The sequence below is a fragment of the Stenella coeruleoalba genome (genome assembly GCF_951394435.1).
Source record: "Stenella coeruleoalba genome assembly, chromosome: 16".
NCBI classification, from domain to species: Eukaryota; Metazoa; Chordata; class Mammalia; order Artiodactyla; family Delphinidae; genus Stenella; species Stenella coeruleoalba.
The window spans coordinates 37,075,616-37,188,051 of record NC_137162.1 but is presented as its reverse complement, the minus strand read 5'-3'; the positions used below and the strand labels follow the sequence as shown (position 1 = coordinate 37,188,051).

Below are 112,436 nucleotides of genomic sequence, written 5' to 3'. Positions count from 1 at the left end.
CCACCAGACCCTCTGGGCCTTGCCCCCAGTGAAAAATGCATTTCTCAAGGAGGCAAAATCTGTAGAAACAGGTGCAAAATTTATTATTAGAGACATAGCGCAACAACAAGTGGGAGAGCACACAGAGAAACAGCTTGTTCAGTTAAGACAGAAGCAAGGCAGAGATGCACACCCAGAGAGAAAGGGTGTGGGCGTCCGTCCTAATAAGGAGTAACGCAGTGAAGAGGCGGTTAAGTCACTTATATAGGTCAGTTCTTCTGGGTCTTTGTTTACCTTTGGCCAATTATCTGGTTTCTTTTTCCACCTGACCCGCCCTAGCCTCCCCAACATGCGTGCACAACTTTTTTCCAAGATGGATTCCAGCCCAGAGGCCTAAGGGATGGTCTTAGCATCACATATTATGGGGTGGTGCCCCCTCCTTTTTGACCCCCGAAGAGCCTTTATGCACAGATGCAGTGTCTCCCTGGCCCCAAGGATGGGAAATATGTGACCTGTTGGTCCTTTACTCAAACAAGGGTTAGCCCCTCTCTGTTCCTGCCATGACTATTTTCTTAAGAGGTACACAGGACACAAAGCCTGGCTATTTAACCTGCTTCTGTTGTTACTTCCATTTCGGTGAGCAAACAGGAGGCTGATTTTAAATGTCTAACCTGGATCCCACCTATCTCCTGTCTCAGGAAATGCAAACAGGAGACTAGTTGTAGCTGTCCAACCTGAAGCCCACTTTTTCCTGCCCCATGAAATGTAAACGGGAGGCCAGTTGTAAATGCCTAGCTTGGGGCCCGTCTATCTCCTGCCTCAATCGTATTTAGATATTTCAGATTACACACAGATCCGGAAACCTATGCCATTAATATAAAAATATGCTTAATGGTTACATGAGAATTCCTGCAGATCTGGCAGTGTTTTTTGTTTTACAGCTCTAAAATTTAACTGTTTTATGAAATAAATTCCTTAAGTGGCCAGAAGGGAACATGCAGCTAATAATCTTAAGAGAAAAACACTTACTGTTATTTAAAATAGTATTTTCATATTCACAATCTATTTTCAAAAGAAATGTGTAGGAACTATGCTATTACCCAAATTTGACACTAGAGGGAAGATTTGGAAATTTGCTTCTGTTTTTCCTCTTAATCCAGGGCATATACATTTTATCAATAGTGGTTATTTTATGTAGTATGTTAAGACCCTGTGTAAAAATTGTGGAAAATTTATCTTAAAAAATAGGAATTGAGTTTTAGAGAAGTTCACAAACTTAAGGTAGGGAAAATAGCACTTTGCTAAATATTAATACTTGATAATGGCATCACAATTCCTGCAAAAATACTACAAAAGTGACAATATTATACCAATCTTAAGAAGTAAGAATGCTGAAGATAAATTTTGTGTGCAAAATCTCGCAGCAAATAGTGGAAAGGTAATTTTAATTCAGTTCTGCCTGACTCGAAAACCCAAGTTTGTTCAATATTCCACACAACCAAATTCTACACCCCAAATCAAGTCCTAATACAAATAAATCTTTCACATGATACCATGCTACAAGGTACATTTTTACCTCTGTTATGGTTCTTACCATTTTGTTTTGCACAGTAGGTATGTTTGATGTGTTTTTAATCACTTCTTCTATGTTTATAAAGTCTATAAATTCAGGGAACCCAGTTTGCTTCTTTTTATATCTTCTCTTCTGCATGGCACAGGCAGAAACATAGGAGTTTTGGTTTTAATTATTGAAGCTTATCATTATGTGCATCTGTAATTAATGCCTTTACTAATTTTGTGTAACAAAGAATTGAACACATTTTTCTCCATGTGCCTAATCTGTCCATTTCTTTAATGTGCCAGATTCTCTTAAAATCACATATAAATAGTAAACATATAAATAACATATATTTACATGTATAATAGCAAATCACATATAATAGCAAACAATCATTATAGCACTTATTCCTAAACTTAATATAAAACTTACAATTCTCTGAGTTTGATTTACTTCATCTCTTATTCGTTATTTTTTTTTAATTTTAGTTTTGAAGTTTTCAAATGTAACAATTGAGAAAATACTTTAACCCCCAAATATCTATAGTCCAGCATAAATCATTATTAGTATATAGCCAATTTTGTTTCATTTATATCCCACCACACCCAGCAACAGATTGTTTCGTTTTGTTTTGTTTGCGGTATGCGGGCCTCTCACTGTTGTGGCCTCTCCTGTTGCGGAGCACAGCCTCCGGACGCACAGGCTCAGCAGCCATGGCTCCCGGGCCCAGCCGCTCTGCGGCATGTGGGATCCTCCCGGACCGGGGCACGAACCCGTGTCCCCTGCATCGGCAGGCAGACTCTCAACCACTGCGCCACCAGGGAAGCCCAACAGATTGTTTAAAAGCAAACTTCCAGACATCATATCATTTCATCTAGAAATATCTTCTTATATAACTTTAAGACATAAGACAATTTAAAAACATAACCACAATATCACATCTAAGCACCAAGCAAATCAAAAATTCCTTAATATTATCATATATTCAGGCAATGTTCACCTCTCCATGATTGTCTCATAAATGTGTTTTTTACAATTAGTTTGTCCAAATCAGGACATAAACACTCCTGTACACTGTATTTGGTTTATAAGTATCTCAAGACTCTGTTTATCCCAGTTCTTCCTTCCTGTTTTCTTATTTCTTTCTTGCCATATATTTACTGATGGTATTCTCCAATCCCAATAATATAATCCATCCTTGAGAACACTTTATATTAATTCTTTTCTTTTACCAAGTGCAATCCTTTTCCTCTAAGACAGCAAGGTAGAACCAATTTATAATCCCATTTTACTTTTTAATGTTCCCTTTTATTTTTTTCCAAAAATGGCCACATTAAGTTCAATCTATGCAAGTGCTATATTCCTAATAAAATTCCACTCCCCAGCCCCTCTTAAACACATTTTCCTACCATATAACATCAATACTATTAGGCTCATCCTCAACCTCATGCTAGAGCTGGACTATTGAACCCTTAGTTTTTGGACTCCATCTCTCCTGATTGAATCCAACATAAGAAGCCTCTCACAATTTCCAGCTTTTGATTTAACCAACAGAGGCTTAATTCCTAAATCAGAATCAAGTTGATTTCTGAGTTTCTTTTAAAAAAGTCTTTTCCCTCATGATATGACAGACCTGTAATATTAATAATATCCTTATACAAGCATACCTCAGAGATATTGTGGATTTGGTTCCAGACCACTGCAATAAAGTGAATACCACAATAGAGTGAATCACACATTTTGTTTGTTTGCTTGTTTCCCAGGGCATAAAAAAGTTATGTTTACACTATACTGTAGTCCATTATGTGTGCAGTAACATTATATCCAAAAAGACAATGTACATTCCTTAATTTTAAAATACATTATTGCAAAAAAAATGTTAACCATCATCTGACAATGCAGGATTGCCACAAACCTGCAATTTGTAAAAAACACCATATCTGAAAAGCACAATAAAGCCAAGTGCAATAAAACAAGGGTATGCCTGTACATTTTTTAAAAAGAAGCAACAGGCTCAAAATGGAGTCAGTTGTGTTAAGCCCCATGTCTGCAACGAAGACCTAATTGCAGTTGCAGCCTCACCCAGGAATAAGACGTTTAACCAGTCAGTCTGGAATTACCTGGCCAGCACTAATGCGGTAATCCATCCAATAAACCCCTGCCGTCTCCCAAAGGAAGATCATCTTGCCTGAAATAATCCTTTCTTTTGTTTATGACTTCCTTGCCCCAATCCCTTTCTGACTATAAAAACCTTTCCTTTTCTGCCGCTCTTTGGAGCTCCTTTCTATTTCCTAGATGGGATGCTGTTCAATTCATGAATTGTTGAATAAAGCCAATTAAATCTTCAAATTTACTTAGTTGAATATTGTTTTTTTAACAGATTTTGTTAAACACAGATATGGCACCCATGAACCCTTTTGAGTTCTTTGTCTTCTCCCCATTTCCAAGGGCCGTATGTAAGTTCCTTTCGTTTCTGAGGTCCACTCTCTTTGCATGGAGCTTCTGATCTAATTGACTTTCCAACACAGGGCAGGTCAGCTTGAGCTGACAGATGGTTCTGATTGGAGCCCAAGCCCTTAACCTTTATTCCAGATCACAATTGTAATTTAATTAATGAAAACTCTTAGCCCTTAATTCTGTCCCAAGATCCACTTGGAAACTGTTAGTGGCAGTTCACACTTCCCCATTAATGTAGAGACCCCAGTTCGCAGTCCCCAATCCATCCTTTCCCCAGTCCAAGTTTCCATGGTGGGAGTTGGTGGTGGTAAACCCAGAGCCTTCTCTTGGCCAGGATGTAGCAACATCTCTTGGTTACCTGATATATTAAGATGCACATGTTCATTTGCTTTCTTTTGTATAGTTAAAGGCTACTGCCAATGGGAATCTTAAAAGCCAAAAAGCCACAAAAATTGGTGAGCATGGATTGAGTATTTAGAAGCTGTTAGAGCACTTACCACCTAATCTAAAGACTCCTGTGTTAGGATATATTGATCACAGAGTGGGCTAGATTGACACTAGGTAACCCACCAACCTCAAGAAAAATTTTGTGCAACAGGTTACACTGTAAAACATCACACAATTCCCAACCCAGTAGCGCATACCTTTTAAGTATCAGTTTGGCTCTGAGAGCCCCCAAAACTTCACTAAAATAGATAAATAAATAAATAATAAAAGATGGGACCCTTAAATTCTCAAGAGTTAAGCCTGCCACCTTCCAGCACACCTGCTTATTTTATGTCTAAGAACTATGGTCCTAGAAGGTATAAATGTCTATGAAAGTGACAAAATCTTACTCAGAGCATCTAGATTTTAGACAAGATCTTTGTTTTGTTTCCTCAGAACTTAGTTTGGTAACCATCAGGTTGGGGGCCCCAAGATGTGGCTGGACAGACATATGGGTTCTCCTTATTTGCAGCTAAGGGTCCTACCAAACTACCGGCAGCCCTCAGGGAAATTACCATGGCCGTTATGAGGAACATTCCAATTAAATAAGATCATTTTAAAAGCACACTTGAAAATAAGATTCCCAAAGTAACAAACTGAATGGGATTCTTCATAATTGAAATTGCTTCATTAAAAAAATTGTTGCAAAGGCTAATGAAAATTAAAGACACAAGAAGTACCCAAAACAAAAAACAAGAGACTGACGTCACTCCTACTGCTCTCCTCTCTCCTCTTTCATTTGAGTACACATTCCAGTAATTCTCTGTCTAAATTGTCTTTCCATTATAAAGAGACCACAATATTGTAAATAAAAGGTCGCCTAATTAGTGACAGTCATATCTACCCTTAAAGGCACCCTCATATCTAACCTTAAAGGACAGCCACTGTATGGTCCCTCCAAGGGTCAACAGGACTCTGAAGGATTTTTTAGTAAACTGCTAGTTATTTCCTGAAATAGTCAAAAGAAAACTAAAATTAAAATTAATTTAAAAAACCTTTCCAGGGCTTCCCTCGTGGCGCAGTGGTTCAGAGTTCGCCTGCCAATGCAGGGGACACGGGTTCGTGCCCCGGTCCGGGAAGATCTCACATGCCGCGGAGCGGCTGGACCCGTGAGCCATGGCCGCTGAGTCTGCGCATCCGGAGCCTGTGCTCCGCAACGGGAGAGGCCACAACAGTGAGAGGCCTGCGTACCACAAAAAAAAAAAAAAAAACCTTTCCAAATTTTGGTGGGTACCTAAGCTGCAGATGGTATCCTGGGAAAACTAGCAGAAGCTCGCAAAGGGTGAGAATTCTTACCAGAGTCAGCTGTCCCAGATCTCTGTCTGTAGTACCAGGTAGAAAGAGGAAAATAAAATATCTTTTGCACCCTTACTGGGGATATCACTTGAGTTCAAGATGTTCAATACTACTGGTTTGCAGGGCAGAAATAGAGACACAGATGTAGAGAAACAAACGTATGGACACCAAGACGGGGAAAGTGGCAGGGGCTGGGGGAGGCGGGGTTGATGAGTTGGGAGATTGGGATTGACATATATACACTAATATGTATAAAATAGATAACTAATAAGAACCTGCTGTATAAAAAACAAATAAAATAAAATTCAAAAAAAAAAGTTGCTCAATACTGCAGAAATATTTATTATTTGTCCCAGCTGAAAACTGACAAGATATTTAAAAGAATTTCATTTAAATTTTTGGCCTTTTCCCATAACCTAAAATGAAACTATGCTACTATTGCAAAAATATTACAACTCACTGAAGGCTGAGGTGATGGTTAGCACTTTTTAGAAATAAAAGATTTTTAAATTTAGGTATGTCCATTTTTTTTAGACATAATGCTATTGCACACTTAACAGGCTACAGTATAGAGTAAACATAATTTTATATGCACTGGGAAAGCAAATAAAATCATGTGACTTGGTGTATTGTGATATTCACTTTATTGCAAGTGATCTGAAACTGAACCCACAATATCTCTGAGGTATGCCTGCAAATATGCTATAATCAGGAAGCCTTCCTTAACTCTTGAAAGTATTGGTGATAGTTAAAACAATAGCTGCTCATCGAAAATCCTTAGACTCACTGGCCAAAGTTGTTCTTGTAATACACTAGCCCTGAATTATCTTTTAGCTGAGCAAAGAGTCGTCTGTGCTGTGATCAATATCACCTGCTGTACCTGGATTGACACTTCTGGGGATGTTGAAATTCAGTTACATAAGATCACTGAGCAAACCAGTTAGCTTAAAAAGACTACTCCCTCAGTGGGTTCTTTCTTTGACTTATCTGATTTTGACTGGTTTGGGTCTTGGCAACCGTAGCCTCCAAGTGTACTCCAGACATCAGGAATTATTCTGTTTATAATAATCATGGTAGTTCTACTGGTGCAATGTACTCTTTCAAAGGCTTTAAATACATGTTACAGCCACTAAGCTGAAGCATATGGTCTCCTTAAGACAGGAACATCAAAAATGGAATGAAGAGAATGATCAACTAAAACAAGAGTCAACCTGAAACTGTGACCTGGGACTACATCAGAGATTCAACAAAAAAAGTCATGACCTGTGAATACCACACTGAGGATCATCAAAAACTGGGAGAACTCCAGAGCAGTAGCTGCAAGTGGCACTGGTATCTTAAATTTTGATCACATCTCTCAATTCGTTTGAGAATCTGATCAAAAGTCGGGAAGTGTTTTTAAAAAAGGCTCAAAATGAAGTCACTTGTGCCAAGTCTCATGTCAGTCAGCAAACCAAGACTTAATTGCAGTTTCAACCTTTCCCAGGAATGTGAAATTTAACCAGACCATCTGGAATTACATGGCCAGCATTAATGAGGTAATCCACCTGATAGACCCCTGCCTTCCCCCAAAGGAAAGTGGCCTTGCCTGGGGAAATAATTCTTTCATTTTTAAGACTTTCTTGTTCCATCCCCTTTCTGCCCTTAAAAGCATTTCCCATTCTGTAGCTCTTTGGAGATCCTTTCTATTTTCTAGGGAAGATGATGCTGATTCATAAATCACTGAATAAACCCAATTAGATCTTCAAATTTACTCAGTTAAATTTTGTTTTTAACAATATTTAAGAAGTTGTTGTCGTTCCCTGAATTTCCACCCTCTCATCAAAATAACGAGATATGCTTTCAGGAATAATTAGGATGTAATGAAGAGGTTTTCGTCCTGGACTTGTTTGGTTACTCCTTTACCCATGTCAGAATTTGATTTCATTTACATCACCTATGAGCCAACTATTCTTATTAACAATTAAAAACTCTTTCTGGAAAAAAAAAAAAAAGCTCTTTCTGGAATCTTTATTATTGAATAAACAGCATGGTGGAATCAGAAAGACAAATCTTTCCAGAGGAGCCCTGATCATCAGGGATATAGGAAGGTGGTTAAAAATACCTGCCACTTGTTCTGCAATTGCTGCAAGATTCCAGTACAAAGTCATTCTTATGTGTTCTCAAGTTATTAAGGCAAATGTCCTCATTCAAAAGTATTTCCTGAGCCCAAGTTGCAAATGATCCAAGGTATAGTTCTTCCTGTATTTTAAAGTTGAACTCAGTGCATTCCACAATTAGGGAAATGCATTTAGGCTGATTACTGAGCACTTTTGGGGATAACTGTGCTGTCAGTCTGAAGTGATTGAGCCAAATAGCACAGCCAAACATTTGAGCTCTTAATAAAAGTATTTTGACCATTAAAAGATTTTAAAATGCTTACTGATCTTAAAGTCTTGGTTAGTTTATACAGAAGACATAAACATAGGCTCATGAGAAGATTTTTTCCCCGCTGTTTAATCCATATATTTTTTTCTTTATTCTTCAAGGCAGAATATTAGAACATATGCTTTAGAGCTGGGCCCAAATCCAGATTCTGATTTGTGACTAACGGTGTCAAAGGGGAGCAAAATTTGTCACCCTAAGATATGACGCTTTGGCATAATGATTATTTTAGGCTGATTATTTTTAAGAAACAGTACACATAGGAAAGGCTCTAAACACTGAGTAGAAATTACCATTTTGTACGAGACGTTTACATTTATAAGGGAAATCTCCATTGGTAAGGCAGTCTCCCTCTCTGTAGTACTAGAAGGAGAAGAATGCCTCTAAATCTCTAGGCACTCTTAGGTATGGAGAAGACAACAACTTAACTGTGCATAACTACCTTCCCCTTGTTACTGTGTTTTGCTGTTCACCTCTCATAATTCCTCCCCCCTTCCAAGATCTTGTTTTGTCCTTAACTTGAGGTGGTATTTAAGGTCGTGGCTTGGGCCATTTTTGGGAGTTACTCAGTTTTCCAGGGTCTCTCCTATGTTGTATACAGGAGGTATACATGTTATGAAACTTGTTTGTTTTTTCTCTTGTTAATCTGTCTTTTATTACAGGGGTCTCTCAGCCAGGAACCTACAAGGGAAAAGTATTTTTTCTCCCCCTCAGTGTCAATTTTGGATAGGTTTTCTATCATCTCAAAATTTGAGAATGTTTTATAATGATTCTTTCTAAGTGTGATGATTTTCCTCTAAGATCCCAAGACCTATCCAATTTGTTTGGCCATTTTAGCCTTTAACATACATGTACCTTTTATTCTCCACTGAATGTATATTATTTTTATTACATATCTTACAATGTATTATACATTATGTTTTTCTATTTAATAATTGCTTTTAGTCTGTCTGTTCTGCTTTGTAAATCTGTGGTCAATTCTTATACTATGCTACACTTTTTAAAAAATTAATAACCTTAAAACACATTTTAAAAGATGTAAGTGCCTGTCTCTCAGTTCAGGACCAAGGAAAGAACTTCAACAGGGCAACTTGGAGAAGGTAATGTATATACCCTGCACTTTGGGAAACAGCAGCCTGATGTCTGACTCCACCTGGAAGGCTAAAGATCTAGAGATTTCCTGACTGGCTGCACTTTAAGCTAGGAAAGAAGAAGTGGGATAGATGTGGGCAAAGGAGAGACAGTCATCATAGGCTTGAATGCGAGAAAATATTTTCAAATGATATGACTGGTTCATATCCAGAATATGTAAACAACTTATACAACTCAACATCCAAAAAAAAAAAAAAAAAAAAAACTGATGTAAAAAAAAATGGGCAGAAGACCTAAATAGACATTCTTCCAAACAAGACATACAGATGGCCAACAGGCATACTCAACATAGTTCATCATCAGAGAAGTGAAAATCAAAACTACAATGAGCTATCACTGCACACCTGTCAGAATGGTTATCATCAAAAAGGAAAGTTGTTTATAAAAATGCCCCTATAAAATTTAAAGAAGAGATATTTGGGGCTTGCAAAATCCTAGGTGATTTCACTTCATGATATGCCAAAGCATGCAGGTGTTTCAACTGGGCACTGTAGCCCGTCTCATTCACAAGCATAGTACAGAGTAAGAAAAGCAGGGGACAGAATGAGATTTATTACAAAATACCATATGAAAAGCTCATATACAATGCTATGTTACAATGACTCTTTTGCATAAAATGGAGGTTGAAAATGTGGGAGTGGAGATCGGAGACAAAGATTAAAGGCAAATTATACGAGATAAGAGTGAACAAAACAGTCGCGTGCCCTTACATGGATAAATAACTCATTCACTATAAAAATTTCCTAATGACAATGATCTGGATTTCCTTTGCCAAAGGATGCACTGCAGAAAATTTTTGGTAAGATGTTCAACATCAACTATGCAATACTTGGAAACCTTAACTTCCCATTTCTTTTGCTCAAGAATAATCTGATTTTCTAGCATAGACTGGATTCCAGTTGCTTATGAATTGCCAACATATGTACTGTCTTTCCATTTGGTTTTGTTTTTCTTTTAGAGACTCAAAATGACATGTTAGCAGAAGGTATTGCTTGAAAGTGTAATTGACTGTTAAAACCATAGGGGTACAAAACTTTTCTAATAAAGCAAATAAATCTCTAAACAATTTTAATTAAAGTGCTGAAACTATTAGAGTAACAGAAGCAATTCCAACTACAATTTTGAATCAAATCGACTCCAATCTAATTACAAATTGATACAATCTAGAAAAACTTGAAGACGTTTTAAATCAGCCTCTTCCCACTAAGTTCTGGCTGCCTGACCAAAATGCAACTTCTGAGACTATTTGCAGCCATCTCCTATGAGTTGAGTTGACATAGATATTCCTGAATCAATGATGAAAATTCAGGAAATAATTCCGGAATTCTCTTCCTCCTCTTCAGATGATTTTACACATGTCAAACGTTAATTTTGGATCATTTTAGCAGTTTGGTTGGTTTATTTTAAGCAAATTAGATCTGCACTCTTGTAAGTATGAAAGTGGAAAATAGAAATCTATGCAATTCTAAAATTTTTTACAGGTTATCTAACACCAAACCTCCTCTGCCCAGTGCAGACACAGGGGCTGCTTACATGGTAGGAAAGAGACTGGTTAGAGAGTAAGAGAAAAACTCTTCTTGTTTGTTTGTTTTGTTTTGTTTTGTTTTGTGTTTGGTTGTTTTTTGCCTTTAGCTAGGTGGAGATCTTAAATGAGACATTGTTTTTCTAGGCTCTAGTTGAAAGGATTGGAAACAACATGTTCTGTGTTTCCTGCCAGTTCTAATATGCAATTTATAGAGCAAGGTAGAGAAAATTTAGGAAAGCTAAAACAGTAATTGAGAATGAATAGCATTACAGGTGTTGTAGTTGGGTGATGCAGGGGGTTTAGGCGCTTTATAGAGATGCTTATATGACTGGGTCATTGCAACCATTGTTGGGTGAAAATCATTTTCTGAATGGAGAGTCTACATTCTGCTGAGAAGCTTTCAATCCATTTAGCCCTTGAAGCACACAACTCAGGGACTGGCTTGGCAGGAGCAGGGACTTTGGTCCGTTACAACTCTTTTTTCATCACTGGCTAAGAACTCACCTAACAATGTTGTCTGGGTAGCATGTGTTGCATTTCAAGTCATGATTAATGTGCCACCAGTTGAGAAATTTCTGGTTTTCAAGTCATGATTAATCTGCCTCCAGTTGAGAAATTCCTGGTTGCAACACGTTCTGGGCTGTATCAAACAGACCATGCTCTATTGACAGCTGTCTCTGAAAGGAGCTGAAATCTATCTGAAGCTCCCAGGACTTGAAGACAGATGCCCGGAGACTTCAGAGGTGGGTAATGACTATTGATCTATTTGCAGAGTCTGTGAGACATGGAAAATATTTGGAGGTACAGAACTTTGTTTGTGAGGAACATCGTGTTTTGATAGCAAAACATAGCAAGAGTAGAATGTGACCACTCCAGATGGAGAAGATATACTGGAGAGTTTTCCAGTCATGTTAAGAAGAGTTTTCCCTTTCAGAAAGCTGTAGCAGTTAACAAAGCAGACGTTGCTATTTTTGAATCTCAGTGAGAGGTGATATCACATATCGATACCTGGAAATACTAGTGAAAGATACTTTTAAGAATTTAAGAGATCTTTCTTTGGGATTGCATCTAGGACTTTGGGAAATAATATTTAAATAATGTTTTTAAAAATGTTTAGCGTTTTCAAAAAGCCCTTTATTGTCTCATTCCAATGGCCTTGAGCCTGAATATTCTTTCTTAGGAGCAAGGTCATCTGCAGGGAAATGTGGCAGGAATTGGCAGGAATCACTGTACTAAGTGATATGCCTGCTGATGGACCCTTATAATTTGTGAAGTACCTGCCGTTTCCTTCCTGCTGCTTCATAATGAATAGCCTTGCTGAGTGTTGTGTGAAAAAGTGGTTCATATTAATGTTGATGTTATTTAAGAGTACATGCTCTTCCAGTCCTCATAATTGCAGACCAGCATTCAAGTCTAGGGAGATGAGGATGAGCCAACCTGATGGACTAATATCCCCCGGCCAAGACGTTGAGAGATCAAATGATTGTCCTTTAATTCTATATATCAAAGTCAAAAGGTTGGTATTTTTTGTTTGGTTGCTTTTACAATACACTTATTCTTTTTTTTATTATTATTATTTAAAAAAATTTTTTTTTTTTTTGCGGTACGCGGGCCTCTCACTGTTGTGGCCTCTCCCGCTGCGGAGCACAGGCTCCGGACACGTAGGCTCAGCGGCCATGGCTCACGGGCCTAGCTGCTCTGCGGCATATGGGATTCTCCCGGACCGGGGCACGAACCCATGTCCGCTGCATCGGCAGGCGGACTCTCAACCACTGCGCCACCAGAGAAGCCCTTTTTTTTTTAATACTTATTCTTTATTTTCTGTTTCCAGAATTAAGAAAGAAGTTGTCGCCAGATTTTCCTCATGTCTGAAAAAGATATATAATCACATATATCAAATATATAGTCACTTTAGCACACAACACTTCAGGCAGGAAATATGATAGTGTGGAATTAAATTTGGGGATAGGAATATGATATTAAAGGAGTCATTTTACTATAAAGCAGCTTGCTTTAATATTTCTTCATTGGTCTATCTTACATCTAAAAAAAATTGAAGGACATTTTATTTCCTCCACAGCTCTTCTTTTGCTATTTATTTTATATTAAAATTTTTAACGCAGCAATCTTTCAGAGGCTATTTTGCCAAGCAGAACAAGTGCTTCTTCCTTAATATTGTAGAAGAGCCATGAAAATTAGTGCCTTCTAGATATTTGCTATTTATTTTTCTTTTCTCTTTTGTGTCTGTTCTTCCCCATTCACCCTGGTACTCCTTTGTCTTCTGATGCCTCTGGGTTTGGAGCACAGAGCAATAGCTTTGGGCTCTAAAAAGTCTCTCAGTGCTATTTGAAGATCCTATCACAGCTGCCTACTCCTTCCTTTGATACAAAAATACTTAATCCTCAAATCTGAAATTTTCAGGCCTGGACATCTGATTGTGCAATCATTTCCTTTCTTTCACTTGTTCACAGCCTCATTAATCTTCCTGATTCATTAACTCTTTCACTCTGTGGTTGGGGGAATTCAGAAAACAGAGAAGTAATTTAAATCTAGATTCTGATTAACTTTGCTACCAATAGTTGTGTAAACTTGTGAGTCACTATACTTTGGTAACAGATGAGAATATCAGAGTTTTGTGAAGGATGCTGAGGTAAGGGCAAGACAGAATCTAAATGTTTGTAAACACCCTAATCAGTTTTAGATTAAAAGTGTCAGCTAGAAAGAGAAATTGTGTCAGAGGCCAAGATATTTTAAATGACAGACAGCAGGCTTCTGGCAAACCCAGTTATTTGTGTCACTGACAAAAATCTCATTATTAAGAAAAACTATGAGGAACTGCCAAAATGGTTATAACAAGGTGGAAATACTAAAACTTGTGGACTTTGCCCCATAAGCTTCTAGAACCTTTATTCAGAGTTCACTGCATTTAAATTTACAGCTAATTATTTCTAAGTATTCTTATTTAGTGTAAGTATATTATTATATTTTATATCATAAATATTCACTATAATAAATATTTCAGTATATTTTTATTGTGAGAATAATTCAAACTAATAAAGTCATTGAGGGAAATATGTAACCAAGAAGTAAATTAGTAGAAGAAGGAAAATTGTTATTCCTACTATTTGGATATAACCATTATCATTTTGCAGTAATTCTTCCAGAGTTTCTGAAGATCATACTTTTTTGATTTGCTTATTTGTTTGAGATATTCAAAAAACAAAATTGTAGTTGCTTAAAATTTGGTTTTACTACTATAGGCCCAAACAAATTTTGCAAAACTCTATAAATGTTTACATATTTTTAGGCTGACGTATGAAAAATTTTTATCATAATTCTAAATAGTTTCAAAGGATGTACTTTAAGGTATCTCACAAATATTGCCAGTTTAAATTGAAATTGTTATACAATTTAAAAAATATATTCAATAGAGTAGTTTTTTAATATCTAAGTTATCCATTGAAAACAATATTTTAATTAATGGATTAAAATTTTATATCCTTTGCTTTCTTATTGAATTCATATTTCCATTCCACTTTTTTCTTACAGGTGTTTTATATATTTCCATAAATATATATTCTAGTGTCATTTATTTATATGCTTAAAAAGTCTTTTATTGATCAATTGATCTTTCTTCTCTGGAACTAAAAAGTGGATATACATTAAAATTTAAATTGTTTTCACTTCTTATAAGGTTGCATTTTTCTTTTAATTTTTTAATGATTTGTCTTTGTAATTTTTATTAGAATACAGTTGGTCAAAGGATCATAAATATATTAAAAGTTCAATGAATAATTATTAAGCATTAAAATCAAATTTTAGTAGCAATGAATCTCTTAATGACATGAATGAAACATTTCCTTTTAATTCATACACCCAATGACAATTATTATTTATTCACAGATGACACAAAATTTAGAATCAATTCTTTTCCATTTATTTGACAGATGTAAATTGCTGAAAAACCATGTTTACCTAATGCCATTCAGCTCTGAACTTTTCGAAGCTCTGTATCACAAATCACAGTGATGCATCTGCAAAAACAATTTTTAATGATTTACCTCCTAACAACTCAAGTAGATCTTTTTTCAGTGTTTTGAAAGCAAAGAATTAGAAACTACAAGATTTGCAGAGATAGTTGCTTTTGAAAAAGGATTGATACTTGATTAAACTCTCCTTTTCCCAATACCCATGTCAATATTGTGAAGTGTTCCTTTGTGAGGGGCCTCGGAATTTTTTACAACCTGGGACAATTCACCATAGTTAAGATTCAAAAGAGGAGAGAGCTTCACCTTACCTTTGTAAAGTAGTTAGAAAACAAGAACCTCCTTGAAGTTAGAAATCTCGGGCCATATGAATTTTAGGAGAGAATATATATGAGAGTAAAAGATCTAGAATTTGATTTTTTAAAAACTAGTTATGTGTGTATGTATTTGTGGAAAGTCTTTGCATACCCTAGCATGAAGACTAACCCTTCCTCCAAACAATAATTTTTTTCCCCATTTAACATACTATTACAAGTTTGTTTTCATGTTATTATATAGTCTTCATATACATTTTAATGGCTTTATCTACAAAAGTTAATTAACATAGTTTATTTAAGCAACACTTTATAACTAAAAATCTGTTTTTAATTTTTTATGATAAATAACAAGCATTAAAGTAATTTTATACAAAGGGCTCTCCTCCACATTCAAACTGAGAATTTATCCTCTTAGTATAAACTTATTGAGCAGAACCTCTGGGACATAAGATAAGGATGTTCTTAAAAACTCTGTAAATATAACAACACTGTTCTTAGTATTTTGGTGTTTTTTTTTTCTTAATTGTAACAATTTCTTCCTTAAATATTTTTAAAATAAATTTATTTATTTATTTTTGGCTGTGTTGGGTCTTTGTTGCTGCCTGCAGGCTTTCTCTAGTTGCGGCGAGCAGGGGCTACTCTTCCTTGTGGTGTGTGGGCTTCTCATTGCAGTGGCTTCTCTTGTTGCAGAGCACAGGCTCTAGGTGCATGGGCTTCAGTAGTTGTGGCACGTGGGCTCAGTAGTTGTGGCTTGTGGGCTCTAGAGTGCAGGCTTAGTAGTTGTGGCACACGGGCTTAGTTGCTCCGTGACATGTGGGATCTTCCGGATCAGGGCTCGAACCCGTGTCCACTGCATTGGCAGGAGGTTTCTTAAGCACCACGCCACCAGGGAAGTCCTTTTAATTCACTTTCATCACAGTGTATAATGAATAGAAAAAGAAATAAATATCAAACTAGAATTTCCCAAGTGTATTCTTTGGAAAATATGGGTCAAGTTATGTTTAATTGGTGTTATTCAAATGATAAAATTCTAAGAGCAAATAAAACTATGGAAAAGTAAATTAAATAAGTTAAACAGAGTCTTGATTGCAGGACCATATTGAGTCTTAATTATGATATTGTAATTTAAGACTCTCCAAGCAAGTCATGTATATAGGTTGTATATATACATATATATAGTCTAAAAAACATATATTTATGTCTAAATATTGTAATGTATGTTTTCCATGAGTTCTTTTTACAAATAGCATCTTATGAGAGTCATGTTTTATAGGAAAGCAATGTGAAATGCTTTAGAGTAATAAAGCAATATAGTCTGTGTAGATTATATATATATATATATATATATAAACCTATAATAAATAAATCTATATTGATTTAGTCTGGGTTCTTGAAGATAAGGGTCTCCTCTTTAAGGACTAAAAGTCCCCTGGAATTTACGACGTCTTCTCTCTTCTTAGTCAAACATCCATATATACATTAGTGTGAATCAGCAGGAGGTCAATGTAGGATGCATTCATCAGGAAGCTATCCTAGAAACAGGTCAAAGAGATTAGAGGATTGTTGGAGTATCATTAAGTAGAAGTGCCGGAATCAGGTGGATTTACCCAACAATGATAATAAATAATGTGAGGCTCGGATCAGGCAGAGCAGGTAAACATGTTACAGAGTCCAAGCTCACTGCTCGCCACACGACAGGCCAATAAATCGGGAGCCAAGGTATTGAGGCAAGGAACAGCGACTTTATTCAGAAAGCCAGGCATCTGAGAAGATGGTAGACTAGAGTCCTAGAGAACCATCTTACCAGGGTCTGGATGCTAGCTTCTTTTATAGAACAGAGATGGGGGAGGTGAGCAGGTAAAGTAAAAAGGCCACAAGTCTTGCATAATATCTCCTGGTTTCACCAGACTCAGGGAGGGGATGTGTTAATTTCTTCTTTCCTGCAGCCATTCACAGGTGGGCAGGGTCAGGATGTTTCCCTGTGAGGTGAACAAAGGTAGTTTAGTTTAACATTCAGGCAGAGGGGGCAGGGTTCCCTGAGACAGGTCATTATGCATGCTTATAGCTATAGACAACATCCTTTCAGTGATTACAGTAACTTGCAACAAAAGCAACAGAAAGCAAAGGTTAAAGTAAAAGAAACAGATCCAACATGGAGTCAGATTTGTTCTTCCCTATTACAAACACACGCCTAGAAAGCACAGGTAAGCACAGCCTTGGTGAGAAGTGCTTGAACAAAGCCTGTTTGGTTAGAACATGCTACTCTTTAGAAAATATAACACAGAGACACCTCTTGCCTGGGTGTGTCACCTTTCCACACCCAGATCCATTACACAGAAGAACAAAACAAAGGTAGCTGAATGGGCTTTATGTCATGGCTGCAAAATACAAAGTGTCATGACTAGTACACATTCTTGTTCCATCGCTGGGGACTAGACTTCAGCTCTTCCTATAAGCAGCACACAGCCCTCCTCCCTGCATCATTACAAACCACACAAGCTCTCCAGCCTGCCCTTCGAGGGTCAGATCTGCTCTACCTCAGGGGTCCCAGGGTCACTTGCCAATGATTGTAACCCAGAGGCCTCAAGTATCAATCACTCAACAGATGTTGGAGCATCTAAATTGTAAATGTCTTGAGAGAAAAGACTAATTTTTTTAAATTGCCCTACTACCTTCCTGTAATATACAGACCTGAACTAAGGTATTAATCAGCTCTCGCTGTCAAAAAGAGAGTAGCAATGCAGTGGGGTAAAATGAAAGCAGGCAAGAAAGATATGATACAAAATAGTGAGTCAATTTGGGATAGTCTTTAAGATTAAATGATGTACTCATTCTCTCTTTCATCCATCTGTCTATTTGGCAAACATTTATAGGAAGTGTCGACTAAAAGATATATACACAACCTAAAAGTTGAGAGTTATGTTTTATTGAGTGGGCATACTGAGGACTTCAAGCCCAAGAGGCAGCATATCAAGTAACCCTGAGAAAACTGCTCCTAGGAGGCAAGGGGGGAGGTAGGATATATAGGAGTTTTGCAACAAAGAGCAGGTAGTAGGAACAAAAGAAACTGTTAATGAAAGAAAACTAGACCTCTCAAGTTAAGGAATTTAGAACGTTTCTATTTATGGGAAGATGCAAGAGTCTGGACTCACTGAAATCATTCCTTTGATATGCACCTCAGCTATCTGGGGCCAGGATCCTGTGTTTTCACATGCTGAGTTTCCTCAGGGCTCACTTTTGGAGTGGCTGCAGTCTGATGCCTGCTAGATGGCAGGTATTCTTTGTTTCCTTCCTGAGTTCCCTCAGGACTCACCTGCTTGCCATTGAAGGGCTGCAGTCGCTGATGACTGTGACATCCTTTGTTTACTGATATGGCAGGCAATAATACTTCATTTCTCAAAACCTTCATGCTGGGTCTCAGAGAGACAAAAGTGAGAATGAAACATTTTCTCCTCTCAAGGAATCCAGTCAGTCTGTCTTTCACAGGTTGGGAATGCACATGAATCCCTTGAAATGAGGGTTTAAAATGCAGATCCCTGGCCACACCCCCATAGATGCTCATCCGGTTTGGCTGGGGTGGGTTCTAAAAGTCTATATTGATTTTAATGGTGATTATGATCGCTGTGGTGTATAGGCCACAGGTAACACTAACCAGGTGCTTAGCAGAGAACCCTAGTATGTCTATTCTGAATGGACTGAGTGGTTAAGAGCATGACGATTCAGAGCATTTCCTTTAGAGTCAGACAACCTGAGTTCAGATCCTGCCTCCATCACTACCTCTTTGACCTCAGGCAAATGACTTGAACTCAAGACCAGGTTTCATTGGAAATAAAATTGGAATGATATTTCTTATCCCTTGGGATTATTTTGAGAATAAAATGAGATAATCACAATCATGTCTGATACTTTACTTGGCACATAATAGGTGCTCAAAACAAGTTGTAATAGTAACAATAATTATTGTGGTGGTATTATTATCACTACCATATTATAATAGAGTTTCACCAGAATTTGGCTATATTAATCAATATTAGTTATATATAAATATATTACATTAATATAAAATTACATATGTACTACCTAATTCATATATAGTTAATCATATTAATTATGGTATAAATTAATTATGTTAATACATATAGTCAACAGAGATTATGATAAATCCAAGAGAGGAGCTCATGGAATTTTCTGTAACAGAATAGTGAAGGCATAGTCTGAAAAATCCTTCCATTTCCTACAGGGTGAGATTTGCCATCTCTCTTATATGTTAATTTGATATAAAAATCTATTCAAAATGTAGAATTGGAGCAATTTGACAAAGAAAGAGAAAAGAAAAAAAGGAAGTAGGGGAAGTGGTGTTGAAAGCACAGAGAAGAGAGAGAAGTGACTATTCTGCTTTACAGAACCCCACAGTAGACATTAAGTGCTTCGTATCTGTGAGCTCCACATAGAAAATATTCAGAAAAATAATTTCAGAAAGTTCCAAAAAGCAAAACTTGAATTTTCCATGTGTTACAACTATTTACATAGCATTTACACTATATTTACAACCATTTATATAGCATTTACATTGCATTATAATACTTACATATTATAAGTAATAAAGAGATAATTTAAAATATCAGGAGGATGTGGATAGGTTATATGCAAATACTATGACAATTACATAAGGGACTTGAGCATCTGTGGATTTTGGTTTCCATGGGGGAGGAAAGTGGGGGAGTTCTGGAACTGATCTCACCCGGATACCAAGAGAAGACTACGTATATACACAATTCTTATTTGCCTGGCCTAAGCAAACGCATAATCCTGTCATAAGGGCATTTGCTTTGGAGCTAAACTTACTTTGGCTTAAATTTTGTCTTTATCTCTTTCTAGAGGAAAATAAAACAGATTAGCAGATAGCGTGTTTTCTAACGTAATTTGAAGATCTTCATTTTATATAGTAGTTAATGGGAAGTCTCCTGCAAAATGTCCCCCTCTGTTACTTTTGCAGTTGTTTGTTTTTTTTTTTTGTTTGTTTGTTTGTTTTTAACATCTTTATTGGGGTATAATTGCTCTACAATGGTGTGCTAGCTTCTGCCTTACAACAAAGTAGTTGTTTGTTTTTAAACTGAAGTAGTTTCAAAGCCAAATGAGGAAAAAAAAAAAGCCAAATGAGGAATACATGTCATCTTTTTCCCCCCATAATTTTCACAATTTTCTATTTGAAAAATAACTTCCTTCTTATGATAAATAAATACTGGATATAGAAAATTTAGAAAGTATGGAGAATTCTTTAAAAATGAGAAAATAATCACCCAAATAGTTACCACCTAGATATAACCATAATTAAAATTTGATGCTTAGTCCTTTTTTTTCTCGTTATATTTTGTTATCAAAATGTATGTACAAGTGACATTGTTTTGCCCTTAATATTATATGATAGGAATTCACATATCACACAAAAACATAATACTTGGTGACTGAATAATTCCTTTCTTCTTTCCCCATAATTTATTTTATCAATGTCTTATTTTGGCAAATTTCCCTATGTTAAGATAGACAATAAGGGATAATTTTATAAATGATGCTTGTATATATATATTTTTCTTTTGGATAGACTTTTGGAAATAGAATTATACTGAGTGAGGGGTATAAATATTTTAAAATTCACAATGCATGTTAATAAATCTCTTTCCATTAAGGTTGTGCCAATGCTCACTCCCACCATCAGAAGAGTACTAATTTATCTGATAACTAGAGATACTAAAGGTGCTTTGATTAATACATTTGCCATTACATTTTTCTGTGAATTATAAATCTCCTTTTGTTTGATTATCTATTGGAGATTTAATTGATGTTGGTTTCTTCATTTCTTCTTTCCTCGTTTTCTTCTTTCATTTTTTTCTTACCAAAAATTCACCATTTCAGATTTTTCATGGGATGAGTCTTGAATAATTAAGTATATTACTTGTTAAGACACAACCTAGAAACATCTTTCTACTCCCTCTCTCAGTAGTGTTATAGAAAGATTACACTGAGTTTCACTTGTAGAATTCTCTTTGATGACAAATATATTAATATTTCCTTTCCCAGGCAGATTCCAAATGTGGCAGCTTTTAACAGCAACATGCTGGATGCTTCTTCTTGGACCTATATATGGTAGTCAAAATGAAGGAAGCTCAACAAATCCGGAAGCTAATATGAATATTGTAAGTCACTCATTAAGGAAAAAAACTAAGAGAAGGAATTATTAAGCTATTGTCATTTTAGATGCAATTGGTATGCCTGTCTAGTTTTTAAAAATTCTGAACTGATTAAATTTGTGTTTCCTCCCTTGTCCCTTGGCATAGCTAACTAACCAAAGAATTGAAAGACCTGACCCAAATTGGGGCAGTAATACTTCCTTTGCTGGTAGTTTGAACTACCATCTCATGGTGGTTTCCTGAAGAGAAGGTTCATGAGTTCCTACCGATGATCTCTATGGAGTATACTTGAGCTCTTCCGGAGGCTCTTTCTAGAGCAGTTCCTTTAATTTGTGAACTATATCCATGTACATTTTCAGTTTAGTAAGCCAGATTTGGTTTGGGTTGCTTATAAACAAAAGTGTCTTAACATGCAGGAATTCATACCAGAAGTGGACTGGAATAAAGTGAAACGGAACAGATCTAGGCAAAAAACAAAAACAAGACAAATGACAAATGTTTGCTAAATGCTTCATTCCAATGGAAATGTACAATTTCTTGTGTACGTTGTGCACCCTGAAGTCCTCACCCATACCCAAGTTTGTATTAGAACTTTAAGAATGGAACTGTCGATGTTTTTTAATTAGTGTCTCTTCTTGTTTCTCTCCCCAAAGTATCCAGCAGGTACTCCTAAGCTTCTACCACACTACTGAGCTCACATTCCATGAAAATATTTTCCTCCTCCTTCCACATTCACAGACACTTTCTTCCTCCCTGGTCTGGCTGCTTTTTGGCTATTCTCTAATGATAAGAAGAATAATAAACATTTATAGAGCACTTACTGTGTGTATAATCATCACAACATATCTGTGAAGAGATACTATTATTATCTTTATTTTGCAGTTCAAGTAAATGAAGCACAAAGGAGTTAAGTAACTTGCCCAAAGCTGCACAGCTAATAAGAGGAAGAGCTGGAATTCAATGCCATACAGCTTGTCTCTAGAGTCTGGGCTCTCATAACCAGTGCTTTATATAGCTGCACAATATGTGCACACCTCTTGTGAGTGCCCGGCCTGGGAAAATGCATAATCCTATCATAAAAGCATATGCTTTGGTGCCAAACTAACTTTGACTTAAATTTTGTCTTTGTTTCTTCCTAATGTTCAGTCTTGGACAGATTATTATTCTCCCTGAAATTCAGTTTTCTCAACTATAAAATGGATATAATTCTATCTCAAAGACCTGTTATATGGATTAATAAAACAAGGGGTATTAACCATCTTCTATGTGGAAGATGACCAATAAACGGTAGTTCTCCTCTTCCTTGTATATCTGTGGATGAGGTATCTTCTATTTTTACCCCTTTAGATCCACTCTCTAGTCTTTACACCTTTCTTTCTGCCCTGTAAGAACTAGGTCAGTTAAATTCCTTTGACCTTTGGTTTTCAGTTCAGTTCAGCCAATGGACATATTGAGCAGGAGATCAGAAGGTGGGAGAGGAGCGAGACCAGATGGTTTACTGCCCTGGTTCCGTCCATAAGGTCATCTTGGGCAAGTTGCCTCCCTCTGCTAAAGGTCACAGCCCCTCTCAATATGGCCCTCTTTACTTGACTTTCTCATTCAGGGTCTTGTAACCACTCTCTCCCATCTCCCTTCAGGTCTAAGGTTGGTAACAACTCACTTGTTACTAGCCATAGGGTTCTGCACAATGCCGTATGGTTTCCTTCGTAAGATGAACATGCCATTTTCCATCAAACATTTGGAGAGTGAACTAGAGTGCATTAATAATACCAGGCCAAGAAAACCAGCATGTATGGAAACCCACCACCTTGCCTTACCCATGCCTTTGCATGCATCCTCCTTTTAAAACCCTCCTCAAGTTATCCTGATTTTCCTGCTACATTCTGTTCCGATACAGAGATGAACAGTAGGTTGTGACTTAAAGTACTATATTGAAATGTGGGTATAAAAATCAAGAGATTACATCATGAGGTATACCTTTCCGTTTCCTCTTTTTAGAGCCAGATTATTTCCTACTGGGGTTATCCTTATGAAAAATACGACATTGTGACAAAAGATGGTTATATCCTCGGAATTTACAGGATTCCTCATGGAAGAGCATGTCCAAGAACAGGTGGGATTTATTTCATTATGAAAGCAATAGTGCCTAAGGAGAGATTCCTGGATGCGACGATAGCAGCAGGGCAGCTTTTATTCTGAAATAGAGCCTATTCTCTTCCATAAGTGGAGGCAAATCATCACCACCACCTCTACTATTTCATTTGCGTAACACTTTGGAGTTTTTAAAGCATTTTCACATACACTATTTACTCTTTCCTTTCCTCCATCACTTTGTCCTCTTTCCAAACAAACACAGAAACAAAAGAAAACTTGGTCTTACTCTAGAGATACCACTTTCCAGGCTTAAAAACCAAAACTTTAGGGTCATTTTGGTACTTTTCTCTCCCACACTTCCTATACACAGCCAATAACCAAGACCTATCAATTTTGCCTTCCAAACTTCTCTCTAATCTGAAAACTCTCAGCTTCAATATTGTTCAAGTCCAGGCTTCAACTTCACCATTATCTTGTGCTCCAGCTACTACAACAACTTTCTAACTGGGATTATTTCATTTGTAATTAGTTCTCTATGCAAGTCACTGGGATTTTATTTTTTAAAGTAAATCTAACCCTATTAGTCCTATACTTCAATGCAGTTAGAGCCATTTCTAGCTCCCTACAATATAGGTTGATACCTATAGAGAAGAGAGGAATCCACTTGGCAAGAACTGTTTGCTTTCTTCTCTCATTTCTTAGCTCCTTTTTTTCTTTGGAGCATTGTATCACGAAAATTTCCAGTATCAGAAGGGTTAGTTATTTAAAGAGACAATCTAGATTTTAAAAAAGAGAGAGAGGTGGAACGGTGCTGTTCACTTTACAGAACTGACCATCCCCTAAAATGACTCCATTACCTTTGGAAATACTCACAAGAACTTTGTTTCCACAAACTTTTATCTTATCAGTTCTGCCAGGTAGCTGCCAAAAGGCATGCGATGAAAGCTGTCTCTGCAATGAGAAGCTGCCTAAGGGCTCAGATTAGAAAGGGGCTATGGATCGTGACAGCTCTTTGGCTGTAATTTAGCAGAATTAGTAACACCTCTTCTTTCTCTTTTTCCTCAAAAGATGGATTAATGGATATAAACTTTATCCTCACTTCCAGAGGGCGGAGGCTTTCTGAGAGGCCAATCTAGCCTACTCAATCTCAGGAAACTGGTCTAGCTCCAAAGGTGACCTAAGGGAAAGTCCTGGGGTACCAACACAGCATCACAGACCATTTATAAAAGACAGAAATATCCTAGTCACTTCTCTTTCTCTTCTCTGTGTTTTCAGCACCACTTCCCCGTTTCTTTCTTTTTTTCTCTTTCTTTAGTCAAATTGTTCCAATTCTACTTGTGAGTAGGATTTTTATGTCAAATTAACAATTTTACCTTGTGTAAATTTCACTTAAAACCTTGCATTTTGCTTTCTGACAATGCAAATTAACTAGCATAATGCCAGGCATTCAGGAAACATTCAATAAATGGCACTTTTATTGTCTTTGTTATTATCTTGGAAAAACCTTAGTTTTGTCACCAGATGCCTTTTGAGAAATAAAATGTCGTTAATGTGAGTAATTGTAGAGCAGATATTTATTGTGCTGGACAGAATTTTGTGTATTTTAATTCTAATTTAATTCTTATAACTACACTATAAGATAGCAATTTTTATTATTCCCCATTACAAAATAAGTTAACTAAGGCACAAAGAGGTTAACATGTAGCAGAAGAGATTTTAAATCAGGGCAAGCTGACTCCAATAGCTGTATAACAATACAATACACTGCACATAATTCCGATTTTGCAAAGAGAAAAACAAGACACAGAGAAGATAAATAACTTGCCCAGCTTCAGAAGTAGTTCAAAACCTTAGAACCTCGGCTTGCCTGGTGCCAAATTTCATCTCTTAACTTTCCTTCTGTATTGCAGGGAGTCAGGAAAAAGAATTTTCTTGTAAGCACCAAGGAAGTTCATATAAAAAACTCCTGTTACTTGTATTTTGCAGCTGCAAAGCCTGCTGTGTATCTGCAGCATGGCTTAATTGCCTCTGCCAGTAACTGGATTTGTAACCTGCCCAACAACAGCTTGGCTTTCCTTCTGGCAGATGTTTGTTATGATGTATGGATGGGGAACAGCCGGGGAAACATCTGGTCCAGAAGACACGTGAAATTGTCAACCACATCACCAGAATACTGGGCCTTCAGGTAAGGGGACTACTACCAATGAATAAAGTGTGTACGTTGCTCATTTATATGGATGACTGCTCTTTGAATTTTCCCTTTCCGTCCAAATGCACACTATGGAATCTACAAGAAGGAAATGGACATTTCTTTTTCTACGCAGGTTTTCTTCACAAGCTCTGAAGAAATGCGCTTATTATTGCTTCGAGAGTTGTTTTAAATACTCCACTTGGCGTGTGTGTATGTAAAGTATATACGCAAGAAAAAAAAAATCAAGATGCAAAGGTCAACTTTAGAAAGGTTAATTCCAGGACCGTCATATTGTCAGTGTGCACCCCAGAAATTTACTTGGTACCCTTACTAAAGAGGAAAAATGAAACTGATCAAGAAATGGGACCAGAAACAAGGTTCTGGTTGAAAATCCTGGGAAACAGACATTCATGATAAGCCAAGATGAGCCAAGCCCTTTAGCATAGAGGACACTCCAATTCACTGAGCAGTAAAGGAACTCGACCCTCCATAGGCTGGTGGTGCTGAAATCTGTCCCTGGAGCTGAGTTGCCAGCAGCCCCTGTGGACGCTGTCTTCCTTAGAAGTTAGGCCAGCTGAGTCACAGAGGCAAACACGGCACCTGTAGTGGAGCTAAGAACCATTCCTTGAAGGTCACTAAAGCTGTTTGTTCCTTGGCCTCATTCCTGGAAGCCAATTTGCATTCCCTAATTCCACACTCCAGGGCAGTTGTGTCATGGCACAATTGCAAATAACATCATGATTCCCTAGATGAGTGTTTTCCCAACTACATACAGGAAAGAAGCACCTGAAGTGCTTGATAAATATGCAGATGACCAGGTCTCTTCCCTGGACATTTTGATTCAGTCTGTCTGGGCTGAAGTCTGCAAGTCTCTTTGTTTTATTCTGTTTTTAAAATAAGCATTCCAGGTAACTTTTCTTTTCAAGGGAGTTTGGTAAATCTGCTATAGAATTAAGTGAAAAGCCTCTGGAGGCTTTTGCAAGTCAGATTTTTCTGATTTCAGTTTCTTAACAAAGTTATTCTTGCAATCAAGGTGATATCCTCAAAAGTTGCACAGACGCATGATATCACGTATTGATTCCAGTATTACATTTAACAAAAGCTAAACATCTAGGTCTGCAATGAATATGTTTAAGTATTGCAAGCCTAAAAATGAGATGGGTTTTTTTTCCCAATGTTGTTGTTCTTTTTCTTTGGCAGTTTGGATGAGATGGCTAAATATGACCTTCCAGCCACAATCAATTTTATCATAGAGAAAACTGGACAGGAGCGACTCTACTATGTGGGCCACTCCCAAGGCACCACCACTGGTGTGTTTGGGGCAGGTGTGATCTGAGAGTGTCAGGGGATCTTCTTCATATTCACGAAAGGGGTCAGGATTTCTTCCCTCTGTGCAGTCTCTAGCTTGGGGACTCTGAGCTGGGAAACAATCTTGTCTGGCTGGCTTCTGAAGAGCAAATAAATAAAGTGTGGATGACTTAGGGATTTTCCCCCCAGGACTAGATCTGGAGATTGATGGATAAGCCTGAAAGAGAAACAATTATTTATCTATTCATTTGTGTACCCAACAACACTTGACAGACACGAGGTTAGATACTGGGGAACCAAAGATAAATAAGTATGGTATGTATCTTTCCCTTAAAGAGCTCACAGTCTAGTGAGGGACACTAAAAAAAAAGCAGAGAATTACAAATCTCAGTGATTATATGTCACAACCAGTGCAACTTTTAGTCAGTTCCCAGTGGGTGCTGGGATAGGCTAGATGTGTGTGGGTGAGCTACGTTGGCAGTGCCATAAGGCACTCCATTCTATTCACTGTTCTCTGTTCAGCTAGAGACCTTGACAATACCAACAGCATTTACACCAGTTATTTGAGAGCATTGTCATCCATATTTTACAAATGGCTGAACTTAGGAATCCTTTCTAATGGTGATAAAGCCAATTAGAAAGTGTGTGTGTGTGTGTATATATATATATATATAATCTAACCTTCAAAAGAATTATTCTATAAGGATTCTATTTTCCATATTTATAGATAGAGAAAACTGAGACTTATACAGGGGAGGTTAAGTTGCCCAAGTTTTCACATAGCTAGCAAATGGGAAGCCAAAATTATAGCCCAGTTTTGTCTGATACCAAAGACTATCGTCAAGCTAGAATGGCCCTTGGAGTTTACCTAGACATGCCCCACACTGTATGTTTTTTTTTTTTTTTTTTTTTTTTTTTTTGCGATACGCGGGCCTCTCACTGTTGTGGCCTCTCCCGTTGCGGAGCAACAGGCTCTGGACGCGCAAGGTCAGCGGCCATGGTTCACGGGCCCAGCCGCTCCGCGGCATGTGGGATCTTCCCAGACCAGGGCACGAACCCGTGTCCCCTGCATCGGCAGGCGGACTCTCAACCACTGCGCCACCAGGGAAGCCCCCCACACTGTATGTTTGAACCCTTTCTGCAACATTCTCTATAAGTAGATTTGCATCCTTCAGGGACAGGAAACTCACTTTATTCCGAATTAGCCAGTTCCACCTTCAGAAATTGAAAAATCCTTCCCTAAAAATGGTACTTACTCTGAGTTTCTTTGTTTTAGTTTTTAAATATAACTACTTTTACTATAATTTAAAGTGAATTAAGAATTGTTCTAAATCTATGAATTAGCATCTTCTTCCCTTTCAGCTTTCATAGCATTCTCTACTAATCCAGAGCTGGCTAAAAGGATTAAGATATTTTTTGCATTGGCTCCAGTCACCACTGTGAAATACACCCAAACTCCTATTAAAAAATTAACAACTCTTTCCAGAAAAGTAATCAAGGTATGTGACAACTTTCCCCCAAGTTTAAATCTGTAGTAACTAAAACTAGCCCTATTTCCATTGATTTCAAGAGAAGACAGCTTGAGACAAATAACATTTTACAAACATCTAGGAATGCTCGAGGTACACATGTAGGTTTACTGATGATGTACAATTTTGCCAACAGGGTTCAGGGTGCTCACTCTGCTGCCTTCATTTTTAACTTAGGGGCTTGTCTCTCATGTCATTCCTCAGTCACAGATACAGCAAGAGCTGATTTGATTGATTGATTGGTTTAATCTAGTAGGTTAAATTTCTCTCTGGTGCCCCCTAGTTTATCAAGGACAGTATAGTGTAGTGGTTGAGATCACAGCATGTGATTTTAGGGTGCCTGTGGGTAGAAATGAACTCAGGGTCTCCCTACTCCACTATTTTGCCTACTCCCCTCTGCACTAGTGCGTTTTAAATGTGACCTATTATCTACACAGCAGTTCTACTTAGTGCATATTAATTTTCTATTTTATAGTTGAAGAAATTCAAGATAATAGAAATTAAATTTATTTAATAGATTTTAATTAATTTCTATTCAATTAATTTCTATTAAATAATAGAAATTAAATACTTTCCTAAGGTATAAGAGACAGAGTCTAGAATCAAACCAAGGCAACCCTGACTCCAAAGGCTTACCAATTTCCTACGGGGACTAGTTTTTTAGGGGAAGTCCCAAAAAACACTCCAAGTAAAAGATCTTGGGGAAAAGCTTGATGGTGTCTTAAATCGATCTTGCAGATGTTGTTTGGTGACAAGATGTTCTATCCTCACATATTTTTTGACCGATTCATCGCCACCAAGGTGTGCAACCAGAAGATATTTCATCATATTTGCAGCAACTTTCTATTTACTTGGAGTGGATTTGACCCAAAAAACTTAAATATGGTACGTGTAAGTAGTCAGATCCAGGAAAGCAATTGTTTTGTTGCACAGAGGTAAGGAGAGTTCATTCTACATTGCATGGAAACCACATTTCAAAGTCTCCTTTTTGTCTCCTGGAAGGTAGCTAGCATGTTTACGGCTTCCAACCAAAGCTGAGAGTCCACCTGCTTTAACAGGAGGATTTGAGAAGTCTCTGCCGCTGAAAATTCTCACCAATTCTTGTTGTTGGACGAAGTGTCACCATTAAAGAGTCCTTCACTTAGGCTATGGTTTTGAAATTTATCTTGCTATGCCTGAGCCCTATCTCAGACCTACTGATGCAGAATTTCAGGGAGTGAGCCCAGCCATCTAATTTTTAACCAATTTTCTACTTTCATAGGTGATTTGGACATAGTCATTTTGTGAACGACTTATGTCTTTTATCCAAAGGGGTAAAGGAATGGCTCTTCAATAACAGCTACAGACTCACTGTTCAAGTGATATTGAGAGGGATAATTGTTGAGGTTCTTATCAAGTCCTTTCCAACTTAACTGAGAGCCTTTCCTTTCTTAGCTACCTCTAACTGACCTGAAGGGGTGGGAGGGAGAAAAAGACGAAGCTACTGTCCCCAGCTAGAGTGCAGACAGGTTTGAAAGCAGGGGTGGGACAAAGTTGAAGTTGGTCTCCGTCTGTCTCACAGACTTCTGCCTAGACCCTTGCCTCCCTCAGTAGCTAGTGGTGATTAATATTTTCCTTGATTTCAAGCAAGATTTATAAAAGGCTGTTTATGCAAAGCACGCCTTAGCCACTGCCTTTCACATGACTTTCTTACTTTCTCGATTTACTAGGGAAACCATGCTTGCCTTTCACTTAGATAGAAGTGTACCGTGTAGAGCTAAGTAAAAAGACCTTTAAGCAAAATCAATAGAGACAATTTCAAAAAACACCCTCTCAACATGGCCTAAGAGTTTGCTAAAGAAAGACTTCACAAAATGACATCCTAGAACATTCGTCGGATGCCCTCATTGTACATTTATATAGTCAGATTGCCCATTTTCTCTCGCTGTTGTGGACTGGATTATAGAATATTACTGTGCCTGCAAGGATGTTTACTTTAGTGGAGCATAACCAGGGATACATAAGTAGAGTTTGTAGAGCTTTCAAAAATTACACATGTCCAGAACTCAACCCTAGAGATTTTGGTATTGTTTCATAAGTTTGGGTAGCTCATAAGTAGCTATATTTTTTAAAGCTCCAAGATCTTTCAGATACTCACTCTGGTGGAAAATAACTCTCTTGTATACTAAAGCAAACAAAATGCTGTTGGAAATATTTAAAAATTAAGATTTTTTTGATTCAAAAAGAAATCTAATCATTAATAGAGGTTTAAATACTGGATGGATTATGTCCCACAAACTGTCAAAGAGTCCTGCAGAACATTTACCAAATTTTTAAGAAGGCATGATAAAACATTCAGATCTGTTCTCAATCTTTCATGATGAACAACTTTCTGGGAATGTCCCTTAGGACTTATCACAGGGTGAAGGAGAAGATCACTGGGGATTTTATCTCTTGACTGCCTATATTCTTAGACCTGTCTGAGGTGAGGCTGGAAAGAAAAGGTACATTACCTTTTGTCTTTGACCAGCAGGATGCCCTCTGTGGGCTTTACAAAGATACTGCCCAGGACAGAAGTATGGAAATGAGGGAGAAAAAAGTTCTTAAAGATGGGCTTCTTCTTTGGTTAATATGTCTTTAGAGGGTATGGTACATGTTTATTCCTTGAGAGAGAGAGGGGAGAAAGAGAGAGAAAAAAATACTCAGATTTACTTGTGGTGTGATTATATGATTAGCCTTCAGGTAAGAATCTTTTTACTTTGCAGAGTCGCTTAGATGTTTATTTGTCACAAAGCCCTGCGGGAACATCTGTTCAGAATATGCTGCACTGGGCCCAGGTACGTGCTCCCTGTTCCTGATATGACACGCACATATCTCTGCAAGATCCCTGAGGAGCACTCCCAAGAGAGCTCGCTGCAGGGTTTTGCAGGTTCTGCTATTGTCAGGTGGATGTTTCAGGTGGATGTTTCTGGAATCAGCATCAACTCATGTTGATTTCCTTTACTCCCGTCTATTCTCCATGTCCTCTGTATCTGGTGTTTGGGTTCCCAGGTATTCTGACTAAATTCTGACCTTTAGATTACTCTGAATTGCCTTTTTTAGGAAAAGCTTGTGTTTCCTCTTTTGCAAAATCATTAGCTCTAAAAGAGCTTTATATAACATAATACAGGCTATTCCAAAAAGATCTGTTTATCCTCTAATTGGGATATGGGCAATTTCAGAGTGTGGAAATATTGCTTAATTCAGAGGAAATTAAATGTTAGAGAGGGATTAAAATAGATTGTTTCTGTTTTTACTCTCAGTTTAAGGGTTATGTTTTTTTTTTGTTACTATATTACTCAATATTTGGCAAGTCAAATTCTGTTGGTATAGCTTTCTGAGCCAAGTATGTATGAGTGTGTGTATGGGGGGAAAGGTCTTCCCGAAGTTTTAATATTTAATTACACATTTTGAGTTTTAAATACTTTAAAACATTTAATAGGGATCTGAGATCCCTAGGAATTTGAATTTTAACCTACACCCTGATAAATTTGTTCCATGCTTTAAAGTTGAGAATCACTGCTATAGATAGTCTGAAATACTAGTTGAGGATTTCTGAAATTCTTTGAAGAGTTCCACCCCCAGAAGATAAGCCTTCAAGTTCCTACAGGAAGAAAGATATTCTGGACACAGAGCCTCCTACTGGTGAGGAGACAGGTAGACTGTGATAGGCATGCCTTTCCAGGAAATACAACTTCAATTTCACATTTATTGAGCACTTACTATGTGTCCTTGTTGTCCAAATATACGATTTAATTCTGTCTCATTCTTTCTTATGAATTCTCATAACAATCTTTCAATGAAGGCATTGATTTTCCCATTCTACAGATGTCATAACCAACCCCTTACACACCTCACAGCTGACTCTTCTTAAAGATATCTCTTCTCCTTTGACAGAAAGTTCTCTTCAGAATAGAAATAACTGGGCGTGGGGAGATAAAACACTTGGTCATAAGTTATGTAGAGAGCTAAGGCACAGATGATGATGATAGTGATGATGGTAGTAATATTAATAAAAAGAGTGATTTCTTGACCATTCCCAGGTGCTACATGCTTTTTATGCATTACCATATTTAATCTTCACAACCCTATAAGAAGAATGTTATTGTCATTTCCATTGCACAGATGAGACAATAGGTTTATAGAAGTTACATATCTTGCCTGGATCACAGACTTAATAATCCATTAAGCTTGGATTCAAACAAGGTCTGTTTGATGCTAGAACCCAAGTTCCTAACTGTACACTCTATTGCCTCTCGTTGCTGAAAACCTACAGAATTTCAACAGCTGCAGACTACTGCCTCTGTCAATATAAATCACGATGGGAACCATTTCAAACACAAAATCAGAACGAAATCAATGTGAAAAAAAAATCTGAGATTCAAGTTAAGGGGAAAAAAAAATCCTTGGAGTAGTCTGAGAATAATTTAGTGAAGTGCTTGAGGTAAAGGTAAAAATTATCTGTCTCCTCAATCCAACATGGGTAGCAAATAACAGAAAAAGGATCCCCTAGAAGTATTAATGCTTCTACTCTAATATCTGAAGTCTAAAATTTAAAATGAAAACAGGTTACATACGCTGTCTCAGACACTCAGTCCATGGCCAAATTACTGACAACATGGCAGGCTGCTTGGCTCTACAGACAGGAGACAGACAGACAGAGGCTATACCTCAGAAAGCCCTGAGGGTGTTCTTTGAGTGAACATTCCTTTCAAAAGTAACAAAAATGTTTAAGAATAAGGAATATAATCATAATATCCTAGACCATCTGACAAGGATGATACGGCATAAAGTTTTTAAATAATAATAGCAGTCATTTTTTAATGTAGGAAATGTATAGTTGGTGCCTTTTTAAAATATATATAAATTCCTGAAGCCAGGATATTCAAGAATCATTCAATTTAGCATCTTTCAAACATTTTCTATGTATACAACATTGTAATATTTAAAGCCATCACTGCTTGAGGATTTTTGTTGGAAAAGTATAGAGGGGAAGAAAGGATTGTAAGTCAGTTCCGTGAATTAGTATCAATTTTTATCATTTTTATTATTTGACTTATTAAACTTTATTGACTTTTAGCTCATGTGCTAAAGAGTGGGACATTATGTCAAACCATTTTATAAATTTTTTGTTAACTGTCTTTAAATGTATGTTGTTTTCTTGCATCATTTTAACATGTTTATTATTTTTATCTTATTATAGGCTATTAATTCTGGTCAGTTCCAAGCTTTTGATTGGGGAAACCCTGATCAGAACATGAGGCACTTCCACCAGGTATAATATCAACAATAATCAAACAATTGCATACTGCAAATGAATTTAAAAAATAGTATCTACTCATCAAGCACCTACTAGGCCCCATTCACTATGCCAGATATTTTGTATAGATCAGATGTTGCTTATTGGGTTCTTACCATGTGCCATAACATTATTTTTGATCCTCAGAATGACCTTCCAAGGTAAATATTATTGTCTCTATTTTTCTAGAAGCTCAGAGAGTTTTAGGTAAATTGTCAAAATTATTTAGCTTATAAAGAACCAGAATATGACACAGGAGTTCGTGGATCAAAAGTCTGTTCTTCTTCCACTACACTTATTCCTTTTCAAAAAATAGAAATTCTCAGCACTTAATTAAGACCATGTTTTAAAGAAAGAATTAAAGATACATAATTTTGTTTCTGAAGCATATTCTCTGGCTTCTTAACTGTCTCTCATAAAATGAACTAACATTTTCCTAATAATTCTTTGGGATGTCATTTACTAGTCATTTTTTAAAAGTACATGAATTATTAGAGATATTCCAGACAGGAATATCACCTTTAAGGAGAAGCAGTCCTATCTGCCAGATAATGATATGTCAAAATATTTCTTGACATTATACATGAAGACTTTTGGAGCAAAAACTCTATATTAAAGCAAATAGGTGTTGTTGTTATTATTATTATTATTTTTTTTTCAGTATGTAAGGAAATCCAATGATGGCTTTGGCCTCTTGCTGATAGACTGAGCTTAAATTAAACAAATAGTCATCAAAGATACATGGGTTTTTCAAATCAAGGATATGGACGGAAATTTGGAAACTTTTAAAAAATCAATTTCAGTGCCACCATAATAACTACAATAGTGAAAATGCATAATTTCAACTAGTGTGAAAAATCTGATTTTTCTCCTAAACTGCTATAGTTATATGTGTGTGGGGTGGTGTGTGCCCACACACACAAACTCACACACTGTGTCAAAGTACTATTTACTCTTGTAATTAACCAATTCCTTGTCCTAGCAAGAGTACATAGTTGCTTTAAGAAAAGCTTTTTAGATGATGGCCTTACCCTATAAGACTCAAATACCTATTTGAATGAGAGTTGAATCACAAGTATTAACTTCATCACTGTGCTTGCAGATTCTATCAAAATACATGGCCATTCAGGTTCAAATATGAATCTTTTGCTTGGAACTTTGGGGGAAAAAAAGAAAACCTAAAACAGACTGAGGGTGAACAATATACAAGTTTTAAACATCAGTAACCTTTGTCACAACTGTAAGTAAGAGCCCCATAAATTAGGCAGGTGTGATTACCAATACAATCACCAATCCTGTAAAACTAAGAAAGTAAAAAAATTATTTCTTGGCCAAAGGCCACCATATATCATTTGGATCTTGATCTTGATGTTCATTTTTGCTTTGCCATCTTCTGGGCTCCCCCATTCATTCTTAGCAGGGTATTAAATTATTGCAGTAAATGTATTCTCATTTCAGAGGCCCCTGAGACCCACTTGTGCCTTAAAACTTGCAAATATTTTTGCCACTCTGTGCTGTGTTGTTTTTCTATTCTTTATGTCTCTCCATCCTTGCATTTGAATATTTATGCTTTGTATTATTCTGCTGAGAAAACTGTCAAGTCAGGAAGAGCATGCCTCTTCTTTCATCAGTTGCACTTTTGCATTGAGGCCTTGCACCAGGCTTTTCTGAGTTCACCCTTCCCTCGAGTGCACTACTGGTCAGTGCTAATCTGCACTCATTTCCTTCTTTGCCATTCACATTGCCTTCTCATAGCTACACATTCCCATTTACCACTTGCTCCTAAGCCCAGGTCCAAGGCCTCCCAGTATTACAGGGTAGGGGAATTATATTTGATATATTTGGTAATGCAAAGACCCATCCAGTGACAGTGAAATGTGGAATGACTATACCAATGCGCTCTGCCTCATATCTCTCTACTAGGAGAACTCAAGGTGCAGAATCACCGAGTCAGGGGTCTCCCCCAGGCACATTTCTAGTCCTCTTAGAAACCTTTCCCTGGCCAATGTTACTGTTTCCTAAGGATTTATAACCTGGTCCATGTTACCTTTTCTTCCTAGTCTTGCTGCCAAAATTAACTATGGTGTATTAATCTCCTTGGGCTACCATAAAAAATCCCATAGACTGAGTGGCTTAAACCACAGAAATGTATTTCTAAGAGTTCTGGAAGCTGGAAGTCTGAGATCAATGTGCCAGCACAGTCAGGTCCTAGTGAGGGCTCTCTTCCTGGACTGCAGAAAGCCACCTTCCTCATGTGTATCCACATAGCCTTTCCTCTATGTGGTTGACGAGAGAGAGAGACATTAATCTCCCTCTCTTCCTCTTCTTATAAGGCCACAAATCCTATTGGATTGGGACCCAAACCTTATGGCCTCATTTAACCTTAATTACTTCCTAAAAGCCTTGCCTCCAAATACAATCACCTTGGGGTTAGGGTTTCAACATGTGAATTTGAGGGGAACACAATTTAGTCCATAGAATATGCAACTCTTTCCATTGTAAGTAGCAGAAATCAACTTTATTTTATATTTTTAAAAAATGTTTTAGTTTTACTGAAATAAAAGGTATAGTGGTAAACACACAATAGCCAGGAACTTATATACCATTCTCAGGCTCTCTCTTTCTCTCTCCCTCTCAGTCTCTTTCAGTTCTGCTTGCATATGCTGTTTCCATTCTTAGGCTATTTCCAAGATAGTAGTACAATGGTAATGGTGTGTACCTAGCTCATGAAGCTTTTTTTAACTGCAAACTCAAAGAAAATGGCAATATTTTCTCAATAGCTCTGGTAAAGAGTTCCCGAGGGAACTCTGACCCAATTTTAGTAATGTGCCCATTGCTCGTACAATTATACTGCGGCCAGAAGAATGAAGGACTAATTGACCAGGACTGATAACCCTGGACCACTCTGGAACTGGGGTTTTGGGATTTGTTGAATCAGCACAAGAAAGGTTGTGTTACCAGAAAGAAGGGAAAATTGCCAGGGGATTAGCATCATAGCCACTCTATTTCTCTGTAATGGGCTGGCTCCTCTTAAACATTATTTTCAAACGTCTTTTTTGTACATTAGTCTCAATGCCCCCTAAAGAGTCTTCTCAAGTGTTACTAAGTCCACTGAGCCCCGATTTCTGCATATAAGAAGGGGTATTTATATTTATTCTATCCAATATTTGTTTGAAATGGATACACTCTCAACCCAAGTGCTACTAGAAAGATGGTTCCCCCATAGAAATGAGAGCCTCTCTTACTCTGGGATCCTTTTCTTTTTTCCCAAAAGTGAAAATCGGGAATATAATGGTTGTCTTTTTTTAATCCACAACTCATATTATTGCACAAAAGTACTTTCAAATATTTTTAACATGTTAATGTTTATATATCATTAAGTATGTACTAATTGCACATTTTTAGCATTTGAAGAACTTGCTTAACAACTGACAGTTAACGTTACTTCTATAGTGTGGTTTTCTGTGAAAACTATTTTTCTCTCTCTTCAATTTTATTTAGCGTACACCTCCCCTATACAACGTTTCTAAGATGGAAGTTCCAACAGCAGTGTGGAGCGGTGGACAGGACCCTGTGGCTGATCTCAAAGATGTTGAGAATTTACTTCCTAAAATTACCAGGCTTATCTATTTCAAGTTGATTCCACACTACAATCATGTGGATTTTTACCTTGGACAGGATGCACCCTATGAAGTTTACCAAGACCTAATTAGATTGATGGAGGAATGTTTGCAAAATTAAATACATTTTCCTTTCCCTAAGGAAGCGGGTTTTTGTCATAAGAATGTGGAGCACAGACCCTAAGGTGACCCCTCCAATAATTTTCACCTCCCAGTGTCCATGAATTTGTGTAATCCTCTCCCCTTGAGTGTGGGAGGGACCTGAGACTTGCTTCTAGACAAGAGAATTGGCAAAGGTGATGGGATGTCACCCACTGATTACATTTTATTATGTAAGAATCCATCTTAGCAGACTGGAGCAAGAGATTCTCCTTGTTGGCTTGAAAAGGCAAACAGATATGTTGAGGAAACCCACATGAGAAGGAACAGTGTGTGACTTCTAGGATCTGCAGGTGGCCTCCAGCTGATAACCTGCAAAACATTGGGACTCTCAGTCATACACCTATGAGAAAATTAATTCTGCCTAAAACCTGGATGAGCTTGGAAGCCCATTCTTTCCTAGTAAAGCCTCCAGTTGAGAGAGCAGCCTGTCTAACACCTGGATTGCAGCCTGGTGAGACCCTGAACAGAGGACCTAGCTATGCCATGCTTGGACTACTGACCCATGGAAAGTGAGATAATAAATATATGTTGTTTTAAACCACTAAATTTGTGGTAATTTGTTATCCACGATGGTAATAAACTACTACAATTATTATTAATAATAAATTATTATTAATATCATTATTATTATTGTACCTCTGGTTAGAAGCTTGAGAAACCCAGCTTCTTATTTACATTATTTCCCTGTGTCTTATTTCTCTTGTCATGATGAACTTCCTTGAATACTTCTTGTTTTGCAGATCGCTAATGCTCCATTCTCTCAGTGTTTTGTCTAAGAGTCAATTTTGCATTTCTTTCTTTCTTCCTTCCTTTATTTCTCTTTCTTTCTTATTTCTCTTTCTTTCTTTTTCTTTCTTTCTTTCTTTCTTTCTTTCTTTCTTTCTTATTATTGTAGTAATGACACAACGTGAGATTTACCCTCTTAATATATTTTTAAGTGGGTCCTCTACCCAGGGGTGCAGGCCTTGACTATACTGCATCTTCACCCCTCCTTTCTGTCTTGTTCCTTTTTTATATCTTTATTTGTGGAAAATATTTTCTGGTAGTTTTCAGGTCATTATCATTGACAGTTGTTCTATAAATAGTTGTATTTTGGTGTACCCGTGGGAAGAGTAGAGCTCAGGGTCTTCCTACTCTGCTATCTGGGTCACTCCCCCCTACAACATTGTATTTCTTAATCAGGTAGGGTTTTCTTGTTTTTATTCCTACATCTTAAAAATATTCTATCTTAATTTATAGTTTATTTTCAGTAGGAGTCTCAAGGTACATCACCATCATTCTCACCAATCATATCAATTTAATACTTTTACTTTGATTTTGTATTTCATGTTCAGGAATCTGAACTAGCAGCTTCTAGAGGGGAGAACACTTTAACATGGAACCATTTTTCAGTTCCACTATAAGCCCACTTTGCACAGGACTTGGGGAGTCACAGTCTCCTTGGTGATAGGGTGTCTTTGTAATCCTTACCAGTCGTTAATATAAAAAAATTTACTCTGCACCTTTTGTGTGTTAGAGGCTGGAGATATCTGATGAAACAAGGAAAACATGGTTCTTACCCTTTAAATTTATATTGAGTTGAAAATATGCTGGGGAATTTCAACCCAAAAGAAATGTAATAAAAATAACTAACATTATTTGGCACTGGTTAACTTGTTTAGCATTTATCAAAGGCAAGGCCAAAGCCATCTATTTCTGCCCACACCTCTGTGATACAGGTACCATGTTTATCTTATTTTAAGGAATACCACTGATGCTCAGAAGACTTAAATACTAGCTAAGGTCAAATATTTAAGAATTAGAATCAAATCTGGATCTTGAGCCCAGAGTTACCTGAATCCAAATTCTAACTCTTGTTGCTTCTTTGTTTTGTTCCCCCTAAAGATATAGATGAGCAAACCCAACGTAGATTTTCCTGGTTGGGCAAGGTCCTGCTTGTTAGAGAATCTCTGAGGCTCTGTACAGTGGGTAAGGCCAGAATTTAATACATTTTTATAGTAAACAGGGACACTAAAGCAAAATCACCAGAGCAACAGAAAGGAGTGGTTGAACCAGAAACAGGGACAGGGTATGAGATGGGTAATGTCAGGACAGAAGAGGAATGTGGGTGAGTATGTGAAACAGGCTACCCAAGTTGAGTCAAAACCAGGTTGGCCCAGAGCAAGGCCAGGTCTGGCAGCCTGGTTGCTATTTATTTGACAATCTGTTGATAGATGTGTTGTTATAGCTTTTCCATAGTCACAACACTTTAAGGAGCAGAGTCATGCATTTGACCCTACCCAATGTAATTCATATCAATGAAGCCCGTCCTGCAACACTGGAGAATTACCCAACCCTCAGCATAACAATCCTCCTTTCTATATTTAGTAGAATCAGAAATTTTGGAAAGTCACTATTCTTTGTAAGAAAAGGCCTTTCCTTTGTCTTCAGACCTGAGATTTCCTCCATGAGGCTGAACATTTCACACTTTTTAAGTTCCATCCTCCAGATCTAGTCCTTTCAGCGTTGGTTCCAACCAATGCGTCCTGCACACCAATATGGTGTTAGATGGATACATTTGACTTAGTGAAATGAACTAGTTCTGTTAGCCCTTCCTTTAAAGGACATCATGGATAATACCAATAGTTATAAAGATAATCATAACAAAAATCACTCTCATTTCTGAACCACTTCATGTTCTATTCAAAGTGCTTTCACAGCTATAATTACCTTCCTTTTTATTTTTGAGAGGTAACAAGGAATGGCTATGTATAAATGCTCATGTTAGCATTAGCCATTGGAAGTTCCAGATCTAGTTCCACAACTGATTAGCCATGTGACCCCGAAAAAATCATTTATCACTGATTCCAGCAATTTCCTTTTCTACAAAATGGTGACACTCTTTTCTGCCTACCCCATCTTCTGTCATGGAGACCAAAGATGTACATGAATCATATTTGCATAGCCCGGCACATGGGCCTTGAAGTCACACTGTTTAAGTTTGGCTCCTAGCTCCATTATTATCTTTATATCCATAGACAAGTTAATTAATCACTCTAATCCAAATTTTCCTATCTGTGAAATGGAGATAATGTTAGTACCTTTATTATTGAGTTGTTATGGGATAATGCATTAAAAAGATTTAACATAATGCCAGTTACATATAAAGAGGTTAATGAATATTTTTATAAAATGCTATATAAAGATAACTGCTTGAAATTTTATTCATGAACAAATTCCCATACGGAAAAATAGTAACTTAATTTACATAGGAATTAAGTATTCCAAGACATTAAATGACATATGCAAAGTCATATTTAATCATAAGTCCTATTTTCTTGCCCTCTTGAGATTTTGATATATTTATCTGAATAACATTAAAAATAGAAATCATCTCTACCTATTATTTTGAAACACTTAACATTTGCCAGGCATTATACTACGTGCTTTCTATACATTATCTTGTTGGATTCTCCTAATAGTCCTGAAGATGAACTCCATGTGGCCTCCATTTTACACGTAAGAGACTGAATCTTTGAAAAGTTAATAACTTCCTGAAGTGGTAGACCCACTTTTTTTGGGGGGGGGAATAACTCCAAAGCTGCATCACTATAGGGGCCAGTGCTGTTAATTAACCATGATGCTATACTACTTCTCACAATGCAGTATTGCCAGAATATTAGTATTTGTTAGACAATTATTCTCCATTTATTCACACAATCAGTTAAATAACCTCTAATATTTTATCCAATGATGTGATCAAAAAATAGTTGTTGAGTGGCTGGGAATGCCATCTTTGTCCTCCAGACACTTGATCGGGTCCTATGGAAACTGGAATACTTTTAAGACATGTAATTAATATGTATTTAGCTAAGACTCATTTCTCAAAATTTTCCTAGCATACATAAATAAAGGGGCTGTAGAAGTGAGGGGGAGGGTATTAAATAAGATCTGAGCCTTGACAGGGGAATGCTGGCTGGCAGGCCACCAAAGGGCTTCACAGGGAGGCACCTCTTCGGTGACTATGGCAGACCAGACTGGCCAATCCCAACACTTGACCTTGTCAGTGTCCTAGAAATAAGTTGCACTTACACATGCTGAGTCATATAACTGAAGCTTACAGGAAGCTGCAAAGCATAAACCAAAGCATGTCTTTATAATTTACATTTAAAACTATAATTGTTACGAGAACTATATCAATTTTTTTTGCCAAAATAGTTCATTCTTTCCCTTTAATAAAACACGTGGGAAGTTCTAGTATAAAAATGTTACTTGCTTGTGCAAGGGAATAAAACACAGAGGAAGTATGTGGTTTAACAAAAAGCATCACCTACACAATCATTCAAGTACACTGAGCCTTTTTCCATAAGGAAATAACAGTGTAAGCACTTTACACGAATTATCTTATTTAATCTTAACAATAGCTTTATAAAATGGTACCTTTCTTATCCCTACTGTATAGATTAAGGAATTGAAGTTTGGAGATATTGGGCCACTTGCCCCAAAATATCATTCTCTAATTCTGGAATCTTGACTTTAGATGCCAAGCTCTTAATCTTTATGCTATAATGTTGTGAGTATTTATTATGAAGTAGCTAGGCATTCAGAACATGAAGAGTAATAAGGTAGACACTGTTCCTTCCCAAGTGGAACTTACAGACTAATGAAAAAGGCAGATATTCTACAGCTGCTTATTCACATAATGAAATCTTTAATTATAATTGTAATGAATCCACCAATAAGAAGACCACTCTCATCAAGGGGGACAGGGAATTATTCTTTGAGGAAATGAAATTTTGGCTGAGATCTGTAAAATCTGCCACATGGGACTACAGGCAGGGGACTAGCTCAGGTGGCAAGGAGCTAGATTTACCAAAGGAAACTAAAGAAGCACAGGGAGCCAGGTTGGAAATGGGACGAGATGAGTTTGAAGAGGTAGAGCCTAGTTTTACACCTTCCTAGCCACTCACAGAATTTTGAATGTTAAGCCATTAAAGAATTTTAATCTCAAAAGCGCTTAAAACAGAATCAGATCTGTGATTTAAAATGATGACAGGGCTTCCCTGGTGGCGCCGTGGTTAAGAATCCGCCTGCCAATGCAGGGGACAAGGGTTCGAGCCCTGGTCCGGGAAGATCCCACATGCCGCGGAGCAACTAAGACCGTGCGCCACAACTACTGAGCCTGTGCTCTAGAGCCCGCGAGCCACAACTACTGAGCCCACGTGCTGCAACTACTGAAGCCCGTGCGCCTAGAGCCCATGCTCCGCAACAAGAGAAGCCACTGCAACAAGAAGCCCGCACACAGCAACGAAGAGTAGCCCCTGCTCGCCACAACCAGAGAAAGCCTGTGCACAGCACCAAAGACCCAATGCAACCAAAATAAATAAATTAATTAATTAAAAAAATATATATATAAAATAAAATAAAATGATGACAATAGGTACAATATGGAGAATGAATGAGGTGGTTGTGGGGAATCTAGTTGGAAGGTTGCAGTGGTCCAGCTAGTGATGAAGATAGCTTGGGCTATTATGTGGCTATTGAACTAACCATGAACAAATAGTTCAATATTGAGGAATCAGCGCTCTTTTGGGGACAATTTGTGTTGATACCTATGGTCTCAAAGCAAAATCTCTCAAGTAAGCTGCTATGTTACTTATACACATATGTATCTGTTGCTCTTTATTCAATCAACACTGTCAGAAGCATTAGATCCAGGAAGCTGTCGAACGTGTAAATGATTTTAAAAAATAACAATTATTTTGGTGACATTTTCTCTATTAGGAAACGTTAAATCATCAAAAAAAAAACTTTTAAATAATAGTTTGGTATTTGTTATTGGATAGAGTCAGTGTAACAAGCCATCCTTCCAGGTTTAGCGACTTCAAGAACAGTGGTGGATATCATGCTTTTGATAAAGGACTATAGCTAAATAGTTGTGCATATGTCTTTTTGCTGGACAATAAGAACTCAAAGCTCATTTGGAGAGCAGAGGTCAAGCACTTGAGAAGGTACGTTTGATGGTTCAAATAGTAGGAAGTTTGATAGGCAGATATTCAATTCAGGTCAATCTATGATACAAAGTTATATATTTGGGATGAGTACTATATGAAACAATAAAGAATGTGGTTGAAGAAACATTTCAACAACAAAAAGAAAAAGCAGCATAAGGCTGAGAGCACACAGCTACACTCTCCAATACACGCCATTAGTCAGATGTGGCTGTTTAGCACTTGAAATGTGGTTAATACTAATGGAGATGTGCTATCACTGTAACATAATATTCAGATTTCAAAGACTTAGTGCAAAAGAAAGAATGGAAAATCTCTCATTAATAATAATATTGATTACATGTTAAAATGATAATATTTTGGATCTATTGGTTTAAAAGAAATAAAAATAGAATTAAATTTTACTTATAAAATGAATTATAAATAAAAATTTGATTTCATCTGTCCTTTATGCTTTAAAAAATGTGGCTGTAAGAAATTTTAAATTGTATCTGTAGTTCACATTACATTTCTATTGAACAGCACTGGTAGAGAGAAAAGAGTAAAGGTAATTATCCCCAAAGAAATCTGGTTATTTGTAGAAAATTTTAAATAATTCTGCATTTATAAAATTTTTCTAAATATATAGAGAAAATGAGAGAATATAGATTGTGTGAAAGATATCAGATTGTGCCACAGCACTTACCAAGTTTAAGGATAATTTGGAGACTGAACAGCAGAAAAATTATTATTGAGTAATAATCTGTTATTGTATTAGTGTGCAATGCAATTTATGAATAATAGTGGATTTATTCCAGATTAGCACGAAGCAAGATTGTTCATTCCTATGAATTTACTGTAAAATTTATTATGTAGCTTGTATAAAATTTACTATATTTATATTAAATTACTATTAATTACTATATATTGATGTTAAGAAAAATGTCCTTTGAAACATAATTAAAAGGAAAGAGACCTAGTAGAGTTTGCAGCCAAGCTGGCAGTGTCTCAAAGTAAAACATCTGACATGAAGTAAATACTCAATAAATAATTAAGAATTGTTAGTAATAACTTTATCATATTCCTCAGTAACTAAGCAACATTCTCTGGACGCCTAGATTTATCCACTAATTCATTTATTTACTCAGCAAATTTTTGATGTTGATGGTGATTAGGAAAATGATGAAACACAGATACTATGATATTAAAAGCCATTTACCCATTTTTCAGCAGTGCTGGGGAGATTTGAGGTAATTTAACTGTAATTTAACCAAATAAAAATTCAGGAAAGAAACAGGAGCATATATCAAAATAGCCAGTGTTACCTTTTTACATACTCTAATCATCATTTATTTACCTACATAAATTGATGAAACTATTAATATATCTAAAACTAGATTCAATTGGAATTTTCGGTAAGCATTCTGTGTGTGTTTAAAAAGAAAATCTCTATTTGAATATACCTCCTACAGGAATTCAAATACAAAATGAGCTGTAGAGCATACCATACATAAACTCTGCACATTAAGTAAGCAGTTAAGCAGTTAAACCTCCTTGGAGGAATGGATGGTATAAATTTCCTTCTATTCAGTCATAGGACCCTTCCTCTCCATTCTCACAAGCTTTGACCTTGGCCACCAATTAAGTTCTGATCCTGCCACTCCAGGACCTAGATGTCCTTAAAGACAACCTCCTGAACTTTTGGCTTTTGGTATTAACTTCTCTTTAAATGTAAGTGATCTTTCCTTTGAGCATTTGGGATTGTGATGGGTGTATGCTGGATTAGCTTATTACGGCCTCTTTTCAAAAACCTTAATATTTCAGTCATTTATGACAGATAGAACTTTGTCATTTCTCTCTGTGCCTCTTTGTCATAGCCATACTGTGTTTGAAGGCGGGTGTAATAAAGTGGAGCTGAAATGGGGATTCATTGACACCAACCCTGAAGAGAACATGTTCTACTCTAGTAGGTAATCTGAAAAACAAACATCATTTCTTATAGATATCATAAACACTGCCAACCTTGCTTTATGAGTAAACAAAATTTTTAAATGTAATTTAAAGTGCCTTTTCTAAAGCCAAAGTGTGCTAATCTATCATTTTACACACACACACACACACACACACACACACACACACACACACACACACCATTTATGGCTTTCTTGAGCCCTGTCTGAATTTTAGGATGCATAGTGGATTAGATAAATTATCTAGTGGGCAAGTGACAAGTTCCATGTTCCTGTTCATGCAAGGTATTTTACTCAGGGCAAAATTTGTCTCAAAGGTGTAAGATTTTAAATTATTTCTTTTCCAAAATTCTCCTTAGTTTCTATTTTGTTGGTTATAGCCTAATCTTTTTAACTTTACATTGTTTTCAAGGGGAAATTATGCCCCTTTTAATACAAAGTCATGTGTTAAGGAAAAGCAGTCTTTGGGGAGAAAGAAGCAAACTATTAAACAAAAAAATGAGACATTGTAATAGCAGATGTATTTTGAATTAGAGCATTGGAAAGAAAATAACAATCGTTTTCATAAATAAGACACCAAGTTCAAAGATTTATGTTCAACAGTCTATTTTCAGCCATCTTGATAATGAACTGGGCAGCCACCATTAACAATTTGTGATATGATCCTTGGGTCAAGATACCAGAAATACCACAGGCCTTCTGAAAGGTTGTCCCTTAATCTACATTTTGCTCAAGATCCCTTTCCAGTTCTAAGATCATCCAGTTTTATGAAAAAGAAAAAAAAGCAGGGAAAATTTGACCCTCTAGAGAATAGGAGTTATCATTTTACATTTCGCAGCACCAAGGAAGAAGTTTCAACGTCTTTTGTTTTAATTCATTTCAACATATTGAATACTTATTCAAATAGCAAGGTTACATAAGAAGAATGACGAAAGCATTTGGAAAAGACTAGCTTCGTTTATTTGAGACAATTTTGTGTCTGTACGAGAAAACAGATTGAAAGAATTCTCCAGATTATTTAGATAAACCTCAAAGTTGAGTAAGACTATGAGAAGGCAATGGTGTAGAAATTCTTCTGAGTTTTAAGCTAGTCTACAGTCCATAAAGCCCTGAGAAGTTTAACTATAGTCATTCTATTTCCACATAAAGTCATTTCAACAAAGCAACATCAATAATCTTAACATTGTGCTTCCTAGAACTCTCCAAAGAGTCCACTGAAATTCTCTTGGAAGGGATTGTTTTTAAAGTCCTCACCCATGAGAGGATCCAGGCAAGTCCACACCCCTCTGCCATTGACACATACCTTTGCGCATTGTCATTCAGGGCAAAGCGTGGTTCGTCTTTTATCAAAAAGACGGAATGAGTTTGGACTGGTACCCAAGCTTTCCACCTATTCCAGCAAGCTGAGGGCTTCCTTTCACTCCATATTTGTTTAATTGGCTCAACTGGAACCGATCTTAGGATTTGGACGAATATGAATGTTTGTTTTTGAAAGGGGTTGAGTCCAGACTAATAGAACTGAAACTTCTTCATGCTGGGTAGCAACTGACCCTTCTTCCCACTGGGAGATGAAAGAGATGCAGTTACTCCTTGGGCTTTACCGGCATAAAAAGCGAAGTAGAGGGCTTTCCCTGGTGGCGCAGTGGTTGAGAGTCCGCCTGCCGATGAAGGGGATGCGGGGTCGTGCCCCGGTCCAGGAGGGTCCCACACGCCGCAGAGCGGCTGGGTCCGTGGGCCATGGCCGCTGAGCCTGCGCGTCTGGAGCCTGTGCTCCGCAATGGGAGAGGCCACAACAGTGAGAAGCCCGCGTACCGCAAAAAAATTGTGAAGGAGAAAATGGTGGCATTTCTGCCTCCATTATCCAGTATTTCTGGTGGAGTTTATGTTGCAGCAAAAAATAGAAATGAAGTTTTCCCTCTCCTGAGAACAAGGAAAATAAAGGGACCAGTGAACAGGCTAGAGAAGAAACATAAACTGGCCTGAGTTAATCAATCCTAGTTTTACCTGTTACTAATCTGTAGCGTCTGTAGTTAGATTTGTCCTTCACAAAGCTAACCTGTCACCTCTAATCCTGTGTAATTTAGGCAATTTACATTCTGCCCCTGGTATTTGCTCCCCCTGTAATCTCTTGTAGCAAATCACCCCTTGTAGCTGTTTGCATTTCAGAAAGGAGGTCGCAGACTGTTAACCCAGAGACTACGGGACCCAACTACTGGGTTGCCCGACTCCAGCAGTGACTGTTTTGAAATAATGCAAGAAGAAGACTGCTAGACGTTCACCATTTTGATCCTTATCACTCACTTCGGACTGAAAACTTCCCTGTAAGAATCCCTGTAATTCCTCAGGAAAGGGGGGCACAGTTCTTGAGGTGCTAGCCTACTGTGTCTTCCCTTTGCCTGGCAAGGAAAATAAAAAGCCTCTCTATTTCTTATCCTCCAAATCTCTGTCTCCATATTTCTATTTGGCATGAGTGCACAGGGAGCCAGAATTTGTTGGCAACATTTAGAGCTAAAATGTCTTCATTCTCCTCAGGTCTGTATGCCAAAGTTAACAGCAGGTCGAATCCCTTTGGCCTAAGGATTTTGTTTCCTCTGCTAGTTCCAAACCCTTTTTGGCCTCAAAAGTGAGTCAGGCTGGCCTCAACTTCTCAACGGAGTTATAATCAATCACTTTCTGCACATTACATGGTTGACATCAGTAGTTTCACAAACATTGCTTCAGTTGACTCTCATCATGAACTCTGGTGTTGAGAAGATAGATATTGTTAAGTCTGATTTTGTCTTAGGATACTGAGTACATACTTCCACTTTTGACACCTTGTTTTGAAAATGTGGCTGAACCCTCCCAACGGTGACAGACGCTCAGTGGAAACGTGGAGGATTCAGTCAAACTGGTTATTTGTCCCTGGGCGTGTGTCACTGTCCAGGGTTTCTTCACTTCCACGGGCTTCCTGTCTCTCATGTCTCTGGTTTCTAACTGCAATCGTATCTCATTCTTCATTTTGTCACATGCAAAAGTTCAGAAGTTCTTCACCACTAAGAGTCCTCAGGAATAAGGGAAGCTCACATAACTAGGTAAGATCAAAATTTATCACAATCGGGAGAGAGGTTGGGAGTGGTAGCCAGGTGTAAGGGCTCTGTGCTGAGGCTGCCTTTGTTCCTGTCCTAGTTCTGTCACCTCTCTGTTCTGTAACCTTGGGCAGATCTTTCATCTCTCTAAGCCATTGTTAATTTCATTGACAAAAATGAGAATGATAACAGTAGCTGCTTTATGGCATTTCTCTGAGGTTTAAATAACACAATGTGAAGCATTTAGAATAGTGTCTGACACAAGCTAAGCCCTCAATAGTTATTAGTTTCTAAATGTTTTTAATTATATAACATTTACAAAAGTAAAATCGTCTTCATCCAGATAGCAAATTTATCGAAAGCTATTTAACTTCAAAAGTAAATTCTGAATTTCTAGAAGTCTGTCATTAATTTGTTACAGTAAAGCCTCTCTGATGTTATTCTCTTGTTCGTTCTTAGATTTTAAAAAAATAGTGAAAGCTCACACTGGGCTTAGTGCTTTGTGTGTCACTTAATCCTCCCTACAGCCCTATAAGGTAAGTTACATTATTATCCTAATGCTACCAGTGAGAAAACCAGGAGACAAAGCTACTGAATAACTTACCCAAGGTCAGAAATCTTGTTCGTGGTGAGGCTGGACTTCGAACTCAGGCCATTGGACTGCAACTCCCCTATGATGAGTAATCTGCCTGGCGATTATGGTCAGGCTGGTTTGAGGAGACATGCTTTTAAGCCATGCCAAGGAGGAGACACTGCACATTTAAATGTGCCAAATTTGCCTTTGGGTGTCCACAAGAAAAATAATCACATCACTTAAAACTGATCATAAGCCTGTCTGAAGCTTCCTTGTTCATGGCTCTTGTTTTTTTGGTGGGTTGCTGGATGAGACTAGAGGATAACTCCACTTTTAGCTTTGCCATGGTATGGAAACTTGTCCTCTGAATCTTCATGTGTTCTGACAACTCACAGGTGAGCAAAGATTTAAATTAATTGAAAAGCTTGGATTAAAATAAAACAAAAAAGAAGGCTTCATACTAGATTGAATTCATTTCATTTCTGGAAGTGGACTATGTCAGGGCAATTTCTATGTGAAAAAAATAGATGAATAGTGCTCGGAGTTAGCTCACTGTATTTGCTCCCTTCCACGCTGTCTCAGCTTTCTCTATTTTAATTTCGTGAATCTACTTTGACATATGACATTAATCTGTGGTTATTAAATGTTTTACGCCAGGCATTCGCGTGATGTGGCTGTTTCTAACAACAACCTATTTGATTTGTGGAACTTTAAATGCTGGCGGATTCTTTAATTTGGAGAAAGAAGCAAATCCTGAAGTGTGGATGAATATTGTAAGTGATGGAAAATCCCCAAGACCATCAAATAAAGCAGATTAATTGATTGTGAGATATTAAAGCTCCTGTATGGCAGAAAAATCTCTGAAAAGAAAACATAAAACATGGGTGATTTTTAACAGTTCTCCAAGAGTTAAGCTAGGTAGATCTTCTTTTTTGGCTGAATAAGTAATACTTTCTAGCAATATAAAGCAGAATTATATTTTTTATAGATAACTTCCTCTTTTGAATTTACATTTTTAAGAATATTAAGAATTTCTATTTTAAGCCCTCTGGATGATATATAGGACTGCCCTCTACTGGACTATGGTTTTATTATCTTTAAACCAAGAGGGGTCTCAAAAGACAGTTGACACATATATATGTATAACTTAATCACTTTGTCCTATACCTGAAATGAACACAATATTGTTAATCAACTGTACTCCAATATAAAACAAAAAGTTTAAAAAAAGTGGTATACACACACACACACACACACACACACAATGGAATTCTACTCAGCCATAAAAAAGAATAAAATAATGTCATTTGCAGCTACATTGATGGACATAGAGATTATCATACTAAGTGAAGTAAGTCAGAAAGAGAAGGACAAATACCATATGATGTCACTTATATGTGGAATCTAAAATATGACACAAATGAACTTATCTACAAAACAGAAACAAACTCACAGACGTAGAGAACAGACTTGTGGTTGCTGGGGGGTGGGGCAGGGGAGGGTTTGGGACTAGCAGATGCAAACTATTACATATAGAATGGATAAACAACAAGGTTCTATTGTCTAGCGCAGGGAACTATATTCAATATCCTGTAATAAACCATAATGGAAAGAATATGAAAAAGAATATATATAATACATATATGTGTGTGTATATATATATATAAAACTGAATTACTTTGCTATACACCAGAAACTAACACAACTTTGTAAATCAACTATACTTCAATCAAATATATATATGTATACTTTAAAAAAAAAAGACAAATGACTTGAGAATATAGTTTTGTCAGAAGAGTGGGTCAATGCTAGATATTATCTCCAACCCCCCCAAAAATTTACACTAGCAGACATTTTCTAATAGTCTACTTATTTTTCTATCAAGACTTTATGCAGTAAATTAATTTTACAGTTACCTGGGGCTACAGATTTCAGATAATTTGCCCCAAAAAGCACACACTAGTTGCTTTTTTCTAGTTCCTTTCGATAACCTTTAGAGAAGATGTTTAGCTAACGCTCATATTTTTACTGGGCAGAGTGAAATCATCACCTACAATGGCTACCCCAGTGAGGAGTACGAAGTCACCACTCAAGATGGGTACATACTCAGTGTCAACAGAATCCCCCATGGACGAAGAGACAATAGGAGCACAGGTGGAAGATGTGTCTCTCCTGAGAAGGAGAATTGCATATGACTAAAGTTTATTGCTGGCTGTTCATTAAGACAATGACTGATTTATCAAAATTGGTTTGAATTTTGGATTAGTCTTTACATTGTTAACAGGGAGTCTCATTCTTTTCCAATTCTCTGAAGACAGGCAAAAACCTACAATTACAAAGAGCAAGATCTTCTTGACTGCCACCAGGCTTTCTTCTTAGGGAGTAAATGCAGAGGTGGAGCCTACATTTTGTTAGCTCATTACTGATTTCTCATGTGGAAAATTGCTGTATTCCGAATAGTGGATTTCCTCACTGTTGGAAAGAGATTGGCTGGGTTGTATGAAGCTGGCTGCAGGGTATCCCAAAAGAGTCTCTCCTGCCCCCTCTAGAATCAACAGGCCTCCCTCTGCAGGATTAAAAAAACCCAATTAAATGACAGTGGCATTTCTGAAACTTTTTCCAGGAAGGAAAACTTTAACATTCATGTATGCTTTGACCTGACGAACAGACAGTTTATGCAATGAAAGAGCATGGGGTTACTAAGGCTCCATTCTAGAATGAGGAACGAGCCATGCAAAAGCAGACAAATTACACTCTTTAAAAGGGGAAATATAGGGCTTCCCTGGTGGCGCAGTGGTTGAGAGTCTGCCTGCCGATGCAGGGGACGTGGGTTCGTGCCCCGGTCCGGGAGGATCCTGCGTGCCGCCGAGCTGCTGGGCCCGTGAGCCACGGCTGCTGAGCCTGCATGTCCGGAGCCTGTGCTCCGCGGCGGGAGAGGCCACAGCAGTGAGAGGCCTGCGTACCACAAAAAAAAAAAAAAAAAAAAAAAAAAAAATGGGGGGGGGGAATATAACTGCAAAGTCCCTGAGGAGGGAGAGAGAAGAGCAAGCAAAATATCTGCAAAGGCCCAGTGGCCTTTACCTACCAAATCATTTACCATGAGATGATTCATGGTAAATGAGACCATTTACCATGAATCATCTCATCCCCCCCCATGAATCATCTCATCTCCCATCCACATTCAGAGGCAGCTAAAGTCATGTAGTTCAAGAATTCAAGAGTTTCACAAGAAAAACTGCGAGTGGGACATGGGTAGGATTACTATCTAAAATATGAGATGCCCAGGTAAAGTTGAATTTCTGATAAACAGCAGATGAGTTTTTCATGTAAATCTCACTTTATGATGTACTTATATGACAAAGTTATTCATTGTTAATCTGAAATTCAAATTTAACAGGGCATCCTGGGTTGTTTTGTTTATCTTTGTTTTGGTTTTCGCTAAATCTTGCAATATTAGGCATGGCGAGGGGTGGGGTAGGGAGGTGCTATGAAACACAAAAGGAGAAAACTTTTACAAGAAAGGCTTTACTTAAGGAGGGAGAATTTGGGGAAGATTTGGAGTTAAAAGACATTTATTAGGTGTATCTTTCTAAATGCTTTAAATGAATTAAATGAATTAAACCTCCCGGAAACCCTATGAAGTTGGCACTATTAAGAGTTACCATTTTACAGATCATGAAACTGAGGTAAAACAGGTTATGTAATAGGCTCCAAGTCACACAAATGGCAAATGACAGAACCAGAATTCAAACCCAGAAAGCCGGACTCCAGAGCCTGTGCTCTTAACTACTAAGTCATAGAATCTTCCGTCCTGGTTCTTTTCCTCAGAAACTTGAGAGTTCACAAGAGGGCGTTGAGCTGACTTTACTGCTATAGTTTTCAAATACTCTTCAGGGGGCAGAGGCTGGGGGTTTGACTGGAAGTTTGGTGAGGAAATAGTCATTGTACATTTATGCTCACCTCCCCCTCCTCCTGGAGGAGGCATAAGACTCCATCAAACATGAGCATCTTCATGTCTCTGTAAGTCAAACCCAGGAGATACATGTAAAAGTGAATACATAGTGCAGAGCAGTTACAAGCACACGCTTTGGCACGAAACAGAACCAGGCTTGAGTCCTACCCATGTACCTTATTAGCTGAATGACCCCTTAGGAAAGTTACTTAACTACCTTAAGTCTCCACATGTATAAAATGAGGATCCTCAAAGTAGGACCTACTTTATAGAGTTATTGTAAGAATTTAATAAGCTCATGCATGTCAACCAATCAGCGTAACACCAGGTACAAAGTATGTGCTCAAAAAACTTGTTATGTGATTACAACACTCTACACTAATGACAAGGGGAAAAGTGAATGCTGTTTTTGGTTTTTGCTTTTCCCAGTGTGTGTGTGTGTGTGTGTGTGTGTGTGTGTGTGTGTGTGTTTCTATCATGTTCCCGAGATGCTCTATTTATTATAAATTTCTCTCTCTTCCTTCCTCCCTCCTTCCAGGTGCCCAGCCAGTTGTATACTTGCAGCATGCTCTGTTTGCAGACGGTGCCTCCTGGCTTGAGAATTACGCCAATGGCAGCCTTGGATTCCTTCTAGCAGATGCAGGTTACGATGTATGGATGGGAAACAGTCGGGGCAACACTTGGTCAAGGAGACACAAAACACTCTCAGTGAATGAAGAGGAATTCTGGGCCTTTAGGTAAACTATATCTATGAAAGCTCATGAAGGCAATTTGAGACAAGTCCTTTCAATATAATAGTGTGGGTGGTATTAACAATAATGCATGATACTTGGAGTCACACAGCTCCTCGTAATTTCTATTAACATCTCGAAGGAAATAAACAGCAAGAAGCTCTGATTTCCATTGATTCTCCCACAAACGAATTATATCATCTCAACAGGGTCATTTTAACATACAATTCTATCCAATACTATACATTATAAGTATGTCCCAAGGGACAGCTTAGGAAATTCCTGTGACCAGAGTATGCACTCATTCAACCAGTGTTTATTGAGTGCCTACTCTATGCACTGTTCTAGGCCCTGAGCATCCAAGAGTGGACAAAGTCTCTGCCCTCATGAAGCTTATGTTTATCCTAGTGATGCTGTTACAAGTTTTTTCTCTTGGACAGCCAATCAGTTTTGCAAAGAAGATGTGTATCAGTGCCATATTTTACCTACAGAAACTGTGGTCGAGCATGTGTAGAATACCATTTTCAGGAAAACAAAACCTTGTTAACCTTGTTAATAGGCAAGAGAAAAGAATCTTTTGATATGCTGACGGCTTCTTTTAATGAAAGTGTTTTCTGCTGTCACCAAAGGACAGGCTGATGCCAACAGTGGACATCCTTTCTCAGGCTTAAACTCCCTGTTGGTTTAAAGCCTGCTGCTAGAGCAAAACCACGTTAATGAAATATTCAGTACCCACTGACAAGGTGGAAGGAAAGAAAGAATAGATGAAATCGTTAGGGTCCGACCTTTTGCCCCAGGGCAAGCATTGGGAAATATTTTGTGTGGTTGGTCCTCAGCTGGGAGCTTGGAGTTTATTTACTATAAGGCATCACAACCGTTCTCTTATACTGGTGAGTACCAATCTATATTTCCTCTCATGTTCTTCTAATAAGCAGGCCCTTAGTTCCTGAGGTACTGAATTCTACTATATGTTACTTAGGCCTTTTTTGTTCTCTTGCATTAATGTTGGTCGAACTGGTACTATAGGATTTTGGTATATATTGAATATATCTCTATATGGACAGAAATATTAATAATAGTAACATCTGACTAAGTGTCTGACAGCAGCCAGAGCCATTCCTTTAATACTCTCCAACCCCTATAGCAGCCCTGCCGTATAGTATTATCATGTTCATTTCACAGATAAGGAAACTTAAGCTCAGAGCATTTAAGTAACTTATGAAAAGTTACTCAGCTAGTACATGGTAGAATCATGATTTACAACCAGTTCTGTTTCCAAAGCCGGGTATTAAGTGGCCCTAAGAGTCTTGAAGTTCCCTGGCGGAGACTGAAGTAGAGGCATGCAAACCAGGTAGGGAAAGGACAGTAAAAGAAATGCAAGAGAAGGGAACGAAAAGGAAGAATGACAAGATTAAACTTCAGATAATGTAGTTTACACAAGTCTCAAAATCATTCCTGTTATTAGAAAGTAACACATATAAGTGCAGCAAAGAAAAGCTACAATAGCCTATGTGTAACTGAATAAATAATGAAATACAAACCATGTAAGTGGACAGCACAGAATTCTGTGTGTAAAAAATAAACAAGCAAGTGCTCTGAGTTTTGAACTTAGTTGGGAATATTTATAAGTCCCTGTTTTATTTTTCAGCTTTGATGAAATGGCCAAATATGATCTCCCAGGAATAATAGACTTCATTGTAAACAAAACTGGTCAAGAGAAGTTGTATTTCATTGGACATTCACTTGGTACTACAATAGGTATGTTTACAAGGGTCAACACTTTACAAGGGTCAGAGCCATGCAAAAGTTCACCTTTGAATTGGAACAGAGTAACTGTTTTACGTTTACAGTGTCCTTAATTCTCTGTCCTGTGTTGGGCACATAACCCTAGTTCCCTAAGTGGCTGTGAACCTGAATTCCAGAGACTGTGAATATGTAGGATGAGCCTTTCATCTATTTCCGGTCACCGCAACACATTTGTAATGGTGACGTAATTTCCCAGGAATGATCTGTGCTCAAAATCCAAACAGGTATTTCCAAAGGGTAAGTCTCTAGATCACCTCCAAGCTGAAAAAGTAAAGCCAAATGCCATGAAATATCCTTGAAGAACGTTAACTATGCATCAATCATACCTTCCTCACAACCCACATGGAATTTTAAAAAATAAAAAAGAGAGGCTTATACTCATATTTGAACAAATTGAAAAGATATGGTAACATTTTGTTTGTGAATCAGACCACATAAGCTTACTACAGTAAATCAACTGGGCTTATCCGTTTAGTGTATGATTTAATATTTATGGAGTAGCAATTAATTGTAAGCACTATATAGATTTTTTTTTAAGTCCAGGAAATGTACTTTGAATGTGTGGTTCCTAGATTTTTTCTAAGAAATCAATAGTCTAGCTCCACATAAAAATTTAAAGGAACCCATACTATTAAAAGTATAAATTTGTTAGTAATCTTCCACTAAAGTTTCCAGTTTTAAGAGACTGGGTTATATGAAAATGCAGTATTTTAGTTTGGGTGAAACTGTGCAAGAGACAATAAATATTCCTACACTAGTCTCATTATCATCAAGAGCAAATAGGTGTTTACCAGTGCTTTGTACTGATAGGCAGCTTACAAATTTAGACTAGGCAGTGAACATGAGAGCGAATACACTAAAAGAGGATCAAAGAACTAATAAGGGGACCCAACCCCACCCCCCAAAAAGCTGTCACTAACAGGAAAATAATTACACCATAATAGCTAACACTTAGGAGCCTTTACTATGTTTAGGGTCCTCTGTTCAGGACCTTTCCTACAATCTCTGTCTAAGCTTCAGAACAATCCTACCATTATTATTTCCATCTCATAGAAAAGGAAACAGAAGTTCAAAGAAATTAAGTGGCTCCTTCAAGGTCTCTTAATACATAAACGGTGGCACATTAATTCAAACCAGGTCACTCTGCCTTCACCGACGGGGTGCTTGGGCGCCGTGGAGAAACTGCAGGGAGAAGGACGACTTGAGTGGCGTCTAGAAAAGTGGAGAGGACTCAGATATGCTCTCATATCTGATTAGCAGAGAAAACGGTAAATTTCATCATCAGGGCCCTGCGTTGCATTTAGGGCATGACATTTTTCAGTGAGCGCTATTTGCCTTTTGAGCAGAGAAATTTTTGTTATGTGGGAAGGACCCACTCTCTATAGGACATTTAACAAGCCAGGTCCTAGCCCCTTAAATAACAGTTGGGCTCCCCAGTCAGTATGACCATCAAAAACTCACCTCCAGGGCTTCCCTGGTGGTGCAGTGGTTGAGAGGCCGCCTGCCGATGCAGGGGACACGGGTTCATGCCCCGGTCCGCGAAGATCCCACATGCCGCGGAGCGGCTGGGCCCGTGAGCCATGGCCGCTGAGCCTGGGCGTCCGGAGCCTGTGCTCTGCAGCGGGAGGGGCCTCAACAGTGAGAGGCCCGCGTACCGCAAAAACAAACAAACAAACAAAAAAACTCACCTCCACACATTTCTAGACATCTTCTGGGGGAACAATTATGCCTGTTTCAGTCTTTGTATCAATTACTCAGCCAGTTCCTCTTCTGGCTAAGACAGTTTCAATATTTCAACAAGAAGTTCAGAAGAAAAAAACCCCTGCTATGGCTACGTACACACACACACACACACACACACACACACACACACACACAGTGGAGGGGGGCCCAGGAAAGTACCTCGGGGATCCCAAACACGGAGATCCTCCACATAGCCTTTCCCGTGTGAGGCTGACCCCCACCCTCATCCTCATAGTGCTAGATATGGATGCAATGCTATTCCTGAACAGTCAGAGCAAATGGAGACGTATGGTCCTTACTGGGACCATGGTGGACTGAGGGAAAGCCCGTTCCCTTTCGGATGCAGGGAAGATTCCAGAGGTTTTGGTAAGCATCCAATGAAGCACTGAGAGCAATGAAATCTCATCAACTGTGAGAAAGAAAAACTGTGGCATAACTGGACGATAGTGCAGAAAGAGCTGATTGATTCACCTCCCACAAACTAGAGGCTCTGTGACTCACTCTGACATCTCAGAGTTGGTGGTAAAGGGACAATACTGCCAGCACTTACCCCACGCTTGGGAAGTGAAGGTGTCCCCAGTTTACTCGGCAGGAGTTGCTCCAGCAACGTATCCTTCACTTTCCCCAACCCAGTTAAATTGTCCAGAATAAGAGAAAAATGGAGACTGGAGAGCAGACAGGGCTGAAGGCAGATTAACCCTGCAGGATAACTTAGAAGAGTTTCCCAATTCATCTCCAAGATGAGTGCAGTAAAAGGATGAAAATGACAAAGCAGAGTCCCACTTTTGTTAGTAGAAACATTGCCTAAATACTTCTAATTTTTACAAGATCGTCTTGTCTCCTGTTCTCTCAGGGTTTGCAGCCTTTGCCACCATGCCTGAACTGGCACAAAGAATCAAAATGAATTTTGCCTTGAGTCCTGTGATCTCATTCAAATACCCCACGGGCATTTTTACCAGTTTTTTCCTACTTCCAAGTTCCTCAGTCAAGGTAGGCTCTTCCTTGTGCCAAAAAGCATGTGAGGATCTCCTTTTGGATGATAGATCCTTATTATTTTAAAATCTATTATGAAACAAAAGTAGCACATTTAGATGAAATCTGTAGAAACCAGACTCTGGGATCATGTGCTTGGAGTGGATGTGTCCTTGTGTGTGTTTGTCTATGCCACAATGTCTACAGCTCCCATATGCAATTCACTATACTCAGTTATTAACAGACCTGAGTATAAATCAGAATTTCTAACTGAGCTGACTGCCGTGTCAGTTTAAGATCTACTCACAAGTTTCCTTGTTCCATTCTTATTCCCCTGGGCATGTCAATGAATTCACAGTGCCCAAATGGAAGACATTTTCCAAGTTACATGGGATCACTGATATCCCTGACTTTGATGTTAGAAAAGCCTGAATAATATAACCCTTCCCATATGGGAGCTTGCTCTAATTTACTAAAGCTAAGATTCCAAAGAGTAAATGTCTTACAGCTGAATTATTCATTCAAGTATTTATTGGTTATTTTCCAATGGTTGGAAAAGTAGTTTGATGGTCAATTGTGAGTTTGGGATTTTATTCTTTGAAAGTTTTTTTCTGTTTGCTTTTTGTTTCTCTAAAAAGGCCATTGCCACAATGAACACAGTATTTTATCAAGATTGCCCCTCAAATTTGGAGAGAAGGATAGAATAAATTTTGACCAAAATGAAGTCAAGGAGACCAATTAGGGTATCACAATAATTCATATATATAGTGAGGTCCTGGTCTGAGGTGAAGAGGTAGAAATGGGAAAAAAAGTGTTTGTGAGCTAACACAAGGAAGAACTTCCATGAGGCCTAATGATTGGTTTGATAGTAGTTTTTTGGTATTGTTTAGTAAGCTCAAGTGATATAACTTCCCTTTTTTGTCGTTGATAGTTCTATTTTAAAGTGTGCTGACATCAGTTAGTTTTGGATGTTTACTACATTTGGGCAGAGTTGAGCAGACAAATTAGTTGAATTAAATTCAGAGATAGACACATCTATTTCTAAATACACCAGTTTTGCATATGTGTGGCTTTGCCTACATAGGTCGGGTCTGAGGCACATATTGTCCCTGACTTATCTCAGTTTCTTATCCTCTATTGTCAAACTTCCCGCCACTTTAAGTCCCATTCTCTGGCCCACCCACCATTTCATAATATCCATTGCCCCTAGAAGCTCCAGTCCTCCCATCAGAGATGCCCACCCAAGCTTGCTTTTCCAAAAGCCCTAGAAGTTTTAACTATGCTGCCTCCCAAGACATCATTTTTTTTTCTGTCCAGTGGCACCCTCCCTTCAGTACTCCGTCCTCTACCTTTCAGCATAAAAGCTGGCTACCCTGGAACACTACCAGAAATGTGACGTGTACACGGGTAATAGGGAAAAACCCTTCTTTTCCTTCCTATTCAAGGCAATATTTGACCTTAAGGAGAAACTGCTCTACCTTTCTTGCCATTTAATGAGAAATATAGGCAATCGCTGATTGGACAGAATGTGGGAGAGCTTCACTGTGGAGAAATTAGCTAATTTGAGGTTGAGGGTCCTTACTGCAGTCTCCTTGTAAATTATGTTTGATGATACTAGCTGGGTGGAGACCGATTCATAAATAGGAACTTTTCCTGAATGACTTGGTCTCCTTGACCAAAACAGCAAATAAATATAAAAATATAAGTAGAGCCCCGAGAATTCTCATTCCTGGGATGAAGGGAATGTCAAGAAGTCTGAAAATGGTCCTCAAAAGAATAATTATTTTTTATTTTTACAGAGGATTTTTGGTACCAAAGGTTTCTTTTTAGGAGATAAAACAGGCAAGTCACCTTCTACCAAAATCTGCAACAATAAAATATTATGGGTGATATGTATTGAATTTATGTCTTTATGGGCCGGATTCAACATGAAAAATGTGAACGTGGTATGTATAATGATTCTGGGGCCATTCGACGCTTTTAGAAATTCCAGCTTTTCTTTGATTGATTTTGATGTATCTATTATACTACATAAATTAATGTGGTATTCTAAACTTAAGGGCAGAGATTTGCTATGCATAGAAGATTAGATATTCAATGGACCATGAATGTGAAGACTGAGGAAGACAATAGGCAGCTTCATCTTTTCATACCTGGTCAAATTTAAGAAAATAGTTGTTCCACAATAGGTAGTGGTTTCACATGTTCACAATCAGCTACCACTTACTACAGTCAACTTGATTTTATTTCAGTACAACACAGTATATTAAAAAATAAAATAAAATCATAGAAAAGAAGTACATACAAGCATTAAATTTATTCCATGTATGCCTTCACTTGTGTGAATTTAATCTCAAATAAAATTCATCATTTAACTTGGAACATACAAGACAGAATGGAATGGAGTGTAATCCCTCTCCTATGAAAGAGCAGAAGTCCTGTTTTCATCAACTCCTTGATTCCTGTTGCTGAGAATTCAAGGAGGGGTGAGGAGTTCAGACTACAGACCAGTGTGGTTGAGTAGTTATCTCTGTCATATTCCAAATGGCAGCCAGGGAGACTGTTACAGTGAAGCTAGTTCCAAAATAGCTTTTCTTGGCCAGCCACCCTACCCCCATTCTTTAAGAGGATAAGTTGTGTTAGACCAAAAACCTTGAGGAACGATTGTTCAAAGCCTGCTTCTCCAAAAGTAAAGATTTTTAATAGTTTCCTTGATTTGTTCCATTATATTCTAAGACATACAATTATCAGTACTATTTTATGTCTACAATTTTCATCTCTATTATATTTATTAAGACTAAAGTACAGTACACATGGAAGTGATTGATTTTTAGCTTTTTTTTGGTAGTATTTTATTTTATCCTTACAAGAGCACAGCAAACTGTAGTATGATTTTTAGCATGTCCATTTAATAGATGAAAATACAGAAACTCAGAGATGATAAATAACTTGCCCAAAGTCACAAAGCTTATCATTAACAAAGTTAGGTCCTGAACTCCAGGATTTTTGATCTATTGATCTGTGATCATCACATCTGTACACACACACACACACCCAGCTCTCCCCCACACACACTTGCACAGAGTACCTTTCTTGGTTGCTTTGCTCCGTGATGTCCATCGTTGCTTCTGCTTCAAAATAAGCAAATTATCCTACAGCTTCAGAGCTGATGCAAGTTTGCTCTCAAGCAGCCCATGCCACCAGTCAGCCCATGGTTCACCCACATTCAAGTGCCTGACATGAATTTGTAATTATCTAGATGATTCTTCCTTGCCACTTTCAAAACCGCAATATTTGTTTATTAGTTCTTAGCATAATTATGATCTGCTTCTGAAAGGCATAGTTTTTTCATTGAGTGGTTAATGCTGTAATAAGTGTCCTTTTTCCTTCAGAGCCGAATGGATGTGTATATGTCCCATGCTCCCACTGGATCGTCAATACAGAACATCCTGCATATAAAACAGGTAGGGTCTTTGTCATGGAAAAGTATTCCCTTAATTTTCTTTATATATGAAAGGACAGAGTTAGCATGTCTGTTCTAAGAAACTTAGCAGCTGGCTTCCTTTTTGCCCTTGTCACCACCTTTATGGTTTGATTTCCCTGGATTTTAAGAGAAAGAACAAGGGATGGGGCAGACCAAGTTGGTGACATAAATGAACCCCATCTTAAATCAGAGTTTGTAAAATAGGCCCTGAGCTGAAACAAAAGGTAAACTGGGAGAGCCTCAGAACTGAGCCTTCCCCAGAGAGAGAAATACCTGAGATTTGATTTCCCCTTAATGAGGCTTGGTTTTCCACTAGCTTTTCCTTCAAACCAAGGAGATCATTGCATCACTTTCTGTCGACCTTGTTTTTCATACTGGTAAAATTTATTTATATCTTTCTGCTCATCCTGAAGCCTTATTTTCTTCCCAGCGTACAGTGCTTTTCTAAGATTTGCTGTTAACAATCATGATTCTAACTGTGAATATTACTTTTCTATAAAACATTTAATTCAGCTTTACAGATCTGATGAATTCAGAGCTTATGACTGGGGAAGTGAAGCAGAGAACATGCATCATTACAATCAGGTGAGCTATTCAGTGACCCCAGGAGAGTGGCTTTGAAAACTTACAATGATAAATTATTTGAGAGTAAAAAGAATCCTAGCTGGCAATAGGTCTCATTCACATTGGTTGATAGAGACTTTTTTTTCAAGTCTAGTTTTAATATGTATTCATTTCAGAAAATCTAGAAATAAAAGAATTATATACTAAGGGAGTTAAGTCATTTATAATCCCTCCACCCAGAGATAACTATAGTAGATGTATCAATATTTTATTACATTTATTCCAATCTCAACATCACTGCTTTTCCACAACTTTCAATCTTGCTTTTTTATTTACAGTCATAGCAAAACATAACCAATGTTACTGAGGGTTTTTTTTAACATTATTTTTAATGGCTGCATAATAATGAACATTGCTTTATAAAAATCTATAAAAATTTACAGAGTAAATGAATACACGCTTCTTGATAGCAACAGAAGAAAATTAGGATTACACGTAAAAGTTAAGAGAATTTTCCACCCATGCAGTGTTGAATCTTAAGGCAACTTTTTCCCTCTAACTTTATGCACCAAAATTTATAGACTCATTTAGCCTTCCTATACTTTTAATCAATCCTGTTGCCACCTTCCTTTCTCTAAGTCAGGGGCTGGGCTTCTCAGTATGAACTAAGCACATTTTTCTGATGTTTTCCCAGACTGACATATTTAAGGCTATTAACGCAAACATAGATTGATGAAATTGTTGCTGAACATCAAATCAGTCAATCAGACCAGTCAATTTCTCAGTAATGGATTGAATTATTAGAGAAATGATTCTACTAGCCCTTAAGACAAAGAGAGCTATATATAATTTTATTATTATTTTTAATCAGCTTAAGGTGTGATTTACATACGGTAAAATTCACTGATTTTATGTGTCTAACTCAGTGAGTTTTGAAAAATATATTCATTCATGTAGCCACATCACAAGCAAGATATTGAATATTTTCATTACCCGCAAAGGTTTTTTCCTGCTCCTCAGACAATGTATATTTACAAATGCATATATTTGCAAATGCTTAGAAAAAGGCCATAAAATAAATAAACAGCAAATGTTAAAGTGATAACTTTCAAAAAGGGGAAGAAAGGAAGAGTGAAGTGGATGGACATGAAAGAGAAAAGGAGGCTCTCATTTTGGATTTTACATACATTTGTCTTTTTTCATTATTGTAATGAGCATGTTACATATTGTTTACATTTACAAAAAAATAAAACAAAACACACACACACGTAAGACCATTATTGTCAAGTTCAGCTTTATTGAGGTAAAACTGACCAAAAAATATTTAAGATTGAAGTGTACAACATGATGACAAGTATTGAGAGTGTAAATGTCCTCAGAATTTACACACAGTTAGCTAGCTGGTCCTACCCTACTCCAGGCCAATCCTGTTTTATTTGTTTGTAATTTTAGATCATTGGAAGTCAATTTTCATTACATTCAGAAGTATCAACAGTTTGTCTTCTCCTTAAGTTCCCAGCACAATCTCTGTGTCCACTCTCTGTGTCCACTCTTTTTTAAGAATAAGAGGATTAACCCATGTAAGCCTCATGACAGTAGGAATTTCCTTCTCTTTTGTTCACCAGTATTGTCTCACCTGGCAGAGTATGTGGAACTTACTGGCCCCTTAATACTTATTTGTTGCACGAATGAAATTTGTTAACTTCCCTCTAATCCATCTTAAAATCTCTGTCTTCTTGATTCTCTCCTTCCTTTCACTCTCAGAAAATGAAGGTCCTCTTATTATGCAAGTTATCCTGATCTTGTGCCCTCGACCCCATCTCTTCTCATATCTTCTTACTGGCTTCTCTTATTATCTTAAACGAATCCCTATCCCTTATGAAAAACAAATAAAAAACCTTCCCTCAAAAAAAAAAAAAACCTTCCCTCAACCCATCAATTCTATCAAGTCATCCTACCATCACTCTGTTTTTATCAACATTTTTTAATATTTAAAAGCGAAGTGGAGAAGTATTTCCACTTCTCCACTCACTCCTGAACCCTGGAAAATGTAGTTTTGGTCTTCATCTTCTTATTAGAGCTACTCTATTTAAAGTTGCTTGTGGCTTTTAATTGCCAAATATAATTGCCTATTCTCACCTGTATCTTGTGTTAGTTACCACAGTCTCCTTGCAACTCACCCCCCTGATTTGGACTTCCGTAATATAACCATCTCTGATTTTTTTCCTTCCCCTTTTGATTGCTCCCTTTGTCCTCTGACTGGCTACTCTCTGTCCCCCACTGCTCTCAAATTGTCAGAATTCCTCCAAAATTCTTCAAATCTCTCTCCCCTTTGTCTTTGGAGAACTTAGCCATCCCTATGGCTTCAGTTACCCCCTTATGTGGGTCATCCAAACTGCTTGTCTAGATTTTGTTCAGGACCCATTTCCAACCTATTTCTTCTTCAAGTCATCCCACAAACTGATGCCTATGCAATCATGCTAAGACAGAGCTCTGAGAAATGACCTTGCCTTGTCTTCAAAACTTCTGAAAGATGCCTAGCTGCTTCAGCCTTTCATTTAGACCTTGACTGTCTCCAATCGTATACCCTACAGTATTCCCTTACATATTTTCTTTTCTGGGTACACTGGACAGCTTGGCATTCCTGACCATGGCATACATGTTATTCCTGCCTGCTGGAAAGGCCTGCCACCTTCATCCTTGTCTGTAAAATCCAACCATTCCTCAAGAGTCATTTCAAATGACTGCTCTTTATATGAAGCCCCAGTTGGAAATAATTTCTTCTTTGTCTTCAAAGAAGACAAATGTTTTATAGCATTGAATATACCCTACTTTGTTTACAAAAGTTTATTTAGCCATCTTGCCTTGTTCCTTCACACTCCTTGAATATAGAGCCCATTGCATGCTTTCTTCCTGTGGTCATAGTAAATATTCAGTAGTCTCTATTTATTTGAAGTCAGTTGTTGCTCTGAGGAGCTTCCTCTCATGAATGTACTTTCTCTCTCTTCCATAGAGTCGTCCCCCACTATATGACCTGACTGCCATGAAAGTGCCTACTGCTATTTGGGTTGGTGGAAGTGATGTCCTTATAACACCCCAGGATGTAACCAGGGTACTCCCCCAAATCAGGAATCTCCATTACTTCAACCTATTGCCAGATTGGAACCACTTTGATTTCATCTGGGGCCTCGATGCTGCTCAACGGGTGTACAGTAAAATCATAGATTTGATGAAGTCATTTCCCTGACTGCAATACATCTACTCTTCAGTTAAAAGTTGTTTCCAAGCCCATAAGAGGCTTTGGGCAAAATACTAATCAGCAATGAGGTCTACTCCAGCATCCTTCACCTTGTTGCTGTCGCTGAGGTGTTCCCTTATCACGGCATCCCAGCTAGGAATTATTTGTACTGTGCTGCTCTTTCGGAAATGTCCACATCTGAAATCTTAGAATCTTCCCCTCAGTCAAGGGCTAGGTCTATTTTTAAATCTAAGCCCTAGTAAACTCTTCTCTGCTAACTGTACACTTCAGGGAGGAGTTAAAAGAGGCCTTTCTCTTTCTTATTTCAAATATATATAGTGGTTTCATGCAAATGATACTCACTCCCCATCCCCTGGCCTAGATAAACCTTGTCAAGGGAGTCATGTGGCAATATGTTTTGGGTGGCTGTGATCTTGTGGCTTTCTTGAAATCACAATTAGGGCAATAGTCATATGGTCATCTATAGACAAGCTATGAAACAATCCTGACCCACATCAAGCATGAAAAAATTAGCAGAATGGAAAACTAACCAAATTAAAGTATTCCAGGAGTTTGTTTTACTGTTACAAGCTAGGGGAAAAACTAACTCTTAGTAAGCATATGACTCAACTGGAAGGAATGGAAGGATGTGGCTGTAATAGATTAGCCTACTAGTTATGAACATTTAAGAGGCATTGGACGGTGGTTGATATGTTTACAGAGAGAAAAGAAGGCATTGGTTAATATAAGAATCTGGTTAAGTGGGGGTCAGTTAAGAGAGCTCCTATGGGATTTGTCTTATTCAGCTACTGCTACAACAGTGCTTTGTAATAAACAACTCAGTGGCTTATAACAGCAAACGTTTATTTTTTTATGCTCACAAGTCCACAGTCTGGCTGGTGTGGTTCTATTTCACACTGAAATCACCTGGGTTTGGCTCAAAGCTGTGGGTTGGGTCCAGGTCTGCTCTACATCTTCTCTTCATTCTGGAACTAGCAGCTCTCAGGGTTATGTTCTTTGCATGACAGATGCCAAGAGCACAAAAGGGCTAGCTAGATCACGCTAGCATATTTGAACCTCTGTTTGTTCACATGCCTTTGGCTAATTCAGATCACATGACCAAGCCTTACCTCAGTGGGGTAGAATAGTCTGCTTCACCTGCAGTGTGAAGCTGCAAACCACATGGCAGAGAGTGTGGATATACAATGCTATTATACAGGTGTGCAGAACTGGGGAAGATACTCCATTCTACCATATATAGGCATAAAATTCAAAAGACAAAAATAGGGAATACAATAAAAAATAATTCTTCCTCTTTCTCCCAACTCTTGTCATACACTCTCCACTTCAAAGACACATAACTCTTACCAATATTTTGTGTATCCTTCTACAGACTATGCCATGCATATTCTAATGAATCCACAGATACCCATTTAGTTTTTTCTCCTATAGGTACCGTACTATTCATACTTTTCCACGTCTTGCTTTGATCGCTTAGTATATCTTGGAGATCATTCCCCATCAGTTCATATGGAACACTATTAAAGGTTACATGGAAATTCATTATTAACAGAGATTAAGATGAATTAGGATTTTTTTGTAATTACACACAGTGTTGTAGAAAATATTGTACAAACATCAGTTTATACTTTATACAAATATCATTTATACCTAGAGGATAAATTATCTTTGAACCAGTAATTCTGGTTCAAAGAGCATGTGGAATTTTAATTTTGGATGAAAATATTTTTTAACTTCGTTGGTTGACATGAAATCGCAAATCATAGCTGTTAGGGTGGCTATTATCATTAAAACAAAAGACAACTAGTGTTGACAAAGAAGTGGAGAAATTGGAACCCTTGTACATTGTTAGTGGGAATACAAAATGGTGCAGTCTCTATAGAAAGCAGTATGGAGGTTCCTCAGGAAGTTAAAAATAGAACTACTTTATAATCCAGCAATCCCACTTCTGGGCATTTATCCAGAAGAAATGAAATCAGGATATCAAAAAGGTATCAGTACTCTCATGTTCAACGCAGCACTATTCACAATAGCCAATGTAGAGAAGCAAACTAAATGTCCATCGACAGATGAAAGGATTAAAAAATGTGATTGATAGATATAAATATAGATATAGATGTAGATATAGATATCTCACAATGGAATTTTATTCAGCTTTCAAAAAGAAGGAAATCCTGTCATATTCAATAACATCGATGAAACATGAGGACTTTATGCTAAGTGAAATAAGGCAGTCACAGAAAGACAGCTACTGCATGATTCCACATACATGAGGTAGCTAAAATAGTTAAACTCATAGATGCTGAGATCAGAATGGTGGTTGCCGGGAGCTGGGGGTAGGGGACAGTGGAGAGTTATTAATCACAGGTATAAAGCTGTGGTTTGCCATATGAATAAGTGTAGAGAGATGCTGTACATTGTGCCTATGGATAAGAATACTGTACTGTATACTTAAAAAACATGTTAGGGTAAATTTCATGTTAAATGTTCTCACCACAATAAAAAATTATTAAGCTTTATATTTATAATGTGTGCATTTTTCCTCTTATATATATTTCCATAAAATTTTTTTTTTAATTTAAGCTTTTCTACTTTAAATCAATAAGCTGAGACATATAGAAGAATGCCCCACTCTTACCAATACTACTGCTTTTTTACATATTTTATACTTTAGCTCTGCATATGATAGCAAGTATATTGATGATTATAGGTCAGACTGAGAGTTTACTCTTGGTTAAGAGTTCTACCTAAAATATCTCTTTTAAAACTTATAACCCCATGAGATAGTACTATGGTATGGTCGTCTTTACAGATGAGAAAACTGAGACACAAAGAAAACTGAGGCATAAAAGTCAATTTGCCTAAGATTGTGTAAGTGAAGAAGTCATGGTTTTAACCCAGGAAGTCTGACATCCCAAAACCCACACTGCAGCATATACTTGTACAACTGGGCTCAAATGGTATATGGAACACCATAGAGGTCATACTTGCATTACTCTAGACTAAAATTACTTGGAAAATTAAGGCAGGAGATGGGAAAATGGTTTTTTATTTTTAAATTTTTTGTTTTGCAAACTCTAACTTTCAAATTGAGATGAGTGGATAGAAGTACCATATGATCTATCAATCCCACTTCCGGGTAAACATCCAAAGAAAATGAAATCACTACCTTGAAGGAATATCTGTACACTCACGTTCATTGCAGCATTATTTGCAATAGCCAAGACCTGAAACAACCTAAGTGTCTATTGACTATGACACTTAGGTAATGAGAACGTGATGTATGTATGTATGCATATATACACACATACATACTTATATGTGCATATATGTATATACAGTGGAATAATATACAGGCTTTTTGGAAATCCTACCATTTGTGACGACATGGATGGACCTTGAGGACACTATACTAAGTGAAATAAGTCAGACTGAGAAAGACAAATACTGTATGACCTCACTTATGTGTGAAATCTAAAAACATCAAACCCGTAGAAACAGAGAGTAGAATGGTGGTTGCCAGGGGCTGAGGGGTGGCAGGAATGGGGAGATGTTGATCAAAGGGTACAAACTTTCAATTATAAGATGAACAAGTTCTGAGGATCTAATATACAGCATGGATGGTGACTATCGTTAACAACACTGTGTTGTGCACTTGAAAGTTGATATGAGAGCAGAGCTTTAATGTTCTCACTGTAGCAACAAAGTGGTAATTATGTGAGGTGAAGGATGTGTTAGCTAACCTTATTTGTGGTAAACATTTCACAATATATAGGCATATCAAATCATCACAATGTATACCTTAAACTTACACAATGTTAAATGTCAACTGTATCTCAATAAAGCTGGTAAAAAATTGAGATGAGTGTAAGATTTCCAGGCAAGTCAATTATAACACATTTTCATTGTTTTATCTGAAATATCAGTATCCTTACAAGTAGGCATAGAGTCTAGCAATCCACCACGGATGAGGAATTTGGCTACAGACTTTGTAATACAAATTTATGGAAATTTTGGCAACGTTTCTCCTTTTTGTCTTAACCTTGCATTTATGCGAAGCAAGAAACTCATGCTCACAACCCCGTAACAGGCTCATTATATTACTATAGTTTCCCAAGCTTAGACGTCTCATTGATATTTTTTAATGGAACAGGTAAGTGATAACATTAATTTCAATCAATGCAAATTCATGTCAAATGTAAATTCTTTGGTGAATGTCTTTCAGGAAGTGTAATCAGTTTCAGAGAGGTGAAACCAGACTAAAATAATGGCTTTCTGAGACTCATTAATCCAAAAGCTAGGAAGATATTTGACCATCAAGGGCCTTGCTCAGCTCCAACCACTTCCCCATTCTCCTCCCATGGGAAGCTTACCCACATCTTCCAAGGTCTGGCCAAAACACCACCATATCTGAAAAGCTTTTCCTGAACCTCATGCTCCAAAATTAATAGTGCCTCTTAATAAATCTTTTTTGTTATGTTCCAGAATTATTGCATGGAAGAGTTTTGTGTAAATCTATCTTCCTAATAAATTTTAGGAAGAGGACAGGAGTGACGTCTTTCTTATCTTTTAATTTTTTAAAAACTTTTTATTTGAAATGATATAGATTGATGGGAAATTGCAAAAATAGTATAGAGAGGTGCCACGTACTCTTCACTGTTTCCCCCAAAGGTAATATCTTACATAACTATAGCACACTCTCAAAGCCATGAAACTGACCTTGATACAATCCAGAGTCTATTCAGATTTCACCAGTTTTATATGCACTCGTGTGCACGTGTGCGTGCGAGCGTGTGTGTGGATGTGTACAGTTCAGTGTAATCTTATGTGTAGGCTGTGTAACCACTATTGCAATTAAGACATAGAGCTGTCCATTACCACAAAAATTTCCCTCATGCTATCCATTTATAGTCAACAACCACTCCCATCACCCCCCATCCCTCCTTGAACCTAACCCCTGGCAACCACTAATCTGTTCTTCATCTCTATAATGTTGTATAAATGGAATCACGCAATATGTGACCTTTTGATGTTGGCTTTTTCTCTCAGAGCCATGCCCTTGAGATCCATCCAAATTGTTAACCTGTATGTTTGTTCCTTTTTATTGCTGAGTAATATCCTACAGTACGGATCGGCTACGGTTTATTTAACCATTCACCCACTGGATTACCTCTAAGTTGTTTCCAAGTTTTAGCTTTATGTTTTAACTTTTCATTGCTTTCAGCAAGGGGACTTGAAAACAGAAAGCGCTCAGTTAGGATTCATTCATTTGAATGAACTCCTAGTCTCACCCAAAGCTGAATTCTGTGCTGATACCAGGGGGAAATATCAGTTCTCTAAAAGCTTCCATTGACTTACTACACCATTCTCCACTCATATTTTAATCTGACATTTAGAGATTACAAGATATTGATGTGGTTCTTTTACATTTTAGAGTTCTAACATGATTTAAGTGCTTTGGGGTAGAGTGAAAACAGATCGCTGGTATTCTTGATAGGTTAAGAAATACTTTCCGTAGCCAGTGTCAAGGTGTGACAGGGTTTTAGTCCCATCAGAACTTCAGTCACTTTTAAAATAAAACAAACAAAAATTTCATCAGCATCATCACATCTCCCACAGAGCCAATCCAAGTCCAAATAATAATAATAATGAAAACAATATTGTGCAATCATTAAAAACATTATATAAAGTATAAATAAAAGCACCAATTTTTTTTGTGTGCCAACTGCTCTCCTAACCAAACCAGTCAACTGAGCTGAGAAAGTTAATTTATTTGGAATGCTATGCATCCTCAGTAAGCGTCATCAGAATTAGCACTTTAAAAAAAAAATATCTTCCACACGCTGACACTTCCTCCTCCCCCAAGAAAAGATTCCTGGAAACTCTGCTATAGGTAATGAATACCTGGTCCCAGACTGTCAAAGCGTGTCATCAACAGTGTGGGATGGAGAAGCTCTGCACATTGGAAACAGAATCCAGCAAATCAGAATTGGGGTGGAGCAAAGGGGACATTATTAACTACATACTGTACAAGACTTATCATAAGGCTATGTGGTGATAAACTTTATGTTTATAGTTATAATGAAACAATACTATTCATACTATAAAAATAATATACATGTATGATGGAAAATTAGGAAATGCAAATGTTATTAAAATTGTTTAATACTAGGTAATTTCTTTAAATAGATTTGGGGGGGAGGCATGACATTGGTGTAATGCGTATCCGTATATCAAGTTACTTAAGGTTTGAAAGGCAAATACAGAAAATTACAAGTTCTTAAAAAACCATTCTTTTACTGAAAAGACTTAGTTTTTCTAAGTAAGCAAAGATCTGATAACGACAGTATGAAGTACAGGAAATATTTAATAAGACATAGAATCTTTGCTTCTTAGGCAGATTACATAAAAGGCAAAGAAAAAATTTTATAAGCTTTTAATAACAGAAGACCCATAATCTAAGATATCTTATGATTTTAACAAAGAGGAAATTAAACTCTAGTTTTGTGTCAGCACATTATGAGCAAGTCTGGCAAGGTACTCAGGAAACTTTTCTAATACTAAGGATGACATCAAGGGAAAACGTAAAGTGAGAGTTGACCTTACCTGAATATATTGGAACAATGTGAGATTATACGTCCCAAATTTATAATGAAATTATTGAGAATTGTTTCGAATTTTAAATCCAGAGAGAACTTTTAAAGAGACAATTCACAGAAACTGATGTAATTGCTTTCGATCGTAGGTGAGCCTTTGTCCTTGAATGTAGAACATGGAAATGTTACATTTTATTCAAATGCGTTAATAATATTCAATGATGAATTAAAACACCTGGATTTTAGTTATGGCCTTGCCACAATCTAGCTAGGTAATATTGGGCAAGGCTTTTTTTTTTTTTTTTTTTTGCGTTATGTGGGCCTCTCACTGTCGTGGCCTCTCTCGTTGCGGAGCACAGGCTCCAGACGTGCTGGCTCAGCGGCCATGGCTTATGGGCCTAGCCGCTCCACGGCATGTGGGATCTTCCCGGACCGGGGCACGAACCCGTGTCCCCTGCATCAGCAGGTGGACTCTCAACCACTGCGCCACCAGGGAAGCCCTGGGCAAGGCTTTTTAACATATCTTCCCAAATGAAAATGAAAGGGCAGAATGAGATTTTCTTTCCTTCTGGCTATGTAACTTTTTCTTTAATTGAAGTATAGTTCATTTACAATGTTGTGTTAGTTTTAAGTATATAGTAAAGTGATTCAGTTATATATATATATATATATATATATATATATATATATACACACACACACACACATATATGTATATTATACATGTATTCTTTTCCAGATTCTTTTCCATTATACGCTATTGCAAGATAGTCAGTACAGCTCCCTGTGCTATACAGTAGGTTCTTGTCATTTACCTATTTTATATATAGTAGTGTGTATATGTCTGGCTGATGAACATTTTAAAATCCTAAAATGTCAACACTGGGAGCCCAAGTTCTTTTCCCAAATTTTATTTTGCATCACTTCGGAGTGAGCTCAGTGGGTGCTGAGGACCTGGGGCTCTGCCAGGTGTTGGGCAAAGGCTTCCTCTGCTCTCCTAAAGTAGGTCAGATCGCTACTCCTTAGCACACATCAGATGACTAGTGGTGGGAATGTTGAGACTGCTCCAGATTAGAGCTGCAAGCTCACCTCATGACATCTATGCAGGCGGCCCAGAGTGGGTGAGGCTTGAGAGTGTGGGCGGCTGTCTACACACAGACTCACCATTCCTGTTCTGGCTTCACCTCCTTCACCAACCCACATTCCAAAAGTCTCTCAATTAGTGTGGCTGCTGGTAGCTCAGTTCTGAAGAGCTGATGTAAAAGTAAAGAAATATTTTACTTTAAATAGTATTTTTCTTAAATTCTAACACATTCTTTACTTAAAATGACAATAACTAGTCTCCTGGCCTGCTTAAATATTAGTAGGCTAAGAAATTGCTCACATGGCCACATAGTTGATTGAATTGGGGCATTTAGTTCATGAAAATAAATAGGCTGCAACTCCTTTTAGTTATTGCAGATGATTTAATGACCAGGTATCCATCAAAGTAATCTCTCAACAATTAACTAGTGATTATAAACCCAAATAAAACGTTTCATGTCTATTTAGCTGAGCTACCTAGAAATGGCCTAAACATGGAAGATTCATTTTCTTCCAATCAATGTTCTTACCCATAGCTAAAAATAGAAAATGTCCTAAAATTTTTTGACATTCTTGATAAGTAAAAATGCTTATCACTACATTGACCTTCAGCCAAAGGTCAGTGATCATTGAAGCCCCAGACTGTGACTCTAAAGGGTCATAAAGTTTTCTGCAGACTTCATACCTTTCTACCTATAAAAGATAGATAAGAACTACAAAAAGTTCATTTGTAACCTTTTTTTCAAATTCCACATATAAGCAATATCATATGATATTTGTACCTATTTACAAAACAGAAATAGAGTTACAATTTTCTACAGGTGTAAAAAATAAATTTATGGTTACCAGGGGATAAAGGGGGGAGATAAATTGGAAGATTGGGATTGACATATACACACTACTGTATATAAAATAGATAATTAATAAGGACCTACTGTACAGCACAGGGAACTCTACTCAATACTCCATAATGGCTTATATGGGAAAAGAATCTAAAAAAGGGTGGATATATGTATACGTATAACAGATTCACTTTGCTGAACACCTGAAACTGGTACCACATTGTAAATCAACTATACTCCAAGAAAACAATTTTTTTTAAAGAACTAGGAAAAAAAGAAAATGATGCTTCCTATGGTGCATATTACCTGTTGATGAACAGGGATTTTATGAGTTGTATCATATCACATAACTCCAGGTTGCATCAAAGAAAGTTCTTTCTACACACCAAGCTGTTTGAGGGAGTGGGCGGAGCCAGATAGTACTGGGACATCCTGGATGTTGTTTCAATTCTACCTTACGTTCTTTTGTTCCTGTCAACCAAGCTTGTTTACTTTGCTTCGGAATTTGGAGAAGAAATTACAGCTGGAAAATATATGAAAGAGTTTTTAAACCTACAGATTCTTCTGACTTTAGAATCAGTTGTTATATTACCAAGAACAGATAAATGCAGATGTTGGACCATGTCAAAAATCTTGTCAAGAGAGTGGATTGTTTCACACAGAAACGAGATGTGGCTTCTGATTCTGGTGGCACATTTGTTCCAGAGAAATGTGAATTCAGGACATATGCCAACTAAAGCTGTGGACCCAGAAGCATTCATGAATGTTGTAAGTTGGGATTTTCCATATTTGGGGGGAAACAAAGTACCTTACATGTTATTGTTTGTCTCCGTGTATTATCTGCATTATATATTATATTTATATGTGGTGGTGATTTCTGTTAGTAGAACATAGTTGTAAATTAACATATTGTACTGGAAAGAAAACTAAGTTGGGTGTGGGTAAACATGGGTTCATCTTCAACAATTTCAGTAAACTTAGGCAAATGACTTAATCCCTCTGAGCTTCAATTCAACTTTTTCTTGAATTCTTAGGCTCATTCCAGGAGCGGTTAAATCATTGCAGTATCTTGGGTCAAGCTCAGACCCATGATTATTTCCACGTTGTCTGTGCTTTCTGTTCTTTTTCTACTTCTTCCAATATTAGAAAGATGTTAGACCTCCTTTCATACTCTCAGGACAGTCACTTCTAGTAACACCCTGTGCCACCCTAATCTATCTAATCCTGGTTTGAGCTGGTAACTCTGTGGTCTAGAAGTAAAAGGACCCCTATGAATGCTAGAGAGGTCCTCCTATGAGTAAATTTCATGAATGAAGTGAAATTTCTAGGTATCTCAGAGAACACTTTTTGGCTTACTTTCACATTCTTAGTTGAATTGTAACAATGTCCACCATATAGTTATATTTATCCCATAGCAGACATTGTGATGAAAGCTGTAGAGATACCATTTGATTTTATCTCTCTCTTTTTTTTTTTTTTTGATCATCTCAATAGGTCAGAAAAAGCTTTTGATTTTATCTTCACTGCCCTATTCCATAGATAGGACCATACTCATTTTTCCAATCAAGGAACTGAGATTAAAGAGGTGAAACAACTCAAATCAGGCCACACCCCTGGTAGGTGGTAGAGCTAGAATTTAAATCCGGAGTCTGCCAGAGCACAAAGCTTATAATTGTGACAACTATGCAATAAACCCTCCCAGGGAAGGAGAGGCTACCTCCAGCTGAGTGAGGTGACTGTGTGTAATGTTCATGCTCCATACATTTATCATAGATTTAACATGCTTTTATACAGATTTAAGACCTTGTTTACAGAAGCCTCCTTGAATGAATTCTAAAATTCTGACAGGCTATAGAAATATTCTGAATCTACATGAATGCCAAATATCAGGTTTCTTTTGACCATTCCAACTATTGACTGTCTTTTGATGGTTTGTCCAGATAGTTAGCAAATTGGTGTATATCCTTAAGGGCCGTTTCCATACAAATTCCTCTAGGTCGTTAAGTGAAGGGGATCTCTTTAGTTGTAGGTAGAGCCAATCTCCCTGGGCCTCACCCACTGGGCGTGGCCAGCACCTACACACTGTTTGGGCTTCAGGAGCTCTAAGACTAAAATCCAATGAATTGGACTCTGCTATTTAGCAGTCATACATGGAGAGGCAAAGTAAGATAGAAAATTCTTGTAATCTCTCATATAAATTAAATGAAGTAGAATAAAAAGTGCTTAGAGTCTGAATGGGTTTGACTCTGAGTACTAATATATATGGATAGAATTTATTCTGTATTTTGGTATACAACTGTCCTCATTCAGGTATTTTTCTAGCTAGTGTTAGTTGAGCACCTATTTGGCCCTGATACTGTGTTATGCACTGAGGTTACAGAGAGATCTAAGTGCCCTGATTTCATGGAGTTTACAATCCAGCAGAGAAGACAGACACTCAATTCCTAATCACTCAAAACTAATCACAAGAGAAGTGAAATCAAAGAAGAAAACATAAAATAGGGGGACTTAGGGAATTTAGGAAAGTTTTTCTGAAGAAAGGTTTCTTAACCTGAATTCTGAAAGGTGAATAGGAGTTACTTGAAAGGGAGGGTGGGGGTGATTTTTAATTATAGTAGTAGCTAATGCTCCTTGAGTCCCTACTATGTGCCAGCCAATCTTGTTAGTGTCATATGTGCGTTATCTTTTTACATTCTTTGCAATAATCCCAAGGAGTATAAACCACTGGTACACCTACTTTACAGACGAATAAACTGAGGAATAGGGACAAGTTAACTAAATTTCCTAAGATCACACAGTTAGTTTATGCATTAGTGTGAGAGCCAGGATTTAAAAACCCAAGCAGTGAGACCCCAGGGCCTTTCTCTTAACTATTATGCCCTTTTGTCTTGTATACTACCCTGGGCATTTAGCTTTCTCCTCTTTTGTTCCTTTAAAAGCAGCAGCTAATAGAAATAATTCCCTCCTTCTCTAAGTAACTACAGTAGGCAGAAACTGAGGATACTGAGGAGATCGCAGCAGCTTTATATATATATATATTATTTATTTATTTATTTATTTTTATCGTACGTGGGCCTCTCACTGTTGCGGCCTCTCCCGTTGCGGAGCACAGGCTCCGGACGCGCAGGCTCAGCGGCCATGGCTCACAGGCCCAGCCGCTCCTCGGCATGTGGGATCTTCCCGGACCGGGACACGAACTCGTGTTCCCTGCATTGGCAGGCGGGCTCTCAACCACTGCGCCACCAGGGAAGACCAGCAGCTTTATATTTTACAAAGAGTTTCTGTATGTAACAACTGTATGGAGTAGGGGTCCTTAACCAGGAGTCCATATATAGGAAACAGGAAATCTGAAACCACTGAAAGTATATAGTGTGTCCATGTGTATATCCATTTCTATATTTTCCTCAAATTCACTGAGGGATCCTTAACCTAAAAGTGTTAAGAACTACAGTCAACCCTCCGTATCCGTGAATGCGGAATTCGCCAATACGGAGGACCGACATACTACCCCATTTTATGTAAGGGACTTGACCATCCTCAGATGTTGGTATCTATGGGGTGTCTTGGAACCAATTCCTCACAGATACTGAGGAATGACTGTACTGCTCTTGAGTCTGTGGTTTTAGAGCTGAAAAGAACCTTAAGGAATACATGGACCAGGGGTTCTCATAAGCTGTCCTGTCCCACTGGCTGCACTGGAATTCCCTGATTCTTAACCCGAAGTGGGTCCAGGAATATTTATGTTTAAGTGTCCCAGATGTTTCTGACACACACCGAGGTTTTGGAATCAGTGTTCTTTTCCAGTGGTTCTCAAATATTAGAGTGCATCAGAATTTTCTAAGGAGCTTGTTAAGACACAAATTGCTGGACCCCAGCCCCAGAGTTCCCATTTCAATAGGTTTGAGTGGAGACTGACCATTTGCTATTGTTACCAAGTGCCCAAGTGATGCTATGCTCTTGGTCCAGAGCCCACATTAAGAACTACCCTTCTAGTTCAATCTCTACATTAAAGACAAAGAAAATGAGCACTGGAGAGGGTTTGCGAATTTTTTTTACAGTAACATAATTAGCTAGTGAAAAGCAAGGAATTTCTTGTCTATCTCTTCCAGCATCAAGGAATCTACTTTTTACCTTATAATCATTGAGAACATAACCATACAGAACTGAACTCAAAAAAAAAATTGTGTTTTTTCCATAGAGTGAAATCATCCAACATAAAGGTTATCCCTGTGAGGAGTATGAAGTTGCAACAGAAGATGGGTATATCCTTTCTGTTAACAGGATTCCTCAGGGCCTAGTGCAACTTAAGAAGACAGGTATGGTTCACCCTATGTTACCCCAACATAGCAATCCTTCCTACATTAAACACCTCCTTGTGATTTGAGTGTGTAGAGGGAGCCTGGGCTCTTGGTACAGACTGGGCCCATTGTTCCAGCCAAAAGATGCCTTCAGCTACCTCACCGTCCCCATCACCACTGCCCTATCCCCAATTATTTCAAATAAACATAGTGTTTGCTTTTCAAAAAACACCTTCAAGAAAAGTTCATTTCTTGATCCCTTCTAGTATTTAGTTCATTCCCCAAACCCCTCCAATATAGATATTCTAGAATATCCACTGATGATCTCTTCAGCAGGTGACGCCAACCCTTGCTCATGAAGAATGCAGACTCTGCCATGGCATCTGACGCCCACCCTAGCACACTCTATATTCCCCATCCAGACAGCCCTTTAAATATTTAAGACATTGCCCAGCTTTTCACTAAAGTCTTTTAAAGAATTGGGCACTATGTGTACATTTAAAATTTTTGGTACGTGTTTCCATATAATCCTGTTTTTTCCCTGTATGGGATTTTTGGCTATTGTTGGCTTTTAAGAAATTCACCTTCATTACTATTAAAGTGTAATAGTACACTATTGCCCATCCTTCATCTCTATTCGGCTCTATTCCTTTTAATACTCTAGCTCTATGTTTATAGCAGCAACTACATTATCGGTCATGTGTACAGATAATGTAACTCTTTATTGCGTTCTTTCTGTATGCCAGGTACAGTGCTAAGTGCTTTATTTGTATTAGTCTCATAAGTTTCACAATAATCCTGAGAAACTGCCACTCACAGAAGTTAAGTAACTCGCCCAGAGAGTCTTTGCTAGTCCTTGCTAGTACACTGCAAAACCTGCACTCAAATTAAGATTTGTCAGCCAGTGTAGCCCATGCTCTTACCTAGGACCAGAAAATGCTGGGTGAATGCTATTGGGCTTTGGTATAAAGAAGCTGCAGGGTTCTATTTTATTCCAATTTATATTTGTGCAGCTTTTTGAAAACCAGCTATTTTTACACCAGCTGAACAGCCATGCCTTATCTATGTCCAGCATGCCCTTATCTCAGTGCCTTTGAACTTGCAGTTCTCCTTCTGCACCACTGTTTCATCAGATATCCACGCAGTTTGCCTTGGCCCCTCTTTCAGGCCTTCTCTTTCCCATTCTTCCTTTGACCACCCTATTCAAAATTGTAAGCCCTTGCCAGCTACTGAAATTTAGCCCCTAATCCTGCTTAATTTTCCTTATAGCACCACTGATATGATAGATATTTGCTTGTTTGTTTATTATCTGTCTCTCCCAACCAGAATGTAAACTCAGAAGGCACAGAAAATTTATCGATTTTGTTCAAGGCTATAAAAAGTACCTAAAAGAGTGCCAAGCACATGGCAGGTGCGAATAAATATATGTGGAATGAATGAATGAATTTTATATAAATACATGTATAGCCTGGAGACACAGAGAGAACTTTTTCACTAAGCTCCACAAATCGGAAGACTGTGGCAGTTCATAAGCTTAGGGGTCACCTGCAGTGCCTATTCATGGAAGGAGTTTTGTTTTCTCACGTCCTGTTTATTTAGACTGTTCACTCATTGCCCAGGCGATTGGAGTTCAAGGTATCAGCCTTTAAGGTCCAGTCGGTGCCGAATACTCCCCTCTAGTGTCTGATGTTGTTCTTGCAGCACCCGTTGGCCTCTAAGGAAGAAATCTCCCAGCCATGAAGGAAAAAAAGATTTCTAACCATCTCTTCAGAAAGAGGGCCAATGTTTTCTTTTTTTGTGACATCTTTGTCTGGTTTTGGTATCAGGGTGATGGTGGTCTCGTAGAATGAGTGTGGTACTGTTCCTCCCTGTGCAATATTTTGGAAGAGTTTGAGAAGGATGGGTGTTATCTCTTCTCTAAATGTTTGATAGAATTCGCCTGTGAAGCCATCTGGTCCTGGGCTTTTGTTTGTTGGAAGATTTTTAATCACAGTTTCAATTTCAATGCTGGTGATTGGTCTGTTTATATTTTCTATTTCTTCCTGGTTCAGTCTTGGAAGGTTGTGCTTTTCTAAGAATTTGTCCATTTCTTCCAGGTTGTCCATTTTAGTGGCATAGAGTTGATTGTAGTAATCTCTCATGATCCTTTGTATTTCTGCAGTGTCAGTTGTTACTTCTCCTTTTTCATTTCTAATTCTGTTGAGTTGAGTCTTTTCCCTTTTTTTCTTGATGAATCTGGCTAATGGTTTATCAATTTTGTTTATCTTCTCAAAGAACCAGATTTTAGTTTTATTGATCTTTGCTATCATTTCCTTCATTTCTTTTTCATTTATTTCTGATCTGATTTTTATTATTTCTTTTCTTCTGCTGACTTTGGGGGGGTTTTTTTGCTCTTCTTTCTCTAATTGCTTTAGGTATAAGGTTAGGTTGTTTACTTGAGATTTTTCTTGTTTCTTGTGGTAGAATTGTATTGCTATAAACTTCCCTTAGAACTGCTTTTGCTACATTCCATAGGTTTTGGGTCGTCGTGTTTCCATTGTCATCTGTTTCTAGGTATTTTTTGATTTCCTCTTTGATTTCTTCAGTGATCTCTTGGTTATTTAGTAGCATAATTTTTAGCCTCCATGTGTTTGTATTTTTTACAGTTTTTTTCCCTGTTATTGATAGCTACTGTCATGGCATTGTGGTTGGAAAAAATGCTTGATACAATTTGAATTTTCTTAAATTTACCAAGGCTTGATTTGTGACCCAAGATATGATCTATCCTGGAGAATGTTCCATGAGCACTTAAGAAGAAAGTGTATTCTGTCGTTTTTGGATGGAATGTACTATAAATATCAATTAAGTCCATCTTGTTTAATATGTCCTTTGAAGCTTGTGTTTCCTTATTTATTTTCATTTTGGATGATCTGTCCATTGGTGTAAGTGAGGTGTTAAAGTCTCCTACTATGATTGTGTTACTGTCGATTCCCCTTTTATGGCTGTTAGCATTTGCCTTATGTATTGAGGTGCTCCTATGTTGGGTGCATAAATATTTACATTTGCTATATCCTCTTCTTGGATTGATCCCTTGATCATTATGTAGTGTCCTTCTTTGTCTCTTGTAACAGTCTTTATTTTAAAGTCCATTTCATCTGATATGGGAATTGCTACTCCAGCTTTCTACATGCCAATATCACTGATGAACATAGATGCAAAAATTCTCAACAAAATACTAGCAAACAGAATCCAACAGCACATTAAAAGGATCATACATCATGATCAAGTGGGGTTTCTCCCAGGAATGCAAGGATTCTTCAATATATGCAAATCAATCAATGTGATACACCATATTAACAAAGTGAAGGATAAAAACCATATATCATCTCAATAAATGCAGAAAAAGCTTTTGACAAAATTCAGTACCCATTTATGATAAAAACTCTCCAAAAGTAGGCGTAGAGGGAACTTACCTCAGCATAATAAAGGCCATATCTGACAAACCCACAGCCAACATCGTTCTCAGTGGTGAAAAACTGAAACACTTTCCACTAAGATCAGGAACAAGACATGGCTGCCCACTCTCACCACTGTTATTCAACATAGTTTTGGAAGTTTTAGCCACAGCAATCAGAGAAGAAAAAGAAATAAAGGGAATCCAAATCAGAAAAGAAGAAGTAAAGCTGTCACTGTTTGCAGATGACATGATACTATACATAGAGAATCCTAAAGACTCTACCAGAAAACTACTAGACCTAATCAATGAATTTGGTAAAGTAGCAGGATACAAAATTAATGCAGAGAAATCTCTTGCATTCCTATACACTAACGATGAAAAAACTGAAAGAGAAATTAAGGAAACACTCCCATTTACTATTGCAACAAAAAAAATAAAATACCTACCTACTGAAGGAGACAAAAGACCTGTATGCAGAAAACTATAAGACACTGATGAAAGAAATTAAAGAAGATAGAAACAGATGGATAGATATACCATGTTCTTGGATTTGAAGAATCAACATTGTGAAAATGACTATACTACCCAAAGCAATCTACAGGTTCAACTCAATCCCTATCAAACTACCAATGGCATTTTTCACAGAACTAGAACAAAAAATTTCACAATTTATATGGAAACACAAAAGACCACGAATAGCCAAAGCAATTGAGAAAGAAAAACAGAGCTGGAGGAATCAGGCTCCCTGACTTCAGACCATACTGCGAAGCTACAGTAATCAAGACAGTATGGTACTAGTACAAAAACAGAAATACAGATCAGTGGATCAAGATAGAAAGCCCAGAGAAAAACCCACATACATATGGTCACCTTATCTTTGATAAAGGAGGCAAGAATATACAATGGAGAAAAGGCAGCTGTTTCAATAAGTGGTGCTGGAAAAACTGGACAGCTACATGTAAAAGAATGAAATTAGAATACTCCCTAACACCATACACAAAAATAAACTCAAAATGGATTAAAGACCTAAATGTAAGGCCAGACACTATAAAACTCTTAGAGGAAAACATAGGCAGAACACTCTATGACATAAATCACAGCAAGATTCTTTTTGACCCACCTCCTAGAGAAATGGAAATACAGACAAAAATAAACAAATGAGACCTAATGAAACTTAAAAGCTTTTGCACAGCAAAGGAAACCATAAAGAAGAATAAAAGACAACCCCCAGAATGGGAGAAAATATTTTCAAAAAAAGCAACTGACAAAGGATTAATCTCCAAAATATACAAGCAGCTCATGCAGCTCCATATCAAAAAACAAACAACCCAATCCAAAAATGGGAAGAAGACCTAAATAGACATTTCTCCAAAGAAGACATACGGATGGCCAAGAAATACATGAAAAGATGCTCAACATCACTAATCATTGGAGATATGCAAGTCAAAACTACAATGAGGTATCACCTCACACAGGTCAGAATGGCCATCATCAAAAAATCTACAAACAATAAATGCTGGAGAGGGTGTGGAGGAAAGGGAACCCTCTTGCACTGTTGGTGGGAATGTAAATTGGTACAGCCACTATGGAGAACAGTACGGAGGTTCCTTAAAAAACTAAAAATAGAACTACCATATGACCCAGAAATCCTACTACTGGGCATATACCCTGAGAAAACCATAATTCAAAAAGAGTCATGGGGCTTCCCTGGTGGTGCAGTGGTTGAGAGTCCGCCTGCCGATGCAGGGGACATGGGTTCATGCCCCGGTCTGGGAAGATCCCACATGCCACGGAGCAACTAGGCCCGTGAGCCATGGCTGCTGAGCCTGCACGTCTGGAGCCTGTGCTGCGCAACGGAAGAGGCCACAACAGTGAGAGGCCCACGTACCACAAAAAAAAAAAAAAAAAGAGTCATGTACCACAGTGTTCATTGCAGCACTATTTACAATAGCCAGGACATGGAAGCAACCTAAGTGTCCATCAACAGATGAATGGATAAAGAAGATGCTCACATACATACAATGGAATATTACTCAGCCATAAAAAGAAACGAACTTGAGTTTTATGTAGTGAGGTGGATGGACCTAGAGACTGTCATACAGAGTGAAGTAAGTCAGAAAGAGAAAAACAAATACCATATGCTAACACATATATATGGAATTAAAAAAAAAAAAAGGTTCTAAAGAACCTAGGGGTGGGACAGGAATAAAGACACAGATGTAGAGAATGGACTTGAGGACACGGGAAAGGGCAAGTGTAAGCTGGCACGAAGTGAGAGAGTGGCATGGACATATATATACTACCAAATGTAAACTAGATAGCTAGTGGGAAGCAGCCACATAGCACAGGGAGATCAGCTCGGTGCTTTGTGACCACTTAGAGGAGTGGGATAGGGAGGGTTGGAGGAAGATGCAAGAGGGAGGGGATATGGGGATATATGTATATGTATAGCTGATTCACTCTGTTATATAGCAGGAACTAACACAACATTGTAAAGAAATTATACTCCAATAAAGATGTTAAAAAAAAAAGAGGGCCAGTGAAATTCATCCTGAAAACAATTGAAAGATGTCTATAAGCTTGTGACAAAAGACTTTTTAGGTACTTGCCTGGTGTCGCAGTGGTTAAGAATCCTCCTGCCAATGCAGGGGACATGGGTTTGAGCTCTCGTCCTGGAAGATCCCACATGCCGCGGAGCAACTAAGCCAATGCGCCACAACTACTGAGCCTGTGCTCTAGAGCCTGTGAGCCACAGCTACTGAGCCTGCGAGCCACAACTACTGAAGCCCTTGCGCCTAGAGCCCGTGCTCTGCAACAAGAGAAGCCACCGCAGTTTGAAGCCTGCACGTCACAACAAAGAGTAGTCCCAACTCGCCGCAACTAGAGAAAGCCCACATGTGGCAATGAAGACTCAACACAGCCAAAAACAAAATAAATAATTTTTTTAAAAAATAATACTTTTTAAACTTTTATTTTATCAGGTTGGCTTGTGGGTCCTTTTCACATGAGGGCCCGTAATCATCAAACCATTACATATATATACATATATATATATATACACACACACACACACACACATATGTATGTATACACTCAAACACATATATATGTATATATATGGTAATATTAACATATATACACATATATATGTATATATGTGGTAATATATATACACACACATATATATACACATATCTGTATATATATGGCAATATTAATAATTATATATAATATATGTTTGTTTATTATTAATATAGCAAATATATAATATATTAAATATATTTGTGTATATATGTTTTTTTATATATGTATTTTTATAAGTGTGTGTATATGTGTGTATATTAACAGTATGTCAATAAGTATATATACTCTATAATACTATATAATATATATTAATTTTATATTGTATATTAATTTTATGTTAATAGAAATGTTATATAGTATATATTATTTATATTGTAACATTAATATATACACATATATTCATGTATAATTCTATAATATATAAATAATATATTAATATATAATAACATAATTTCTTTTTATTAATATATAGTAGCTATGATTATTATATATAATTATCTTAATCATTATATTATACTACCTCCTGGGGCACTTCCAATTTTCTCTGATCCCAGACATGTCTAGTAATAATAATAACTACACAAAAGCAACAATAGAGGCCAAACTTTATTGATTCTTTCTCTGTGCCAGGCATTGTGCCATCTGCTTTTTTTTTTTGAATTTTATTATTTTTTATACAGCAGGTTCTTATTACTTATCTATCTTATACATGTTAGTGTATATACATCAATCCCAATATCCCAATTCATCCCACCACCACCACCACCACTCCCACCCCCTCTTCCCCCCTTGGTGTCCATACGTTGTGCCATCTGCTTCTTGTGTATTATTTTATTTAATCATAACAAAAATACTATTTTTTTCACGAGGCAATCAAGGCACAGAAAGTTTAAGTAACTGGCCAAGATAATCAAGCTAACAAGCAGATGAATCAAGATTCGAACACAGGTTTGTCTAACTTGAAATCTTTCGCACCTTAAGGGATAACGAGAAAGGCGTAGAATATTTCACGCTGTTGAAATTCCCTTCTTTGTAGGTCCCAGGCCTGTGGTGTTACTGCAGCACGGCCTGCTTGGAGATGCCAGCAGCTGGATTTCCAACCTGCCCAACAACAGCCTGGGCTTCATTCTGGCGGATGCGGGTTTTGATGTGTGGCTAGGGAACAGCAGGGGAAACACCTGGTCTCGGAAACACAAGACCCTCTCCATAGACCAAGATGAGTTCTGGGCTTTCAGGTATATGAAAATCTTGAGAGTGGAGGTGGACGTGGATGGCTTTGGGAGAACTGGGTAAAGAATTATGGCTTCTGATAAAAAAAAATGAAATTGAGCTATTTGTAGTGAGGTGGATAGACCTAGACTCTGTCATACAGAGTGAAGTAAGTCAGAAGGAGAAAGACAAATATCGTATGCTAACACATATATATGGAATCTAAGAAAAAAAAAAGAATGTCGTGAAGAACCTAGGGGTAAGACGGGAATAAAGACACAGACCTACTAGAGCATGGACTTGAGGATATGAGGAGGGAGAAGTGTAAGCTGGGACGAAGTGAGAGAGTGGCACGGACATATATACACTACCAAACATAAAATAGATAGCTAGTGGGAAGCAGCCACATAGCACAGGGAGATCAGCTCGATGCTTTGTGACCACCTAGAGGGGTGGGATAGGGAGGTGGGAGGGAGGAAGATGCAAGAGGGAGGGGATATGGGGACATATGTATATGTATAACTGATTCACTTTGTTATAAAGCAGAAACTAACACACCATTGTAAAGCAATTAGACCCCAATAAAGATGTTAAAAAAAAAAAGAATTATGGCTTCTGGTATGTAGATAATTTACTTTGGTTGGCTCATCAGTGTCCCAACATAATATCTCCCAATTGGCTTAACTGACTAGTGATTCTTTGGATTATGTAAATTGGGTTCCCCAAGTAGAAGGCTAGTCTGGTGAATGGGATGAGAATAGTGGTTGGTGTTAGGTGATTGAGACTGGAATGGGAGAAGTGTAGGTTCCTTTCCTTTCAGATGAATATCCTGGGACTAACTCTTCCCTGAGTGATGACAAGGAAAGGACTAGTACCCCCAGAAGGAGACGAGGCCAGGCAGTATTAAAAATATACGAGGAACTAATAAGCCTTAGGGACCATCAATTTGATTAACACATCTCTCACACTCTTACAAAAGTTTTTTAGTGTTTTTATTTAAATTACCTATTGATATTCAACTTTCTCTTTATCCATTTCACCAGAGAAAGGCCCCTGCAGCATCTTTAATACTTTTCATATAAAGAATCTGAATGGCCCTGTGCTGTTCTGCTAATAGAATAAGAGGACACCTCCACCAGCGGGTGGAGCTTATGCTCACTAAATGTTCATTAAGATGGTTATTTCTCTATGATAATATCTAGAGAAAACAGCAGTTTGCTAACAGCCTGTGACCCCAGAGGCACCCATGCGTCACAGGTTTGAAACAAGTCCATTCTGAGTCTTGTAAGGGGCACAGTAACAAGCTGATGGGGTCAACAATTCAAGGCATTGTTTGTAAACCATGGGGGCTGCTTTTGTTTGTTCTGATTATAATTTTTCATATAACTTTGTCTTTTCCCCTTGTAGTTATGATGAGATGGCTAGGTTTGACCTTCCTGCAGTCATAGACTTTATTTTGCAGAAAACGGGCCAGGAAAATATCTATTATGTCGGCTATTCACAGGGTACCACCATGGGTAGGTTCCAAAAAAATCAGGTTTGTATACTCAGAAGAAACGTGAGCAAATGGCGCACAGCCAAGCCTGGGATCAGGCATCACAGACGTCTCTCTGATCTGGCCTTATCCGGAGATATACCCCTTCAGGGTCGCGGGATTCTAGTTTCTCTCTGCCCACCCTTCTCCACAACCTGCAAATATCAGCTTAAACAGAGAGTATACAGGCTCTTTTGAAATAGACACATAGTATTTCAAATATAGTGGGCATGCCCTGGCTGTATATGATAGCCTTTTCCTCCCAATGGCTCCAAAGAGATTGTCCCTTTGTAATTGGGAGAATTAGTCTCTATTTTACAGGTATAGAAGCCTATACCTTGACTTAACCAGTGTCCCATACCTAGTCTATGGCAGAAATAAGAGTTGGAATCCAGTTCATTAGACAACTTGTCCACTAGATTATGTTCCAATTTGGGTTCCGGAAAAGTTAGCGATCCAGGAAAACAAGCAAAACTCTGCTATCTCAACACCCATTATGTTACAGAACGTGCTTCTTATCAATAAACAAGACTATTTCTTTAACTCTCGATTTCTCTCACTGTAAAGATTTATTAAAAATACCCCCAAGGGGCTTCCCTGGTGGCGCAGTGGTTGAGAGTCCGCCTGCCGATGCAGGGGATACGGGTTCATGCCCCGGTCCAGAAGGATCCCACATGCCGCAGAGTGGCTGGGCCTGTGAGCCATGGCCGCTGAGCCTGCGCGTCCGGAGCCTGTGCTCTCATAACAGTGAGAGGCCTGCGTACCGAAAAAAAAAAAAAAAATACCCCCAAGAATCTGAGAATTAAACAAGAACCATGAAAATCTCCTGCAAAGTGTCTAACATATAGTTACCTCTCAAAGTCCGTGTTATTGGACTGACTAATTTAATTTAATAATTCACTGAGAACCTAATACTAGGCAACAAGTATCTAAATGTCAGCGGGAACACAGAGCATTTGTTGCTGCTGTTGCTTTTCCCTGTCGAGGAGCTTATAGTTTCAAAGGAGAGTTAAAACACAGTCACATGTAATTGCTGAAATATCTTGATAAAAGTAAAATAAGCACTTTATTAGTTCTAGGATATTCAATATCCATGCTGACATGTTTCTCTTTTGCAGGCTTTATTGCATTTTCCACCATGCCAGAGCTGGCTCAGAAAATAAGAATGTATTTTGCTTTAGCACCCATAGCTACTGTTAAACATGCAAAAAGCCCTGGGGCCAAATTTTTGTTGCTGCCAGATGTGATGATCAAGGTGTGTGACTCCTCAGAAAATTCCTTGTCTATGCACAAGAGTTTTCCAACCCATTTGCTAGGACATACACTTTTACGTTAGAGACACTTCTTTTGACTGTAATGTAATGACTATTCCATTTCATATTTTTACAGGGATTGTTTGGTAAAAAAGAATTTCTCTACCAGACCAGATTTCTCAGACTGTTTGTTATTTACCTTTGCGGCCAGGTGATTATTGATCAGATCTGTAGCAACATCATGTTACTCCTGGGAGGATTTAACACGAACAACATGAACATGGTAAGTGAGAGCCTAGTGAATTCTCACTGTCCCAAAGCAAAGTGAGGAGTTATTAGTCTCACTCCTTGAGGGTGAGCTAATGCCAGGGAAGACTTAGAGAAACGATACTCCAAGAAACTCCGTTTTCTTCAAATCGTAATAATATGTGGAAAACGCTTCAACATGGTCTGAGTCAAGGTTAACACAAGGGCATGACTACACATTAACTTCATAGATTAAAGATCGAAGAGGTCTGAAAGCAGCTTTACTACAGTGAATCAACAGATGCAAAAAAATATGATTAGAACCCAGAAGTCAAAAGAGAAAACTGCCATGCGTCACCTACTTCTTCTTTCTACTCGGGTGCTTCCAGCTTGTAGCTTAAGTCCTGTGATAGGCTGTCTGGGAGTTTCGGTTTGACTAAGGCATAGCTACAACTTGATGAGTGTGACAGTGGGTTCCCCAGGAAGCATACTGTGAGATGGAGATTCATGTGCAGAATGATTTGGGGTTAGGTCCTTGGGATAACATCTAGAGAAGGGAAGGAAACGGGATTTGGTGGATAAAAAAACGTCCAGCTGTGATGCAGTCCCAGTGGGAATCTCAGTTGATCCTCTAGGGACCTGTGAAAATGGGATGACCTTTCAGAATTGTCCCAAGTTAGCATCAGAGGGCTGGGTCTTTATACCCCCATATCAACTAGTCATTTAATGCAGACAACACCAGTAATCGGGAGATACTGGGCAGAGCAGCTCTCTGCAGAGGGAAGAATACCCCCAAGGACACCAGACAGCGAGCGAGCTATCTGCCAACAGCTGGAGGAGCATGTTTTTAATTCCTGAGGATTTTTTTCTCTTTAATTAATGATACGAATAATAGCTACCTTTTGATAAGCATTTTATTATATGCCAGGCTGTTAGTCCCCGTAACAACCCTATGACACAGGTATTATCAATATTCCCACTTTATAGATTAGACTTAGTGGATTAAGTAATGTTCCCAATTTCACCTAACAGTTATATAGCAGAGGTGAGATTTGAATACAGGCCCAGCTCCTGAGCCTTCATCTTTAATTACTCTAAGGAAGTTTTTTTAAAAGACGAAGTCAAGATATCTAATGAGAAGCTTTTCTCTGATGAAGAATATAGGATACATTTAGTGGCATTTTTTTTACTTATGTGCATGTGTATATTCCTGTTTCATAGATAACTGCTGATACTTTAATGATGTTCCCATTTCTTAGTCTGATAACCTGTAGATTTGGTCTTGACAAGGTGCACATCTTGTGAGTTTTTCCACGTCCCACAAACTACTCATGCTTTATTACAGAGCCGAGCAAATGTATATGTCGCTCACACACCTGCTGGAACATCTGTGCAAAATATCCTGCACTGGAGCCAGGTAAGGATGCTGAATTTGTGGTCTTTGTTAAGGGTCTTTGTGCAGTTTGCCTGGAATAGTTAGGGGAGGCCCTTTGGACAGCCCAGGGGTTATTTCACATTTATTCCAAGATGACTTGTGATTCTGTCAACACTTTTTCAACTGTGAGCTTGATCTAGAACACTGAAACTTTTCAGGATATGGGAGGAAAGGATTGGCCCTAGGACATCTCTAGTGGACCTTAAAAGTGTGAATTCAGATGGTTCAAGTGAGACCTTTCTCAGTCTTTAGCCATCTCAAAGATGAGGCTGGAGATCAGTTTCCACATTCTCCTTTCGGCTCTTCCAGCAAGACAGTGTGGCCAAGTGGTCATAAAAATGCAAATGTGGACCTAATTACCCAAGGAGATTTTCACAGGAGTCCTTTGTGCCGCAGATTTCACCTGAGGTCACAGGAGAGAATGTCCTGATTACCAGTCACAGGAACTGTCTCTAGGCACTGTGTGGTGGGTTCCTTCAGAATTAGTTCAAGGACAATGTGACTGCTAATTATTCTTTCACATGTGATGAAGCACTGAACCTAATATTGCTCATTATAGATGATACTATAGAGTGACCCCAATTGGCTGTGGAAATAAGAATGTACATAGGACAGAGAGCTAAGCATCACTAACCTTAGATTCTCGCCTACTAAAACTACAACTTTGTTTAAAAAAAAGTGGGAGACTTTTAACTTGAGCAAAAAGTTTTCATAGTGATGATGACACCTATGAATCATAAATATTGGTCCTATCTGTTTTTCTAACAACTTAGAACCTAGTCAAATTTTTCTTGAAATGTCATTGTTATGTTTTAGTACATGTGTGAAAGAGAGAGAAAGAGACAGAGAGAGAGGGAGAGAGAGAGAGAGAGACACACACAGAGAGAGAGAGAGAGAGAGAGAGAGAGATTTTATAATCAAAACCAAACAAGAATTCTACACTGGATTAAATGTTGGTCATCTTCTCCCAGAATCACCACGTTGTACAACTCTCGGGGTTGCTCTCCCATTGTAGCCTACAGAGTTGTGCAGGATATCCCCCTACATAGACTACAATGGGGATACACTTTTTGGAGTTGTATAATATGGTGGTCAAGTATTTCTATAGCACATTTTTCTCCCTGAAAGGACCTTATTCTTGCCTTTACACTCTCCCGAAGATTATCCTAAAGTTGAACCGTAGAGCAGCCTCAGCCTTTGTTCTCTGCTTCCCTCACAATTGCAGACTTGGTAGCACATTTTCACCCCTCCTCCCACCGTTATCCCGTGACACATTTGAATGTCATGTAAATTTTTGTTTCCTTTTAGGCAGTGAATTCTGGGGAACTTCAGGCATTTGACTGGGGCAGTGAGACCAAGAATCTGGAAAAAGGAAATCAGGTAACGAAAGCAAATACCATCTGCTGAAAATATATCCTTTTGAAATGTGTGAGAGGGAAGTTATACTGGCCGTTTATTCTAGAAATAGCAGTAAAATACAAGAATTCAAGTAGAATGGAATACTACTCAGGCATAAAAAAGAATGAAATAATGCCATTTGCAGCAACATGGATGGACAATAGAGATCATCATACTAAGTGAAGTACGTCAGAAAGAGAAAGACAAACACCATATGACATCACTTATATGTGGAATCTAAAATATGACACAAATGAACTTATCTATGAAACAGACTCACAGACATAGAGAACAGACTTGTAGTTGCCAAGTGGGGAAGGGGATGGGGGAGGGATAGATTGGGAGTTTGAGATTAGCAGATGCAAACTATTATATATAGCATGGATAAACAACAATGTGTCCTACTATACAGCACAGGGAATACAATGGAAAAGAATATGAAAAAGAAAGAATTCAAGTAAAAAGTAATTAGTTCTGGTTCGACTTCATTTGAAAATGGAAAAGTTCAAAGCTTAGCCAAGAGACTTTTTCTTTTTTTGGCTGTGTTGGGTCTTTGTTGCTCTTCGAGGGCTTTCTCTCATTGAGATGAGCAGGGGCTACTCTTTGTTGCGGTGCGTGGGCTTCTCACCGCTGTGGCTTCTCTTGTTGCGGATCACAGGCTCTAGGTGCACAGGCTCAGTAGTTGTGGTGGGCAGGCTCAGTAGTTGTAGGCTGCTTTGATTCTTCAGGGCTCAATCTCTTTCCCTTTAAAATAAAAATTACTGGACTAGATTACATGTAAGAGTTCTCCCTGGTCACACTTTTAATGAATCTGTAATTTGCAAGTGAAAAATATAAAACAATATTACCCAAGAAAATCTATGTGTGTAATCAATGTTGTGGAATAAAATTTAAAACAAAAGTTATGGAGAATTAGAAATGAGTATTAAACTTTTCTAAGCATAAAACCTTCACTGAAGATTATTGGTTAGCTTGTATGAGAATGTAAGCAAATATTGACTACACACATAAAGCTGGAGGGAGCAGAAAACACACACAGGCTAATCTTTGAGAGTCTCATATCACACTTAACATCCACTTCTGTAGATGTACTTCTGTATATCTAGATATAAAAGTCTCGGAAATTGGACAGACCACTGTCGTGCCTCTGAATAGCAAACCCTCAATCACAGGTACCAGCTACATTTTTAAGATCCTTCTTCATTGTTTCCTAAAATATATCTTTAGAGAAAGCATCCTAGTTCCAAGATAAGATTTAATTTATTAACATTTAAGGTCATGAGTTAGAGAGAAAGTGACTTGTGCAGAGCAGGTGTCAGAAAATGGTCATGGAAAGAAAGAGAAAACACACATGCAAAAATGTGTCATAGACTCACAGAGCCTTAGAGCTACACCTGACATTCAGTTCAGTCTTTTCATCTGTTAGATGAGAAAAACATATTACAGGCTCCATCGAATATTCCAACCTTTCGTATCTAAGTTACTCTATAAAAAACTTCGTATCTAAGTTACTCTACTCTGACCACCAAATTCCAGTATATGTATGTGGAGGGGAATTTCTCCACATGAACAAGCAATTCTCCAACACCAGGTGGGTGACTTAGAGTTTAACTCAATTCTGACACTGTCTACCCAGAGATAACATCAGATCCCACAGGTTGAGGGCTCGGACCCACAAGACTATCCTCCAGTTCGGATGCCAATCGCAAGCCCAGGCTGTCACCTGTGTGTCTGACCCACTGGCTATAATTCAGAGGTTCCCATGACCCTCTTCTCAGGCTGAGGTTTGATTAATTTGCTAGATTGGCCCAGAGAAACACTTTACTTACTAGATTATTGGTTTATTATAAAAGGATATAACTCAGGATCAGCCAGATAAAAGAGACGCACTGAGCAAGGGAAGGGGAGCAGAGCTTCCACGTCTTCTCCATGGGGCCACTCTCCCCACATGTGCACGTGTTCACCAACCTGGAGGCTCTGAACCCTGTCCTTCTGGGGTTTTGTGGAGGCTTCCTTAGAGAGGTCCAACTGGTTAAATCATTGGCCACTGGCGATTGAACTCAATCTCCAGCCCATCTCCCCTCTCCAGAGGTCATGAATGGGACTGAAATTTCCAACTCTCTAATCACTTGCTTGGCTCCACTTCTGGAGCTCAGCCCCCATCTTGCTCAAAAAATCACCTCATTAACGTCACAAAACACACCTTTATGGCTCCTGTCACTTAGGAAACTCCAAGGGTTATTAGGAGCTCTGTACCACAAATGTGGATGAAGACCACATACATATGTCTTATTATAACTCACAGTATCAGATGCTATAACTTCAAATTCTTAAAAGCCACAAAGAGAAACAAAGACTGCCGGGATTGGAACCCCGGCTTCCAGGTGGATTTTCTGAGTGAGAAGTGGACCTTGACATGTCTGTTGAAAGCTCTGAGTGTTGGTTAACCTCCAGGGCTCTCAGTCAGCCAGCTTGATCTAGCAGATCTGTTTGAATAAGGGAAGTTCTCAAGAATTAGGAATCCTAGATAACCTTCTTTGGGTGATGTGGGACTGGACTCCGAATCTAATTTTTATCTCCTCTTGATCCAACTCCCTGAGTTCCAGTGCCATGGACTTCCCCATGTTTCTGGAGACACAGCCAAGCTGGGTGTGCCCCAAGGGCTTTCTGTTAGGACAGAAAACCCCTGTGAACACCCAAGTCCTTTTCAGTAGGTTCCATCCTCTTGCCTTTCTCTGTAGAGTATCTCCAAATCTGGCCTCATGAAACTTTGTGAAATTATCTTTGAAAAAGATAGGAGCGTTAACTTTTAAAAGGCACTTTGTGTGTTAAATATTTATTAATAGGAAGGAAAAGAATTGAACATGTAACGCCTAAAGTGCTAGGCAATTGAGATGTTTTCTCATTTCATCTAGTAAATTATTTCAGATATCATCCCCATTTCGCAGATGAAGAAACTGAGGTTCAGTGAGACTAAGTCAATTTTTTTCCTTCAAGCAGAGGTTGGAGCAGAAACTCTTAATGCAGTTCTATATGGCTTTAGTGCCCATGCACCTTTCATTACAACACAAGGCATATTTACTGTGTTTATTAGAAAAGTAAATTATGAGTCTGGAAGTCCAAATGTTATCTACAGTTAAAAACTATTCCTTTATTCTAGACAGCTCCTGCAAGGTACAAAGTTAGAGACATGACGGTCCCTACAGCAATGTGGACTGGGGGTCAGGACTGGCTTTCAAATCCAGAAGACGTGAGAATACTGCTCTCCGAGGCGACCAACATCATCTACCATAAGAACATTCCTGAATGGGCTCACGTGGATTTCATCTGGGGTCTGGATGCTCCTCACCGTATGTACAATGAAATAATACGTCTGATGAAGCAGGAAGAGACAAGTATTTCCTAGGGAGCTGTCAGTGTCAGCTTGTGAAGCATCTGATAATGACAAGTCTTAGGAAAAACCTCATGAAAGATGGGGCCGGCGTACATGAATGGAGGACTTTAAAGATTTCCAGCATTGGAAACCTACCATATTAGTAGAAGGAAAGGCAGAAATACAGTATACATTCCTTTAGATTTTCTACATTTGGCACTAAAACTGGCATTTAATTTTTTCAGTTAATTAAATGACTCATTGGGTGAACATACTTTTCATGTGCTATTGTGTGTTCTGCCATCTTGAAGGGTAGGTTTTACCTGACAGCTAGAAATTATCTAGACATTCTTTATGTCATTCAGGTAAATGTCCTTAAAACATTTATTTTTTTGTCTACGAGCCACATTTTTGGAACAATAAAATAAAATGACAAATTGGGGTCACAGATCTTAAATCTCTGGATTGTTGTTGAATTTGACAAAATAAGCTAGATGTTTTCACCTTATTGCTACAGATACATAACACTACCTCAGGAAGCCAAGCTGCTTTAGCCAAAAGAGAAAAAGAAGGGACTTCCCTGGCAGTGCCGTGGTTAAGATTTCGCCTTCCAATGCCGCGGGTGCGGGTTCATTCCCTGGCCGGGGAGCTAAGATCCCACATGTCTCGCAGCCAAGAAACTGAAACATTAATCAGAAGCAGTATTGTAACAAATTCAATAAAGACTTTAAAAATGGTCCACATCAAAAAAAAAATCTTTAAAAGAAAAAGAAAAATCAATGTACAAATAGAGATGAAAAGGCCAAGTTTTGTAGTTGAGTGTCAGAGAAGATAATTTTGTAGGGTATTTTGAGTTTTCTAATTAATGCAATATGCATTGCGTAAAGCATGCATGTGTATTTCAGTACCTAGGTTCTAGTCCAAGCTTGTTTGAGAGTTTACAGCTTGCCGCTAGGAGACCTTCTGGTTTCAAATGTCTGGCCCAGGTTTCTGCCTTCAAAAATTAAATGCTGGGAAGAAAGTTTTAAAATGTCATGAGCATAATAAAACATTATGCTTTGATCTTGACAAAGGTATTATTAGACAATCACCCAACTCATTTATAAATCTGGATTTATTTCTTTAGAAAATTGTCCAATTTTCACAGTTTCAGAGACAACACTTATAAATTACGTGGCATGGTAATTTTGCGAAACTCTGACACCAAATTGAAGGTATACTGGCAATGTGTTGAAAGTATACTGATGTGTGACGTTTCACTTGTTTTTTCTTTCAATCCTCAGTCACCTGATAACTCAGTTCAATGTGAATGGATCTTAAATAATGTAGAAAGAGATGTTTAAGGGCTTCAGAATCTATATCTACATACAACTACTTCCCTCACAAAATATGTGCCTTAAGACACTGTGCATAGTTCAATAAATATTCCTGGATTTGATTTTTATTAGACCTTTGTTCTGTTCAAGGATGGTAAATCTTTCATTCTTAGACTATATTTGTTACCACATGGTGTGGCTTAGTCCATGTCTAAAAATATTCATGATTCAGTCTTGCTTTGCAAAATTCAGTCTGTTTTTTTTTTAAAAATAAATTTATTTATTTATTTTTGGCTGCGTTGGGTCTTTGTTGCTGTGCGCAGGCTTTCTCTAGCTGCAGCGAGCGGGGCCTACTCTTCCTTGCAGTGCGCAGACTTCTCACTGCGGTGGCTTCTCTTGTTGCGGAGCACGGGCTCTAGGCGTACGGGCTTCAGTAGTTGTGGCTCGCGGGCTCTAGAGTGCAGGCTCAGTAGTTGTGGCGCACGGACTTAGTTGCTCCACGGCATGTGGGATCTTCCAGACCAGGGCTTGAACCTGTGTCCCCTGCCTTGGCAGGTGGATTCTTAACCACTGCGCCACCAGGGAAGCCCCCTCAGTCATTTTCAAATGTGCTTATTTCTGCTCTGTGTCACTGACAAAGGACTTGAGAGAGATATATTGATATTCACAATCTCTCCTCTAGAAGTATAATCCAGACACTACCTCATCATATAGCTCTATTTTTTGTAAAGAATTACTTTATACAAACAATTTACAGTAATAGTTTTAATTTTATGAATAAAAAATAAACAGTACTAACAAGATTAGTAACTGCTTTGCATTCACAAGAGAATCATAAAGCTATTTTTCAATAAACAACTTGATAGTTACATAATATTTTTCAAAATCAAGACGGCTCTTATTTGTAAATCGATAGCAAAACATCTAGAGGTATGCTGGTACACTGGCTCCTTGGAAAGGAAAACAAGGCTCTGACTTGTAGCGTTTGCCAATATCTGTGGTGACAACTGATAGACGATTTTGTTGAAGCTGGAATATTTATATACGAATCTCTAAACCGGCACACATACGCACACCATTCTATACAAATGTGCGTGCTTTGATTCTTCCTCAAAGGAGCCTCAGAAGAACAGTTTTTCTCGTGTGGCAGGATATGGATGGGACAGCCTCTTTATAAGAGCAACACAACTGAAAACAGATAACATGGATAACGCTGATACTCTCCTTTAGGAGAGACTGAGTTTGAAACATCACCCTTTTTTGACTGCAGTGGAGAATCCGACAGCTCCAGTGTTTCCTCTAGAAGGATTTTGACCACAGTGAACTCCACTGAGCAAAAAAAAACATTAGAAATACAAAGCTCTTCCAAAACATTACCCGTGGCAACCATAGTTATCCTCATACCATGGTGACCTCCAGATTGAGTGGTCCACAGACCAACAGTCCAAGATGGAAATAGAATCCAGTCCTTTTTGTACTTCTTCATATGAGGTCATAATGATTATGACGCTTTCCTTAGCAGTAATTCAATCTGGGAAAATTTTAATCTCTGTGCAATATCCAGGGAACTCTCACCATGCTGAGGAGAAAAAGAAATCATAGCTATTTACCTCCAAGAAAGTCAAATGTCAATGCAATGACAATGTCATCCTATTAATGCTAGAACCGAATGACAGACAATGTTGACTGTCATTCGGTTCTAGCATTAATAGGATAACTTGATTCCTTAATGAGGACAATTGATTTGCTCTTAACAACTTCAGAGGCAATTAATTTATGTCAACACAAAGCCAAAGTTAGAAGGTTATGATGATAGAAGAACCTCAGACCAAGGTCCAAAGATCCTTACCTTGTTCTTTATCATGGGGTCTGCACGGGCTGCAAGGAGCAGAGGGATGAGAGTCTGGTTTTTCATTTCGCAGGCGTAATGTAGCGCAGTGCAGCCATACTGAAACACAAAGGATCGACATCAGTTGGAATCCTTACACACTGCAGCATATGGCTTCTTTAGCAAGCACTTTTCATATTTTGTAATGTACAGCTAAGCCAAACAAACAGTCTGAAAACCATCTTTGTGGAACTATTTCACGCAAGTAAACTTCTGAGAGAAGAAAATGAGTGCAAAGGTTTGGGGCCAAAGGTGAAGACAAAACCTTATAAACAGGGAGAAGTTAGCCAATGGTACTCCTGTTATCGCTGTTCTTACAGTCATTTGGATTTCTCTTTGACCTTTGTCCTTATCTTTCCTTAGTTTGCAGATGGGACCCTTCTCACCAGTGGGTTGGGATCTTGGCTGCAGCAGCAGCTGTTAGGATTCATTGAGCACTTACTATGTGCCAGGCACTCTGCCCAACGCTTCACATAATGATCCCTATAAGACTGCCAACAAACACATGAAAGAATGCTCAACATCACTAATCATTAGAGAAATGCAAATCAAAACTACAGTGAGATATCATCTCACACCGGTCAGAACGGCCATCATTAAAAAATCTACAAACAATAAATGCTGGAGAGCTTGTGGAGAAAAGGGAACCCTCTTGCACTGTTGGTGGGAATGTAAATTGATACAGCCACTATGGAGAACAGTATGGAGGTTCCTTAAAAAACTAAAAATAGAATTACCATATGACCCAGCAATCCCACTACTGGGCATATACCCTGAGAAAACCATAATTCAAAAAGAGTCATGTACCAAAATGTTCATTGCAGCTCTATTTACAATACCCAGGACATGGAAGCAACCTAAGTGTCCATCGACAGACGAATGGATAAAGAAGATGTGGCACATATATACAGCAGAATATTACTCAGCCATAAAAAGAAACGAAATTGAGTTATTTGTAGTGAGGTGGATGGACCTAGAGTCTGTCATACAGAGTGAAGTAAGTCAGAAAGAGAAAAACAAATACCGTATGATCCCTATAAGTAAGGACTAGTGATGTTCCCATTTTACAGATGAGGAAACCGAGAGTCCAGTATGTTTAAAACTTGCCAAAACTCACATAGGTAAAAAGTGGCAAGCCTAGGTTTACACATAGGCATTCTGACTCCAGCTTAACTACTGACGGTGGAATTTTGTAATCAGAGCCTGCATTTTTCTTAACTCCCCACCAGTGGTGGGACAGTTCTTTTAAAAATATTCTATATTCAATAAAAATGTTATTCCCATGAGTTCAGTGACAGAATATAAACAATATCAAGGTTGCCTGACGCAGTAAAAAGGAAAGAAGGAAGGAGGGGAAGGAAGCAGAAACTAAATGTACAAGTGTTTCAGAAAATAAAGCGAGCAACTTTATAGTTGACAAGTACACTACCCACAAATACCATTTGCAATGTTATTTCAAAGTGACTAAAAATATAAACTTACACAATCTGTAGCATTAACTTCGGCACCAGCGTTAAGTAGCATTCGTACAAGAGACTCATTCTGCTTTGTCTTTGATACCTATGACAAACAGCAAGCACAAGAACAAGAGAGGTTTATTTACAAACATTGTCTCCCTCTTACGTCTGGACTATTCCAATCAATAGGCTTCATTTTAATCCCAACACCCCTACGCGTCTATGCATCTTTCTTAAACTCTTCCCCACTTCCTCACTGCTCTTTAATATTAATTAGGTAAAGCCATGGTTGTCAGAGTGTGGCCCTGGAGTAACAGTATCAGCACTTTGGGACCTAAAAATGCAAAATCTGGGGCCCTACCCCACTCCTGCCAAATCCTACTGAGGATGGAGTCCAGTGGCTGGTCTTTCCCTTCCTTGGTCAAAACCCTTCTATCATCCCATTGCTCCGGGGGCTAAAGCAAAGTCTTCAGCCTGTGACAAGGTGCCATATATTTTTCCCTCTGCTTATGGCCCCAGGCATCTCATCCACAGCCCCAGCTCACCTTGGCCTCGGTTAGTCTTTCATTCCCACCAGGCTCCCCCGTGCCATAGAAGAGCTGCCCTGAATGTTTCTTCTGCCTAGAAGCCTCCTCTCTCCTCTTTGCCTGGTAAGTTCATCTTTAATATCTCAGCCCAGGCTCCTCTCCCTCCAGGAGGCTGTCCCTAACCTACCTGTCCAGGCGACATCCCTCTCCTCTGGGCTCTCCTAACACTGACCACCTCTCTCTACCAACTACCTCATAGGAACTTCACGTGTGTTCTGTCACTATTGGATTAATGACTTATTCTTCACAATAGAAGAATAAGTGGCACAGTGGTTAAGAATCCGCCTGCCAGTGCAGGGGACACGGGTTGGAGCCCTGATCCAGGAAGATCCCACATGCCATGGAACAACTAAGCCCGTGAGCTACTGAGCCTGCGCTCTAGAGCCCGCAAGCCACAACTACTGAAGCTCGAGCGCCTAGAGCCCATGCTCCGCAGCAAGAGAAGCCACTGCAGTGAAAAGCCCACGCACCTCAGTGAAGAGAAGACCCCACTCAGCGCAACTAGAGAAAGCCCGCGTGCAGCAGCGAAGACCAATGCAGCCATATAAATAAATAGATAGATAGATAAATAAATAGATAAATAAATAAATAAATTTTAAAGAAAGAAAAGAAATAGTAGGGAGGGGATTCTTTTTAATATCCAGGATTTTTGCTTTTCCTTCAGAAGATTCTTAAACAAATTTAATTTATTTTTCCTAATAAACATTGCACAGATGATTTTACCATTGACTGATTTACCGGGCTACCTTTCTTCTTGCTTTACTTCAGTCATAGCATTGCATGTATGTTAGAGATGCCATTTGCAGAATACAAACGAAGAGCTTACTTTGTTACTTTTTATTTACATCTCACCAACTTGGCAAAATTTAATGACTCATGCTGTCGATCTCTTACTCATTTGTACTCATTTATCTTTTGCTCTCACGAGTGTTGTACTCACCATGAGGAAATAGCCAATAAGCAGGACAGGCATTAAGAGGATAATGAGTAGATAATCAAAGAAGGTAAATCTTTTCTTCACAGCATAATGCAAGCAGGTTCTCTGTTTCTAAAAAATTAAGAAAAGGACTATTTATTAATAAAATATTGTTTTAAATTGCATATTTTTAGATTACCCTATCAAAAAATTTAGTCCACACTTTTTATTTTTGTGGTATCCATGGCATCTCTTTCTGTGGAATAAATCTAATTAATAAACCCAGAATTCCATTGACCAGAATATTGAACACAGTACAGTCTAAAGGAAAAGTTGGGCCATAGAAAGACAAGTGAAATGTACCTTTTACTAATCATCAAAAGACAGATTCTCACATTCATTTTGGTTTGGGGAAAAAAATACATGGAGATATAAACATAGGACAATTTAGTATGAAACCTATAGTTACTCCTTAATCATCTATTGTACACAATTATTCATTTTGTGGTTTGTTTATAGGAAAATTTTAACCACATGGCAATTTTTCCATGTTCTTACATGAACACAAGCAGTGCCAGACGAATGGAAATAACTCAGTTTAATTCTTCAAATACATGAATAATTATCAGGTGACAGATTTAAGCTTCTAGGAATTGCGGGGGTTATAAAACCTCAGGGCCTCATAATCAAAGCAAAGGTAGACCGAAACACGCACAAATAAGTGTAATGCAAAACAAGCTATGGTGACTGGAATTCCAACCAAATCAATGAGAAGAGAGGAAAGTCAGGAAGAAAAGAGAAGTTCATTTCTACTCTTCTTAAATAAGAATATTTTTGTTTTTCTAATGGTATCTGTGTTCTCTGTAAAAATTTTGCAAACTAGACAAGAGTATAAGGATAGAATTTAAAATCACCCATTATCCAACAGCCCAGAGTTAACTGTTGATAGTTTGCTGTATCTTCTTCCAGTCTTTAAAATGCATATATGTGGAATTTTTCAGTGTAGGATCATACTGCACATGCAAAATTATACCTGCTTTTTTTTTTCAGTTAACATGTAGAATATGTGCATTTTCCTATGCCATTTAATATTTTTAAACATGTAACTGTTATGGCTGCACTGTTTACTCTTCTATGGAGCTGTTCGAATTTATTTAGCCAAACCCTACCTGTTGAACATTTCAAGTAATTTTAACTTTTCATTTTCACAAATAACATTGCTTGAATCCTCATGTGTAAAGCTTTGTCAACATTTCTAAATGTGTCCTTAGCATAAGTTTCAAAAGATAGAATTCCTGGCATACAAGGAAGGCATTGATGCCCCTCACACTGTACTGCTAAATTGTGCTCTGGTAAAATGATAATGATTTAAACTCCCTTCCTGATCAGCATTAGATTTTCTGTCTTCATCCTGGTCAATCTGGCACACCAAAACAAACAAACAACACAACCAAAAGATATCTCTATGTTTTAGTTTAATTTGCTTTCCATACAATCCGTCACTCTGTTAGGCATGTATGTACATCTGTACCAACACCAGAGCTTTTTGTTTGCTTGCTTTTAAGGCCTCTGTTTAGTACTTCTGAAGAGAACTCAAATATAGACTTAAGAAACGGGAAAGCACCAATTCAGATTATTAATGTACAAGGATTAGTATTGGGGAAAATGGAAAAGATTAAACCTTTAAAAACCATTGAAAATGTTTTTTAAATGGACAGTTGCAAACCAAACACTTCTCATAAAATCTCTGCTAAGGTATCCACTGAAGTCCTTCCCAGCATTTCCATAAGCAGCCTGGCTCAGGTTCTCTGCAAAACAGAGATAAGCATGCCTCCTCAGCCCTGTCCCTGTGTTGACAAACATCTCCCTCCCTCAGCTTCCTAACCAGCAAGTCTCCTGAGAGGGCACAAACCCAGAGACATCTGTCTTGGCCACCCCATCTCACCACAAGGCCAGACACCTGGTTCTTCAGCTGGGTGCTGGGGCAATCATGTCACACTCCACTAAGCAGCCTATCTGTTAGATTAACACAGCCATGACTTGCTTTTAAACCCAACCCACAAAAAATAGGAAGCACAAACAAGAAAATCCAGTAGTGGACTTCCCTGGTGGCACAGTGGTTAAGAATCCGCCTGCCAGCGCAGGGGACACGGGTTTGAGCCCTGGTCCAGGAAGATCCCACATGCCACGGAGCAACTAAGCCCATGTGCCACAACTACTGAGCCCACGTACCACAACTAGTGAAGCCTGCGGGCCTAGAGCCCGCACTCTGCAACAAGAGAAGCCACCGCAATGAGAAGCCTGTGCACCACAACGAAGAATAGCCCCTTCTGGTGGCAACTAGAGAAAGCCCACGGATAGCAATGAAGACCCAATGCAGCCAATAAATAAATAAATAAAATTTTAAAAATTAAAAGAAAGTCCAGTAGTGATCCATTGTCTGATAATATATTATTACTCCCAATGAGCTAGACTTTAAATTGACTTGGAAGGGAGAAGTGGGGCCCTACAGGCTATTTTCCCTCATTGAATGTACTTGAGTGGGTACAGGGCGTTCATAATTATTACAAAGAGTGACTTTTTATATTTACTTAGTGTACTTTAAATGTTGCCTTTACTATGATGCAGACACTGGATGTTCCCAAGGGGTTCTGAAAGGATGTTCATGGCACGTCCTGCTCTTCCTTAGTTCTGAAGACCCCAAGTCAGCTAATAATACATATGTAAGTATATTCTTCATGCCTTTCTGTCTGGTTTCAAGTAGTCTCTGGTTCGTGAGCATATTTGTTCTTGGCAAATTTCTCACTGAAATTCTTTTATTCCACAAGCAAATTATAGGACCTTCTGGAGATCAGAACATTGACAGAGTAGGTAAAAATCTAACTAATGAAATAACACCACCAGGTCAATACTTGTTCTCCAGGAAATCTTTCCTTTTACTTCTGTAATAGTGAGGAAGAGGAATAGGGAGAGAGGAAGGGCAAAGAAAAGCATGGGGGGGGGGAGGAGGAAAAGAAAGGAAGACGCTCTATCCAGACAAATGAGTGAACCATTTTTTTTTTTTTTTTTTAGAAATACAAGGACATAATCAGACATGAAACCCACAAAATATGTCTGTTTTTGACCTATGTTTTATTTTGCTTTTTAGCCTGGTAATATGGCCTCAGTGTGTCAGTCTCTCTAAAGTAAGGCCCCCCAAAACTGTTGGTGTTAGGAGCTACAAACAGTAAGCAAATGACATCCACTGCTTCCATTGGTGCGAGGTGAAAGGAACTACCATGGTCATGGCCTCACCCGGTTTTTGAGGTTCACATCAGCGTTTCTTCTGAGGAGGAAGGAAACGATTCTCAGGTGCCCTCGCCTGCAAGCGCAGATCAGGGGGGTGTCTCCATTAAAGCCATCTTGAACGTTGATACTGTTGCCGTCTTCCTTCACCCACTGCCACACTTGACCCAAGTCATTCTGATAGGCCGCCTGGCAGATGGGCTGAGGAGAGGAAAACAAAAGCAGGTTTTGAAATATAGGAATAATTAAACCACACCAAGAAAAAAAAATCACCCGACACCTTAAAATCCCGTGTTTCCAAATTGTAATCTACTGCTTTGTTGATGAGATTTGGGGTCTCAGTTATGTCTAGCCATAAGTCTAGAACAAGGGTTGGGCCACCAGGGATCCCTTACTATTCCCTAAATTGCTTGGCACACAGGAATGTTCATTGAATGGACGAATTAGTGAAAAGATGGATGCAATATTGCCAACTCAGTAAGGAAAGTGTGTGTTGAGTTCATGGATAAATGATGCCTGTTAGAAAAGCAGGTTTCTACTCAAGACAAAATCTGCATATCGGAGGAGTTTAGTAATGGGACACTAAGTAATGGGACAAAGACGCATGGCCCCCTGTACTCAAGGAAATCTGCACAGTGGGAAAGAGCTATTTTAGACAAATAATATACAAATAACGAATTATGCAGTTAGCTGCAACTAGATGCTTTTTATTTTAGAAAGCATTATAAGGAATTTTGCAAAGCACGATGGGAGTTTAACAGCAAGATCTGAGCAGACATCATCTTGCCTACTTTCCCTCTCTTCTCTCCCTCTGGACTTTTCTCTCTCTCTCTTTTTTTTTTTTTTTTTTTGCGGTATGCGGGCCTCTCACTGTTGTGGCCTCTCCCGTTGCGGAGCACAGGCTCCGGACGCGCAGGCTCAGCGGCCATGGTTCACGGGCCCAGCCGCTCCGCGGCATGTGGGATCTTCCCGGACCGGGGCACGAACCCGTGTTCCCTGCATCGGCAGGCGGACTCTCAACCACTGCAACACCAGGGAAGCCCTGGATTTCTCTCTTTTTTCCAATATCTCATGTTTAGTTTCTTCTACTGGGGCCTCTGCCCTTACTCTACAAAACAAACAAAAAACCAAAAAAACAGCCACTTTTTCACTTCTCTCTTCACCTGGCTAACTGCTAGCTCATCCTTCATGTCAAAACTTATTTTCATTTTATCTGTCTTTCCTGAGTCCAGCATTCCTTCACAGCAACTGACAAAACTATACCTCTTTTCTTAATTATTTATAATTGTGTGTTGAAAGCTACTGTGAACGAGGAGGGGTTGAGGCCACAGTGAGTGAGAGAAAGCACTGAAGTTCAGGCTATAAATTCCACATGAATAGAGGCTACTTCACTCCATTCACTGCCATAGCCCCAACATATATATAACACAGTGCTGGGCACATGGTAGGCACACATTAAATAGTTTCAGATTGATTTTAATTAGTATACAAAAGCACTTAGAATACGTGGCACATGAATGATGCTCAGTTTATGGAGGTTCTTATAATTGCTTATTAAGTATTAATTAAATTAATTAGCGATATCTGCCAAGAGGTAAAGAAGTGATGGTCAGAGCTGTTGCAGGAGAAATCAGAAAAAGACATGGTCCAGATGCAAAGGAGGCAAAGTTTTTTTTTAAACTTAGAAAATTAAATTAAATTACTAGACATCACATAGTGTTTTGTTGCATGAGGTAAAAGCAGCTGAAAAGGTTCTATGCTGTTATAAACGCTGTCTCCACTAGGGGGCAGCTCAGGGTCATAAAAGCACTGACAACATAAGTCTATAATCCGAGGGGACGGGAAAAAGTCTGTTAGAATTAGCTCTATGGAAAAATCTACTTCATTTTTTTAAAAATTTCACATACACCAATGAAAATTTGCCACTGATGACTACTACTCACGGGCTAGCACTTGGGAACTGATGGTCTTCTACGCAGAACTTGAAAACAGGCAGCTATAGAGTTAATTTTTCTGCTAAAAAGTAAAATGCCTTCCTGGCTCACTTAGACATCACATACAAATTGTTAATTCTTCTTTTCCTAGCATTTTAACTTACAGTATTTCAAAAGCTGGAGTTTTTCATGTAGTGATCTGGCTTTCCAGGTTCTCTTTAAAAATTGAAAGATTTGGCAACGCTGGGCCCACATGCACACAGGACACCTCACAAAGCTTGCTCTGCTCGGGCGCCTCAAAATCTTCCCTGAGAGTTAAGCATAAGAGGAGAGGAAAAGTGGAGAGTTTTCCTGCAAGAGTCGCACGGGGTCTTGGAGTGTTTCTCAATCCCACTTGAGCAATATTACTTCCAATATTAACCTGACCTTATTTTTCCATCTTTCTTAGGCTGCCTATTTCCTAGACACACAGTTTCTGTGCTTAGCAGTACCTGCTAAAAAAAAAAGTTTAAAAGTTTCCAGAAGGAAGATAGAGTTAAGAGAATCAAGTGCAAGGTAAGATTGCTGGATTTGATCACTAATGACCATTCAGAGATGAATTTCATACAGTGTCAGACAAAAGGCAGAATACAGGGGCCTGGGTTCGCGGTCTATGAAGAATTGGAGTGTGATCAGAGAGGAATTCGTGGTAAGTTTGGTAGTGAAAGCTAAGCGGGAGCTAGTGAGTACCCAGAGGGGTGTAGCAACGTCCAGCCAAAGTTCTGCACGTTTATAGGCAAAGTGGTGGCTTCAAGTGGTTATAAATACAGGCACTGGACACAAACTTTCTGGTTCCAATCTCAACTCTGCCACGAAACAGTTATGTTATTTGGACAACTTACTTAATCATTTGGTGCTCAGTTTCTTTCTCCATTTAATAATCACATCTTCTTTATCAGGTTACAGAAAGGATTAAGCGTGACTGTATAGATGAAGCACATAACTCAGGTCTGACTCATAATAAACCCTCAATTAATGTAAGCTACTCTTACAGTTATTTTTAAAAAACATAGCAGCCAGTGAAGATGGGCAGGGGTGGTTATCAAATAAATAATTACCGAAAGAGAATGAAGAGATGATAGGATAGTGAACAAAAGTCGGAAGAATTAACCTTACTAAACAATGACAGTTTGGTTCTAAAGCCAAAGCAAGGGAGGAAAGATAAATATTCAGGATAGAGAGAACTTTACATTAGCTGAATTTTTTGCCAGAAAGTCTGAGGTTTGATCTTCATGCGTTATGCTAACATGTATTTATCATCAATAAATAGATAGACATAGATATTCAATAAACAACAATTATGTTTAAATACATGAATGGGTTAATGATGTAGGGGAGCAAAATTTGCCACCCCAAAATGTGCCTCTTTGGCATGAGGATTAATTTAGGCTGATTATTTTTAAGAAACTGAAGACTCAGAAAGTCTTTTTACCTCTCCCTCAGCTGCCTAAAGAATTTAGATAAAAGATTCTCTGACGTAAATCCTACCAATGTTTTCTTAGGTCAGTCTCCCGAGGCAATAGAAATAAAAACAAAAATAAACAAATGAGACCTAATCAAATTTACAAGCTCTTGCACAGCAGAGGAAACCATTATATAAAAAAAAGAGAGAGCCTACAGAATGGGAGAAAATATTTGCAAATGATGCAACCGACAAGGGCTTAATCTCCAAAATATACAAACAGCTCATACGACTCAACAGCAAAAATACAAACAACCCAATTGAAAAATGGGCAGAAGACCTTAATATACATTTCTCCAAAGAAGACATACAGATGGCCAGTGGACACATGAAAAGATGCTCAACATCACTAATTACTGGGGAAGGGATAAATTGGGAGATTGGGATTGACACATACACACTACTATATATAAAATAAGTAACTAATAAGAAGCTACTGTATAGCACAGGGAACTCTACTCAATACTCTGTGATGACCTATATGGGAATAGAATCTAAAAATGAGTGGATATACGTATATGTATAACTGATTCACTTTGCTGTACAGCAGAAACTAACACAACATTGTAGATCAACTATACTTCAATAAAAATTAATTTTTAAAAATCACTAATTATCAGAGAAATGCAAATCAAAACTACAATGAGGTACCACCTCACACCGGTCAGAATGGCCATCATTAAATAGTCTACAAATAGGGACTTCCCCTGTGGTCCAGTGGCTAAGACTCTGAGCTCCCAATGCAGGGGCCCTGGGTTCGATCCCTGGTCAGAGAACTACATCCTGCATGCCGAAACTAAGAGTTCGCATGCCGCAACTAAAGATCTCACATGCCGCAACTAAAAGATCCTGCATGCGGCAACGAAGATCCTGTGTGCTGCAACTAAGGCCCGGCTCAGCCAAATAAATAAATAATTGTTTTTTTGAAAAGTCTACAAATAGCAAATGCTGGAGAGGGTGTGGAGAAAAGGGAACCCTCCTACACTGTTGGTGGGAATGTAAGTTGGTGCAGCCACTATGAAGAACAGTACGGAGGTTCCTCAGAAAACTAAAAATAGAACTACCATATGACCCAGCAATCCCACTCCTGGGCATATACCTGGACAAAACTATAATTCAAAAAGATACATACACCCCTATGTTCATAGCGGCACTGTTCACAATAGCCAAAACGTGGAAACAACCTAAATGTCCATCGACAGATGAATGGATAAAGAAGACATGATACATATATACAATAGAATACTACTCAACCATTAAAAAAGAACAAAATAATGCCATTTGTAGCAACATGGATGCAACTAGAGATTATCATACTAAGTGAAGTAAGTCAGAAAGAGGAAGACAAATACCATATGATATCACTTATATGTGGAATCTAAAATATGGCACAAATGAACCTGTCTACAAAACAGAAACAGACTCACAGACTGTTGGTTGAGATCAGACTGTGGTTGCCAAGGGGCGGGGGGGGAGGAGAGGAATGGACTGGGAATTTGGGGTTTGTAGATGCAAACTATCACATTTAGAATGAATAAACAACAAGGTCCTACTGTAGAGCACAGGGAACTATATCCAATCTCCTGGAATAAACCATAATGGAAAAGAATATTAAAAATAAGAATGTATACATGTGCAAAACTGATTCACTTTGCTGTACAGCAGAGACTGGCACAACATTGTAAATCAACTCTACTTCAATTAAAAAAAAAGTGGGGGTAAGGGAGCCCTGTTCTGGAATAGAGTTTTCAGCAGAGATCTCTGCAAAGAGTATGGGGAAAACCCAGCAGGGCCTGAAGATCAGAGTCCACTCTGTGTCCCATTGTCTCTGCAGGCCCAGCAAACATTTATTTACCAAACATTTGCTTTTTCATCTTTTGTGAATTATATTCCTCCCCTTCAAAGTCCCAAATCACTACCCCCAACACCCTCTCCGTCTTTAGCTGAAGATGGTATTTAACGTGAAGGTTTCAGCCATTTTGGTGAATTATTCAGTTTTCCTGGGTCTCTCCCAAGTATACATGTTATTAAAATTTTGTTTGATTTTCTCCTATTAATCTTTCTCCTGTCCATTTAATTCATAGACCAGCCAGAAGAAGAGGAAAGGTACGTGCCTGGCTTTCAAAATAGCTGATAACTGGGTGCTAGAGGCCCACCCCAGTCCCACTTTGTATCTCCCTTTTCCAGGCCCTAAAATTTAAGTGCCTCTGGGGAGCACAAGACACGTTTAGTTTGTTGATGATTAACTAAACTATTCTGTATGGGTTATTTAACATAACCGTGTTTTACACTGCTCCAAGTAAAATAGATATCACGGCTGGAAAAATATTTCACATTATTTTAGTACCATGGAGGAATCTGAGCTGCTTGCACTGTAATAGAGGTCTTGAAAAGCAAAGTTTCCCCACCATCCCCACTTTCAGTATTGCTTCCCCTGAAGTATAGTGGATCCTCCCTAATTGTCAGTCTAAAGAAAGAGACTTTGGAACTCTGCCTTGATAAGTTGCTTATTAACCATCTCCATGCTGAAGCTCCCCCCATTTAAAATGTTCCCTGGGCTTCCCTGGTGGCGCAGTGGTTGAGAGTCCACCTGCTGGTGCAGGGGACACGGGTTCGTGCCCTGGTCCGGGAAGATCCCACATGCCGCGGAGCGGCTGGGCCCGTGAGCCATGGCCGCTGAGCCTGCGCGTCCGGAGCCTGTGCTCCGCAACGGGAGAGGCCACAACAGTGAGAGACCCACGTACCGCAAAAATAAATTAATTAATTAATTAAAAAAACAATAAAATGTCCCCTCGCAATTTCTGAGGAGAATCTGTGGCTTTTGATGCAACACGGTTCAGATAGTGTACAAGATAAACGTGTACACTAATGAAGTATCTTCCCAGAAAAGGCAAGAAGATGTTTTCTTCCTCTTCAACTTAGGAAATCTTAGGGAATGATAATGAAGGCTTTATTTTATTCGTACAATAAATCTCAAGGCTTTCCTTCTGATGACTCATTTCTTCACATACTGTGATTTAAATTTCTTAGTAAATTCTTTCTTTCAGATAAATAAAAAAGGCACAGGAATTTTTTTTTTTTTTTTTTGTCTTAGGTCCACCTTAGCCTTTATGTGACATAAAGGACAGTCCCAGAAGTTGTTGGATTATGAGGATAGTAACAGTGAAGGGGAAACCAAGGAAGGACACACATTTATCTATTTTGTATTCCTTCTCCAACAAGGTCTTTCTGAGAATATGATGTCTTCACGGCCAGGAAGTTAAAGAAGTTTCGTTACCACACTTGAGACCTGAGAAGCTCTGAGGCTGGGGCAGGGCAAGAAAGTCTTTGCCTCCAATCATGAGGAGAAAGGGCGGAGGAAGGGCGGCTTCTAGCTGCTTGATCTAGCAAATCGGAGGCCCTGATATCTCCCTACTACCTCAGACCACCAAAGACGTAAATGCAGGGCTTTGAGGAAGCAGTAGTGTCACTCTCACTGCCTCCTGGGCTCCAGGACTTTCTGCCAAACAATGGCTGCCCAAGGGTGAGGATGACCATGTTAAACTGACATTATTTAGAATTACTGGAGCACCGTGATGACAAAAAGCAAATCTACCTTTAGTCAGTAATATTAGTCTCTAAATTTGGAATAGACAATAAAACTTCTTATTGCCTGTACCTAGATGAACTGCTCTCACCCATACCTTTCATATACCGCTCAGTTATTCCAACTGGCCCAACTTCCCATGCTTCAGATTCTCCATACATACACCCCTTGTCCGAAACACGCTCCCCAAGATTCCCAAGACTAGATTCGTATTCCTCAGAGTTCAGCTCGAATGTCATTACCTCACTGGGGCCTTTCAGGTCAAATCTAATTACATATACACACCCCTCTTATATACTCTCTCTTTATCCTGTGGCTTCCTTGATTTCTCTTTCACTACTTACAATTACTTTTTTTAATTTGTATATTCATTTTACACTGGTAGCTCCAAGAGGTCAAGATCTACTCTTATTCATTTATCACTATGTACCAGGAGCTCACATGTGCCTGGAATATAGTATGTGATCAATAAATATTGTTGATTAAATAAATGGATGA

At 38.3% G+C, this 112,436-nt stretch overlaps 3 protein-coding genes across 4 annotated transcripts; 2 read left to right on the top strand and 1 right to left on the bottom strand.

The window, feature by feature from the left end:
* Nucleotides 1-11,601: 11,601 nt before the first annotated feature.
* LIPK (lipase family member K) lies at nt 11,602-37,752 on the top strand (the record flags this gene model as incomplete). Of its 2 annotated transcripts, XM_079900279.1 has the most annotated exons (10): nt 11,602-11,624; nt 21,263-21,374; nt 23,367-23,481; nt 25,449-25,647; nt 26,854-26,963; nt 28,324-28,460; nt 29,229-29,375; nt 31,235-31,306; nt 33,712-33,783; nt 37,309-37,752. In XM_079900279.1, 10 exons carry the CDS (start codon nt 11,602-11,604, stop codon nt 37,546-37,548), a joined length of 1,227 nt encoding a protein of 408 aa, XP_079756405.1. In that variant the 3' UTR covers nt 37,549-37,752. The 2 variants fall into 2 exon arrangements, with proteins under 2 accessions (XP_079756405.1, XP_079756406.1); XM_079900280.1 differs by lacking the exon at nt 11,602-11,624 and having other exon boundaries at nt 21,258-21,374; nt 25,548-25,647.
* Nucleotides 37,753-49,838: 12,086 nt separating this feature from the next.
* LOC307175462 (uncharacterized protein) lies at nt 49,839-95,501 on the top strand (the record flags this gene model as incomplete). The annotated part of the gene is made up of 19 exons (XM_079900574.1): nt 49,839-49,943; nt 51,207-51,324; nt 53,661-53,859; nt 55,502-55,611; nt 58,256-58,392; nt 60,174-60,320; nt 61,767-61,838; nt 62,372-62,443; nt 65,436-65,656; nt 73,942-73,978; nt 74,686-74,970; nt 78,401-78,518; nt 86,057-86,255; nt 87,637-87,746; nt 88,882-89,018; nt 89,153-89,299; nt 90,608-90,679; nt 92,006-92,077; nt 95,256-95,501. The coding sequence occupies 19 exons, from the start codon at nt 49,839-49,841 to the stop codon at nt 95,499-95,501; spliced, it is 2,604 nt and encodes an 867-aa protein (XP_079756700.1).
* A 2,784-nt stretch (nt 95,502-98,285) lies between these two features.
* ANKRD22 (ankyrin repeat domain 22) lies at nt 98,286-112,177 on the bottom strand (the record flags this gene model as incomplete). The annotated part of the gene is made up of 7 exons (XM_079900573.1): nt 98,286-98,363; nt 98,634-98,732; nt 100,155-100,232; nt 101,657-101,764; nt 104,927-105,118; nt 106,631-106,740; nt 112,036-112,177. The coding sequence occupies 7 exons, from the start codon at nt 112,175-112,177 to the stop codon at nt 98,286-98,288; spliced, it is 807 nt and encodes a 268-aa protein (XP_079756699.1).
* Between the last annotated feature and the right edge of the window lie 259 nt (nt 112,178-112,436).